The sequence below is a fragment of the Aphelocoma coerulescens genome, chromosome 5 (assembly GCF_041296385.1).
Source record: "Aphelocoma coerulescens isolate FSJ_1873_10779 chromosome 5, UR_Acoe_1.0, whole genome shotgun sequence".
Lineage (NCBI taxonomy): Eukaryota > Metazoa > Chordata > Aves > Passeriformes > Corvidae > Aphelocoma > Aphelocoma coerulescens.
The window spans coordinates 23,345,656-23,489,834 of NC_091019.1; the positions used below are offsets into that span (position 1 = coordinate 23,345,656).

General features: G+C 42.2%; 2 protein-coding genes across 6 annotated transcripts in view; one reads left to right on the forward strand and one right to left on the reverse strand.

Annotated features, from left to right (window-relative positions):
• The first annotated feature begins 7,707 nt into the window (after positions 1–7,707).
• Positions 7,708–115,159, forward strand: LDLRAD3 (low density lipoprotein receptor class A domain containing 3). Of its 5 annotated transcripts, none has more exons than XM_069017120.1 (6): positions 7,708–7,772; positions 42,348–42,494; positions 61,107–61,232; positions 63,644–63,778; positions 108,200–108,545; positions 110,172–115,159. In XM_069017120.1, the coding sequence occupies exons 1-6, from the start codon at positions 7,739–7,741 to the stop codon at positions 110,431–110,433; spliced, it is 1,050 nt and encodes a 349-aa protein (XP_068873221.1). In that variant the 5' UTR covers positions 7,708–7,738; the 3' UTR covers positions 110,434–115,159. The 5 variants fall into 5 exon arrangements, with proteins under 5 accessions (XP_068873221.1, XP_068873222.1, XP_068873223.1 ...); XM_069017121.1 differs by having other exon boundaries at positions 110,175–115,159; XM_069017122.1 differs by lacking the exon at positions 7,708–7,772 and adding an exon at positions 8,272–8,335.
• A 21,144-nt stretch (positions 115,160–136,303) lies between these two features.
• The window catches only part of COMMD9 (COMM domain containing 9), an 8,139-nt gene continuing 263 nt past the window's right edge, over positions 136,304–144,179 (reverse strand). The window contains exons 2-5 of the mRNA XM_069017125.1: positions 143,528–143,667; positions 142,773–142,807; positions 140,462–140,565; positions 136,304–139,655 (exon numbers count right to left, since the gene is read on the reverse strand). Coding sequence (XP_068873226.1) covers positions 139,515–139,655; positions 140,462–140,565; positions 142,773–142,807; positions 143,528–143,667 — 420 coding nt within the window. The 3' untranslated portion in view covers positions 136,304–139,514. The remainder of the gene's footprint in view (positions 139,656–140,461; positions 140,566–142,772; positions 142,808–143,527; positions 143,668–144,179) is intronic.

The following is a 144,179-nucleotide window of genomic DNA, read 5'->3' on the forward strand; positions in this document are numbered from 1 at the left end:
ACTGCAAACACCATATAGGTTATCTTCTTCTGACATCTTGTTGCCTTGTATTTCAGGAGAGCTTCGAAGAGATAAGGTGCATTCCTTCCTTCACCTCTTACCTAATCACAAAGTAATTTTGTGATCCAGACCGTTTTAACGGAGTCTGATTAAGAACCTCAGGGTTCAACTCCAAAAGAATTAATTTAAGATCTGGCACTCAGAAAATTCAGTTTTAGCTTAGGGTTTATTATCCTATAAAGTTTTCAGGATCCTGGCTACTCCACTGCCTCCCACCTTGTGTTTTTAATTACTTGCCGGCTTCTGGTTACATTTCCTATACACAAAGGCATCAGTGTGAGATAACACCAAATATTTTGTGAAAATATTTAGACAAAGATTCCCACATATGCACTTAAAAGGTGGCTTTCATGATGTGATTTTTTTCATGACCTGGAGCAAGAAAGAGGTACTCTACTTCTAAAATAGGCATTAAACCAGAGGCAGGAATTAAACTTTCAGACCTTCAGGTGACATAGACATCATAGGAGGTGTAACATTTTACTTTAGCAGGGGATTTACATGCATAATGTAGTTTTAGGTCATTTTGCTGCAAATTACAGCAAATTTTCATTATCTAGACAAATCAGTTTGACTTTTATTATTTATTTGTTAGACTCTCTTTAAGGGACAGCTGGAGCTAAACTGCTGTGGTCCTGCTAGGGGATATGTATTGATCCAGGCATTCATTTATTGATTAGCTACTTTACTGCCAAATAATCCCCTCTGTTTACTTGTCTTCATCTACTTCAGATTCTGGAAGCAGCCTGGAAATTTCACACACTGCCCATTACCTCAGTGGAAAGTACTGATATACTGATTGTCCAAGAGGTGACTGGAAGACTTGGGAACAGCATAATCATCTTGTTGTTCTACATGCTGTCTGTGATTACTTATTTCAAAATCATTGGCTTAAAATATTGACATGTTAGGTAATGAATAAAACCCACATAAAAGAAACTAAATTATGTTTTGAATTAAACCCACCCATTTCCCCCTCAAATGCAATGGATTTTTAATGAGTCCCACCAGAAAACACAAGTACTCAGAAGATCAAGTGTAATAAAACTGTAACCTGAGTGGGTGAGAGGTGGGGGGTGAGGAGCTTGTAAACAAGGGCTCTGTCTGGCTTTGTAGCTAGAGAATGGTAACTATAGAACTTCCTAATTGATCTCTACATTTATAAATATGTGTCTTGGTTTAACCACAGACAGCAGCCAAGCCCCACACAGCCATTCACTCCCTCCCTTCCAGTGGGATGGGGGAAAGAATCGTAAGAGTAAAAGCAGGAAAACTCATGGGTTGAGATAAAGACATTTCATATGGAAAGCAAAAGCCATGAACATAAGCAAAGCAAAACAAGGATTTTATTCCCCACTTCCCAAGAGCAGGCAGCAGTTCAGCCATCCCCAGCAGAGCAGGGCCCCCCCACACATAACAGTGACTTGAGAAGACAAATGCCATCACTCTGAATGTCCCCCTTCCATCTTCCCCAGCTTTTTATGCCCAGCATGTCATATGGTCTGGGCTACCCCGTGTCAGCTGAGGTCGGCCGTTCCAGCTGTGCAACCTCAGCCTGCTTGCTCATGGGGCGATGCAGTAATCACAAAAGGCTTGACACTGTGCAAGCACTGCTCAGCAATAACAAAAACATCTCTATTACCAGTGTTTTCAGCACAAATCCAAAACATAGCCCCATGCTAGACACTGTGAAGAAAATTACCCCCACCTCTCCAAAACCAGCACAACAGGTAAGATAGAAAGGATGCAATTTTTTGGAAAGTGTTTTTATTTTGCAATTGATTTTGCTAGTGTAGCCCCCTGTCACTCCACAGAGTAGGATTAAAAGGTAAAACAGGTATCAGAACTTTCCACCAGCATTTCTGATTTTGAACTTTGTCGTTTGTATCAGAGTAGTTGGAACTTGGAATTTACTTGGCTTGAACAAGGGATGTGGAATAGTATAGACAGACTAGTGCTAGCAAGTATGTGGGGGGTGTGTGTGTGGGTGGCTGGAAGAGGGAAAACTGCTCTGAAAATGATCCAGCTGAAATTTAACATAGCTCAGAGTAAAATAAGGATGAGGAAAACCAGCTGTGTGCCACCTGAGGGATAAAAATTAGGAATGGGATCCTGCACCTTTTGTGTTACCAGGAATACAGAAACATCAGCCAGTAATACTCCCAGGTTGCCATCACAGTAGGCAGAGTCATGAGCTAAGCCCCTTTCCCTGCTGTCAGGAAATGCTCCAATTGCCAAGGCATTCCAGCCTCCTACCATGGCTTTGGCAGTATGGGAGAGCTCAAGACCAAAAGCATCCCATTGCATTCTCAGTCCTACATTGCCCAGGTTATGGACAAATTGACCTCACCAGACTTTTCATCTCTGGTTTCTGAGTCCCAAACAGGGAGTGTTGTTAGAGCTGCAGCTCAGGCCAAACAGGAGCTGCGCAGCAAAGGGCCCTTTGCAGACTGGGCAAGGAAAGAAATGAAAATGAATGGGCCAAAGCTTCAGGACCTCTCCTTTCCATAGCACTAGAGCAGAAAAGCCAGTGGCTACTGAGAGCTATGAGTCTCTAACTTGCTGAGCCCAGAGCCTAGCAGGAGAGGAGGAAGAGGGTTTCACGCTTAAGATAGCCTCAGTCATACTAGCAGAACATCCCAGATTTGGTCCATCATAACTTACTTTTTCTGGAGGCTCATTAAACCCCTCTTTTGCACACGAAGTATGGAGTAGCTCACATCTCTAGAGCCCAGTCCTAGAATTAAGCATTTGCATGCCTGAGGAAGCTGTGAGGAGTGTCCTTCTGGGAGCACAGAGGCAGGCCACGGAGGTTGGGTAGATGCCTGAATCCAAGCCTGGCACTTCTGGAGCTCAAAGGAAGGTGCATGAGTTTGCCCAGGTGCTTCCTGTCACTGCAGGCTCTGGAGCCCACGGTATGCAGGGGACAGCAGAGGCTTGTCTCACTCACTCTTTGAGCTCCATCCTAGTTCAATTTGCCTTTTTTTAGAAGGCTGTCAATGTAACTGCACATGTCTGGGAACTGTCCATCGCTTTTGATTTGATCCTTATGTTTCAAACTGGCATAGTGATGAGGACCACATCAATGCACACAGTTAATAACCCTTCACATGTTAAGATGAGAGAAGCAAATGAGTCATTTGGGGCAATCTGAACGCCTGGTATGTCTCCTCTTTTAAAAACTGATCTCCAGCTCTGTTTTCCAGAGAGAATACAGCTTCAACAGCCAGGAGAACTAGAGATCAGAACATTACAAAGCCATAATGAAGATGATTCTAATGGATAGATGGAGATAGGCTAATATACCTGTTTAACTTGATAGATATTAATGCTGATGACAAATTTATAAATGTATTTGGATCTACGTTTATCATTTTACTGAAGTGTGTTAAAAATTTGATTATTATTATATTGAATCCTTCAAAAAGCTGTTGCAAACCACAGCTCCAAACTCCCAGGCTTGCTAAGTAGCAGTTCAGTCACATACAAAATATTGCAATATATTATTACAAATTTTTGTCCTTAATTAAAACAGACCTGACTTTTCATCATTATCAATCCTGTCACTGGGCACTGCATATGTAAATTACTAGTATTAATTTTGTTCAGAGTACTATTTACAGGTTGAAGTCAGAAAATCTAGATTGTACCTAGAGACATTATTTCATTTTGCTCTTTTGCCTCAAACCAATGTGAACTCCCCAAAAAATCAACTCCTATCTTGTAAAAACGATTGTGAAATTAAATATGGGTTGTATACTAAGCTGATTAGAAACAACAAATGAAAAATTTGAGCTTCAGCTTACAACATGCTGAGCACTGGTACTTCTTAGAGAGATCAGGTTCTCTTGAGGATGCAGATCCTCTGCAATGTACTTAGGAATAATCATTTGTCCCCCCAGATAAGACCTGGCAGGTCTGCCCATGTAAGCTGGAGACACTCCATGACCTGCAAAACCTAAAAAGGAACAATTTTACACTCAGGCTTGCTGCCGCCACATCTGGAGCACTGTGTCCAGTCTGGGCTCCACAGTACAAGAGAGCCGTGGAGCTCCTCGAGCAGGTCCAGTGGAAGGCTACAAGGATGATCGGGGGACTGGAGCATCTCTCTTACAAGGACTGGAGGAGGGAACTGGGCCTGTTCAGCCTGGAGAAGAGAAGGTTGAGAGGGTATTTCATGAATGTATCTGTACTTATGTATCTGAAGGGGGTTGCCAAGAGAATGGAGCCAGGCTCTCCTTGCTGGCTCCAAGCACTGGGACAAGAGGCAACAGACAGAATCTGATGTACTGCAAGTTCCACCTGAATATATGGAAGAGCTTTACTGTGTGGGTGTCTGAGTACTGGAACAGATTTCCCAGAGAAGTTCTGGAGTCTCTCTCACTGCAGATACTCAAAAGATGTCTGGACACAACCCCGAGTAATGTGTTCTAGGGAAATCCTACTTGAGCAGGGAATTTGGACCAGACGGTCCCACCAGTGGTGCTTTTGAACCTTATGCATTCTGTGATTCTGTAATTCTGTGATCTTGTAGAAACACAAATGAGTCTTCTGTGATAAGCTTGTCTCTGAAGAAAATTTCCCTTTCTAGCCCTTAACCACAGTGCACAAAGCTAAAAGATGTGGCTTTCTTGTAATGGATCCTATGACAGCTTGTCATTACTTCAGCATAATTTACTATGAGGCTAATCTCTTTTTCAGAGTATATTCCTTGATTGTCCTGATTATAGGCTGGTACCCTGCATTACTGGTAGCCATTCAGAATCTAGCCACATTCTGAGCAGCCTGAAATTATTTATTTATCCTTTATCTTTGTGGTGTAGATGGCTGGTAGTTTCATCAAGAGTCAAAGCATGAGTTGACAAGAGTGACTTGCTTGAGGCCACACAAAGTCTGCAACAGAGCTGGGATCACATCTTGCTTTGAGGGACAAACCCAGAAATCTCCCTTGGTGATATGAAGGCAGTTCATGTGAGGGTAAAGAGAATCAGCGTGTGTTGACCTGAGGCCTGTAGTCTCATTCACTTATAGATACTCAGATTTGTTTGTTGGCTAATCTAGTTTGAAATTTGCTAGGGTTCACACATATACCCTCAGAAGTGATAGTGCACTTAGATGTAAGATAGCTAGAAACAGGATTTAATTAGAATATAGGATAGGCTGCAGTGGTCAAACACAGGGCTCAGCTAGATCTGGCCAGCCCCTTCATCCCCTTTTTACTTTATTTTCCCACATTTTTTCCTCCTCCATCCACCTCAAAGATTTCCTTCTCCCTTCCTGTGGTCTTTGCCCTAAACATTGTGTGGGAAGGGAAGAACTCACAGGTTCCCAAAACACTGTTCCCATTACATCCCTCCAGGTGTCCTATACCATAAGCAATAATCACCTTTAATTTGCAAGGCATCTGGGAGACAGTTTCTTGGCAGACTTCACACCAGCTACCAAGGTTTAATCAGTTTTCCCTGATGTGCTTGGGAGCAGCCAGTGCTGTGTGGTCCATTTTCCCTGATAAAGTTACTGAGGTTTCTCTGTCTGTCTTTGTTCTCCCTGCATCTTTGTGTTAACAGGGATTACACTTTTAATCACGTAACTCAACATCCAAAAGGTACGGAGGAATCACACTGGACCCTTTATTCTGTGCTGGTTAAGACACTGAGGTGTACAAAATGCTTTTACAGATGGAGAGCTTCCCACTTAATCACTCAGCAAACTAGAAGATCCTGCTTTTTGGGAACTGCTAAGGAGGCTCCCATGCACCTTGCTTTGCCTCTGAATCCCAATTGCTGCATGTAGTCAGGGTGAGTTGGCTGGAGCCCACCAGGTGGTGAGATGGTCACTTTTGGGTGTCACACTGGGACCCCAGGAAGGAAGGGCAGCAGCCAGTGATTGGTGTCCTGGCAGGCAGAGGACATTCCCACAGCCACATCCCTCAGGAGTCAGAAACCACCCCTCCTTCTCTGACCACCTTCTGGAAACTAATCCCCAAGCTGACTTCAATGTGGGAATTAGCTATCAGGAGTGAAAATAGCACTGAAAAACTAACAGAAGCTAGATCTAAGTATTCAAATAAAAGTCTTATTTTAAATTAAAAATTAATTCATCCTTCCAAATGCTGTGAAATCCTTATCAGTAAATCTTCTCAAGCTCCTTCTGAGTGTGTTAAACATGAATTGTAAGAATTCTGCTTGAAACAGTATTATTCTGCAGATTAGCTGAGCACAGTTTTAGAAATCATTTGGCAGCTTTTTACTGCTATAAACTGGCTTTAATTCTTAGCTAAAATACCTTCTGCACTAAGCCTTCCTCTTCAGCTCTTAACTACATGCTGCAAGCTTTTTAGAGAGTTAAACTTTATTCTGTACACATGCAGATCTACTTATGTATTTGACACACACACAGGGGAATACTTTACAACCAAAAGGTTTGGTACCACTTAATGAACAGACCATGATTTTTGCATGAAAGCAGAATGGCACACAGTAACGTAGATTTCTTCCTGGTCATCATATACTGAAAAATGTTGTACTTTAAAACAAGGCCCACTTCTGCTCCCACTGAAGCCAAGTAGGGTCAGGATTGGGCCCCTAGATTGAAAATGCAATGTAAGTTTCCCAAATGCTGTGTTTCAGAGGTTTACTAGGATAGTAAACCTCGCAGGTGGGCTCTGATTTCCCTTTGTAATCGGCACTTTCCCCTGTACTGGGCACTGGTGAGGCCCCACTTCAAGTACTGTGACCAGTTCTGGGCCTCTCAATTCCGAAAGGACATTGAGGTGCTGGAGCATGTCCAGAGAAGGGCAACAAAGCTTGTGAAGGGTCTGGAGCACAGGTCCTGTGAGGAGCGGCTGAGAGAGCTGGGATTGTTTAGCCTGGAGGAGACTCAGTATCACTCTCTACAACCACCTGAAAGGAGGCTGCAACCAGGTGGGGGTTGGCCTTTCCCTCCCGGGCAACCAGTGACAGGATGAGAGGACATAGTCTTAAACTGAGCCAGGGGAGGTTTAGGTTGGATATTAGGAGGAATTTCTTCACAGAAGGTGATTAGACGTTGGAATGGGCTGTCCAGGCAGGTGGTGGAGTCACTGTTCCTGGAGGTGTTTAAGGAAAGACTGAACGTGGCACTCAGTGCCATGGTCTAGTTGACAAGGTGGTGTTCGGTCATAGGTTGGAATTGATGATCTCAGAGGTCTTTTCCAGTGTAATTGATTCTGATTGACTGGCTATGGAAGTACCTCGCCTTCTAGTCAGGGAATGAAGTTTAGAAGAGCATGCATCAGAGGATGTTAAGAGGAGGCTTTTTGAGGGTACGGCGTGTCTGCCAGGGTGCAGCTCTGACCCAAACTCTTCCAGGTATTCCTAAAGGGCTCCTGCCCACCACTGCAAGCAAGCGGAGAGTTTGTTGTAAGATACGCTAATGCCACCACAACCGGCCGTCAAAACTGGCCGGAGGTATCTGATGGGCGACAAAGGCGAGGAAGATGGGGCGGCCCCTCAGCCGTGAGGGCCGGGGCGGTGGCAGCCGCGGGTGGGCACGACCGCCCAGCGGGGCGGGGCGGCGGCGGCACCGCCCCCGGGCCCTCCCCCGGGCCGGCCCCCGCACCGCCGCTCCCCGCCGCAGGCTCCGTCGGGCCGGACTGGCGGAGCAGCCCCGAAGTTTGCGGGGCAGCCGGCGCGGGGCCATGTGGCTGCTGTGGCTGCTGCTGGGCTCGGCGGGTGAGTGCGGGCGGGGGCGGCGCCCCGGGGCGCTGCCCGGGAGCGAGGGGGCGGCTCCGCTCGGCGGGGGAGGGCGCCGGGGCCTCCCCGCTACCCCCGCCTCCCCGCGCGGCTCGTGGCGGGCCGGGGGCGCCGCCGGCCGCCCCTCCCCGGGCTGCTCTCGCCGCTCTCCCCTCCCCTCCCCGGGCGGGCCGGGCCGGGATGCCCACGGCGGGGGCGCGGCGTGTGCGTCTCGGCCCCTCCGCCCCTCGGGGCGTGCTCGGGCTGGTCCCGACCCCAGCGGGGGTGAGCGGGGCCGGCGTGGGGCGAGGCGCGTGGAGCGGACGGCGGCGCCGGGCCGGCGTTGGGGTCGGACGCCCTTGGGCCGAACCGGGCGTCGAAGTCGCCGCCGGGCCGAAGGGGCCGCGGCTCCGCTGGTGCATCCCGGGGCGGGCCCCCTTCTCCTTTGCGAGGCCGCCTCGGGGCGAGGGAGGCCCTGGCGGGTGCGGGCGACCCTCCGCCGGTGGGCCCGCGGCGGAATGTGGCCAAGTGAAGCGCTCGGGTCCTGCCTGGCTTTGCTTGGGGTGCGGAAAGGGGATTTCATACTTCTTATTAATATTCGTCTATATAGAAACGCTTTCTCCCCGCCATGGTCGGCATATGCCTGTCAAAATCGGCGAGTTGATGATGTTTTGTGCAGCTTTGCTGCAGGTGTGAATTATTTCTGCCACATGATCTTAGCGGGCGCTTTTCCAGACGGTGTAAGTAGCCTGGCTGCATGCTGCTGTGTCTGTTTCCGAATCACGCCTTGGCGATGAAGTGATGACACACAGTGTGTAAAACTCAGATTATCAAACTGAAATTATTTTCTTTTCTTCTCTTTTAAGAGTGTTTGTTGTCATGAAGAACTCGTAAGTTTCACGGCTTCCATGGTAAAATTCGAGTTTGGGGTAGATGGGTAAGAAGGAGGAGAAGAGTTACAGGACTTGCGCTATTTTGAAATTGCACAACTGCAAACTTTGACTGTGACATACATAAAGCTTATGGAGGTTTAGGTGTCTTTGCAAAACTGTTTCTGCTGTTCCTTTTTTGGGAAGCTTCAGATGAAGCTCAGGTTTGTTTATCTGGATTGTGTTGCCTTCTTCTTTATTAATTTCCATTTTACTGCTGCCAAAATTTCATCTAATTATTCTCACCAAGTTATGTGTTGAATATATTTGCTTGTAATACCACCCTTAGATTAACACGGAGGGTTCCCATCTACAAGATACTGATCTTTACATCTGAAGGTTTCCCAGCCACCCACACCCCATGTTCCTGCTCCACCTTGGCTTGGGGGCAGTGACCAAGAACTGTTTCTTGTGTGGAAGTTGGTACTTCAGCTTTTTGACTGCTGACTGCCATTCTTGCACAACATTCTTGCAGTTACTTAACCAGAGGCTCTGGCTTACTTTGGGGCAGGTTCAAAGAAATTTCTGAAACTTTTTTTTTCATGTGTTCTGTTTTTCTTTTGAAAAATAAAGTAGGGGGTCTTCAGGGATTTGTTTTTTAGATGTTGCTTCCTCTGTATATTTTGGCACCCTTGCAAGCTTCCCACAGGGAGCATAAGTTTGTCTCTGCCTGGCTTTCACTTTGTTTTGAATTTTACTTCTGGTAACTCCTGAAAGTACTTCTTTTCCTATTGAATCTTTTTTTGGGTACAGATGGGAAACCTTGAAACCCTAGGGATGAATTTCAGTTAACAGAAGATAAACAGCATGTAGTCTCCCTGTCTAAACAGTTGTTCTGCTAGCATGCAGAAGTAAGCAACTGTTGACTCTCATTGGCAGTGAATATTTGCAAGGCAAAGTTGATCTTTTATTTGTATCTTTATTCATAATATTGTAGTTGTATCAAATAGTGTTTTTCATCCTGAAGGAGCTTGTCAGCATGGGAAAGGTTTTATGTTGTTGTGATACTTGAATGTGAACTGACACCAGGCTGGTTTAATTTCAATTGGTAACTAACTGGTAATTGATCAGAAAGAGACTATTGATCTGAAGTTTTAGCCTCTGTTTCCTGTGCTGGAGCTTCCTGATTACCTTGCTTTCCTTTTCTAGTCCCCACCTCATTTCAAGTCTCATCAAGCTCTTGGGCAGCGCACACACCATGCACACCCAGTTTCTTTCATCTCTCGTGCTCTTGCCAGTATAAGCAGGTCAGGCTCAGCTCCGATCCCCTCCTGCTGCCCTGTACATGTCATAGTGTGACCCAGTTTCCAGCACTTTACTTTGGCTCAGTGTCAGCCCAGGAGTTCCTGGATGTAGGTTAGGTCCTGCAAGGATTCCTGTTTCCAGCTCAGACTGTAACAACATTATCGGGTTAAGTTAATATAGAAGAAGGTCTGTTAGTTAGAAAACAGACATCTATGTTTATCTTCTTCTACTGCTTGTATGGAGTAATGCAAGCTGATCTGCACACAGTTACAGTGAGTTTTGGAAAGGATTGTTTCAGAGAATTGCAAGTACACTATAGCTGAAAAACCAATAAAATGTAAACAGTCCCTAAGAGAAAAATGAGTTCTGTAATCCTGACTGCCACTGTACTGTGTATTCAAGACAAAATTTTTATTCAAAGAAACCTAAATCTACTGAATATGTTTTGAACATAGATTTATATATTTTTTTCTTCAACCCATATATCATCCATTAAGGAGAGAAATGATGGCAGGAGTCACAAACTCTCAGGTAAATTAACTGCTTTTAAAAGTATGGTTACAAAGTGAGCAGGAAAGGGACATTTTTTTTTCTGACAATTACAGACCTTCCTGTTTGAGATGAAGTAGGTTTTAAAATGTTAATCTTCAACTGACTGGAGAATCAAAATGCAATGCACGGCTGGAATTTCTGAGTATCATCCCCAGGTGTCACAGTTCAGTATAAGGGCTTTTCTGATGCATAAGTCAAATACATAATGTAGATATTATGCCTCTTACAATACACTCAACTTACTCTGTATTAATGGGAGGCTTCTGTGTCTTATTCCCTCCAGTCTTTTGGTCTAATATTGTTAGAATCAGGACCCCATTCCACAGACAGCATAAACATGAAGGGCCACATGTGCTTTCATTGCATTTTGCAACTTCACCTCAAAAGCTTGGAAAAAACCAGAATATCCCTAAAATCAAGCAGGGATAGGAGCTATTTGAAGAGTCATGTTACCACATCAGTCTGCATTGTGTAATATCTGCTAGCTTAAAACTTCCACTTGGTGTTAAGGAAATAGCCATTATTTCCTTACATGGGTCTTCATTTGTACTGACATTCAGGGAAATTACTAATAGTGGAAATTCTTTGCTGAAAACCTTATGTACGGTGTGGCAGGAGTGATGGCACTGCTGAGTAGTGGTCTCTACTGTTGGATAAGCAGAGAGAGAGGAAAACCACTCTTTACTTGGAGACTCGTGTCTGTATTGTGTATTCAGTAGGTCTGTTCTGTGTTTTTCAGGCAGTCCTCTTAAAAACTCTTAGACTGAGTCTACTGCTTCATAACCAGTGTTCCTCTCTCTTGGTACGTAAGCCAGCTGTGGGCATGGGTAGCACATCAGTGTGGGAGAGGTGGACAAGGATTCCTGTAGTTGGCAAGTCAGGAATCTTCCAACTTGGGACAGTAATAAATCACAAGCGCTGGATATTTGCTGAAGATGTAAGTGTGCCAGTGGTCATGATGAGAGCAGTCAGGAAGTACTCACTTTATGCAAAGCTCCACAGCCATGCTGAGGAGAATGTGGGATTTCTTGCAGGAGCCAATGCCCACAGACAAGTTGTCTTGAATCAGTTTCTGGTTATTTGTTTGATTTGTTATTGACGTTTGATGTTTGAGGCTGTTGTCAGACTTTACTCTTGCAAGTCCATTTTTTTTTGCAGGGACTAAAATAAGCAGACAGTAATTTGGGGGGGGATGTGTCCTTGGCTAGATTTAAACAGGTTTCTGTTGCTTGCTGAATGTGGGGAGTTACAAGGCTCAGGAGCTTCCATCCATCCTATCTCACTTGGGATAATTGCTGCAAGTAGTCTGCAGCTGCCCAGTGGAGAGGGTGGAAGCATGACTGCAATGTTGCAGTCACATGTTGTGATAGGAAGTGGAGATTGTTATAAAGAATATAGGTAGTAAAAATGCACCTTTTGTACAAATGTGAAATAAATTGTTACAGCATGCAGTCAGTCTGTAGTGCCTGATACACTGAGAGCAGCAAGCTCCCTACCTCTTTAGAGGAAAAAGTTTCCTGTAGATACTATAATATTTTTATTGTGACAACAGGAACCTGCATCCTGCTTTCATTTGTGTGCTGATTATCTACTGGGTGAGGAATAAAATGGCTCCCTTTGCTGTAAATCTGGTAGACTTTAACAGGGATATGTTGATTTGTTAGGTAGCAGTGATGAATTGAGCTGAGATTCAAGCATCTGTGTTTCAGGGCAGTGTGGGAAGGCCTAATTAAAAATTAATTTGTCACCTGGTAAAAGAATTTGTTTTGGTTTTGTTTTATTTATGTTTTTTAAATTTTAATTTATTTTTCCAAACAGGTTCTTTTTGCCAGAGTAGTGTCTGTCATATATCCTGTTCTGTGGTTACTTTCTCTGTCTGTGTGAGCAGAAATGCAGTAATGGAGTAGGCCTGAAAAATCTGTAGCATGAGATCTGCTGTGATGGTAGCAGGGCTCTCCATCTCAGTGTCTTGTCTGTTGTGGAAGCTGATGAGTTTTATGAATTGCTAGAAAGCCTTCTAGGCTGTTCAGCCTTCTAGGCTGCTGCAGACTGGAGCTGTGGATATTCTACCTTTGGTACAAGGCACTCTGTGATAACTATTTCAACTGGCATTTTCAGGATCTGAATTTGAAAACAGTTTCATGATGAGCTGGCAGGTTTTGAGGATGACGAAGGAGAAAGATCTTGGATCTCAGTAGTAGGGTTTTGGTGTTTTTGTCTTTTAAGTATTAAAACATAACTCTTCTGCTCTGGCAGGATCCCATAATGCTAAGATGCAGAATGGAATATTTCAAGTGAAAACAGTTTTTATGGTGTTATTATAAGGTAGCTCTCAAGTGAAACACTGCATGACAGACTGCCCTTTGCCTGCAATGTAAATAGATCATGGCTGGAGGTAATTGTATAGTCATCCATTAGGATAATCAGTTCATCATACATTTACTGACTGCTATAGAATTTTTGAGGAGGACCTCATATATATTAGAAAACCCAAAAAAACCCAATGACAAAGACTGAAAACTAAACAAATAGCTTGAGAAAAACAAGCAAACAAAAAACCTTGGCAGATAGCATTTATCTAAATTAGTTATCTCTAATAGTGAAACTTCCATTTTATATGCTTAATGGAGTTTTGCATATGCGTGGACTGAATGTGTGTCCAGATACTTGCCTGTTTCATGTGCAGAGTCTTGTAAGCTGCAGTAACTTGATCAGCTGTTTAGTTTCTTTCATGCAGCCTCTTGTGCTAGTGAAACTGTCAGACTAAAAGGCATTTTAGGCCGATCTCACCTTGCATGCAGTGTTGTCTATCAGGACAGAAAAATCCTTTTAGGGGAGAAGGTGGTGTAATGGTAGCTGGCTTGGTGTGTGTGTGTGTTTTAATTTGCACGTGGGAAGTGCTGAGGCAGTGAGATTTCTAAATGGAGCCATTGGTCTCTTTGCTTGTTCTTGTTCTCAGCTGCTTATGCAGATACCCACTTACCCACTTCTTGGTTGCAAAAGAACTTGTGGAATCACATACTTTAGTTTCAGCTTATAGAAATATGTATTCTTTGGAAGTTTGAGAGAAGTAATAGGTAGCTCCTGTTTGTGTGAGAAATGTGTGAGAAGGAAGGACTGGGGAATCATGTGGGTGGATAATCAAAAAGGCCCAGATGAACAAAATGAAAATGGAAGCAATTTGGGGGGGATGGGGTAGCTGCTGATAACTTATTCCTCTGTGTTCCTCCAGCCATGGGCTGGACAGCTGTGAACTTGCCACAATTAAAACATATCAAGCAAAGCTACTCTTTGTCAATGTGTAAATGGTTGAGTAAGTTGCTCTGTCACAGTGTGCCACATGTCACAGTGAACAGAGAGCTGGGGTAATGAATGGAAGGTGATGTGGCTGTGAAACTGCTAAAATGTGGGATTATTTAGGATTGGCAGCTAGTGATCTCCAAGGTCCTGATACTATGTCCTCTTAGCCAAAAGATATGTGTTTTAAAATGGCTTTAGTGTCTCTCAAGCAGCCTCTGAGGCTTAATTTATTAAAGATTGGGAAGTGTGTAAGTTGAATATCGTTGAAGTATGCTGTTGTGTTATGAAATAGCTTGTTTCAATAGGGGCAAAAATACAATTTTTCAGGTTTTAGTGCTATTTTTGTTCTTTAGTAGGGATTCTGATTAGTTTTTTCCTTTTAAATTAAAGGAGAAATCCCTAAGTGCCTCGCCTTGCTATGGATCTCTGGTGTTGTGTTGTTATCTTTCATCTGCTTAGACAGATTCCAGATGGCTCCTAGGGAATGTGATGGAGGAGATTCCTGGTTGAAGGTTCTCTTACTTGAAAATTTTAGATGGAAACCAGTTACAATAGATGAGGTAGCCTATGTTGGTCTATTTTGAAACTGTTGCATTTGTTGGATGAAGAGTTTGATTTTAAGTAGCATTTGCCTCTGAGGATTTATCTCCATTTTTGATAAAATGCAATAATGTTACTGCAGCAAGTAGGTTATGGTTCCATTAAAAATTAGGATGTGAATTCTGGCTACTGAGTGTCACTTTGTGCTCAGATTCCTTCATTCCTTGGAGTAATTTCTCTTGCTTTATGTATTTTGGATGAATTTATCACTTCAATTGTTAATGAGTCAGATGATGCTTACAGCTCCTGACAGAACACCATTGCCAGCCATACGTATCTGTGTCAACTGAAGACTTGTAGTCTTCTGGGCAAAGCTGTTCAGGGTCTTAGTGCTGCAGGATCTGCTCCAGGTTGTGTTACTGATCAGCAGGATGACTTTGGGCGAGATAGAATTCTTTCATCACTGTACTCCCTTCCCTTTTATCTGTTTAAACTTTTTTTTTTGGACACCAGCTCTCCTTCCAACTTTCTCTGATGCTGTTAGTGCTACCCTAGTTTTAACCAAGAGCTCTATGCCACAAATATCAGGCATGTCTTTTTACAGTTCAAAATATTGCTTTTTGCCTTTAAGAAATGTGCTGCCTTGCCTCGTATGGATTTGATATGAAGTAAGTAGATTTTTCATGATATGATGATTTTTAGTCAAGTATTCCTGTTTTCTTCTTTCTTTTTGTTGTTGTTAGCATAAAGACATTAAGATTCCTCAAACACAGGAGCGTTAGGTTTTCAAAGATGTGAAACATGATAGAGACACACTAATTGATATACTTGTGAAAACCCATGTACTTGTCACGTTGCACTTTCTCTCCCTTTTGTAAGGCAGGTCAGGAGTTGGCAACTTGAAGTACTGTTGCTTGTCCAGGGTGCTCTGCACAGGTAACCCGTGGCTCAGCACTGTGCTGAACTCGCTGATAGCGGCTGCTTCGCAGGGAATGCGGTCGTTGCTCACACACGTGGCTGCAGAAGGCAATACTTGAGCTTGCAGGGTTGAGTTTCGAGGCTGTTAACTCAGTCTCAGGACTGGTGTTCTGCTGCTGCTCTCCTGATGCAAGAATAAGTTACGTTAAGGGCCATTAAATGTTTCTGCTGCTCTTTGTATAAGGTTAGCTAAAATTCTGCAGCTAAAGATAGCCATTGTTTCTCAGATTGTGAATCTCTTTCTTGTCAGATTCAAACTCCTTTCTTTTTCTTTCTTTGCCTTCACCCTTGTTCTCTTGTTCTGAAGCTGCATGCTGATGACTAGTCTTTACATGCTTCTTTTCATAGATGATTTGTGTCACTTCCTTCTTCCTCTCAGTATCCCTTTTTTTTTTTTTTTCCCTTTGTTCCTTATGACCTCACCAGGTTGTACCCATTGATGCATGGAGCTAGCCATGGACTTCCTCATCGTGCCTCCATACTTAAAAAGAAAGATGCTGTTATGTATACTTATTATATCTTTTCCAAACCTGCAGTTAGGAATTGTTATTTTTCCCTTGCCTCTACCCTGCTGCAAGTGCTCTGCTTCACTCTGCCACTGGTGCTGTGCTTGTTTTTCTTCTCCCTGTCCTCCCTATCCACTGCTTAGCTGTGCTGTGTGCTAAGGCCCAGCTTTAGGCTGTGTGGGACTTCACTGCTGCTGAGTTCGGAAGGTGGAGTTTAGTAAGAGCAGACTACTTGGGACTTGGTCTTGCTCAGTTTCTGGTACAGTTTGTAAGTGAATTGTGCATCTTAAGCAAATGCTCTGTTACTCAGGGATCATTTACAAAGGACAGATAATATTTACTTGACACAGTGCAAGGTGTGATGCATAAATGGCTAAATAGTTAGTGAATGCATTGTTAAATATATGCAGTCATAGAGTAGTTACGGTGTTAAATACATAGAGTTGCTTCACCTGCCAATGCACATCACACCTTCATGAATACATAAATTGGTAGAGTCAGCATGTGTGGCCTTCAAAGGAAACATATTGCAGTCAATGAGTTTCAAGGGCTAAATAAGTCCTCTAACTTGTTAGCCAGCCTCATGCCAGTGGCATGAGTTGCTCTTGTGGCTGGGCCCAAAACTGTCAAGTCTTAAAATCTGGGTGGAACTGCACACTCCTAAACTGAATGCATGGTTAACTGGAACCTGGAGTGCATGGTTTTTGTCTTGAGGAGAATGGCTGTCCTCCAGAAGAGTTTGGGGCTCTGATGCTGATCTTGGATGGGGGATCTTGGAGATGCCAAATTAAATCTTCCATGATCTGATCAATAGTAAAAAACGTGTCTTCTCAAGGCCTTGGCATCATGTGAAATCTGAACATCTGTGCTTGTTTGGCTAACTGGAAAGGCGCAGTACAGATGCTGAGATCAAGATCTACTGAGTCTGGCAGAAAGCAGACTGCACTTGTGAAATCCTGGAGTTTGGAAGAACTTACTGCTCAATCACTTTTAAAAGACAAAATCTTTTAAACTAAGTAGGCATAATTCAGAATTAGCTAATGAGGAACCACAGTGTTTGTGGTGATTGCTGTCTTTCAAACTCAAAAAAGGCTTCTTTTTCCTTTCAGCAAGTTTTTGAAAGGTGAAAAGAAGGTGGAGAGGGAGGAAACAATCTACATGGCTGAATTTCAGTATTTGATTGTGAGTGAAATGAATGGAGTTACAGGTAGAATTGTAAAAAAAAACCTCAAAACACTGCGAACTTTTAAATGAAGAGATCATTCATTTTACTGTGTAACCATGGTTCTAGATGTTAAACTTGCCCTCTATTGAATTGAGTCCTGTTGGAATTCTCATTTACTTCTCTAACAAGTGTTTGGTAGCCCTTTCTTAAAAGGTGAGATCTACCTATGCTTTTTAGGCATTTTCAATCTTGTGAATATACTGGCTTTGAATATCAGCAAGTGTGAAGGTAAGAAAAAAGTGAATCCCTGTGATATTTCAGCTTACAAGTCCTTAATCAAACCACAAGCATTTGTCCTTTTGCAGTCAGATGGAGGACTTCCCTCTGTTATCTGCAAGCAGTATTTAAATTTCAAGAACCTATTCTTTTTATCTCCTGTGAAAATGGAGCTACCATGTGCAGTGTACAAATCAGGAATGTACTTCTGTCCAAAGATCAAAGTGGTCTGCCTAGAACATTAACAGAGCACCTGAAAGATAAAAAGGACGTTGATAGTAGAGTTCCTTGGAATATTTACAAACAGTACAAGTTGGCAGTACCAGTTGTACCCTGAAAATCTTCCATGAGGAATGTCAGCTTCTAAATTGTAAGTTTGAAGTAGAGTGTTGTCAGATTTTTTTTCCCTATAGGGATTGCTGACATCATCACATTTTTTGAAACGTTTTTCATTGCAACCTTTCTTTTCAAAAAAAAGAGTCCAGAACAGTTTCAGTGACCTTATTATTACTTGAATTATATGTCCATTAAGGTTAAGAGCACAATAGCCATTTTTCTTCTTCAGGTTTTCATAAAATGAGAAACAAAATGTTTTGCAGTGTAATTTCCTATTTGCACTGCAATTTCAAGTGATTGAAATGCCTGCCCTTTTCAATAACTGAGGTATTAGACATTTCATGGAATACTCCTGATTCAGAGGTCCTGGATGTAGGCTCTTTTGAGGTAGCATGTAAAAGTGTGCATCTCTTAGTTACATCAACAGAGTCCCCCCAAAAGTGGTGGGTACTCAATGACATTGGTTTGCACAGCTGTACCTTTTCATCAGTCTCACTTCTTTCCATATAGCAGAGAAAGCATTTACCATTCCTATGCAAAATTGTGCATGTTAGTTACAGAGAAAAGGCCCAGTGTCTCTTCCTGCTGCAGCTTTGATAACTTTCAGGCTTTCAAAGTTAAAGGCTCTTTACTTATTAATGACTTCTACATGAGATAGATTTCTGTGTCTAATCAGATTGAATATCCTTAAAATTTCTAATGGGATCCTTGAAAATCTGCCAATAGACTATATAGGTTTTCTGATGAATTGTTTTAATTGAGCTCTGCCTTGCTATTTGGTTAACAGTCTTCAGGGTAGCCTCAGGCTGCTTACTTTCCAATTTCCTTGTGTTATCTGTAGATAAATGTCCACCTCATTGGAGCTTAATGGCCAATTAGCTGAGTCAAATAAAATCTGAAAACACAAGAAACAGTGCTGATCATTGGCAGGATATTTGTGTCCTAACTGAGGTTGAATCCAGAGTTGCTGACCTGCTGACTGCCGCTGCTCCTTGTGAGTAGCCTCATGGGGAAACTGTGTTCAGCCTGTAAAGCACAATTTAGCTAATTTTTCCCTGCAGTGTTGGTGCTTTATTTATTTTCTCATCAGTAGTTGAAAAATTAGGCAGATCACTAATGTGAGCAAACTTTCCAGTTGAAAAAGCAATCGGTGTAACTTCCTTTGGGCCTGTATCTGTAAGGCCTGTTAGATCCTGTTAAAATTAAGCCTACATAGAATCATAGACTCATCAAGGTTGGGAAAGCCTTCCGAGATCGAGTCCAGCCTTTGACCAAACACCACCATGTCAACTAAACTGTAGCACCAAGTGTTGTGTCCAGTCACTTCTTGAATACTTCCAGGGGTAGTGACTCCGCCATCTCCCTGGGCAATCCATTCCAGTGCTCACCCTTTCAGTGAAAAAACTCTTCCTGATGTCCAGCATGAACCTCCCCTGATGCAGCTTGAGGCTATGTCCTCTTGTCCTGTCACTGGTTGCCTGGGAGAAGAGGCCAACCCCCACCTGGCTGCAACCTCCTTCCAGGCAGTTGGAGAGAGTGATAAGGTCTCTCCAAGCCTCCTTTTCTCCAGGCTGAACAACACCAACTCCCTCAGGACCCATCACTTTACCTTGTTGAGCCTCAAACACATCGATCCAGCCTGTCCAGCAGATCAACACTCCTGCCCAACTTAGCACTGTCTACAAACTGGCTGAGAAGAGCCGTGATCCTCTCATTCAGGTCATTGATAATGGTATTAAGCAGGACTGTCCCCAGCACTGAGCCCTGGGGAACACCACTTGTGAGCAGCCACCAGCTGGATGTATGTCCATTCCCCGTGGGCCTGACTATTCAGCCCGTTTTCAACCCAGTGAAGAGTGCATGATTTAGACTTCTAAAATATCTGGTGGCTATCTCCATTTTGGAAAGGAAGCATGTCTGATATGGGATGTCTCAAAGGAGCAGTGACATTGAGGAAATGGAACGGTCTTTGCACCTTTGCCAGTCTGGCCCTTGAAGGTGGAATAAGTTGGGTGTTTGCAAACACAAGCCTTCCATGCTACTTGGCACATTCCTGTAAGAAAACTAACCTTGGCTAAGATTTAGTTACTGTTCAGTGTTGTTTGCTTCAGTTTAGAAGGGCTATTTAGAAGGACTATAGAAGTTGGCTTGTTGTGTTGGAAAAAATGTGTTACTGAAATGCTGTAGGTTTTGGTTAGCGAACAGTTTGAGTGAGCTCAACTGTCAAAATTAAACCTTAGGCATAAGCAGCTGTACCAAGAGCTAGTCTTTGCATGTTTCCAGGGCAGAGTAATTTTTGGATACTTTGGAACCTACAGATTCATAATCTTGGGTCCTGCCCTTCACAACAGCCCCATGTGGTACTGCAGGCTTGGTAAAAAGTGGCTAGAAAGATGCCCTGTGGAAAAGGGCCTGGGGCTGCTGGTGGGCAGCAGCTGAACATGAGCCAGCAGTGCTCAAAGGGCCAAGAAGGCCAATGGCATCCTGGCCTGAGTCAGGAATAGTGTGGCCAGCATGACCAGAGCAACAATTGTCCCCCTATACTTGGCAGAGGTGAGGCCACACCTTGAATCCTGTGTTCAGTTTTGGGCCCCTCGCTGCAAGAAAGACATTGAGGTAGTGGAATGAGCCCAGAGTAGGGCATCGGAGCTGGTGAAGGGTCTGGAGCACAAGTCTTGTGAGGAACAGCTGAAAGAGCTGGGATTGTTTAACCTGCAGAAAAGGAGGCTCGTGGGGGAATCTTGTTGCTCTCTACAACACCCTGAAAGAAGGTTGTAGTGAGGTGAAGTAGTCAGGGTAACAAGAAATTGGACAGGAGGAAATGGCTTCAAGTTACACCAGGGCAGGTTTAGATTGGGAATAAAGACAAATTTCTTCACTGAAAGGGTGATCAATTATTGGAACAGATTGCCCAGCAAAGTGGTGAAATCACAATCTCTGGAAGTGTTCAAAAAACTTGTAGCTGTGGTCCTTAGAGATATGGTGTAGTAGTGGACTTGTCAGTGCTGGGTTAATGTTTGGACTCAGAGATCATTGAGGCCTTTTCCCTCCTTAATAATTATATGATACATAGATGGGCTTTAATATTAATAGTTTGCATTTTTTATGGTACTTCTTAAAAAACAGTTTATGTATTTGGCAAACAGCTGATCAGTATGTATCTTCAGGTACCCATCTTCTCAGCATCCAAGCAGAGTAGAAACATAAATTATGGATGCTGGAAGTATTCCCATGGGATAGGAGAGCATTAGTAGTCATTAACAGATAAGGGAAACTGAAGCCAAGGAAAGCAGAATAATATGATCATGTAAGACATCTGTGGCCGGATTGAACCCTATCTCCGGTTGTCTCAAATTGCACACAGAAAGCTGCCCTTTCCTGAAAGGCATCCTGTCTGCAAGGCTGGACTATGTTGCAGGTACTGACATTAATCTTCCTCCTCCTGAAGCTTATGTCACCAACATTCCTGTTGGAGAGCTGACTAGGAGGCAGCACACTCGCATGTAACCATTGTGGTGTTTGAAGGGGCATCGTGGTGTTTCATGCCGGTTGGATGACATATGGCTGCTAATTTGTAAAGCTGCATCTGCGTCTGCCTCAGCTCTGGCAGCTGCTGTTGAGAGTGAAAGCTCTAGGAATGTGGGAGACTTACCTTTAAGTGCATGTAGACAATAGCCTGTCTGCTTTATAAGTTTGATGAAAAATTGTGAAGGGGCAGGATAGATAATAATGTGCAGTGAATGGTCATATCCTCCTTTGTCTGTTTGGTTTTTAATGGTATAAATAGATAACGGCATCAGTTGGGAAGCTCAGGTGTGAAGTATGGTAGGAGTAGAGCAAGTTCTCTTTCCTAGATTAGTTTTATGTGTTAGTGATAGGAAATATTCCTGTGTGGCATTACTGACAGCCGTGAGTAGCTGGCAAGAGTGTTTTAAATCCAAGACTGAATTCTTGGCTTTCTTCTGATTTTTCTAGTTGAATATATTTGCATTGGCAAAAAAAGTTGGCTGACTTAAAGACATTTTAAGCACAGACTTAAAGTATCTTGAAATAGTAGGGCTTGAATACCTTCTTTGCTTTCTCAAGGGCAAATTCTGCCACTGAACATGTGTTGTAGATCACATTTTAAAGTGGTTTTTCCCTGGCTCCAATTTTGCTGCCTTTTACTTTGAGCAGCCTTTTTCTCCCCACCTCTGAAAAGGTAGTAGGATGTGGTTACTGAAATTATTGAATTCTGTACATGGTGCATTCACTGTGCCTCTCTGAAGCAGGAATATGTTACACGTGGGTAGAGTGGAACACAAATCAAGGTGATGTGTGATCATGTGCAAACAGAACTAAGATAACATGTCAGAGATAACAGTGATCCTTGGCAAGGCATAATGTCGCAGAATTGTTTGCTGTCTGCCTTGCTTTGTGCTGTCTACAAAATGGTGATAACACCTCAGTTTCTTTAGTTTCATAAATGCTGGTAAGTGCTCAGTTCCCCAAAGTAGTGTCATCAATAATTCATTATCACTTAATTGCTGGAGCTGATTTCCGATGATTTGCTAAGTAAGACACTAGGAAGCAGTAGTTTCCCCTGTCAGTTCCAGTGCTCTGCTTTTGCCAATGTTTTATGGGGTTGTTGTGCACTTGCTTTTCCCTTCTCCTCCAGGAATGCTTTGCCCTCGAACCACAAAAAAACTGGAGTAGCTTACAAAAAGAGTGGGGGAAACATCCTAACATCAGATGAGGTGGTGGATTTCTTTTTGCATCTGCAAAGCAGCAAGTCCAGGAGAGGCCAAACTGCAGACAGGCTGAACTTGTAGGACTCAGCCCTGCGTGTGTGACACATTGTCACTGTTTGTCACTTCTGCTTCTTTTCTTTGTTCAAATAGGCTGTTTGAGACTGCTCTTTTCCTCTTGCTGGTGCTCAAAGTGCTTACAGGTCTGCTGCTTTTGTCTGATGCTGTTGTCTATAAGCTTCTGTGAGAAGTCTCTTTCAGTTGTCCCTTTTATATCACTACTTTGAATCACATGTGAGTTATTTCTGATCATTTTTCATCATAATAAGAATATGTAGTTTTGGAGTGGATAACAGTTGGATATGTTTTGCTTTTTTATGTGAGAAGTCATATCATCATACTTTCAATAGTATCATCAGAGGTGAGGATTTGGAATTGTGCAGGTTCTCCTTCCAATGTTTCTGATAGCAAGAAAGTGCCACCAGTTTCCTAGGGTGGAATATGGCAGATTTCTTTTCTGCATGCTAAAGAGGGGAACTTTAAAATAGATGTCCTTGAAAATATGTGGTGCTTATTTTTATTAGCACAGGGTAGTCTCTGTTCTATGTAAGATATGAGCTAAAATACAAATGAGGAAGCAGGGCAGTATCACGCTCTCATAGGTAGAAATGAGAGGTGGGGAAGGAGTATCCATTTATCTATATAGCTAATCCCCTAGGACACTGCAAGCATGTTTCATCTGCTGTCCTGGATGAAGGTCCAAAGATAAATAGCTATAACTGGACTTTAGTCATAGTGTTTTCTGATCACTTTCTTAAAATTGGGACACTGCCTTACCTTGCAGAAATGGAACTGTTTAACACTTGTGCAGGGTTTGGCAATGCCAAATGTTTTTAAAGACTGTACTACATCCTAAAAACCAGCACACAGTCTGTTGGAGCATGTCTTTCATCTGAGACTGGTTTGCCAAGGCGGCATTAAGGGGAGATACAGTTTGTTTTTTTGGGGTGGGTTTTTGTTTTTTTTTGGATAAACATACATAGCTTCCAGATTGATTCAGTTCTATCTTAAGCACACATCAAGAATGATTTTGTTACTATTTCTATACATTCTTGAGAATTTGCGTCACAATTCTTTAAAAGAACCTACATGGATTTGTTTCAGTGCATTAACTTTTTCCTTTCAACTGCTGTGGGTGTAAAGATGAATTGACAACTCACTTCTTGGTGATCACAGAATATCCTTATTTGGAAGGAACCCACAAGGATCATCAAGTCCAAATCTTGGCCCTGCACAGGACATCCCAAGAATCACACCATGTACCTGAGAGCATGGTCCAAATGCTTCTTGAACTCTGTCAGGCTTGGGGCTGTGACTAGTTCTCTGGGTAGCCTGTTCCAGTGCCTGATCACCCTTTGTTGGTTTTGTTTCAGTGTGTTCTGATGTCTTTAAACTTCATTAAAGGGACTGGAGTGGAAAGAATGTCAATCAGCTGCTTTGTGGGATTCCTTAAAGACCTACTACATTCTCTCTTCAGTTTTCAGTTACCAAGCTTCCTTTAAAAAGTGTTGGTTTCAAAATGAAATTTAAAATGATGAAATTTCATTAACACTAAAAAGTTAATCTCTTCAGCCTGCTGCACTTTATTCTGTCTGTAGTCACTCTTGCCTCTCTTCAGGGAAAAAGGAGGATACAAAAGATGCTGCTACTTTTAGTAAATAGTTTTTCACGAAGGAGTTGTCAAACTGAGAGTTTTGACTTGAATATGTTGCAGCTAGGATGTTTTGCACAGCAATGCACCTGCATTTTGCACAGCAGTGTACCTACATTAAGTTCCTAAATCTGCTCTTCCATGTATTAAAAAGAGTATTTATTGTTGACCTTTCTAGGCAGCAAATTGAGAAAGGGCAAAGGGTATTTTTTAAGTCTGAGTACAATGGCTTAAAACTTTACTTTCTACAAACAAAAGTAATCCTTGATTCTGTGCTTTACTCGAGTGAGATTTTAACAGCTTCAGTGGAGCAGCTCTTATATAAAGGTGCAACAGAAAGAAGAATTAAGACTTGGGCAGATCTATGGGGAAGGAGTAATTGGTTTCCAGTTTTCAGTAGCACAATGAATTTTGTGCTTTTGGTTGGGGAATACATGGGGGAAGGAAACTTTTGCTGTCCTACATTTAAAGTTTTACTGTGGTTTTGATCTTGCCATTCAAATTTTTTTAGTGCTAAGTAAGTGATCACAAAGCATCTCTGTTAGAATGTGCTTCTTGTTGCCAAGGTGCTTCTGAAACACAGAAGCTATGTGGGCATACTGGAAAAGTTGTGCCACCATCCGTCTCTGGCAGTCTCTGTGATCAACAGTCTGCTGTGTCTGTGTGTGATGAAGAATGTCAGTAGGGTTATCTGCAATACACTGAAAAATTCATAATGGCCACTCAAATGATGACAATGATGAAACTGCAAAGTTACCTTGTGCTAGCAGTCTCTGTGAGAATGTATTCCTGCCTTTGGGATGAAGCTTCCAGACTGCTGAAGGATACTCTGTACCATTTCTGATCTTATGAATGGACTTGGTGATCAGGTAAGGCAAAAGGAAGCAAGAATTTTCATCCTCATCTTAAGGATGTCTGTGTTTGGGGTGCTTTATCATTGGTCATTTTCACATGACTCTCTTTTGAGTTCACACATGGAATGAACAGCTGTTGTTTGGTGGTGGTAACACTTCAGTTAAGTTTGTTTGTGCAGTTGTCAGCTGTAATGCAGTCAAGATTTAGCGTATTACTTTTAGATTTATTTCTTGGAAAATCTGGACAAAACACAGCTATAGTTCAAGGAGCTAATAGATAATATAAAGTGCTTCTGGTTCATCCACGTCATCTGCTTTGTGTATGAAACATAAGAATATGATCTAGGGCACTTACAGCTTGAACTAAGTTTCTTGGTCCTGGGTGAATTTTAGCACTACATTGTATTTTCAGTGTCAGTTTTTCCTTTAGACTTTTCAGATTGTTCACAGAATATGGGTCACTGTACATGGTCAAAAGTAATACTATTTTTGTGTTAACCTCCTGAATCAGAAATATCCATATACAAAACTTGTAGTGAAGGAACAAATGCATAAATACTTCCTTTCTATGTTATGGACTATATTGTGAATGAATATGTGAAAATTAATTGTATAGGAGATGAGGAAGATGAGAAAGACTATAGTAATCACATTCAGCTTTCCTTGAATGATTAAAAATGAAGTTAAATTAATTCTATTTATTAATTGAGCTTCACACCTTTTTTCTTGTCCAAAGGGACTAACCTTTGAACTAAAGAGAAGCACTGTTGCTTAGGTAGAAAGCAGACACAATTCAAGTGCTTTCAATATAACAGACAGCTATACAGTTAATTTTTCCTGCAGCCACTCCAGTTGCATGGCTGTTAACAGTTAAATTATGAATGAGGTATTCTGAAGGAAGCCTCTCCTGACTGTCAGCTATCCTCTTTTGTTTGGGCTGGTCACCAGGGTCACAGGGGTCTCATTCCACATGAAGCAGTGTGAGATGCAGACAGCCTTTGTTCCAGACTTGAACAGAATGCGACTGAGTTGTCGATGTCATTCATAAAACTCGGTTCTTCTAGGTCTGGAATGCAAGGAGTTCATGTTCTGTTACAATGAATGATGAGCATCCTCGTCCATACTGATGAACGAAGGCCTGTCTGGAATGATCCGGGCTGTGAGGCGCTTGCTTGGGGGTCTCTGGAAGCAGAGCAGCCTGATGTCTTGTATAACGTATGAGGTCACAGGTTAGCCAGTGATATCACCAGTCTCATGAGGTTGCTTATCCTGTGTCCTAGACAGTATGGCTTATTGTCTTTTTGTGTTCTGTAATGTCTCCTGCTAATAGGATGGCACAGCTGTCCTGTTAAATTCAGCATTAGTGATAATAACAATGAAAGCATGGGTTTTTTTTTGGAAGCATCGTGAATGATAGTGACATTTTTTTGTTTGTAATAAAAAGAATATTAAAAGTGGTCCCAAGTTCATGGTCTTTATGATACAAGCCCAGGATTTGTCTTCTTGGCCAAATATTTTTTCTTTGTGAGAGTGATTATTTTGCTAAAGTACTCATCTCCACATACTTCAGTAACTTGCCAGTATTGGGAAATAAAACTGAAGGGAAAATTTAGGGAAGATAATTGTGATAAGTGAAAGCCCCCTCCTACTTGTCTTGTGGGAGGAAAATCTTTGCTCTCTTTAATCTTTTTTTTTTCCATTTGCTTTGCATCTTGTCTGATGCAAAGTATGTGAAACCTTTCTGGAGTGTTTAACTAATTTTCCAAAGTTGTAGCAGGGTCTGTTACCTCAGAGCTTTGTACCTCACCTGTGAGGCCTGTTTTTCTGATGCTAATGGAGTAGCTTCAGAGAATAGGCAAAGCCTCAGTGTATGGATGGTTGCAGTTTACTGGGCTTTCCAGTTGAGAATGTGGGAGCTGTGACTGCTTCAACAGAAGATCTGAACAGAATGTGTCACCTTGACTTTCAAGAAAATTACTGCAGTAAAAATGAGTCTGTGAAGAATCTCAGGTGCCTTTTTAAGAACTTTGTTGCTCCCAAGTGTCTTCAATTCAGGTTTCCCCAGGAGAAAAGTGAGTTTTGAATATTCAGCAAGATTCCTGTTCTTTTAAATAGGGACCTATCTTTTTAAAGAGAGGGTATGTGTGACAGGGCTCTGGTGCTGAAAGTCTGACAATCTTAGTAAGTCTGGAGTAAGTCTCTTTAGGTAATTGGTTAGAAAATCTAACCCCAAATGAGCAGAAGCAAGTAAGGACTCTGAGTGGGTTGAGACATTGTTCTGCCAAGGAAGAATCAGAGTTGTCATAACAGCAATGATGCACTGACACGCTGCCTCGTGGAAATGCAAAGGCTGGAGGCTGCTTTGCTTTTGTTGCTTCTGTTGCACACTTTGTTAAGTAGCAGAAACCTTGGCTAGTGTCTGTAAGCGTTACACTGGGTGGTCTCTCTGATGGCAGTGGCTGTCAGTCTAGCACTGTTTATTACCTACCAAAGTAGGTAATTTTAAGTTCTTAAAAATACCTATTATGTACACTGTCTTCTGAACTTCTTCTAGTGTGTGAGAAGGACAGAAAGGAAGGTGCAAATGTGTATGTGAAGTGTAGTGGAGAGCCACAATTAGAGCTAGCCAGCTGCTGATTTCTTGGGGCTGTGAAAGAAAATTGAACATTGTTGTTACAGAAAAAATACGTTCAGGTTGTCCTTGTATTCCAAAGATGTCTCCTGCTGCTTGTTTTGTCTTACCAAGATTTGATAGCTGCTTGGCAGAAGTCTTGGCATGGCTTGGCACTAGCAATTCTCTGCTCATCAACTTGAAAAAAATGACTGCTGAAACTCAGAGACGCACAGTTTTGAGCTGCACTGTTGTTGTCATTACCAAGTCAATACAGTTTGATTTTTCTTATTTCTTTGTTTCCAGGGATTTGGGGGAAAACCAGAAAAGCTTTCATAAAGTGTGGTATCTTTCTTTTAATTCTTGTTAATTAAATAGTCTCTAGCAGTAAAAACATGATGTGAGACCCACTGTACTAAATTTACACCCTGCAATTTTCAAACATTAGTTGCTACTAAATTGGCAGAGTGACTGGAACCAAATATACCTGCTTTGCAATTATATCTGCTGGGTTGGTATTTATGGGAATAGCCAACTGGGCCAACAAGAGTAAAAACTGAAATTAACCCTTAATGGCAGTATGCTGAAACTGCTGTTTCATTACTGTGTTCAGCTAGGTGCTGAAGAACCTCTGTTCTCGCCAGCCTCAGGTGCCACTGCAGTGATAATGCTTATTTTCCAAGAAGCTTGAAAAAAAGATTTGCAAATTTATGAACTTCATGCATCCTAAGTTCCAGTTTGGATTTGTGTGAAAACAAATGTATCCTGCCTTGGAACCAAGTGGTATGCACATTGAGAATCAAAAATCTATTACTGAGTATGTAGAATCCACATCTTTTGTCTACGCATTTTGAGTTCTCTGAGATACTAAGAGTTTCATTTTGTTGAAAATTTTCATGAGGTTCTTGAGATCTTGTCGATTTCTTCTGATCCCAGTCTGTGCAGCTCTGCAGGTGATTCCCCAGCTCATGGGTTTGCTCCGCAGCCCTCACAGCATTTGCTGGTTTGGTGCGCTCTGTCTGGACATGTCTTCGCCCCAGCTTCTACAGAAAATACACTTTGTAGCATACATAGATATCATGGGTGCCAGAAGGAATGTAGGGCTTTCTGTTTGTTTAGCCAGGAAAGTGATGTGTGGAGTTACAGCATGGGGTTTTAGAGATCTCCTGAATTTTGATTTGGCTCAGTGGAGAAGAATACCTGATGCAAAAAATGCTGAATGAAATCTTAGAAGGCAAGAATGGTTTTGTAGTTAACCGGAAACGTATTCATTTTTGTTAGCTGGGTTTGTCCCCAGGATTGACTCATCTGAATGAAACACATCCGGATTTGGAAGCTGCAAGAGGGCTCAAGTGAGACACCCAAAATATTTGGATTAGGGGCTGAAGTATGTAAATGCTTAATCTTTCTTAACTAGAGTGTACTGGGAAGCTTCTTTCTGAGAATTTTTGTCTCATGTGCACTTTGAGTACAGTGGATAACATACTTTTTTCTTTTGAGACCAGGATAGGTATCTAAAAAGCAGGTGCTACTTTTTTTTTTTCCTTTTTTTTTTCCTTTTTTTTTCCTTTTTTTTTTCTTTTCTTTTTTTTTTTTTTTCCTGAGAAACTTTTCAGAGAATTTTAGGAAATAAAGGAAACAACTGTCAGGAAGCAAAAAGTGGGAAAAGGAAGAAAGTTAGTATACCACAGAGACAGAATCTTGGTCTTTTTGTTTTGTGGCCCTTTCCAGAGACACTGTCTACAGTTGCATCCACTGCTCCCGGGGAAAGTTCATTTTTCTCACGCACTCATGAAAAGCTTCTCTGCTTTTTGCTGAATCTTCCTCTGTCTACCTTCGTTCCAGTATTCTTCACTCTTTGCTGTGCTGTTAAATGCAGCAAGTGTTGAAAAAGCCAAAATGCAAGATTACCTATATTACAGTCAACCCCTGATTTTACTGCCAGCTTGAAAGCAGTTTGGAGTGTGTGGTGTCTGGAATGGTATCTTGCTGTGGCAGTATTTGCTGGAAAGAATCAGCCACCAGTGCATTTCAGGAAGATTGCACAGCCCCACTGTGCACCCCGTGTTAATGTCCTGTTGTGTGGAGGCACTCTGTATATTCCTCTACAGGGGAACAACATCATTGCTCTTGGCTGTGGCTTCTGGTACAATGAGTAAGTGAAAGAGATAAGGTGAAACTAAACTCCAGTGAAAAGAATGAGCCCCTCACTTCAATATAATCCCTGCCATATATCTGCCTAACAGCATGTTTCCTATTGACAAAATGCAAATGACATTTATTTTTCTGGTTTTGATTTGCTTACAGAAAGCAGCAGCAGTCTAATCCGTGCAGCAAACACTGAGTAACTTTATCTTCTGTATAAATTTTTATTATTGCTGTATAAAGCACATCAAAGAGCCCAGTTTGAATGGGAGAAAATCACACTTTAAGTAAGTGGTTATAAAAGCTGTTATTTTTCACTTGAAGTGATTATCTTCTAGGTTTCTGGTAGTGATTATGGGAAATTTCCAACTTCAAATAAATAACCATGACTCGTATCCATCTGTCATTCCTGAGCCCCATCTTCTGCCCCCACTTAACTGTCTTTGAGGCTTACCTAGTGGAGGGCATGTGACCAAAGCTACAGGAAAAAGCAAATACACAGTATTCTAGAAAAAGAAACCTCTCAACTCTGAAGGAATGGCAAAATCTCTTCAAATAGACCTAGGCCGTGACTTTTGAAGAGGCTTGTGTCCTGTGGTTAATTAGACCAGTATGTTAGCACGGGTCTCCAAAATACTGTGAGAGTGGTGAGAGCTCCTGGACAGTCTGAAGGGTGTTGCTGTGGCTGCCCCATGGCGTGTTGTGTTGTCATTTATATGTTAGATCAAAATCAGCTGATTATAACCCAGCCTGCTGATACTCTGAACTCAAGGCTCTCTTTCAGCTTGTTTTGTTGAAATTGTTTTTTCTAACAGGGTACAGTTCTGCATTATGCAGCTGGTGAGGAATGAGTTGCCTTTCTCCTTAAAGATTCAGGGATGTTCTAAGTTCACTTTGCATCATGTTTTGTCACCCAATTCACATGGTCTTTATGTATGCCCTCTTAGATTTGCATGTATTTGAAGAGGTTACCATCTATTTCCAGGTGATGCTTCTGTTTCGGAATACTATCCCATCTTCACTGTCTGTGTACTGTCACTACCACCTAGTACAGTCACCTCCCTTTTCTTAAACCGTTGCCTTTCCTTGACTCTGATTGTCTTCTGGTAATTCTTCTCCTAATTTTAACTGTTGATTCAATGTATTTAGAAAAAAAATTCTTGTTCCTCTTCCAGATTTTTTAGGAGCCTTAGGAGAGAGGTTTCTGGTCTCCTGGTTTTCTTTTCTTAGGGCAAGACTTCAAAGCAGGAGCTGAGTTGCCTTCCTAGGGTAGAGATGTCTGCAGATCTGTCTCTTGTCTAGATTAAAATCATGGTTATCTGTCATCAATCTCCTCACACTTGAAAATTAGCTCAGTGTTGTTGAGTGAAAGGTTATGAGTTATTTCTTTATTGTTAAGGAGATTGTTGATGTTTTGTTTTGTTGCTCTGTCCTGCATCCCGGCCTTCCTTGGACTTCCTCTGTGGAGCCTCACACCCAGCTGTCTCTTCCAGGCTCTTTTTTAGGTGTGACCTTTTCATGTAGTCTCAGAGCCCAAGTTCTCCCCTCATTACCAGTACCACAGCTTACCTTCTCCTCCTGATGTGCTGTCAGATCCTAAATGCAAACTCTCCAGATGGAAAAGTCCCTCTGCCATCTCCATCATCAGGAAGATAATCATTATCACAATTTCATCTTGGTTTGCTTTCTCCACTGTTGTTACACAGTGAGTTTGCTTTCAGAGCCCTGTGCTTTTTGTCTCTAGCACACCTTTGAAATCGTCACTTGCCAGTGCTGAGGGCTACACTTAGAGCAAGTACTGGCTGTGCAGCTGCAGTGAGAGCTGCAGGTTGTGTCCTGCGTGAGAGAAATGTTGGGAGCCCCAGACAAGGAGGGGGCTGTGACCTGGTGCTGACCCTTTGCACAGCAAAGGGCACAGGGACCTGTGGCACTGGCCAGGTGACCGGACACTGGCACATAGCAGGAGCCAAGGACTCAGGTGTAAAAGGTATAAAAGCCCAGGGATTCCATTGTTCAGGCTCCCTCTCCAGAGGCACCAGATCAAGCTGGTTTTGTGTTATGCATCATGATTAAATGACTTAAAGGAACCAGAGATTTGGGACTCTACAATGGGAAACCAGGGTTAATCGGGTAAGGAAACCTTGTCTGACTGTGTGAGTGTGGGGTGTGCAGGGAGTCAAGTAGGGCACCCATCAGGTCACTGTAGCTACCCACTGTGTAGGGGCTTCAGTCCCAGCAGTGAAAGTGTCTGGTCGTAGGAGTGTGACTGCCAGAGTGACTCCTGGGTAGTCAGACAGGAAAGTTTCTGTAGCACCAGGAAGACGTCAGTATGAGAAACCAGCCTTCACCATTTACGTGTTTGCTGGGGCACAGAGTGGCATGTCTGGTTCTGACATGCAGCTTTCCTTACTGGGGAAGACTTGGATATGCAGCTACCAGGAAGAAGTTAGTGTTCTTCAAAACTTTGCTGCTTAAAGAAGCAATCGTGGCATAGTTGTTAAAGACAAACAACTATTATGAGACTAAGTGGTGTCTGTTGCAGTTGAAAATGGCAGAAGTATTTGCTTTAGGTGACCTGACCTAGCCTGAGAAAGGCTACAGTCCTTGTTGTGTTCTCAATCTGGTGGGGGCATGTATGTTCCTTTCTCTCTCTTCTGTGATGGCATAAGCTCTTGAAACTTTGTGGTGGGTTGACTCAGACAGCACTGAGAACTACAGCTCTAGGTTAACTTTTTCTAAAGCTTGCTGCTCTCCGTTGGAGTTTATGCAACTGGACAGTAAGAGAAAGACAGGAATTTATAGCCAGAGTTGAAGATGGGGCTATTTGCTCTGATTTAGATCAGCTTAAATCCTGTTGAGGACATGCACCTTTAGGTAATCACAGCCACGTACACAAAGCAGCAGTTAGTTTGACATAGTGCTTCTGCTCCTGACCAGTGATACCATTCCATACCATCATCATTGCATGGATTTGGACTCTATGATCTCTGTAGGTGCAGAGGTTGTCATTTTGTATGGTTGGGTTTTTTTTTTCCTCGCTGGCTGAAACACTGTTTTGCCTACCAGTTAGTATCTGTTTATCATTTGTTTGGTTTTTTTTCACATAGCTCTTGCTTAAACTGCATTCACTTGCAAAGGTTGATTCTATGTCTGATCTGTGTGGTGAGACATAAGACTACAGAAATATTAAATATTCTAAAAGTGCTGAGTGACTGTTCATTGGAGGAGGGGCAAGATGATACTTCATTAGCATCCTGCTGAAGCATTTTTTCTGCCCTTTTGTTTTCGTACTGCTGCATATTTTGGGCATTGTTGTTTTTGTATGCTGGGATATAAAAGAGGGGGGAGTGTGTCCAGTATCGGCTACCAACTCCAAAGGACTTTAGTGGGTTTTATGCCTGTAAGTTAGAGCATACTTTAACCACTGCCATAGTGAAATGCTCCTAGAGCAACTGACATTATGGAGGTCTTTTTTCAGAGAATTAACACTTTTACAGCCTCACAGTTAACTTCTGCCGGTCCTTGTGATTACTTCTCATTGGAGCAGTGCTTAAAGGGGTTGTCATGTGACACAACAGAACAGCTTGAAGTACCACTTGCCTGTGGGGAAATAACCTAATAGTGAATTCAGTTGTTTTCTCCAGACAGAAAACTGTGGGATTTTTCTTACGTCATGTGTAAGGCCTAGATGAATTTGCCCAGCTAGTAAGGCTGAACATCCCAGAGTTTGCACAGCTAACCATCCTCTCTGAAGGCCCTGAAATGCAGGTAATTCAGTACCTCTTTTTGAGCAAGAAAATGTGGTTAACAGCAGCCTTTTATGACCCCTTGCATCTGCACAGTGCAAAAAACGTCCTTGCAGAAACAAGCCTCAAAGAGCAATTAAAAGCTTTTGATCTTTGAAAGTAAATTTTCTGGTTTGGTGATTGGGGAACTTAAACTTAATTGTGGTAGATAGGCTTTTTATTGACATAGAATATCATGCAAGGAAATTTAAACCTTTAAAATTTAGCCCCTGCAATTGTTAGAAAAACAATAAAATACCCATATTGTTTCTTGTTAAGTGGAAGGGGTTTTTTTCATCACTTCTGTTGCTGTTTGTTACTCCTTTAAATTTGATGCTGAATGAATCAAACTCAGTCTTGCTGCTGTTGCATTTCAGGCATGATCTCAGTGTTTTCTGGGCAGAATGTCAGCTTGGCCTGTTTTTTGGGAAATTGGGGTAGTATGATGGATCACATGAGCTTATTATCTTCTTGTTTATCCCTACTCCCCAATTAATTTCTCTTAGGTACATCTGTTTGATACAAAAACCGATGGCAGGTAATTACAAGTGTATTGTTAAATGAAAGACAGGAATAATGAAATCTAAATTCTGTCCCAAGATTTCTTGTAGGTCTTCTGCATTATTGTGCATAAATCATTTAGTAATTTGTTTTTGTGAAGACAAAAATAATGTTTTCCTCAAGGTGGTGTTATAGCAGCATGCCATAAAATTATAGAACGTGCTGTGTTGGAAGGGACCCATCAGGATCATCAAGTTCAACTCCAGGCCCTGCACAGGCCACCCCAGGAGTCACACCCGAGAGCATTGTCCAAACACTTCTTGAACTCTGTCAAGGCTGGTGCTGTGACCTCTTCCCTGGGGAGCCTATTCCAGGGCCCAAACGCCCTCTGGGTGAAGAACCTTTGTCTAATACCCAACCTAAACCTGCCCTGATACGGCTTCAGGCCATTCACTTTGGTCCTGTCACTGGTCACCAGAGAGAAGAGATCAGCATCTGTCCCCCCTTTTCAACTCTTGATAAGTTGTAGAGCACAAAGGTCTCCCCTGTCTCCTCCAGGCTGAATAGACCAAGTGACCTCAGCTGCTTCTCATACAGCTTCCCCTCCAGATCCTTCACGATCTCAGTGGCTCTCCTTTGGACACTCTCTAACAGCTTTATATCATTTTTATATTGTGGCTCCCAAAACTGCCCCAGCACTCGAGGTGAGGCCGCCCCAGTGCAGAGCAGAGCGGGACAATCCCCTCCCTTGCCCGGCTGGCCATGCTGTGCCTGATGTACCCCGGGGCACGGGTGGCCCTCCTGGCTGCCAGGGCACTGATGGCTCAGATTCAACTTGCCAGTGAGCAGGACCCCCAGGTCCCTTTCCACAGCACTGCTCCAGCTTCTCATTCACTAATGTACACACACAACTGGTGTTGCCCTGTCCCAGGTGCAGAATCCAGCACTTGCCCTTGTTAAACTTCACACAGTTGGTGTCCTTCAAAGGTATTAAAAATAAAATGTTTTTATCTTTGCTGCTTCTTTTAGGAAGCGGTGTGGATAGCTTGAGCGTGGATAAGAACAGCATAAAATCTCCATTTGACCTTCTTGCTGGGGAATGCTTTGCTTTCGAGGTGCATTAGTTCAGTAATCTAAAGTATTCCTTCCTGCTTATTTCTGCTTCCTTTTTCTGTTTAAACTGTACTAGTTTAAGGCTGTGTTCACTCTGCACTGTTAATGGCCCATAACCTGTTTCCCTTCCACCACACTAAGTGTGGTGAGAGCCCGCAGACCTGCGGGATGTATTTTTGGTGTGTACTCAAGCAGCTGCACTGCTGCTGAGACAAGCAAACGTGGAAGCTTTAGTGAAATGCCCAGTCCCCCAGATATAGAATCGAGCCGCAAAGTCTGCAGGATTAAAGTAAGGCTGTTCACCTTGGCTCACTTCCTGCACATGTTGTTGCAAGGAAAAAGCAAATGGTTGTTTATTAGGGAATGATTTAAAAGATTATATTTAATTAAGGTGCTTGCATGGCTGAGTGCTGAAATGCAGCCACCTACTACAGGGAATGTGCCAATTGCTTCGACTAATGCTGTAAGATAGTTAAAAGAAGATACTCTGTTCTATGCATATTGTATTATTTATGGTGGGGACCCTGATGGAGTAATTGATCTCCAGTTCAACAAAGGCAGCTTTTGCAGTGAGGAAGTAATGGGTGAATGATGGGCATTGGATAGTAGTCAGTATTCCTTGCCACAGTAGTTTTTCTGTCTAAATTAAAAGAAGCTATTCATTTTAGTGCTCTGAGAGGGCTTTCCCATTGTCTTTGACTTCCCTCAGTAATATTTAGCCTTTAATTTGAAGTAACTGTAGGAGTTTCTGATCTTTTGGCTAGGACTGATCCATTTTAAATCTTGAAAATGCCAGATACCAAATATACCACATCTCATGGATCGTGGTTGGAAAACTGAAGGAGGGGAAGTTGAACCTGCTCAATGAGCAGTTGCTTGAGTAATCACTAATTTACCTGCTGCTTCAGTGAAGAAACATTTTTCAGCACTTGTATTGCAGTGGGACTATCAATCTGCCTTTACAAATAACCCTCATAACTTCTAATATAGCATAAGCACTCTAAACATCAGGCAGTTTAAATGAGGATAGGGATTAAAACTGTTCAGGGGGATTTGAGTTGTCAGATAATCAGTAGCAGGTGTCCTTTACTTGTGGCAGATGGCTTAGGTGTTGTCAGAGGTTTTACTGCAGAGCAAGAGAGAGCTTGTCTTATTCTTTGCTTCCCAAAGCCAGCCTGAGTATGCACTGGCATGCTTTTCTTCTGTTCTGGCAAGGACCTTTGCAGCAGAGCATAGGAAAGCAAATCAAACTGAAGACTGGCATTTATGCTGATTTATATGATACACTTACGAACCTTCAGCTGCAAACAACTTTTTGAGTAATACCAGAAGTGTTTATTTGAGAGATGGGAATCTTCTTTGATGTATTTTCCTTACCTTTTTGGTGCTGTTAATGAGCAATCTTTTTATACCCTACATGCTTGAATTCAGTATGGGCACCTTTGTCTTCAAAACTAGTTCCTTGTTTTCATTTTAACAAGGGGTGAAGTGCATGCAGTAAAGAGGTTGAGCAAGTTTGTTCCACAGTGTCTCTGGATGGCTGTGAGACTCCTGACTTTCTTCCATAAGCACAGATCATCTCTGCCTTGTGTTTCAGTGCAGTGAGTGTTAAGCCAAGTCTGCCTTAATGCCACCGGTGTTATCTTGCTGACAACATAACTTCTGTTACCAGTGAAGTTTGTGCATGCAGGCACAGAACTGAAGTTTATGGGCAAAGCACTTTCTTCATGCTTAGCTTTTGAATTCCTCCTCTGAGTGCATCACCTGCATTAGTAGGTCTCTGTGAAGTAGGCATGGCATGAGTTAGATGCTTCATGTCAATATAAAGAAGTTGGAAAAGAAACATCTGTGCTGAAGGGCTAAATTTACAGAAGCAAGTGGACCTGAAAGTAAGTGCTTGGAAGTAGTTTTGTGTTCTCTGAGGAATCAAATCTTGTAATAGCCTACCAGTCACTTGACACTGCTTATTTGCAGTCTTAAGACCACAGAGGGAGATCAAAAAGTGCTTGTTCAAGTCTGCTAATATTGCTTGTCTTTCTTTAGTTGTGATGTGTTTTCCTGGTGATCAAATATTGGCAGGTATTGAAGGTATGTCTTTTTGATGCCATCTTGCTGCAAGTTCCAGCGGCTGACTCACTGTAGTCTCTCTCCTTTTGTTTTCATAATATTTTGCAGATTTCAGTAGAGTTAAAACAGATTTCTGATGTGTTTATATCAAACCTGGTGTGGATTTGTACCTGATGAGGGTTTAAGCAGAAATTAAAAATGAATATGGAGTATAATGTGTGCATGGTGTGACAGGAAAGTATCATTAGTAACCATTCAACCTCACAACTACATACCAGCCTGATCAAAATAATGCTCTTCACATATGAAAAGCTTTAAGCAGCAATCCACTGAAAGTATCCAGTGAAGATCCCATGATTCACAAAAAAGACATGCCAGAGGTTTGGCAGTGGAGAGTTCACGCTTCATCCTTGGTGATAGATCCTTTTTGCCAAGAGGCTGAAGTTACTGGCAGTGTTCATGAGGGCACTGAACACATAAGTGTCTTGTATTTCTTCCTCAAAACCTCCTTGGCCAGGCTGATTGCCTGTTTGTACTGATTATACTTTCTGGTACGGAGCTGTGTGACCAGTAATGATCTGTTCTGTAATGTGCACAATTCTCTGGAGTGCTTTCAGGTAAAGGTGGTTTTGTGAAGGATATCCTTGACTTGCTTTCTTAATACAGTGTGAAGTGCTTGCTGAGTATGACTTGTCCTTTAATTTATTTTTCCCTGATTCTTTTTCAGGAAATATTAAATATTTAGATACCAACATTTTTGGAAGTGGCTGCTAAAACAGATTGATTTTCCTCACTCAGTCCTCTTCAGAGTGAAACACGAGTCCGTTTTTTTTACATTCAGCCCAGATGGTATGCTGCTTAAAGTGAGCAATGTGTTGCAGTGAAAATGGACTACTCTCCCCTTCTTTCCGTCCTCCTTTACTTAACTGAACACATCCATGTAGCTCCTATTTGGGTTGAATTCAAAATTAATCAAAGAGGCTGCAGGGTAAGTATGTCAACTGTTGGAATGCCAGCTCTGCCAGATTGAAGGAGTTTCTGCCCCTGCCAACAGACAGTGCAGCTAGTTGGCTACACAAAACCTGACATCTTTATGGACCTTGTTAGAAAATGGACATGAGGATGTGGTTTGGTCCTTTCTGTGTCTGTCTTGAGTGTGTCTGTAGCACTGCCTCTCCTTGTGCGTGCGCAGCCCTGCATTGGGCTGTGTGCTGAGTGGGCAGGAACGTCGCATTCCTGAGGGCTGGGAGCTGAGGACTGCACTGAGGATTTCTTTGAGGGTTTTTTAAAATCCATTAGGAGAGACTTGCAAAGTGTGAGGGAAGCAGAAGGAGTAATACCATTTAAAACAGTTCCACATGTGCCATTGTTTTGACAGTTTTTTATCCACCAACGGTTTTTTTGGGCATGGAGTAATACTCGAAACAAGTTTCTAGATGCACTGGCTGTGGCTCTCAAATTGCTCTCTGTAACATGCAACTCTCCTAGGAGGTGATGAAGGTCATGTTTTAACAGAAGTATTGGTTTCTTTGAAACTGGATTGAGTCAGAGTTCTGTGTTCCCATTCCGGAGCAAAGCTTGGGTAGGGCTGTCTGCAAGTATCTTGATCTGCCACTATCTTTTGTTTGTTTGGTGAAAGGGTTATTAATACATCCTTGCTTTAAAAGAATATTTGGGATAAGGTTATTGTATGACAAAGGAAATCCTGTAAACAACTCACTGGGTAACAAAATTTGATACCTGTTCCTGGAATGTTGCTTCAGTCTAATAGGGTAGAGGTATGGTATTTATTTAAAGGAGTTTTTGAAAGGAACAGGGACTTGATAGCGCTTTTTTAGGGAGGTTGGTTCTTGTTCGTGCTTTTTGCTTTTTGAAACTCTAAAAATTTCTACAATTAGTTAGCTTGGTCTAAATTTTTTCATTAAAGGAATATGGAGAACATGGCTAAAGCTTTTCAGGCAAGATAACAACAGTAGATCTGATGGGAGCTGAGCTTTGGTTATTCTGCCCAGGAGGTGTTACAGTGCATCCAGTTGTTACGTTTTCTCTCAGGAACACCAGGATGCTTCGTGGGGAAAAGGCAGTTCTGTAGCTGGCGCGGGTAGCTGTGAGACCTGCTCTTGGTTCTTAGCTAGCAACTTGCCCATGTCGAGAAGAAGTCTCACTTAAATGTTCACAGAAGGAATTTTCATTTTGAATAGGTGCTACTTCCATGTGGAAGGGAGCAGGCTGGGTGAGAGATACAGATACGAGGTTAGATAAGAAGGTAGTGCAGAGCAATGGAGAGAGATGCCGTGAGATTGGCACCTCTTTGTTGTTGCAGCCTAAATGTACTGCCTTAGTTGCTTAGGTTCTGAGAGAGCAAAAGCCTTGGTAATTTCTAGTTCTCTTGTCAAGCTTGAATAAGCTCTGTTTTATAGCAGAGATTTATTTTTAGCCAGGGCATTCCAGTTTTGTAATATCTGAGAACTTGTAAATTCTAATGAAAGTTATGGATATTACCAGGAAAGTCTTCCAGTAGTACCATACTGACTGGAAAGCTGCTTTTGAGGGGACTGTGGAAAAGGGAGTTAGAGTCTACTGTTGAAGCTCTTACATACTTTATGACTAACTTGGGTACATGGTATGTTGACTGAACTTCTACATTGCAAAGAATACCGAGATATCTCTTTCCTGTCTTGATCTGACAGTGGCATCCTGTAATTTTGCAATACTGTGGTAGATTTCCTCCAGAGGTGGTGTTCGTGCACTGGGAGTTGTTTGCTGATAAAAGGTTGTGTAAATGCTGACGGCTTCACCGTGCAGCTGAGTGTGGTGGTTTTCATTTGGTCATTACTTAGCAGGTACACGTCAGTGATACAAAGACTGATCTGAATGTGTTCACTTACTGTTGTAAGGGGGAAAAACGCCATAAACAACAACGAAGCCCTCGCTGGTTGAACATAGAAGTGCAGAACTCGGTTAACAGTGATGCTGTAAGGCTGCACTAGCCTGGAGGTGCTTATTGATGGGCACGGTATCTGTTCAGTGCTTCATGGCAGGAGTAGCCAAGGATAAACTGTTGCCATTGCTGATTTAAATGCAAGGACTCAGGCAGGAGGCAAAGTTGGGTGTAGCATTTCCCCAGGAGCTGCTGGGATCAGTGAGGGTCCTGCCTGACTGGGCTGGAGCTGAGCTTGTTCCAGTGTGCTGTAGGCTGTAACAATGTAGAGAACAAACCTGCTGTTATCTCCGTGGGAAGAACAATGATGCAGGGAATGAAACTGAGGTTTGAATGACACTCCTAAAAGATGTCTAATTGCCAGCTACATGCCTGGGCATGCTTTTTGGTGGCTGTCACTCTCTTTAAGGTGCTACAGCAGAAGAGTAACTGGTGGCTCTGGGTGTGTGGACAGTGGCTCAGATTGCCCCATTGCCTCAGAAGACCTTATTTCCACCTTTTTTTTCTGAACTACATTGTCTTTTAACAGCTCAGGGCAAATTTCCATTAAGGCATCTGCTCTGTGCTGGTACATTCTTGAAACATCCGCAGGAAAGTCAGCCATTTGCAAGAACTAACCTTTGAAAGGAAATACATTGTTTGAGACGGACATAGGCGTAAAGAGCCTACCTCCCTGAAGCATTCCTCTTGTGTCTTTTGAAGTAGTGATGTGAATCTTAGCAGTTTTGCCTGTGTCATGGATGGAGCATTTGGATACGTTGTGGGGGAGGAAAGGAACCGTCTACATCTGGCTGATTCAGGAGTTTCTGAAAAGCCTCATGCACTAATGCTATAAAGCTTATTATTTTGGTAGATGTGTTCTCCAAAGATGCCTGTAGAAAGCAAATTCCTCCCGGGGACTTCAGGAATGAGCTAGGAAAAAGGTCTTACCTGAAACTTCTTATCCTGGTAGTCGTGATCTGCTCTGTGCCCTGTGCAGCACTGAAGAATGGGGCACTCGCCATGTTGTGTTCATAATGTTTTTCTTTGCCCTTGGTGTTCAGGCCTTCCTGGGAGAGGAAGGAGTTGGACTCCAAGAGCAACAGGAAGCTCTTGGTGTAGGGGTTGGGCAGTGGGGGGAACCAACCACAGCTCTGCAGTTCCAAAAACTTCCCCCAGAGTTCCAAAAAAATAATGTGCTTATTGTCAAAACAGATAAATGATAGGTAAATGGTTAAGCTTTGTGTCAGCTTTGTTTGTTCTTCCTGGTTCTGAACCATGAAGGTATGAAGGCAGGGAGGATGTTTCTGTGACACCTCCATCCTTACCTGGGAAGGTTTGTATTTCTGGGATTTTTGCCTACTCAAGTGCATGTTGCCTGGGACTAGTCTGGGCTATGACAAGAAGACAAGGGGAAGGATACTATTTTTCTCACTCTCTGCCTTGTCTTGTAGCTTCCCCCCAGCTCTGTGACAGGTCATGCCATTTTTATGCTTATTAAAGCCTTTGAGTGTCATTATCCTTCCTTCACAGAAGTTCGTGTTTCTGTGATATCTGCATTCCAAAAAACAATGCACAAAGTGAGAAAAATGGTAGATTAAAATGACTGAGTAGTGCTGTGTTTAACCTTGAAGACAGAGCTCTAGATTTCTTTTTCTCAGTGTTCTCTTGATCTCCAGTATCCTGCTACTGTGCCCCCCTCTACTTGGCAGACTCATTGTGCCAGCTGCCTTACTAGCCTGTGGACAGATGTATGCTAGGGGACTGTATCAACACGAAGAAGCTCAAGTCTGACTTTGATCAGCAGCACTGTGTTTAAAACTTAATTGAAAACCTAGTATGAATGTCAGTGTGTTACCTTGTGCACAGCCCTTGGCTAACAAGAACAACAACCATGTATTCTGCAAGCTAAGTACTGATCTGACAAAAGCATGGGAGGATAGAACTGAGTTCATGGGAGGATGTAGCCTCATCTGTTTTACTTCTGTTTAGACTGACCCTGTGAAGAGAATTTTTTTTAAACAAACATTGCTTTGACCTGAGTATGCATAGAGGCCGCATGTGTGTTCTTAGAAAGAAAATAGCAAGAGGAAATCTGCAAAATAGAGTGTGAGAATGGAGAAGAGATAAAATGAGAATTTAGGAAAAAGAAAGTGCTAGCAAGTACCATGCTCGGGATACTGATAGGATAATGGCAAAATAACCAGGGTCAGGGTCCATTTGTTTCATCTTCATTCAACCTCTGATAAGCAGCTCGCTCAGTGCTGCCTTTGTTAAATCCTCAATAAACTTACCTCTCTTTCATTTGTCGCAGACAGCCAACTGTTGCCTGGGAATAACTTCACGAATGAATGCAACATTCCTGGAAACTTCATGTGCAGTAATGGACGCTGTATCCCTGGGGCCTGGCAGTGTGATGGGCTGCCAGACTGCTTTGATGACAGTGATGAGAAGGAATGCCGTAAGTGACCATTGCTGTGGCCTTATCATGCTTTGTATCACAGGCCTTGGCTAACTAGTGTTACTGCTGTGTTCTGTAGTGTGTGTTAGAGAAGGAGCAAAGCTGCTGCCGCTTTCCTCATTTAGATCTTGTTGAAAAAAACACACAGGCTTTATTGTTTCAGGTCTTCAGTGTTCTTCAGTGTCCAATTTTATTATAGCACCTGGGGAGGTGCCTGAACAGATGGATAAATTGAGATGGACTTGACTTAAATTCTTCCAATATAAGAGTGATGCTCTGTGATTTTTAGGGATCCTGCCTGTACTGCTTCAGCACACCGGTCTAGTGTTATAAGCTGACCTTCACTGCCATCAAACCTAGTTCCTTTCATTTCAGAATTGTTGACTGTATCCTGTGATTTTCGTTCTCCCCAATCAAAATGAACTCTATGAACTTTAATAATAACTTTCTAAAAAATAGGCTAAAATAATTTGCTAATTGGTGTTTTTAAGTTAGAACTTGTATTCTAGAGAGCTAAAAAAGTCTGATCTGGTTCTCATCTGTTTCATCTTTTTCTTAGCATTAAGTAAGATTTAGTTAATGTTACTCAGCCATAACATGATACTTTCTACATGTGTTAATGAGACAGCAAAATTATGCTGTAGCATAATGCTGTGATTTGAAATCCAGTGGAGAGTGAAAAAAGTAAAATTTCATGTGATTCTAGAGCAGCTGAGAAATTTCTGAGACGTTACTGGTTTTCATGTAGCAAATGTGGTTTCTTTAAGTGTGTACTTTACAGAGATTTTCATTACACTTAAACTGAATTTATAAGAAGCTTACCTTTCCCAGGATACTTCTAAGACAGCATTAGCCTTGCTTATGGAGCAGAAGGAAAAAATAAGAGCTTTTTTCAAATTATCTGACTAGAGATACAGTGTGTTGTTAAATGCTCTTGCTTTTTTAATTTGATTCCTCTTCTTTAACCCCAGTAATCTATCGCTTTTAAATAATGGGGCTTTAATAACTGTGCTGTGTAAATCTCCATGTATAGTTTTGCTTTCAGCCTGTGAGCTTTTTCACTTTCTAAAGAATTAAAAGTATCTGTATGAAGTATCTAATGCTTTGCAGTCTTTATAAATCATCAGGCTTGTGTTGCAACATTGAAGACAGGTTAGTTTAATTTTTTTTCACACTTAAATGTTAACATTAAAGGATAGGCCTGTTACAAGGCTTGATCAGTGTCATGCATATCTGTTTAAACCCTAGCAGAAATTATATCAGTGGCAGCTTTGGCAAGAATAAAAATATCTTAAGTTCAGCCTGTACCTTTCAGTGAGATGTTCCTGATGACAACAACTGTGTGACTCAGGTTCCTTGTTACTTTGCTCCTGAGCAGACTGCTGGCATGACTTTTGGTGTGCTTTTTCTACTTCTTAAAACAAGCTGATTGATGGTACTTCTTTGTATTATTAGGATACACACCAGGAGTTTTTGTGTCTCTAAGAATGTTGTCATTGTCTGCCTTGCATAAATTTTCTTTCATTTGATACAATTAGATGATGTTTATGAACATTAACCTTAATGAAGGCCGGACTGGGTATTTACTCAGGAATCAGTAACAGGAAAATATGCTTTGTGACTCCGTTCAAAAATTTCCTTACCAAAATCAGTTTGGTCTAGTGAATTACAGACAGTAATAAACATAGCAACTGACAATAAAATATAAATAGCTGTAAATGGCAGTTCATAAAAGCTGTTCTTGTCACCACAGACTCAAATAAACCTCAATGATGTAGGCTGTGCTGCAGCTATGAATTTTAAGTTGCTGCGGAACGGTCCTTCCTGGTTTTTTTTCAAGTACTTTTATCCAGCTTGATTGGCTGACAGTTTCTGGAGGAGCATCCTTTTGATCCTGCACAAATTGATGGAGATAATTAGACTGTTCTTTTCTCTTGCCATACATCTATCTGCTATTGGATCACCCTCACAAATGTAAAATCAGCATACAAAAGAGACTTGCAGGGAGAGCAGTCGATTTGAATCCTATGCTGGCCTACTGTTAAGAGGTCAGATAAGTCAAAACAGAATGGAGGTAGTGCTCGTTTGAATCTCCACATTTGTAATGTTTCCAAACAGTCTTTTACATTATAAAGTAATCAAAAGTTGGATGGGCTTATACAGACCAAATCTGGGGTCAGATTTGTTCCTAGCTCAGAGAAAAAAGTGTTGAAAAGCAGCCCTATACATACAAAATTTTATTTTTTAAATCATCTTAAGCTAAACTTTGTTACTTTCCTTCCACTGGAATAGGGCTCTACTTCCTAGAACTTACTTTGCAGTGAAATTAGAGTCCTTTGTTTCTGCTGTGATTTTGCTTTGCAGTAGCTGAGCTGTCGATGGTGAACACAAAGCCATAGGAGTTGCATCAGCAGCATGAAGTGGCTGAGTTCCCAGTGTGTCACTACTCACAGCTGTACTTTAAGCTGCTTTGTCTGTGATTCCTCCTCAAGTAACTATTTCACATTGAGAAGTGTTAACCTTGCTTAAAAATGTCTGTGTGTAAGAGTTTGGTTACAGGGTTTGTTTGTTGTGAAGATGAGTACTCTGTTTTGGCATGCCCATGAGGAAGTAGTCCTGCACACGTGTGTGGTTATGTGGAAAGTCTTTCTCTTTTGGTTTGTCTTATTGTTGGACATCCACATTCAACCATATTTTATCAATTCTGTTGCTGTCTCTCATCCTGTCTGTCCCCATTTAAACAGGAAAACTTTGAACTCAGGGTCTGATTCTCATTTTTTGTGGCCAGCAAGTAGAAAAGTGATGGTCTGGCTGTGAGGAGGAAATAAGATGCAAAGCAGAATTACCTGCACTTTGTCCATTCTTGTCTTATCTCTTCCCTGTCTTGCTTTTGTCCCTTTTCTGTCTCCTCTTCTGCAGGACCATCTCTGTTAACCACGTCACTTTGCTTGTGGCCTTTCTCTTCATCTCCCACACTTGTCAGAACCCACATGCCCACATACCATCTGTCATCTTCCACGCTTCCTCTGTACCCTTACCTGTGACTTTAACACTTCCCATGCCAGCTGTCTTTGTGCTATTTAGTGCACAGAACATTTCTCATACCCTTGCCTTCACTCATGGTGATGTGATGACTGAAAAATGTTACCTGGTTTTATCTGGGGACGAGGGTCAAGGAAAGGCATGGAAGGGAGGGAATAAGCTGAGACAGTGAGTTCTCATTGTTGTAAATAAGAACTACTTCTTGAAGAACAACCTTGCTTTTTTTTTTTTCTGCAGGCCAATAATTGAGCTCGAAAAAGATTAATTTACCATATCAATGTGAATGTTTTGTGAGTACTTCCAGTTTTCTGTAGTTTGAGTAATGTGCTATCATCAGTGTATCTCCCAGTGGAGAACTGTTTCATAGTTAATCCCCTTGTCTTCTGGTTCTCATCATGCTCCTTAGCCTGTGTAGTCCAGTATTTGTCATGCATGTTTCTTTGAAGTATTGGTATTACTACTGTTTTTCACCTGTGTGAATGATTTTTAAAGGAAGCTGAGGCTCTTCTTAACAAACACAGCATCTTAACCAACAGGACTTCCCTGTGAAGCTCGGAGGGATTGCATAGATCCTAAATCCTCCTCTGGTTGCACACCAGGCACTACAGATACCCGGGGCTAGTGCTTGCCCTGGTTGGGTTGGGAGCTGCATGCTGTCAGCACTCAGTTCTTTCTGTTACCAGATACGGAAAATCCAAAATTTTCCAAAACAGAGAACCTGAATGGAAGGAGCCTAGAAATGTGTGCTTGCATGTTTCAAAATGTTTCAAGGTAAATTAATTATCTCTAGTGCTGACTTTTCTACCTACCTGCCGACCTATTCCTTTGAAGCCAAGACCTGCATCTCGCTCTTGGAAGGATTCTCGTCTTGAGATTTCAGAGTGCACTAATATTCCTAGTGAAGCTCCTAATTTACTCTGTTATCTCTGTTTCCTCTTTCCTCTTTGTACACCTTTGTATTAGATTATTACAGAGAGAACATTGTGAACACAGAATGGCTTTTGTCACTAATGAGCAGCAGCTAGTGGGGAGATGGCATGTGCTGCCTTTGTCAGCTAACAAGCAGCAGATGGTGGGGATTCAGAGCATGGCACATCATCCACACTAAGTGCCTGGCATGACAGCAGCCAGAATTAGAGACATACCAAATACCCAGGAGTCTAGATTTTCCTTCATTGCTCTTCTGAGAGATGCCAAATTTGTATGTTCAGCTATGAGCAAATAGTGGCATACAGTGAATCAGTGACTAGCTCTGTTAATCCAAGGGCTAAAGAGTGCAGGCTGTGGGCTAGAAAAAACCTGTATGCAAGGATAGCCTTGGGGCAGTGTGTTCTCATGTCCGAAACCTCTGTCTCACTTGTTTCTGTTTCCGGTTGTCACCGCTACTCATTCAACACAAACGTAAAGGTAAAGCAGGTTTCTGAGTCAATGCTAGAAGTTGTGACTGGGTTGTATAGATGTCTGAACAATGGGGCATCATCCATGCTTGTAAGGATGTGCTGCCAAAACGCTCCTGGGCTGGCTAGCAAGAGCTGGTCTCTAGGAACATCCGGAACTGTGGTAATAAAAAGCTCGTTTCATCACCAGCAATCCATCGTCATCAAACCTTGCTCTGATCATCCTTCAGACAGAGCAAGTCTCCTCCATGGGGAAGAATGTCTTTATTAAATGAAGTGCTGCATGAAAATGGTCCATTATAGCTAGGATTCCCCAGACAGGTATTGAAGCCACCTGCCAAGCAGGTTCCACTAAAGGTCAGTTTTGTCTCTTTGCCTGAGACACATGTGCTTGCAGGGAACACAGTGCAATCAGAACTGAAAGTTTTATAATACCTGCAGTCCTGAGTTGCACTCAGCATGGTGTGGTGAGCCAAGCTTTTCTGCAGCTTCATAGCAGCAGGCTAACTCTCATGGTCCTGAACACTGTGACTCATATTTGGGCAATCTGAAAAATCTGTTTAATCCAGGTGTCTAGTAGATCTGGTAAGAGCATTTCTGTTTCTGTGTCAGGGAATTGAAGCCCTTGGCACCCCTGCTGAAGCCAGAGTCCTGGTGACAAACACCCTCGGAACTCCTGCACCTGGTAGGCTGAGTGCCATTGTGCAAGGATGAAGGTGTGAGATGGGAATGTTTTCTGGTTATGGTTGTGACCATGCTTCTGTTGCTGGTTTTGCAAGCATTTTTAACTGTCTTTGTCAGGTTAGTAGAATAATATTTGAGATAGTCCTGTAATTACTTGTTCATTGCTGATATGTTGGCATATTAATCTTTGATTTAATCTTCTCTTGTGTGTCTCTTAACTATGTTCTTGCTTTACCCTATAGATTTGGAACTGTGTGTTTATATATAATAAACATGACCTATTTTGTCACATTCCATTCTGTATCTGTCTTTCTATGTTGAGTATGTTTGCATTTCCATTTAACCTTGTGTGCATTTAGATAGACTTTGTATAAATGCTTTATAGTCTCAGAAGATCTCCACACCTGGTGTCAGGGTGTGGAGTGCTGGGGTGGGAGATGTGGCACAGCTAATCCTGCATCATTCAAAGTGTTTGTATCTGCACACTTGCTCTAAATCTTCGTTGTCTCTGCACTGATGGAGACTCAAACTGGATTAGCAGTATATTGCAGTTTGAAATTGCAGCCCACAGTAACCATTTTTAAGTTTCCCCGACGTTTGCTATACCTTATTTCCCTTCCGTTTGACGTCTCCAATAGAAATCTTTCTTACCAGACAAATGTTTACTGCTCCCTCTGGTGTTCACTTGCAACAGGTGCTGGGGCTCCCCCCGCTGAGGCGCGGCGGGGCCGCGGGTTCGTAATGATCACTTACACGCGGCGGCGGAGGAGACAGAAAGTCTTTTCAGGGGAGTGCCAGATGAAACCTACGCTCTGCAATTAGTAGCCCGGGTTTCCTAGATCATGTGAAGAATGTTTTCCTGTGCTCTGAACCCTTTCATCTGGGAAACTGAAACTCTTAGAGAACAAAGGCAGATTAGCTAGGTTTTCTTCAGGTGAATTTTGACTGGCTTAATTTTCAGTTTCAGCATTCAGTTTCTACAAAAGAGGTAGTTTTTTAACAACTGCATCTGAGAGCTGTAAAGTATTTAAAAAAAAGAAAAAAATCCCACTGAAACCAAAGTCATGTCTGAGGAAGTTGGTCTGTCATTGGAGAAGCTCTTGAGTGCAAGAACTCCTACACTGGCTGGCACGGGCTGCAGTAGGGAGGAGGTGGATTGAGTGGGGACTGCAGCAGCTTCAAAGCCATGTCATATGCTTGGAAGCCTCAAATGAGAGCTGTCAGACTGCCTTGTCCTGCCCTCTTTGATGTAGGGTATATTTCAGGAGGTGGCCTTTAGATTTGTTGCTGTTCACTGTTTAAAAAAAAAACCAACCAAACATAAATTATGGAGTTTGCCCTCACTCGAGATTATGCTTTGAGTCTGCTCTACAGGAAGCTCACAAGTTGATATACTAAGGCACATTAGGTATCCATGCTTTTCACTTTGTAAGTCCCAAAATTATAATGGAGGCAAAGGCAAAATTTATTACTAAAGGGTCATTACTAACAACCTAAATCATTCTGGTGGCAGTCTGAATTTAGATGTGTGTCCTCTCCTTGCATTACAGTTTGCTGTGAGAGCAGTCAAAATCATAACTTCCACACTGCTAAGAATAAGTAACCAGCTTTAGTAGCCACTTTAAAAGACAGAGAAAAAAGGTCTTGTAGAGACAATGAGTTCTGCAGTCTTTATAAGCTATTTAATGCGTGCTTGTTATGATAGTACAGTTATTACAGCTGAAGACATTTTGCTTGGATTTAACCACTCAGCAGGGTCAGTCTAATGAATGGCTTTCATGTACAGGAGCAAAGAGCACAAAGTAACTCTGGCTCCTATCCTTTCAAATACTAGGCTTTCAGTTCAACAAACAGAGCTCAGTGCACTGAAGAATGAGATGCAGTGTTTTGTTAAAAAATGTCTGCCCAATTCAGAAGGGGTTGTGTAAACCAGTTGAGATCTAGAAACACAGCAGTGGGCCAAAACTCGGGCAGGACTAATCCTACCCGTCAGTAAAGATTACTGACATGGAATTAATATTTAGTAGCCCCAGAAAATTATTCTAAAGCATCAGTTAAAGCCAGGTGTAGACAAGGGATAATTCTACAGAAAATGAGGGGCAGGGTGATATTTTCAAGAAATGCTTTCAGATTCCTGGGATTAAGATTCAGCCTTGCATACCTGCAACAAGTTTTTGCTCTGCCCCATCATGTGTAAAGGTGAAGGCAATCTCAGCTGTTGCAGTCTGCAGCTGCTAGCAGGTGCATTTTTAGCTTTGGGAAGTCCCCATTGCTGGTAAGTTGTACTCTGTCTTGCTAGTAAACAACATATAGTAGTGTGAGCTAAATAGCTGTGAAGTGGACTTGTATCAAAACTCACTACATTTTGGAGAAGATAAGTATTCATTAGTTGCTTATTTGCAAGTAAGTGATTTAGTGACCTGGCACTTAAAAAAAAAACCTAAATAAACCCAAAAAATCCTAAAAGGGGAACTCCAGCATCGAGATGACTTTTTCACATCTGAAGATTTTGTTACAACCTTATGATTGTAAAACGATTCAAAAGTATTAGACCTGAACTTGTAGTCTTTAGTTCATCAAATCTCTGTTTACTACTTTGGGAAGTGTGGAGTGGCTGTGATAAGGTTCACAGTACTTACCAGAGGTTTAGGTGGCTGTGAGCTTTGGTCATTGTCTGTGTGTAGTTGTGGAGGTGATGACAAGCCTCTGCTGCAAATGGATGTGTCCCAAGACACATGAAAGGTTGATACAAACAATGAAGCTAGTTGTCAAATACTGATGGATTTGAAGTGCTCTGTAATCCTCTGTGTGCATGAAAGAGGGTGATACAGGCACAATGAGTAAGGTAAAGGCATAAATATAAAAGCAGTACATTAAAATAACTAGTATAATTAGAGCAAATTGAATAGTTCATAGCTCTGAGTAGTGCTAAAATCTATGTGAAAGGTGGAACTGTGAGGCTTGTGGCATTTTTTGAGAGTATGATCTGGGAGTTTGACTTTCCTTGTAAACAGGACTAACTGCCTTTGTGGTGCCCTGCCTTACACTACATCTCCATCTAGTGCATTTTAAATGCTTACAGAGAAAACAAGATTGTAAGGAGTCACAGAATCTCAGTATCACAGAATGATTGGAATTGGAAGGGATTTCTGAAGGTCATAGTCAAGCCCTCTGCTATAGTAGGTTCACCTGGAGCCAATTGCAGAGGATCATGTTCCAGGTGCCTTTTTTAATATCTCCAGAGAAGAAGACTCGAGAACTTCTCTGACCAGCACTAGCTCTGGACAGAGCACTCCCAACACAGCCTCACCAGGGCAAGGTAGAGAGGAATTGGCTTTCGTCCAGTCCTCAGGTACCTCTCCTGTTCTCCATGATCTTTCAGAGGTGATGGAGAGTGGCTTCGCAGTAGCGTCTTTCAGCATGTGTCAGTGCATCCCATTGGGGCCCATGGATTTGTGGGTGTCAAGTTTGCCTGATCTCTAACCTGTTCTTCCCCAGCCAAGGCAAAGTAAATTTTTCTCCAGACTTTCTCTCTTGCCTCCATGGTTTGGGATTCCCAAGGGCTGGCCTTAGTAAAGACTGAAGCAAAAATGCATTCAGTATCTCAGCTGTCTCTGTGTTCTCTGTCACCAGGGTCTCCACCTCATTCCCAAATGGGTGGGCCCAGATTTTCCCTCGTCTTCCTTTTGCTACTGATGTACTTGAAGAAGCCCTTTTTGGTGTCCTTGACATCCATTGCCAGTTAATTCTAAATGGACCTTAGCTTTCTTGTTGCTTCCCTGTCTACTCTGACAGTGTTCCTATGTTCCTCCCAAGTGGCTTGTCCCCTTCTCCACCTTCCAGAATATTTCTCTTTGTTTGAAATTTGCCAGAAGCTCCTCACTTATTCATGCAGGTCTTCTGCCCCCTTTGCTTGATTTTTTATTCATAGGGATGCACCTGCCCCCTTTGATGCATCCCTATGAATAAGAAATCAAGTAATCTTGAGGTGGAAGGAAACGTTACTTGAGTATTAACCAGCTCTCTTGGACCCTCTTACCTTCTAGGGCCATAACTCATACGATTCTTCCTCCAGATTCCTTTGGCCTTGAGGATGCCAAAGTTAGCTCTCATGTAGTCCAGGCTGGAATTCTAGTTACTGCTGACTTCCTCCACTCAGGATCTTGAATGCCATGGTCTCACGGTCACTGCAGTCAAGGCTGCCCCCAGTCTTCACACCCCCAGCCAGTCCTTCCTTGTTTGTCAGTGCAAGGTCCAGCAGCACACCTCTCCTTGATGGATCCTCCACCACCTGTGTCAAAATGTTACCATCACTGCTGTGCAGGAACCTCCTGGGCTCCTGTGTGCCCACATGAGTTGTTTTTCCAGCAGAGATCAGGGCAGAAGTTCCCCATGAACACCAGAGCCTGTGACTGTGAGGCTGCTTCCAGCTGATGGGAGAATTCCTCATTGACTTCCTCTTCCTGACAGGGTGGCCTGTAGCAAACACCCACAGCAGTGTCACCCACGTTGTCCCTGAATTTTACCCATCAGCTCTTGTCTTGTTCTTCACCCAGCCTGAGGCAGAGCTCGACAGAGCCCAGCTGCTCTCTCACATAAAGAGCAGTTCCATCACCTCCCCTTGCTGGTCTGTCTCTCCTAAAAAGGTCGTAGCCTTCCCTGACAGGGTTCCAGTCATGTGAGCTGTCCCACCATGTCTCTGTAACTGCAGTGACATCGTGCACACAGACCTCTCATTCTGCCTGGTTTTTCCCCATCCTGTGTGTGTTGGTGTACAGGCATTTCAGAGAGGTAGTTATTCCTGCAGGTTTCCCTGGAGGAAGGGGTGCAGGAGGACGTACCAAAGCCACAGACACCCCTGAGGTGGTTTTCCTTCTGTATCTCATCTTAGGAGGCAGATAAGGAACATTTTTTGTTGCTGTGGTTGGCCTGGTTTATTCCCCTGCTGGATGTGATGTAGTGAGAGTGTTGCCACTTTGAACCTCACACCCTGAGTCCTTCCGTTTAAAGCCTGCTCACTGAGTTGGCCAGTCTTTGCCAAAGATCCCCTTGCCTCTTCTAGATGGATCCCTTCTAGGTGAATCCCTTACAGGACTATACACAGGGATTATTTTTTATATTGGCTACTTTTGGTGGGGGGTGTGTTAATATATGGAAGGAGAAGATTTAACAGCAAGGCTTCAACTTAGGAAGAGAGACACATTCTACCAGAATTAGCATCCTGAAAAGATCATGGCAATGAAAAGCTGCAGTCAAAGTAGATTTTGCTTATTAATGGAGTAGGCATTGTCATGTGCTAGGATTTCAGGCTGTCAGGCGTTGTGCAAACAACAATCGTAGAAAACTGTACAAAACCAATCTTTAGGTGTCTCATTCTTACTTATAATGCAGTAATAATTTGTATAAAAATCTAATGAAATTAGCATCTCTTTTCTTTTTCTAGATAACTAGAATATATAGCAGAAAGCTAGGAATTTCTCAGTAAAAGTAGTTGTATGTTTTGTAGTAGTTGCACATCTATACATAGAAAATGTCTGGACTTCTAGTCACATCTCATAATCACTGAGTGCTTTTAAGTCTCCTTCTGTGTTTCTTGCTGCTTCCTGTCATCATCTCCTGGCTGATGTGGAATATTTCTTGCAGGTAGGTAAAAAACATCAGAATTCTTAAGCAAAGCTGAATATTAAACAACGCATGAAATGAGCATCTGCATTAATTGGGAAGATGCTGCAAGGCAGCTGCTGATCTTTTTGCCACTTACTCAGATGGCTCTCAAACTTGGAATGTCAAACTGGTATTAGCTCTTGTTTTTACTCGTGATTAAGCAACCAAATACTTAGTAGTTATAATAAGATTTGTAACTAAGTGACCATGGTGAATGTTTCATTTGAAGCTCAATTACACATGAGTAAGGGCAAGTGCAATAGCTGCTTATGTTTGATACCTTTTTATGCAGGGAGATCAAGAGGGTTTGTGGTGCTAATTATTTAATCGTCTTGATGGGGGTCAGTAAATAGCCCAGCTGGAGAGCTTGGAATTGGACAGGTTTAACAGTTGGATGGAATCAGTGGCACAACTGAAAGAAAAAGAACAGGTCGGTCGTGTCTCAGAACGGAGTGAGGTGTTGTAGCCCATCAGACACACGGATGTTCTGAGGAGCACTGCTACTGAAGTGCCTTAAGCATGGTGCTCCGTCCTGCTTGTTTGCATCCTGAGTAACTTAACAACTCTGAAATTGTGCATACTTTGTCCTTTAGTATGGTGTTATTGTTCAGGTTGTTTAGTGAGTAGTAACTTCTAAAATACTTCTCTTAGTGAGAAACTGCTTCACTGAATGTCTGAAATCCAAGGTTTTTGTCTGTGCTCTCTTCTGACATCTTGACTGCTTTGTGATGATTTTGAAGGACTAAAACATAGACTCCTAGACCATGAAATATTACTTTAGGGCCTTACTGTCTGACAAGAGGTAAAGGCCACTGACTCATAGTAATTCAGCTCTGAAGTGCTTTCTTTTTTCACCCTTTTAGAAGGAAGCCATTTACTCTTCATGGCAGCAGTCTCCCTTGGCTTTTTTTGCTTTAGCATTGGCCTTTTTCTCTTACTGCTAACTGTAGTGTAAATATTACTCTTGTTAGTGGGTGATAGTTTATTGTATTGGAGGCAACCCCTGGTGCTTCCTACTGGGCTAATTTCACTACTTACAAAACCATAAAATTGATTCCTTTAAAATAAAGCACATTTTAGGCTCTTTTTCTCTGTGTTTGCATTAGCAGTTTAAGAGTAGCAACTCTTCCACCTGCCTGGTTAAACAGGGAGCAAAGTCAGGAGTGACCCAAGGGCTTTTTGTAGGTGGAATGAACACTCTGCAGTTGGCTGTGTTTTGTATCATAACTCATTAAATTAAATAGTTGTTTTGTTTTGAATTGGAGAAGTTCTGGCATAGTGGACTGTTGGGTGTGTTTTATACTGGGAATATAAGTGCCAGCTTTTTTCTTGATAGGAAAAAGCAAGCAGAGGAAGTGAAACTTCTCTGTGTTGTTCTGCAAGATGACCCTGTTCCAGAGCTCTGTGAGCCAACAAATGATGCATTTGCCTTCAGTGCTAATGCAGCTGAGTGACTGCAAGTAACAGTGGCTTTCCCACTGGGAACAGAACTGAAAATACTGTAGGGTCCAAACAGCAGTTAACTAACCCAAAATAACTGTAAGTGTTAACAGGGTTAGGGTTTATATCAGTTCTTGGGGTAAAAGGAATCATATCCTGGTGCCATCCTGCTTGTGTTACATAGTGTTGTCAAATCAATCCTTCTTTGTAAATTAAAGTTAAAACCTTTATCTCCTTCACATAAAGCCTTTACTGAAATGCTGCATCTCGCCATGCATTCATAAAAAGAATGTGGTTTTACAGTGCTGTCTGATGTGCCTGTGGCATCCCTTACCTAAATTAACAACAGCAGAGGAGTTTAAGGCTGTTTATTATCAAAGTCAGGAAAACACCAATGGCTTTGCAGCAATGCAGCATCTGCACACAGTGGTTTCTGTCTGGAGAGCTGCTCTTGTCGCATGCAAGTAATCAAGTTTTGATTAGCTGAATAAATCATTATCTGTTGTTGAGTTGAGATGTGTAGCTGTGAAGCAGCATAAAGTTACTTTGCTTGATTGCTACTTGGAGAGGTTCTAAGGTAACAATTTGAGTTCAAAGATGCTCAAGTGCTGTGCAGATTACTTCTATCTGTATTTTGTCACAAAATGTCGACTCTTGTATCTGCTACATCCTGTTTCCTCACTTCAGATTTCAAAATAATTGAGAAACATTTTAAAATAGAAATGTTTGTAAAGTTAAAAGAAGGAAATAGGCTTGTCTACTGGCCACATCATGTGGGGTGCCCATTGTGTGCTCTCTTTGCATGCTGCATGCAGTAATAAGTGCCCAGTTCACTATAGCTGTGAAATGCTTGAGGTGTAGATTAGCTGGCTCAACAGTAACACAGTCATAAAATCACAGAATGGTCTGGTTTGGAAGGGACCTTAAAGATATGTGGTTCCAACCCCCCTGCCATGTGCAGGGACACCTTCCACTAGACCAGATGGCTCAGAACCCCATCGAACCTGGCCTTGAACACTTCCAGGCATGAGGCATCCGCAACTTCTCTGAGCAGCCTGTTCCAGTGCCTTGCTACCCTGACAGTAAAGAATTTCTTCCTTGTATCCAGTCTAAATCTACTACTCTCAGCTTAAGTCCTATCACCACATGTGCTTGTAAATAGTCTGTCTCCACCTTTCTTGCAGATCCCCTTCAGCTACAGAAAGGTCACAGTAAGGTCACCCCAGAGCCTTCTCTTCTCCAGGCTGAACAACCCTGACTCTCTTGGCCTTGTCTCATGGGAGAGGTGCTCCAGCTCTCTGGTCCATTTTCTGGACTCCCTCTAACAGGTCAATGTCCCTCCTGTGCTGAGAACCCCAGAGCTGGATGCAGCACTCCAGGGGTCTCACAAGGACAGAGTAAAGGGGTAGAATCCCGTCCCTTGCCCTGCTGGCCTCACTGCTTCGAATGCAGTCCAGGATGCATTTGGCTTTCTAGGCCACAAGTACACATTGCCGGTTTATGTCCAGTCTCATCCGCCAGAATCCCCAAGTCCTTCTTGGCAGGGCTGCTCTCAGTCCTTTTCCTTGACCCAGGTGCAGCACCTTGCACTTGGTCTTGTTAAACTTATAGTTAATACTGTTAATTGCAGAATGCATTTGATGTCTTTGCTGCTCCATCTATGAAAAGAAAAATCATCTGCCCATCACAGATCAGTTGTAACCTTCTAGTCAGGTTCCAAGTCATTTTAGCCATGAATATCAAAATTGCTTTTATTCAAGAGGGTTGTCTGTATACGGTATAAGGTTTTACACAATATGTGCCAAATCTGATTTCTTTTCCCCTGCTATTGTGCCTCTCTGCTGAGAAGTAATAAAATGGATTATACTTTTTAAAAAATAGTACTGTTTCACACTTGGGATCGTAAAGATAGCAAAATGTTTTCCTGTTACTGCTGTAGAGCTGTGCCTGCAAACTGTCACATCCTTTGTGGAGTGTACTGCTGGTCCTGATGGGAAGTTAGTATTTTTTTTAGAGCTTTGAAAGAAGACGGTGGGAGGATTGGTTTCTGTGTAGCATAAGGAGCCACTTCACGCACTCGCACATACAAGTGCCAAAATAGTTTTTTTGAACTTAAGCAAAGCAACCTGGAGGGAACATTTGGCAAGCTTGTGCTGTGGCCAGCAGCTCTCTGCCACCATCTTCACCATTTGCTTCATGTTTGAATTTTAAGAGATGAGAAGAATATTTTAGTGAAGAGCAATTTCTTCCCATGGATAATGGAGTCACAGGAGGCTCCTCAAGTTCATGGTAGTTCACTGACACCTCTTTTTAAATACCATGGAAATTCCCTTTTGTGTAATGTAAGTACAGATTCACGTTAATCTTCCAGTCCTGGGTCACTTCTGCCATGAGTAGGTAACAAATGAAGGGTGGAGCTGGAGTGAATTGATCCTTTCTGCCATAGGCTCGCAAACTGGTTGAATGGCAATTTTTTGGGGTGTTCTTTGTACTTGCTATATTGAATTCAGTCTGCATCTGTATTTGGGTAGCCTTTCTTTAGCCACAGTTTTGTAACTTGCTCTGTGGTTTCTTGCTGTATTTTACCCCTTCCAGTCCAATGTGTGGTGTCTCAGTTTCTTCCTTTCTGGAGACACGGGTTCAGGGGGACTTCCTGTCCTTTAAAAACAATCAGCTTCCTCTGTTCCCTTTCCTGTAGCTGGTTATAATACCTTGGCTAAATAAGGTCAAACCATCCACATGTGCCTGTGTCCTTTTCCACTTCTCTTCTGTCATTTCCTGATATCCCTGTAATTCTTGATTACCCTGAACCCATTTCAACTAAGCGTAACAAAGAAGAATATAGATTGCAAAGACAGTGCTGTCCTTGAAAGCTTATTGAGGCTGAAATCACCAAAATAGCCAAACAGATAGCTGCTATTAGATAAACATAAAGCTTCTCACATACAGATCTGCCTGAAAACTTGAAACCCATGCAGTAGAAGACACAATGATGAGCAAAGGAGAGGAAAACTCTTTTTGTAACAGTCATGTAATGGGAGTAGGAATTGCAGAGGAATGCTGGGATAGTGCAGCATGTGACTTGAATTTGCTATAGGCTGTCATGATCCTGGTATACGTATCTGTTACTTGTTAAAGTGCCAAAGACCTGAAGAAAATGATAGCCCCTTCAGGTATTTGCAGAGATCCTGCAGAATGGGAAGGTAAGGTTTCTGCTATGGAAGAAATGATTGTACTTTCCATAGGAACTTTATGAGCAGTGACCAAAAAACACTTGCTTGAAAACCTTGGGAAAACTATGCCAGAGGACAAGAAGGATGTCAAACTGAAAAGAAAGCTGAAATTCTTCAGTGGAGTTCTCCAGAGTCAGGGGACGTGACTTGGACCAAGCCGTTACTGGTTTCTCATTTTTTCTGCATTTGTGTACAGCATATGAAAAATGCATTTTGTGGCTGGAATTGTAACTTGGAAAACTAAGTTCTGTTTGGGAACGAGACTTGAGTCTCGTAAGTGACTGACTGAGTGACTTAGTCAATCACCATGGTGGTTGAAATGCTCTTTTATGTTTCTAGGGTCTCTAATGTAAGTGTATGTTTGAATTGGGATTGGTTTGTGTGTATATCATGTCCGTTGCAAATGTAGAGAATTGCATTTGGGTTTTGTTTATTTTTTCTTTCCTTCCAGTTAAAAATAAAATTAGTGGACTGTATAAAAGGGCAACTTAGAAATAATTTGAGAGTGTTTAGTTTCTTGTTTGTTTTTCAGTCTGTGGTTACTAGTATGTGTTTTTTTATAAACAGTTATTCTAAAACAGAATTTTCTTGTTCTCTGGCTGCTGTCTCAGGAGGAGGAGAAGAAGATAGAAAAACATCTGGGAATTAAATGTTGAACTAAACATTATATAACTGTCTAAGTAATACTTACATTAAATAATTGTTCTGAATGGTTTCCCCCTCTTCATCTGTATGAAGAAGGAGTTCATTTTCCAGAACTTGACTTTATTCCTGGTCATTCCAGCATGTTTTTCTTCCAGATGTGGCCAAACACTGAACATTACTTATGGCATTACTGTGGTAGCTCAAGGTAATGTCCCAGGTGTGCTTTGTACCCTTTGGGGCCTGAGCAGCTGAGGATGTTGTGACCTGTGTCTGTCATACCTGAAACGGGGCTCTTGCAGGCTCACTGCCACTTCTGTCTCTGATTAGGAAAGTGCAGGCACATGACCTTTCCTCTTCAGAGGGCCAGAGGCTCTGGTGTTGATGAGTCACAATCTGAAATCTCTCACGAACAATAAGGCTACAAGAGTAAGAGAATGGTCCATGTTAGAAGTAAATAATTTTGAAGCCTTAATTTGTCAAGATTTTCAGAGAGGACAAGGAGCACCACTGACTATGATTTGCCAGGAAGTTGATAGCCTCTGAATTCAGACCCCAAGTGACTAAAGTAACCTGCTTGAAGAAATGGGATCCAGTAAATGTTAACAGAGGCAAAAGCACAGTTGCTTTCCCCTTTTCTTATTTCTTCTCCTTCTTGAAACTCTTGGAACTTCTTCTTTTTATCCCCTTCTGGAACTGTTCTGGCTCAAAATACACCTCTGAAACAAGAAGTTGTCCGGAAGCAGTCATTTGGCTTGGGGAATGTAAATTCACTGTGTGGTTTCAAAAGGTTGTTAGCTTTTATAGAAAGGAAAACAACAATAAAACCACGACATGTGAAGTGTTGGACACCTGTTAATGTACATGTGCTATTACCACCCTCTTCCAGCAGCATCTTGGCTGGTTTGTTAGTGTATTAATACAGACTGCTTGCTTTGATGACATTGAATCTGTTGCTGAGGTTGTTTTGCTGCTTTTGTTTAAAGACTGGGAGTATGATGGTGCCTCACACCTTGTGGTTACTGAATTATTTAGCTGAGATCAGTCTGTCTCAGAACTCTAATACAGAAGCTGCTCTTTGAAGATGTGTGAAGAGTTGCAGAGGCTCAAATGTCTCTGCTGATGATTTTCTATTGCCAGGGGTGTGAAGCACAGTGGCTACTACAGGGTAATTTATCAGCTGTTTTTCTGCAAAGTAATGGCTCACTTTCTTTTCCCCAAGTGAACCTTGGATACTCTTCAGAAAAAAGTGGTAGTTGAATATATGAAATTTAGTGGCACATCTTATTTTATGCTTCATCATTCTAATTGAAAACGACTAATATAATGAAGAAAAACATGTAATAGAGGAGCTGCAGGAATTTGATTTTGGAGGACACTAAATCAAGTGAGAACTACTGTAGTTGTGGTTTAAAACAATTTATATGCATTCTGTTGAGTGATGGAGGAAGGCTTTGCTACAGTTGTACTTAGTAGTTAATCCTGGAACAGAGGATTCCTTCCAAATTAATGCTGTTTATCCCTACTGGATATACTTTCTTGTGTGTGTACACTGATAGTCCCTGACCTTGTCCTGGCCTTGTAAAACTGTGCAGGTTGGTGTACTGATGTACCATAGGGCCACATTAAAAACTTGCCTCTTGCTGTGATACCCAGATCTGTATTTCAAAACCTGTGAGTTGTAAGCACATCTGGTAGATTTGGTGTAGGAGTAGGAAACATTTGTTCTAAAGGCTGGCAAGCTCTGGATCTGGCTTCTCTGGTGTTCTCCCATAGGCGGCATTACCACATTGCACCATGCATACCTTCCTGCAGTTACCAGCATACTCTTCCTGCAGAGATGGCCTTTGCTTTAGAGTGGACTTTCTGAAGAGTTCAGTGTCCTGTGATGTGGTCCATCAAGCCATGAGATAATTTGAAAAAGCAGAAATGTAACCATTTGTCTTGTAATATTGCTTTTTATGTTGGGAGTTGTTTTGTTCTAGGCTGGATACCACAGGACTTAACTGGTGCTTGCCTTGAGCATCATGGTGGAACCATCTGCATTACTCTGGCTGAGGGCGGTGTTCTCTTCTTGCAATGAAGAGTTGCTGTGCAGTAAAGTAAAAAACGTGTAGTACTTGAGATCATAATGAGATTCTGCAATCATGTGTTACACTCATTTTGAAGCTATTGTTAGTATTTAATGTTTTATGAATAGCTGTGCTGGTACTATGAAGTAGATGTAGTTTCTGTCATGAATAACTGCAGCAGGAGATACAGTGGTCCTTTTGCACCCAGTTTTATATAAATCATGTTGAATAAAGGCAGTGTTGAGTTTTCAGCCTGAAAAATATTTTTATGAGGGTCTCTTGTGTTTCTTATTCTCACACACTAATTCACTTGGAAGACACCTAACATCAATGCCAACAGTGCTGCACAGAGTGCCCTTAACTGTACTGCTACAACAGGATCTCTAACCATTGTACATTGTTTCCCTCACCTCTGCCCACTTCTGTCTCTTCTCACAGCAAAAGCCAAATCCAAATGTGGTGCCACGTTCTTCCCTTGTGCCAGTGGGATCCACTGCATCATTGGCCGCTTCCGGTGCAATGGCTTTGAGGACTGTCCCGACGGCAGCGATGAGGAGAACTGCAGTAAGTGGGAGCCTGCTTGCAAGCTAGGTCACTGCTGCTTATTTCAACTGACTGATGCTACTTAGAAAGGAAACATTCGGTAGCCTTCAGCTCCTGAGTCGAATATTCTCTCTGTCATTTATGACCCAGATGATCCTTGGCTTTTTGCTTCGTTAATGAGTCTGCCGAGGTCCACCTCAGTCTTACTTTGTATATAATGCCTGTATGATACTTCAAGCCAATGGAATGAGTTTTAAGCTGCATGTTTGCTTTGAACATGTTCTCTGTACTCAAATGTAACTCAAATTGGGCAAATATTAACTATCATTTGAATTGTTCCATTTTTATTTTCCTGTTTCTTGTCACTGAAGAACATGATGTGTTTGGTCATCAGCACATCTAGGTTTCTCTGTTTATACATGTTCTCAAACAACAAAAAAAGCAAATAATGGCATATTTAGTGAAACAGGTTCTTGGAAGGAGAGGGAGGTTCTTGAAGCCAGGCATGCCTGCCAATGCACAGCAGTAGGGAACTTGTAGCAGAGAGATGATCTGAAGTACTGCTTGTTTTGGGCTAAACCCTCTGCATGTGGCTGCATAGATCCTTTTGTATCTGTAAGTCTAGCAGGGATATATCATAGCAGTAGGGAAAAGTTATGTTGAATCCAACAGCTCTGTTGTTACTATCAAGTGCCGGTAAAAGCATGGGTCTCTAGGTGAAAGCTTGCTGCAAAATACTTCATTCTCCTGTCAGAGCATGCTGAGGTTTTGTTTTCAATGACTTTTAAAGGTCAGGAGGAGGACAACAGACAGCAGTTTTCAAAGATAGCAAAAGGGGCAATCTTCACAGTGATCTATCACTGTCTGCTTCATGGAGGACTTGCCTTTCTTGTTGGTGGTTGGTGTGCTTTCCCCACAGCATGAACTTCTCTTATGGTGGCATCTGTTGTTGGCCTGGAGAGTCTGGTTTGGGCCCTGCAAGGACTGTGGGACTGTGGCAGGGAGTCAGCACTTTTGTGGAGCAAGTGAAGCCATTGAAGCATCGAAAGCTAAGGCAATTACTCTGGGTTACGCTTGAACAGGTGGACTAAAAATAGGTTTTGACAAAAGTGCTTTGAACATCCTTAAGGTGGTGGACTGACAAGTGGGGAGTCTCAACTGAAAGTGCACCAGCTTATGGAGTTCATTAGGAATTACACAATTTCCCATGAGCTTGTAGTGTGTAGCTCCAATGAGACCTTACAGCTGATGATAACCTGACGCTGATCTCCCCTGTTCTATGCCAGTGAAGCACTTGGTGCTTTCTAGCATGCCTAAATGTCTAGCCACTGCTTATGGAGAGGAACAACCATGTAGGTTCAAGGGTGACCTCGTAAATCAATGTGGCGTGCAGTTGTGCAGCAGTTTCAAACCAAAGGAACTTTAGCGTGTTCATGCTCAACATGCTCTTGGGGAGCTGGAGGAATTGGGAGCATTTGTTACATGTCCTGTAGGTTATATGCAGGACCGACAAGTTAAGATTTACTGATTGATTGATTGATTGATTGATTTAGTATAAACTCTTTAAATTTAGCTCTTACTTTAAAGAATAAAAAATGGAAGCCAGTTAGTATTTGGAAACTATAATCCCCTTTGTTGTTGTGACAGAGAAGCAGTTGGAAGTAGGCAAGACATCTAAGCAGCCTTTTAAAGATTTTCAGTAGGAAAGTTGCATTCCGTTTCAGTCACCCCATTACCAAAAACTGCTTGGAGTTCAGAGAAGAGTGCCAAAAATTATTGAGGGACAGAGGCTGATTTATGAGTAGGTATTAAAACTAGCCAAATTATGTGTATCTCAGCTAAGTGATGGCTGTGTTGAAAGATAAGGTATGATGTATATGAAGGGTACAAACACTGTTCCTTAAAAAGGAGTTGAAATTCAAACAGTGAGAGGCTGAGAGATTTCAACATTGCTGTTGTATCAATTCAAGATAGCTAGGAGAATGGGGAAGAGAAGCAGAGGTAAATAAACCACTGCCTGGCAGTTCTCAGTCAGAATTGTTGTCTTACACTATGAAACTTCAGCTAAACTAAGTCTCCTGTAATGGGATTCAACAGGCAGTGTTTATGGTAGGCAGTTCTACCCTCCATATGTCTTCAGCGTGAGCAAATGTGGAACAGTGATCATGACTGAGCTCTCATGAAAATGAACAGAAGGCTTATCACAACTGTGGGTGGGCTAAATCTCTGCTAATTGTGATGAATCTTGCACGAACTAGAAGTTTCAGCTCTCCCTGTTTAGTGAGCCAGGGCAGGTTTGATTGCCATGTTACTCCCACATACCAGCAAACTGACCAGCTGTGGAATTGTGACCTATGGTTGATGCTTGTCAGATGTTTAACTGCCTGGGCAAGAAAATTTCTAATGGAAGATCTCACTTTCTCTTTTTGCAGCAGCAAATCCCTTGCTTTGCTCTACTGCCCGATTTCACTGTAAAAATGGTCTTTGCATTGATAAAAGCTTTGTGTGCGACAGTCAAAATAACTGCCAAGACAACAGCGATGAAGAAAGCTGCGAAAGCCCTCAAGGTAGGCACAGGGGTTTTATTCTGTTCTGCAATATTATACCGACTCCAATTAACACAGAACAGGCTCAGCAGAAAATGTGATTCTATTGGCTTGCTCTGTGTTGGCTAGCGCTGCAGATAGTGAGAGTGAAATGTGTAGAGAGTGTGCACATGCATGCATTGCATTCTCAATGCTCAGAAGAGTGGTATCTTTCAGGTTTGTAAAAACACACTTTTGCAGGAAGTGCTTATAAACTGTGATCCAGTGCTCACCAAAGTTACTGGGAATCCATTTAGTACTTCTGTGAGGTGGATTGGACCCAGGGGGATTGATGGTAAAACCTCAGTTGGAAGTGAATCTGTCTATTTACCAGATGAGTAAATCTTGTGTATGCTTAGAGCTTTAGATCTTCATTGCTCAGTTACCTTCTGAAAGACGTGTTTAACTGCAGGACAGGTCTACAGTGAAAGTATTTATTCCTACCCTTCCCCTGAAGACAGGGAAGAAAATTTTTGTTTGAAAATTGTTGTGTATTGAGTTTTGGGAGAATCTCAAAACACAGTCTTTGACATTTTTGTTCTTTTTAACCTATCATGTACGACTACAGCTAGTGCTTCTCAGTTTTGTTTTCTGTAACTTAATACCACAGTATTTTATAAAACATGAAGTATATATTAATGACTTGAGGTTAACAAACAGTGTGTATTGGGCATGTGCTGCTAAACATTTTAATGTCTGCGTTACTACCGAGAGACCAGGGTAGAAAAAATATGGGAGACAGTGGATATTTTCAAGGGAAATGTGATGTGCTTCAGCCTATAGAAAGCAGGACACATGACGAGAGAGAAAGCAGGGTATGAAGGAAGAAGTAATTAGTGAAATTAAAGAAGAGTTACTTTAATATCTACCTGCACTGATCAATTAATCGTTTGTGGAAAAGAAAATAATCCTGAGCTTAAGATGCTGATAAATATTCTTAACAACTCACAGAGGAAGCGGTAAAACACACAACAGCAATGCCAACAAAACAGGGTTTATAGCAATGGTGTCTTCTGTGTCATATCTCTGCCTAACCTATAGGCTCTTTCCTTGGCTCCACATGTAAGCGTTGGAAGGGTCATCTTGGTAACTCTTCCATGTGCTGAGCTACATCACAGCCTGGGAATGCAGCTCTGCTTGGATCAGAGCCTTGGAGAAGGTCTGCCCTGCCCCCGCTCTCTGTTGGGAGCGGGACGAAAGGGCTGCGGCGGGCCCAGCGCGTGCCCGGGGCTGGACTGTTCCTCACTGCAGCTCTAAGGCAGCCTAATCAGATTAATGCGGGTGGTAAGGTTTGGTGTTAGGTTTCTTTTGCTTTCTCTCTTTTTTTTTGCTTCTGAAGCTTAAAGCAGCAGGGCTATTCTCCTAGGTTGGGATGACTGCTTCCTCTGCAGATTAATTGGCTGGATTGCCTCCAGGTTGTTTGTTGTCATGACAATCTGCTTTTGGAACTGACTGTCAGGCTCAAGAGAAGAAAAGAGCTGTATTTCATGAAGCCATTACTATTGTCTTCATATTTGGTCCTTCTGGAAATGTTAGATTAGTAAGAGGGTTAAGCAAAGTAATTTATTCTTATTATATGTGTGAAAGAGGCCCAAACAAGGAAGAAGGAACTCTCTCCATTAGGACAAGAACAGCCATGGTTGTGGGCTTTCTAATTAAAAAAAAAAAAAAAAGTAATCCAAGTATGGGGTTGGGAATGAGGAGTTCCCAAAGTGAAATGCTGGCTATGGGGAGCCTGTGTGATTGGCTTTTCCCTTTGGCAGCTCAGAGCCTTCCTGGACTGCCATTTCACCATCTCTAAGTGGACAGTGTGTGGGTACCTGTCTTTCAAAGCAAGGATTAAAACAATGTAATGTGTTCAGCTTCCCATCAGAATGTAAATGATGATTCCCTCTGGAGTTTGCAGCCATGGGCATGTCTGTCCTGGCTTGCAAACACACCAACTGCTTTGTGTTAATTGGGAATTAGAGGCTACTGTGGACAGTCTTTAATTTCTCACAATTCTTTCTACAGCAGATCTAATTACTGTAATTACAATGTGTTTGTCTTAACACAGTACCCAAGAATCCTGGTCATTAACTAGAACTCAAGTGCTCCGGGTACTTAGGGACAGAGCAAGGCAAATCTGTAGGGTGTTACAAAATGAAGATAGAGGGGTTTTTTCCCACTGGCTATGTTATGTCAGATGTGGTAGCTTTAGTTCAGTGTAATTGAGTGTAATCTGACATATGAGATTGTCCTTGTGTGCTGTTTTTCTATCTGTAAATGTGTTGATTTAGAAGTCACTAAGCTTCTGAACCACTGCATGATAGTGTCATTATCGCCATTTAACAGATGGGGAAGAGAGGGCATAGATCACCTAAAGGAAATGCTCCCGGAGTGCCATCCCGGCTGGTAGGAACAGAGCTTCATCTGTGCTTGTCTGCTTCAGGGGCATGTCATTAGACTTAATCAATGTTTGCAAACTGTTTTGAGACACTATGATAACATGGGAAATAGAAGTGTGAATTATTAATTGATACTTTGCTCTCCTTCTGCTCTTGGGTATACTGACAGGCTTTTTGAATTATCACCTCTTCCTGCTCTTCCATGAACTTCAAAGGCCTCTTTTATCCTGCTGCCATTACTGGAAAGCTCCAGTATCTTATCAGTTTGGTTTGTGTCAAATACTCCTCCACACATAAGGACCCTTTCAATCAGGAAGGGTCACTCTGCAGACTAGGAAAACAGAAATGTGGCCTCCTACTGAAAAACATACTGACCCAGCTTTGACATGGACCACTTCAAAATGTGCCATCCTAGCTTTGCTAGCATGCTGCAATTTGAGATGAACCTGAAGACGTGCATTTATAAAGATTAATTTTAGTCATAAATAAGAGCAGATTCATTTGAGAGGAGGGAGGGCCCCATGATTTAGTTGTGAAAATTAGAGTAAGATCAAATTTTGGAGGGCGTTCCTGCCTTCCTTTCTCCTTATCACTTGTAACTGAGCGTTGTGTATCTTACAAAGGTTTGTATGTCATGGGGAAAGTGTCAGATTAAAAAGCACCAATTTAGCAGCAAGTCAAAGAATTCTTCTCTAATTCCTGACACAAGTTGTCTGTAGCTCTTGTCACTGCCATGATAAACTTCAGACCTATTCTTTTAATCCCACCCCAGCTATACTTTGGTTGTCTCAATTTTCCAGTAGTGAAGTAGCACGGCAAAATATTTCCCTTAATCTGGAATGTGATGTATTCATCAAAGTATATGCTTGAGTCTTGGGATTGGATGGAGGATATGATTGCTTGGATTATCCACACCAGTCAAATACATGAATTCCTTATGAATTGTTCTTTCTAGGGCATTACTCCAGGTTTGGCAACACCAGCAGTCATTAGAAATTTCTGCTCCTCTTCTGTGTTTAATGGATCTCAATTCAGAGGAAAATTTCTCTCCCCCACACACTTTTCTCCTGTGCCTCTATTTGGCTGACAGTGCTAAACATTCATAGCATCTACTTGGGTGTACTCCTCAGGCCTGTCTGACACTGGGGGGATTTCCTGTTCTGTGGCAGGCATCCACTCAGCTGGAAAGGAATCATTCCTTTTCAGTATCTTTCAACAACCGTGTAAATTTGTTCAGCTCTAGGACTGTGTTTAATTTATTCTCTTAATTGGTTTGGGGTTTTTTAACCTGAATGTGTCCTCACAGTGCTTCTTCTCCTCCATTTTGTACTTTTAGTTTAGAAAGCTTTAACACTAACAAAAGCATACTGGGTAGTTTAATTCAAACCCATTCTTCTTTCATGGCCCTTCTTTTCTTTCCATCTAAATTGCTAAATACCTTTACTAGCTTTAACCCTGTTGCCTAGGAAAGGGAGTTGTATTGCTGCTAGTCTGTATTCACTCTGTCTGCTGCTGTAAAGAGAGGCTCTTGACTTCAGTAATATTCCTGAAATTCTAGCTCTGCAGTTGTTTGTAAACACTTCCATTGTGGTCAAGTTCTAAACCAAATGTTTTGCAAGTGTTCAGAAGTTAATTCTTGTCCTGTGTATTTGGTAATGTCCACTGCTGTACATGTGGTTACCTCCTCCTTTTATTTTTTGCTTATCTTTTCATTGAATTTGCACTAGAATTTTTATGTACCCCAGTGTTCTAAAACAGATTTAGAAGCATATATAGTTTTAGAAGTCTCTGTTCTTTTCTCTGTGGCATTTATAAAATTGCTTATATAAAACTTGTCAGCATATTAAAAAATAAAAAATCTGACCCTGTGTTGAGGAAGTGGAAAACTGTTCAAAATGTTGACTTATTAAAATGAATTTTTTTTGTGATAATACGAGCTCTGTAATGATAATTTCTGCGGATTAAGTTATAGGCAGAGCTGGAAGTGGGCTGGCTGTAGAGGTAAGCACTAAGGCTTTTGCTAATGTTTGCATTATTGGGTTGCAATGCAAAGTGGGTTTTAGAACTGACAGCTAAGTGGAACAGACATACTCTAAATTTCAATGAAATACCATAAAACCTAATTTATGAAACACAAATAGCTCCCAGACCATCCCACTCCATATGGAGCTTGTAGCCAGCCCTTTGCACATGGTAAATTGAAATTCTGAAATTCCCAAATGCTGTGGTGTCACTTAGACATCCCAAGGCTTTGTAGTCTCATCCTGTCTGTATATGTTTCCTTTTATTGAGTCTCTCTGACTCATTATTGTCTCAGTCTGTAAAGTGAAGCTCAACATGCAATTATTGTGCATAATCTGAGCCCAAATTCAGCCTGCAGCCGGAATTTAATACTCAGAGGCAGACTGAGTAGAAGCAGAAACATAAGGAAGGATAGAAATAAAATGCCACTAAATGTTTTATTAAATGAGGGCTTTGCCTGACCATATTTAGCTCTCTAATATCCTTCTTTTGTAATACTTGCTAGATGGAATGTTTTTGTTAGCTGTGAATTTTTTCTTTCCTATGTTCCTTTGTTCCCTGAATCCACACTTCCTCTTCTTTCCCTTTTTTTCTCCTCAAAAGATTATTCATTTGAGAGGGTTTTTGTCAAGAAAATACGGATTCATCTGCATGGGGACTAACAGGTGAGGTGAGGTGAGCTACAGGAGGCAGGTGTTCCTGTAGTTGGTACTGACCTTTCAGGTGACTGGTGAGTTCATCTGCATGTTAATTTTGGCAGCACGTGGACTCTGTGGTCTGTGCTGCCTCCCAGGCCAGACCATCATTTGTAAAATGGATTATTGATCACTTGATAAGAGCAACTGATAATAACCCAGGCTCATTCAGAAACATGGTAGCTTCTGAGTGGGATCGAGAGAGGAACTCTTACTTCACTGTTCATGGAGGCTTTGGAATTAACACAGTTTAAAATAGATGTGGGGATCTCAGGAACAGGTCCAGACAGCTGGTACAAGTGGATTTGAGTTGCTACTTCTCTCAGCTCCCTGAGCTTGGGAGTATGACAAGGTTTTGTTGCAGAACAGGCAAATGTAGCTGAGGAATAATCTCCTTGTAGACCAGTGTGTTGCTTCTGCAGGCACTTTGGCCTGTCATTTTGGCAGAATAATAAAAGACATGCTGCCAAAATGTTATTCTGCCCCTGTTTGGAGAGCAGATGCTCTATTAAGAGCAACTGTAATGTGGCAATAGACAAGCAATGACTTCAAGTCTTCAAATAGACAACAAACATGCTTAAAAAGGTGTTTCTAGATCTGGGAGGTGTCCAGACTCTTCACCTGATCTCCTGCTCAGCCCATCTTTGATGGCTTCAAGCTCAAAGTTACCAGCAGATGATGACTTGACTACTATAAAAATCAGTTTTATGACCTAGGTCAAATCTTGGATGGGGTGTTGTGTCCGTACGAGTCACCATGTTTACCAACAGCTTTATCAGGGGTAATAGGGAAGAAAAATAGGATCTGGCAACAATCATCTTGACCTGAAAGCAATTTCTTGAAGATAGTAAGGATGGAGAGCTGACATTGTGCCTCCAGCTTGTGTTAAGCACGTTCTGTAGATAGATGTACTTTGGGATGCCTTCCCTCAAGGCACAGCTTACTCCCATCATGGAAGTGCTGGTCTCACTGGAGTGCCTCATTGGACTCTTAATGTAATACCATGATTTTTAATTTTTTTTTGTTGGTTGGTTTTTTTGTTGCTGGAACTGAAATTGCAGTTCTCAGGCTACTTACAAAAACAGGAGGTGCAGGGATTATTAGATACTTTTCTTTTATCAAGTGGATTATGAGAAGATCTGGGAATTGAGCCTGGAAAGGCATGGGGTCTTCTCACTTGTGCAGAGATGAAATATGAGCTCTTAATGATTGTGTCCAGATATTCTTACCTTCACTTTGTGGCATTTATGTCTAATTAAAAGTTTCAGAAAGAAGTGATAACATGGATATCCAGTTTCATTGCCTGTGCTTCGAAGCTTCAAAAACAGGTTATAAAATGTCACCCTAGAGGAAGACAAGTGTAAAATAAAGGATATTCTTTTATCCCATTGATCTTGAGGCTCATTAAATTATCTCTTGAGTTCTCATTAGTAAAAATAAATAAATTCCTTTGAAATACGTTTTCCATGAGTTTATTACATCATGTAGGTGTCTGAAATGCACTGTATGTATTGGCATGTCATGCCATGTCCTGGCTGCTGAATTGCATTAACTTTACATAGATGTCTGCTACAGTGGGGATTACTGTAACACGCCTGTATCAAACCAGGAGTCCCGTGGAAAAGAAATATATATGGACGGATTCTTGGCAGATGTTTCAGAGATGTTTATTTCCCCAGCCGCATGGCCGGGGCTCTGCCGAGGAACCCTCACAGTCTGGGCTAAGGGTCCTTGCCCGCGCAGGGAAACACAAACCAACCAATGGGGAGCGAGGCTGACCAGGGCCAGGGAAACGCCGTGTGTCTGTGCCCTCAGGGCCCCTCTCTCAGGGCTACATGGCAGGGGGAGGAGACCCTGACAGATGTCAGTGTGATTTAACTGTGCAAAAGGCTCCTGTTGCTGGACTGCAGGTGCCAGACCCTTTTGCTGTCATTGGAGGGAATCCAAATAAAAGGCACAGATGTTAATCTTTGACTTGCTGTAAAACAAAATCAGTTCCAGGTAAGGTGACCAAGTGCATTTTCTACAGTTACTGTACAAAATGATCATAGCATTTGTATTTAGAATGAAACCTTTTGTTAGTGCAGTTTCAGTACAGGGACTACCTCTGGTTTTTGTTGGAAAATGGGAGTTGTCATAGCAAACACGTGTCATGGAAGAGCCTCAACAAAGGTTTCCTGGGTTAAGTACTGATGAGATGCTCTCCCTAGCAGCGTGGGAGTTAGCTTGGCTGTCTCTTCTGTTGCACTTTCTAACCCTCATTCATCAGACTGGCCTGCCCCAACCTGTAATTCTACTTTCAAGCCCAGCTGGGAGCTAGTCTGCATGGCTCTCCCACTAGGTCTGGCCCCATCAACTCTGCACTTTTAGTTAAACCTTGTTGTTTAGCCTGATAATTGACATTAATCTCAGGTAAGTAATAATGCTTTACCCTAAATCGGGCTTTGAGACCTGTGTCCATTAACCGGGTCAGCAAAAAATGTGAGGTTAATTTATGCTTCAGTGCCTTTGTTAATCTCGGTCTGGCATTGTTGTGTCTGTAACCACTAGTTAGAAATGATTTCCCAAGATGAGCTTTTGAGGTTGGTGGCTGCATTCAGCAGTTTGCACTGGGACTTGGGCAGAGAGCACCACCATCCCTTTCTTTCTTTTTAGGACTTGGGCTGGTTTTTTTTGTGCGGCAGTGGAATTGGCAGGAAGACCGGTTTTGCTGTTTATACCTGTGTGGGGGGGGAAAAACAGATCCTAGCTACTTGAATGTCAGACTTTGGGGTAGGTTTTTTATTTGGTTTGGTTTCATTTTTTCCCCCTGCAGCTGCCAGCAGTAAAGTTGGAAGATGTGGCTCCTAAAACATCAGGCTTCAACTCTGTCCCCAGCTGTAACTAGTTTTGCACGTGGTTAAAATCTGTATCTTTTCACAGCTTCAGTTGTATCTGGGAATAGTTTGTGACATGTGAGCTCTGCCAGAGCTTGTATGTGTGATCTTACTCAAAGGTAAAGCCACGAGCAAAGCCAACATGACCAGGTGTAAAAGTGTCTCCATTCAGATGCTCTAGCAGTTTAGTACATAGCCAATTATGTGACTAACCTAAAGCAGTATGTTTTCAGTGTAGCCAGTCCCCTAGAGCAGCGTTACCAAGCTCTGCTGAGAAGTTTTACTGACATTTGCTCAAAAAGAATAAGTGCAGTGACTCCGGGTCAACCGGATGTCCCTTTAGCTAGATGCTGTGCTGGTGCAATGCACTTGGTTCATAGGAAGGAGAGCAGGTAGAAATGCAGAATTGCCCTCAGAAGTGTAGGTGATCCCGTGAGTGCAGGACCTGAATAGGCCCTGGCAGTTCGTGCCTGTTATTTTGAGAAATCCTTGCTTAGAGTAATTCTTGTTTTTCTCTAAGTGGTTTCACTTTACGGTGCTAGCATAGCTGCAGTTTTACTCTGCCTTACAGAAAATATGATTCTATATCGTCCTGTAGGACAAATAAAGGCATGGAAAACTGAATTGTGGGGGATACCAAATCACTGAGGTGGTATTAATATCAAAGTGTATCTACCAGACCTTACTGTATCTTTATGCCTACTCCTTCCAAATGCTACTCCCAGCCAGGTCAATGGAAGCAAAGCATTAACTTTCTGCAGCTGAAGCTAAAAGCATTTGTTTTGTTATTGCAGGTCACACTTAAATTGCTATGCCAGTGTGCTGTATTCACTGCGGAGCACAAATTGCTTGAGGGTGATTTTTAAAGCCCAAGCAAATTGCCAGCCAGGGTTCCAGAGAAAGGTATTTCATACTGCCCGATCTAAAACTAGCAAATGCAACTTGGTAAGTAAGTGGATTATCATGAAGAAGGAAGTTTCTTGCCAGGCTTCTGATTAAGCTGAGATTCATCCTCAGCCAAGCATTTCAGTACCTGTAAATGTGTGAAGGATGAGGCTGTTGAAATCTAGATTTTCCTTCTTTGTTGCTCTTGCATTAAAACTTGTGTCCCAGAGTCTGATCTTTGCTTCCTAGCAAAGCTGGGAACTGCAGCGGATTTTCTTCTGCCTGCTGAAAATTGTGAAGTGATGAGAGACATCACACCAGTATTTAGTCTTCGTGCTGTTCCCTGAGCTTGCCAGAGTAACTCATGCTCCCATCTCACATTACCAGATTTTTGGTGCTAATTTGCTGTAAAGGATTGTGTTAAAAAATCCATATTTATGAAGGTTGTTAAAACATAAAGTAATTATATGGTTTTCAATTACATAAACATCAACATGCAATGGGAATTAGAAGCTGAATAATAAATTTTCTGTTTATTTGTAATACAGAGTCTATGCAAACAGTAAAACCTGGAGAATGAGCTGGGGGAGGAGTGTGGAGGGTGTGGTGCCATAAAGTGCTTTTAGCATCTCTGTTCAAGTTCAGTTCAGATGTCAAAACCGGTATGGGCTATTAAGGGAGGTCACAACCTGGTCAGTGGGAAGCGTTGGGTTCAGAACTCCTGTTGATACCTATGCCCCATGATTAAATAGTGTTTCCATTAACATGACTGAGGGCAGGGACAGTTGGGGAGTGCCTGTTCTCATGTCCTGAGCACAGAGGTGGTAGCAGCTGGAGCTGCCTGATGCTCCCTGCTACTGGTGTGGTAAATGACCTTGGGCAGTTTGGGTTGTGTGCCTGGTCTCTATTTTGCATGGGAAAAATATCAAACTTTTAACTTTTGAAAGGTTTATAAAAGATTATTAAGTCATTTGAAGAATATAAATATAATTAATCATTTCTGAATATTGTCAGTCACCTGAAGTGCACCAGCCAGTCACTGTGGGGTCTGGTAATTGGTGCTGAAGTACATCCTCTGAGGCTTCAAAGCAGAAGCTTTAAAGCTTCATTTATTCTAACAGTGTTATTGTACTACAGTAAATGCAGTGATTACCAACGAGTTCTTAAGTGGAAATAATTTTGAGGATCTGTTGTTTTTGTTGAGAGATTAAGAAATGTGTTACACTGCACTAAAACCTGTGGAAATTAAAAACTAACTTGTTCCATTTGTTCAAGTGTTTTTTCTTAGATTGTCATTTTCTGCTGCCTCCTTCATGCTGAATAGCAAGCAAACACCAACCTGGATTGAGTAATGACTGTTAGGAAAACACTTTTATACTTTTTGAGGTAGGTTTTTCCATGGCAAATAGTGTTTATGGTTCTCTACAGGAGAAGGCTTAGGAGGATGCTACAGCCCAGGTTCTAGACCTGAGAGGTTTTCTGAGCTAAAACTTGAACTGTTGTGTGAGATAACTTTGAAGTCTCTGGTGGATGGAGCCTTGCTGAGTGGTTTGTGAAGAGGTGGTTTGGACTTAGTTTGAGGGAAAGGGAACATTATGTGCAATTAAAATGGAGGCTCTGCAAGGTATTTTTCACTGATACTTGTTCTTGTAAGAACCCATAGTTGTAGGAATATTGTATGGAAAGAGAGTGTCCTTACAGTACGTGACCATCAAATTTAATTTTCTTTTTTCATACTCTAGAATTAGAGAACAGTAAGTATGTGACTTCAGGAATGCAGTGCTGTGAGGGAAGTTGTATCCTTGTTTAGAAACTGGTCAGCTGTGATCAACCACAAAAAGGGGAATGAGAGGACCATATGTTCCATTCAAAACGGAACAAATTCCAAGTTGATTTTTTTAATGTTTTTACTTGGTGTTGAAGCCGAATTTGTCTGACCAGATTGGAACAGGTGTGTTGGGGATAGGTTAGATAGGGAGGTTCTTCAGAGATGGGCTGAGACAGCAGGGTGGCTACAGCCGGAATGAGAGGATGGAAGCAGCTGTTGGGATGAAAGATAAGGCCTGGTGGCAGTGAGCAGAGCTTACTGTGCAAATAGCGGCTGCACACCATAGGTAGAGGCTTAAGCCATGCTCCTCCTACTTTTTTTTAACTGCATTTTATGAAAGGATCAGTTGGCCATGGTCTCATCAATTGCTATTGTGTGGGAGGCAGCTCATATAATTAAGACTGAGATGGTGGTAACCTGCTGTTCATATGCACACACAATCAGTTTTGTGATGAATTAGCTGCCAAGGTTTAAATCCTGAGGCCAAATTCTTGCTTTTTTCATTGAGTTCACAGCATAAGTGTGATTGAATCACTGAATGTTTGTAGAAACCGCTGCTGGCCTCTCCCTTGTTTTCCAGACTACCTTTTGCCCCTCTTGATATGTAAATCCTAGCTGATGGTTAGTTGGCAGCCACATGAGATCAGGTTCTTGCCGTGACTGAAAATTGCAAGAAAATATTCAGAGAGTGCCTTCCTGGCCCAGGTGGATGTAATTCAAGACTCTGTCTGTGAAGGAGCGCTGGCTGGAGGTGCCTCAGGAAATCTGCAGCCGTGGTGTTGTGAGCCCACATTTTGGAGACATATCCCAACAGATGCCTCTGCAAGCTGTATGGCCTGTCTGAGGTGGAAACCAAGCACATGGAAAAACACTGTGCAATGAGTTAACCTTTGAGTAATGAATTTCCCAGCAAGGTACAGGAATGCTTTTGGTTTGTGCCTTTGTTACCTGTATATCAGTAATATGGTCAATCTTTCCAGAAAGCCTGGCATAAATAGAGAGTAGAGGAAACATAGTGAACCTGTGCTCTTTCATTCATCATCTCACCCTCACCATATTCTCTAATTTCTTTTGTTGGAAAAACTCTTCAAGCAAAGAAAGTAAGTCAAATTTGTGCTTCCCCCTCCAGCCCCCTCTTCTTTTTTTTTTTTAATTGCCTTCTTTCCTGTAAGCCGTAAGGGGCTTTTTCTTGCTTGTTTCTGTTTGTTTGCTTTCTGGATTCTTTGTGTCTTCAGTGCTTGCATCTTGCTCTTTTGTCACATGTAGTTTTTTGGCTTTTCTGGAGGTGTCAGACAAGGGGAACTGTGCAGTAAGCCATATGCAGACTTTGCTCTACTACCTCTAGTTAAAACACCACAAAGTTTCATTGCTCTGTTCAGGTAAATCCCTCCTACTGAATCATTGTTCTCCTATTGTAGTGTCGCCCTGGAGAGGCAGGAGATCATCTAGGCTTAAAACATAAGCAAATCCAAGAAAACCCTCAAAACCCAGGGGCGGGAGAAATCACCCATCTCCCTGAGAAGACTGGGTATACGTTCCTTTGTGTTCCATCTCTGGACCACATCTCTTTCTGATGTGATTGCCAGGCAGTGGCCCTCTACAAGAACATTGTCAGCTGGCAGTATTCATAGCAGTCGTGTGTTTCTTTCAGCAGAGTTTTAATGTAAGTTTAGTGGTGTCTGCAGTTCACAGTCAGGTGAGGAAAGGAGTCAGTTTCTGCTCTGGTTGTGCTATAGCTGTTAGAGCAGGAATTTCCTTTCTGCCTTTTTTACCATCTTATTTGTACTGCTTCTATTTAATGGCTGTGATTTATAGCGTATGTCATGAGTTTCTCTGATGCTGCTAGCAGTTCCCTGCCTGTGGTTTGCTAGGAGGGGGCAGTGTCCTGATGCTTTTGACATCAGGTGTATTTGTTGGCTGCAGTGCATTCCCATTGGACACCAGAACCAAGGCCTTGCAGTGGAAGGAGGTGGGGGGGGGGCGTGTCTTGAAAGAGGTTACTGCATTAAACATCTGCTAGAGGAGGAAGTTTCCACAATAAGTGGGTTAATAGTCCACTTCTGGAGTGTAAGCTGAGGCAGGCCTTTGGGCAGCCCCAGCCATGTGCAGCACACAGCAGCAAACGTGGCTTGCAGAAGCTGGGGTGCAGAGCAGGAGCTGTTGCCTGCTCATACATTAAAAGGGAGGAGGGAGAGGAAGCCTTTGCAGCTGGGTTGAGTGCAGGCTGCTGCCAGCAGTTGTCTAGAAGCATTCCTCACTGTTTCGAGTTCTGTGAGTGATGCTTCAGAGAAAAATCTCCCCTTTTTTCAACCACAAGTCTTTGTCATGGGTAACAGGGTGAAGTTCTCTGCTCCACTCTTCCCCAGGTTTTTCAGCTGTGGGATATAGGGGAGGGAAAAAATGTAATCAGACTTCTTAAATTTGTTACTTTCCAGGGGCTGCAGGACTGCGTCTCCAAAACCATTACTTTACTCTTATGGCAGTTGCCTCTGGAATTGCAATCACATCATATTCTGTCTCTTCTCCTGGTAGTTAGGATGGGCTTCTTTAGCTTCTTCCTTTTTCTTTCTTTTCTCTTTCATACCCTCTTGCCTTCTACTTTTACTATGCAGTGAGAGAGACGGGGAAATGAAGAGGGTGCTGCACACCTCTGCCCTTTTCACATTGAGGAAGGAATGTGTCTCTCTTACGGGTGCTATGGCTCTATCCCAACAAAAAAGGCAAAAACTGTGAAGTGGATTTTTTTCCAAAGCACATGTTTAGATGCACAAGTAAGGTCAACTTCTAGTAGGTTCTGTACTCTTAGGCAAATTTGTAAGGATCACCCTTTTTATATAATGTCAGTGTGGGTTTTCTTTAACCAAAGCAAATAATGAAGCACCAAAGATAAATTAATACAAGCAAGGCTTCCCCCTGCTTGAAAGAATGCTGACTGGAGCAGATATCAGAGTCCTTATTTCCACTTATTTCCTTGTTAGAGGCTTCAAAAAGGATCACCATATCCTGACAATTCAGTTTACCCTGTCCTGCAGCACTCTCCTATGCTTTGTTCAGTCTGAGTTTCAACACCTCAGGCTGTGAGGATTTAGTTACTGTTTCTGGGGGATTCTTGTAACTGCAGCTCTCACAGGTTTTCCTGTTCTAGCTTCACCTCTGCTCTAAAGCGAAGGAATGCTCAAGTGTTCCATAGCCTGTGTGGTTTTGGGGCCTCTACAAGCCTGTACTACAGAATACTCTTAACTTTAACCTTTCCTTTGTCTTTTGCATCCACAACAAACTCTCTAGATCTTTGATTTCCTTAATAGGGTAGTGAATTTATCTCAGCTGTTTTGGGTGAGCTGAGATTAGTGAGCTTTACCCTACACTGGACTGCTTCCAATCTTTCTGTGACTTGTACATTAAATGTGCTCCCTCCTTTTAATGCACACTCCATCCCAGCTGCATTTTTTTATTAAGACTTGGTGGACCAGTTCTTGCTGAGTCTTGCTAAATAACTCTTTAAAGAAGATTCTCACTGTCCAGAGGTAGGATCATGTAGCGCTGAGCTTGTCTTCTAGCTTGTTACTTTTCCAGTGGTTAGATCAGCTGCATTTAGGCCCATTTTGTCATTAGGAAGTTATGAAACTGCTGCCCTGTGGCTTCATCTTCAGACATTGACCTTTCTATTGCCATTTTGTGCATGGTTCAACCTGTCCTGATCTCATTCTGTCCTCTGCATTCTGTTAGAAGGTTTTTGCCCTGCTAGTCTCATGTGTTTGCATAGGTGCTTCATTTCAGAGGAGTACAGGAGGGATACAGATGTTATGACTTCATTTTTTATTATTTATTATACTGTTTGGGCTTTTTTGATCTCTGGAACTCAAAACAATGATCAAACAAGGATTCTCTTTCATTTTTCTTGGCACTAGTTTCTCTCTTCATGGATGGAAGTGACTGAGGTTGATTTTCAGAGTCAGTGACTGGTAAATCACATGAATCCATCCTCAGTCCAGCTGAATTTATTACCTATTTATGTTTTTGCTAGATCTCAATTTCTAAACCTTTCTTTTGCCCTATGTAGTTTCCATTTAGTGTTTCAGACTGAAAGTGTATCTTGGGAGCCGGGGGGTAAGTGCGTGGGAGTTTCCCCCTCCCTTGGTTCCTTGAATTTAGCTTGTTCCTTGGGCAAGATGCAGTTCCAGACCCTTGTCCCCTGGCTGGCCCAGGGAATGGACAGGGCTGGTTGCAGGGAAGGAGCTCTGCCTGGTGTCCAGCTGCTATGGGGGAAAGGTAGCTCTGCTAGAGTTTCAGCAAGTGCTCAACAGCATCTGTTTTCTTAGGCACTTTCAAGCTGTATGAAAATGATTTCAGGCAGCAGAAAAGTGTTCTACTTGCGAAGTATTGCATGAAACCTCCAGAAAACAGACCTGGTTAGGAGACCTTCCATGGGAGGGTAGGAGGAGAAGAGGAAGAAAGAATAGAAACTGTCAGAAGGAATTCAGTGAGGTAGAAAGGGGGATCTCTTTGGCTATAATAGTGAAGTCTATGAGTCCCTCTTTTCCTTTCTTCCATGCCACCAGTATCTCTTAAAACTTCCAGTTGTTGCTGTTGCTTGTTAAAAGGTGTTTTCCTTCTGTCATTCCTTGCTCCATGTCACATTCATTCAGTGGCAGTGCTGCACCAGCCCCTGTCTCACCACTGCTGATGAGAATCCTTTCCTTTGCCCTTCAGGCAGAGTGCCTGGAAGGGCAGGTGGATGTTCAGTGGTTTTCATTTACTGAGACAGGGGTGCTCTGCTGAAATGAAGGAGTATGTTACCCACTGTAAAACACGAAAAGGAGTGGTTATTGCTTGTGTTGGTTATTCTGAAGGCGCTCTGTTCTCTCTAATTGGGGAAAATTCTCTGGTGTCCCCCACACCAGCTTATTTGGCATTTTCTGGTGAATCTGAAAGGGATGCTGCCTGTTGGACAGTGTCTCTTAGTGACATGAGAAGCTCTAGGTTTTTCTGCTGAGCCTTGTGATGTTGGCAGTTTGGTGTCACCCTTGCCCTGGGCAGTTTTCCACCTCTGGTAGTAAATGGTGTGTAAAACGGCTGCTGTTTGGCTGATGTGGTTTCAGTCCTGGTGGTGGTGAAGTGGTAGTGGGAAAGGTGCAAAAGTCGGGGTAAGTGAAAGACAAGGTCCTTTATCACTATGCAGTCTAAGAAAGGAGAGGGAGAAGTCTGTTCTCTGACAGTAAAGTATGAGTAGGAACGTTTTCAGAAGAGATTATCAACCTGTCTTTTCCCTCTTGATTTCAGGATGCACCTTAGCCATATGTTCTGTCAGCTCTGGAGAAAGCTGCTGCTTTCTCTAGTTTCACTAGCTTAGCCAAGGTTATGAACGTTCAGTCCTTGCAAGGACAAAACTCCTGTCTGTTGTCATTTAAAAGCATTTACTGTTATGAATTACGATGCCACCTATGTTCTGCCCAAGTGAGCTTTAAATGAAGCACAGGTTTGGTTCATTGAGGGACAGCTGTCACTGCAGCAGGAGTGCTTCGTGCTGGTGTAGTTCTTGTTCCTACAGGACAGAGGGAATTTCCCACTCTACAGACTCACTATCATTTCTTACAGCTTATCACTGTATCTTATGCCATGTTGCCTAAAATACACATCTTTAAAATGCTTCCAAATAGGCTTCCAAAGCTCAGGTTGTTCAGTCTGTCTTCTTTTAGGTACATCCTACTGTCAGTTTTTCCTTGCACACTAGTAGTAGCTAAATTCGTTGCAAGAGCTTTCTTAGAAGAGACATGTTCAGAGAAGTCCAGAAGGCAAAGTGGGAGTCCTGAGAGCTCGCAGGGAGGAACTGCTTTGCTCTCTGTGAATACTCTGTGCTGTGGGAGTGGCACTTGTGGGGTTTTTTTCCCTTTCCAGAGGAATTGCATTGAGGGTGATGGGGCACAGACTAAGGGAAGTTGTATCTGAGTCCTGTGGAAAAATGCCAATAAACTGCAAATCAGGTATTGACACTTAAAATACAGGACTATATTTCAGTGAGAATCTTCTGCTTTCATCTGAGACAAAGCCTTGCATATTGTGAATCTTCTAGTATGGTGGTGGTGCAGTGTTCCTGATAGATGTGAGAGTTTCACTTGCTGAATTCCTATTTTTTACTGTTGGCAGTAGCTTTTTTCTTCCCTTTTTTCCCGTCTTGCATTGTCACAGGCATCTCAGGAAACTCATATACCCTAATCCTGTGTTTGACTTATGAGACCCAATGAGCTAATAGCTTGAGAATAAATTGCTGTAGCAATTGCATTCATAAATATCATGAACAGCCTCCTTAAAGTGGTGTTTGATTACTTGAGACAAAGCTTTCAAAACATTAAAACAGTTTAAATAATCACTTGGCTAAAGCAATAAAATTCTGTGGATGCGTTTCATTTTTCATAACCCTCTATTTATTTCCCTTTTCAGAAAAAGGACAAGAGGCCTGTATTAAAAAGTAATTAAATCTGCAACCCAAGCAAGACACAGAAAATTCAAAATTTAATGCTAATGCAGTTTTTTCGTTTTGCAGATGATTGTTGCCCACTCACATGCATGCAAGTATGCACATCATTACCATTGACAAAGAGCTGACTGTTAACTTTGAAATTCTTGCTTTCCAAGAGTTTATTTCACAATCTTATTATGTAAATGTGGTTTTGTTAACTTGTGCAGTTGCCAGGAGAATTAGCGTCTGTCTATAGAGCTGCATGAGAGGCATCTGCAAAAGCTGGGTAGGACTATCTGTTCTCTTGAAAAAGAGTCATGTTGCTTTGATTTAGAACTAATCTTAGAAGTTTAAAGCATCCTGACAGTATAAACCAAACAAATCTAACCGTGTGATGGTGGTGTTTGCCAAGTGAGACAGTGTCCTGCGTGGCATTGTGTGCATCCCACTAAGGCTTGGGGTTACTGCTGCATAATTGCTGGCTTTCCTAAAGAAAAGGTGTGTGTCGTGAGGCCATGTGAAAATACATAGAACAAAAATTTTTGGTTATTCAGTTAAAAAACAAATTAGTGTTCGGTCCCAGTACAACACAGGAAGTGTTTGTCGGGGGAGGGATATTTGACAAAGCCTTATTTCTGTTACATCTGGAGACCTGATGTGTTTGTTCTTGATTGTATGTCTGATCCAACATGAGGGGAATGAGAACATTCCACGAAATACTCCATTGCCTGGAACTCTCCTGGCTGGAGGGCAGCTCTGGGAGTTCCCACGCCAGCTAGTTCACCTACCAAAAAAGTAGAATTAGAAGGCTCATTAGAGTCTCCTTGTGGGTGGTAGTCATGTACAGGCAGAAGCTGGTAGGGACAGGTGATGTGCATGGGAGGATTTATTTGCACTGGGAGAATAGTGTTCTTCTGTGAAGCTACAATGTGTGGTACATGGTGCCAAATTTACTCTTTGTGAAGTGCTGTCAAATGCTGTTGGAAACGGCATTCACAAGTTGTCCCATCCTTCTGTGAAAATAAATTCCTTCTAGTTCTTCGTGGTGGGGAAGGGGATTCAATAGGCAGATGGTTCAAGATCGTACTTCAAGGCACTTTAGTTAACTTAAGGTTGTCCGTCCATGAATTCTGACTTTGAAGCTTGCAGTGGATGAAGCTGGGATTTTTGTTAGGGATGGAAGTAAATTTCACCTGTTAAATAGAGAATTTTATGTTTGACAAAGAACTTTCCTTGTGCAGGTTATGCCGAGAACACAGAGAATGCAGCTTCTTAGCACGACTAGAGTTGTAGTTTGATTGTTGCACAATACTTAATAAATTATATATGTAGCTAGAGGTGAGTGTCAGTTTTTTAAATATGCAAATCTGATCACTTCCATGTGGTTTTAAGCTTCGAGTGAAAAGCAGTAACTTGATAATTACTCAATATAACCTCTGCAGTGTCTTTACAGCAGTCTGGTTTGAATACTACTCCTCATCCTCACTCCAGCAGAGTAAATCAGTTGCATTTTTTGTTGTCCTGGCATCTGCAGCCATATGGGGATGAAGATAAGGCTTCATTCTGAAGCAGTGAGCCACCACAGGTTCGTCACACCCCGAGTGCTATCTCGCTGTCAGGGGAGACTTGTGAGCTGCAGTGTGAGTGTTCAGTGGTAAAACCTGCCACCCTCTGGAATGAGCATGGTCTTGGCTTCCAGAGAGCAGCAGATCCAGAGCATCTCTGCTGCCGGTGGGCTCATTTTCATGATCTGGCTCATGCATATTCAACTCATCACTGTGGGCTTTAACAGTTGAAACTTCTCTTTTGCTCCTTGTCCAATACAGAGATTGATGTAAAAGATAAAATAATGTTGGAATACTTCCCATATTTTGCCCCAGATATTTTGCTGTGGCTATTCCTGTTTCATCACATTTTTATGACTTGAAAATAGGCCGCTTCAGACACTTTGCTGTATAAAAATTGAGCTAGACCTTTCTCAAGATGAACCTTTAAAATTAGAAACTTCACACTTGAATGTCAGAGTTGTGTATAGTTTCCTGTGCTGACAACTCCATGGCCTCTGTCATGGATGAGTGAAATGTCTTGAGCTGTTGCTAAGTAAGTTTGTGCCTGTTTCAAGAGCTGCTGTGCTTCTGTGGTACAGATAAGTCAGCTCTGGGTTGTATTGTGGCTGAGCTTTTCTGGTGTGTTACAGTCACTCTACAGGGATTATCAGCCTTTCACATAATTGTGCCATGCCGGGGTTAAGCTAGTTATATTTTAGTTTCTGTTTTGCTATTAAGGGTATCATGTAAGTGCTGAGTTTGTTTTGGGTTTAAAATGGTTAGAGCAAAGGGAAGATCATTTTTCTGTGGCTACACATAGAAAGCTCTGGAATAATACGTTTGATTTTCTATCAGAAATCTTTGCCATCGCCTCTGTCACTCCAGTGGGTAATGTTTTCCCTTCTGGTTCCCATTACTATAATTAAATGCATTCAGAGCATTCTGTTTCTGTCTATTAACGTGTAATCAAGTGATTGATTCTTGTATGCCACATAGATATTTTTTCTGAAGGAAATATTTATTTAGGTGAGTTTTCAGATCAGCTGTGTAAATCAAGTCCTTATGAGAGACATTTTTACGTGCAACTTAACATTGGTATTTCCAGCTTCTGCACTTCTCCCTCAGGTACCTCCACAGCTTTCTGCTCCTTTAATTGTTAGTTCCCTTACTGCCATGCTTAGTCGGATGTTTAAAGCACTGGTTATTTAACTTGCCAAGAGAAGATGTTACTGTATCCTGTGGATGTTTTTATTGATCAGGATTTAGTGGGAGGCTGACTTGCCTTTCTGAACAGATCGCTTGTGTCAAGGAAAGCTGCTGACGAAGGATATTTTTAGACATTGTTAATGATCCAGAGAATGTACTGTCAAATATTTTCTTTTCAGTCTATTTTATTTCTTTGGCATCACATCAGGTTAACATTAAGCTTTTTGTGCTTGCATCCTTTTGTACTATAAATTCTTTGCCTTCTTTGTGATAACTGTATGCAAACCGTGTGACTCTGATTGTTTCTCTACCCTCTATTTCTTTTGTTCCCTGATCCATGGAAATAATAATGCCCCTGAACTACAGTAGGATTTCTAAAAGTAGCCAGTTACTGTAAAAATGAACAAACCTAAAGCACTTATATAAACACCCTGTTTTTCAACCCCAAAGAATTTAAATGTATGCCCACGGGTAAGGCATTGATGATCAATACTGTCTCCCTTCAAACTGCCTTGTACCAGAGGATAGGATCAGTATGAGACCACGATTCCAGAATCGTTAATCCTGGGAACACGTGCTGTTTGTCAGTCAGAGGTACAGATTTGGCCAATATTTTTGTTGATAACCACAACACTGAGTTTAGGTCAGCTGGAGAAAGACTGATGCCTATCCAGCACAATGTTTTCAGACACAGGCACTTGATTTGAAGAAATTTCTTAACCCAAAGAAGCACTTTGCATTATGGCCCAGGTATTTTTGATTTCAGACTGCAGGCTTGTGCTGGGGATGCAGTGGCTCAGCAGAATGTCACTCATCTAGGAAAGGTATTGAAGCCCCGTGTATGAGCAGACACTCACTGCATGCTTCATTTACTACCATCGTGCACTGAATAGACTTCACCTAAAAGCAGGAGCTGTCTTAATCTTCAGAGATGTAAGGAAGGATGTTTTAATGTAGTTTCTTTATCCTGAATCTTCCAGTCCATTATGGCTTCAGAATTTATTGTTGTTTGTACTCCAGACCAGTAGCAAAGTAAATGAGCACATCCCAGCTGCTTGTGCTGGCATAGCCGTGGCTGCTTTGACAGACTCAGGAGCAGGGTATTGCTGATGAGTCTTGTGATCCTAATCTACTGTTTTATTGAAACTATAATAATTCTAATGATCTCTCTATAACAGAACATCTTACTAGGGAGGAAGGATTTTCTAGGTGTATTTGTGGAGCTTAGGTTTTTGAATGCATCCTCCAGAGAAGGAAGAGAGCTGCTAGAGGGAGTCTGACATTTAGTTATGCATTTGACAGTGCAATTCAGAGTGTTTCCTTGCTGAGTATGTGAAGATATTCCTTGCTCTAGATCCTTCTCAGTGTTACTAAGAGGATCTGCATTGTTGGCAACTGGTTTTGCAAATCAAGGAAGACATCATTTTTATTTTTAAAATTACTTTCTGCAATTTCTATTCTGCTTTTAGCTAGAGGAGAAACATGGGAATGATCTGTCTAAAGGCTCCCTGACACAGTGTAATTGTCACCAGAGATCATAAGATGAAAAAAGGCATCCTTGACACTTGGACCATCTAATCAAAGAATTGAGAGAATGAATTTAGTTCCTTGATCATCTGTGATCCTACTGTGTGACTTACAGCAAGTTTTCTGTCGCAATAATTTTTTTCCCAAATTTTTAAGATAGCAGTAGCACTTCCTTTATCTTCAAAGGGTATTGGTGGAGATTATATAAACTGTTTGTTGATTGCATACTTAGTCATAGAATCATAGACTGGTTTGGGTTGGAAGGGACTTGAAAGATCATCTAGTTTCAAGCCCTCTGCCAGGGGCAGGGACACTTTCCACTAGATCAGTTTGCTCAGAGCCTCATCCAAACTGGCCTTGAACAGGATGGGGGATCCATGACTTCTCTGGACAACCTCTTCCAGTGTCTCACCTCCCTCACCATAAATAATTTCTTCCTATACCTAATCTGAATTTGCTCTCAGTTTAGAGCCATTTCCCTTTGTCCTGTCACTACATGCCCTTGTAAAAAGACATTAAAAAGACAGTAACTATTAGTGTCTTGTCATTTATATCCACCAGGACAGAAATGTACTGTCACAAGTTCACTTGAAAACATTGTTCAGGAAGAAGTTGGGAATCCATTTCTCCTTTGGACATGGCCTTGGAAAAGTTTGGAGTTAATTCATGCAGTTCCCCAGGGCACGTACACCATGGTGTTTTGGAACAGGCTGATCTCGATTGGATCCTGCTGTATGTTTGCAGTTCAATTCAAATTGTGTTTCTCCTAATAGATTATTTCACTTGTAGCAATGTGGAGCTCCTGTAGGTGGAGTTTCCCGAAAAGGCTTTGAATACTTTGTTACCCTGATTGCTGGCAGGACTGCTGTGTGACCTCTGCATGGGTGAAATGGGCATTTTTCTATTTGTGGAAAATGCTTGTATCAATCAGCAATTTGAACTGCAACAGAAAAAATGTAGTTCCCCTTCTGATGAACACAGTCTGATTCTAGACATTAGTCTTTGTTTTTTAGCATGACTCTTTTATGCCTTGTTAATCCTCTAGAGCAGCAAGAAGACAGTTTAATACTGAGGATCCATTTCACCTAGGAATTCCTATAAGATAACACTATAGAGTTGTATAAAAAAATAATGTGGGGACAAGAGGATATTTGCAAAACAAGCATTTATATTATGATCTCAAAATACTCACTCTGACCTCTAAATCTCTCTATCAAATGTTTTTATTCCTTTTCATATTTTTACATTTTCGTTTAAAATTAGTCCGGTAATTAAATAGAAGTATCAGAATATGCTTAAGTCACTCTTCTGCTTTGTCTGTGCAAGTAAATAATGATGCATGAAAGTTTATCATTTGTCTCTTATTTTCTGTTTTGTTTTGGGTTTTTTTGTTGAGTATTTTTTGCTTACACAGGTAATTTTTGTCTCTTGTGAGGATAAAGTACTTGGATAGCCTTTTTGTAGTCTTGACATATAATTCTAATGACTCTAGGTATGTTATCCCTGCTTCTGATTTAATGTGTTTTTTTTTTTTTCATTAAGATTGGTGTGCATTAGAAAGTCATATTTTTGTTCTTTGAAAGAATGCCTTTATTAATTAAATCCAGTAATTATCAGGAAGAGATGAATACCTGCTCACTAAAACAATGCAATTAAAAGTGTTTCCAGAGTGTTCTTCCTCAAAAGATAAGTTTAGTTTCATTCAGATCTGCTCTTCTTGGAAATAGATAGAGAAAGAGGAATTTTTTTTGCAAATCAGTGATGAAGGCCAAAGCATGAAGTGAACATGAGAAGGCACTGAGGCTCATTTGGTAAAATGGCTTTTGTTCTATTACAGAGGTGGGGCAGAATTTTAGCTGTTACTAATTAGCAGCAGGAAGAAGCATCTGGTGTTCTACTGAGGCTTTTTACTTGGGAAGTAATTTCTTTGTTAGCATCTCCATAATGATCATGTTCACACAGTCTGTGTACATGGCAGCCTCTGTTCCCCTGAAGTTACAACATACAAGCCCCATGGAGTTTGGGGGATGACACAAGTGCTGTGGAGGTACGAGGGAGAGGAGACTCATTGCTTCTTGATTTATTGACAATCTGAAGCTGGTATGCTCCTGTCCCCCCCCAACTCAGCAAAGAACAGCTCGTTTGTTAATTGCTTATAATCGATATGTGAGAAGACGCTGTTTTGTTTTGGCATCTTCAGAAGCTGAGTCTGAAAGGATACTTCTAAACCATTAAAATTTAAACCCATTTACCATTCTGAAGACAATTCTGAGTTATATATGTTTCTGTACATACTGAAAAGAATTAATATAAACCCCACATCACCTAAAATATTATATGGGTTATGCTGTTCATTGATGTGAATTCTATATGCAGTGCTGCTTATTCAGCTGCTTCTGTTCAGTTTCTGTGCATAGCTAAGGGAAACAGTCCTCAGGTTACCCAAATTTAAAAGATATCAATAATTCTTTCCTGAAGAAATGTGTTAGAAATACACTATCTACCACTTTAAATGATCAGTTCACAGAAAAGACCAGTCAAGCTGAAAATCCAGCAAATGGGCTCAGTATGTTGTGTGAGGCAAAAACATCATTCCCTTAAAGAGTATGAAAGCCAAGTGAGAAGAACAGAGGCTCGAACAGTTATTAAAATTTGTAGTAGTCAGTGAGGAATGAAAGAGTTATCTATTATTGCATTTCTTCATGGTGGTCACACTTCCAAACAAGTATGATGTATATATCGTATACACAGCTTCCAAACAAGTATGATGTATATATCATATACACAGCTCTGCAATACCGAGCTAAGCAAAAATTAGAGCAATACAATAATCAGCTCTGACGAGGAGATCTGATGCTGGTGGTAACAGCAGTTTTTCACTTACGCAGTTGGGTGCTGAGGGATGCCATCCTGAGTTCCTCTGTGTCGTGTGGTCTTAGAATTGCCCTTTTTGCTTGAAAAATAGTATATTATTAGAAGTTTTGTACCAAGATAAATGTTGGGACTTGCATAAATTAGATTTAGATTTTTTTCATGTTTGTAGAGGTGTGGGGGGAGGAAAGGAGAAGAAACAGTGCAAGAAACGATTCATTTATTTAAAACTTCATGAATGCCAGATTTTGAGCCATTTTCTTTCTAAGTAGATCTGCAGTGCATGTCGTTACCCACCCATTTCCTTCTAACCCAATTAGAAGAAATGCATACCCTGTACTTTGAGGGGAAATATGCTAAGAGGAAGGTTCTTGATTTACCCCTCTTGCAATCCCTCCTCTCATGGGCCAGGTGAATTTTATAAATAGTGCAGAGAAGACCTGGTTGAATATTTTCCTTATTTTTCGAAATTAAGAATTGATTTGTTGATCATTTAAAGATAGAAACAGGTGTTGGTCCTAACTGGAGCCCAGCAGTGGAGGAAAGTGCAGCTGTGCAGGTGTGTGTGTGTGAAGACGTGCCTGACAATGCGCTGCTCCTGACACGGGGATTTAAACTCAGCCGTGCGTTCATGTGCACCTCAAATATTCCGCTGACAGCCCGTGGGTCACTTGGGCTCAGCAGGAGTGGAGGAGGCGGCATCCCTGATGTTGTCTGGATAGATTTCTACCAAGGATACCTGTTCTCATCCACATGTCCTACCTGGAAGCTGTTGGCTAACCTGTAGTCCACAGGACTGGTTCCTTGCTCAGCTGTGTTACTTCAGCAGCACAGCACGTTGATAAATTTACATTTGCGTCAGTGCGAAAAATGAAATGTCTCTGTCATTTCAAGCCTCAGCAAGTGCTTGGAAGTACCATACTAATACTGGAGCATGAAACTGTTGCCAAGTACTGATGGAATTTGTTGTGAGTGCTTGAGAGCCAGTCTTGAGGTTTTGGTGGTGGTGTTGTTTTAAAAAAAAATTTTAAAAGAATGGCTTTGGAGATGTTACTGAGAGGAATTCTGCAAGACTAGTTGCCATGGGGGAATCAATATTAAGATTGTCAAAATGTTAAGGACCTGATCTGAGTATAACATACTCCATTTTAAATGAGTAGTAAATCATCTGGTATTGTAGTAATTAATCTGGTGTAAATGAGATTAAAATCAATATCAGATTAGTGGTTAATGGGACACCACTGATTGGTGTGGGTGTGATTTCAGGGACTGGGGAGAAATTCCCATGGCCTATTCTGCTGTGCAAAGTTTTCTTTGTTCTTTCCCCCGTTTTCTACTATGCTTCTCCTCCGTGCTTGAATTTGCAAGCTCTCGTAATTTATATGTACAATTGAAGAGCTCTCCTTAGGAGAGAGCATTTTGAAATTGCCTGCTAATCTCTGCTAGGAAAAATAAACCTGAAACCAGAACAGATGGGGAAAACTTATATTTATTACATAGATGTTATAAAACTCAAATCTTTCTGCCTGATATTGGTGCAGTTGGCTTATATTCTTACTGTTCTTTGTCGAGCCCCAATTCTGTCTGATTTTCTCACACGCTTGTGTTATTGTTCAGTGTTCCTTGCATTCAGGTTGCAGTACAGCTGGCTGACAGATGAGGGGGAATTGCATTTGTTTTTCTTTGAACAAACTGTATTAATTATAATGCCTCCCATTGGGCTTGCAGTTTGCTTTAAGTAGCACATATCATTAGCTTTTAAAAACCGACAGGATCATAAACTTCACATTATTTTGTCTTAAATGGTGTACGATTTAAATGCACGGTATAACCACGAGGCAGAACAGGAAACCTGCACTCACAGCTCTGGGTACTACAGAAAAATGTATTTTTCTTCCTGAGGAAGAAGCATCTGAATTAACTGGAAGGGGTATAAAGTTAATTTTTTTTTAGCCAGCAGTGCAGGTTAATTGTTAACTGTTTGTGCAGAGCAATCAGAAGTGAACATAATTGCAGTCTTAACAGATGTGTTCTTTCCTCATATACGTGTACATATATTACTGGAGAATGGGTTCCTGGCATGTTTTCTTCCTGCCAAAAAGCTTTTGGTAATGAGCAGCAGACTTAATCCGTGGACACAGTTTGGCTTGAATAGTGGAGGTCTGTATCTTCTGTTTTTTGCTTTTCAGCCTATTTCAGAATATTCTGCCAGACAGATGAAAGCATTTGCCTGCATCTTTTTATGATATTTTAATGATCAGGAGTTTGTCAGAGTGAAGGGGTGAAAGGAAAATTCCAGGATCCTGGTTTACTATAAGGTATCAAGAAAAATAGTAAAGAGCATGTATTATGTGTTTTATAAAGGTGTCATTAGTTACAGGAGAAAGTCATAGCCTTGGACTATTCCTATACAATTCAGTCTGAGTTAAGGTTTATTTAAATCACCCCTTGAAGTGTTAAAAATTCACTGTATAGGATGGATAGGAGCTTTTGTGAGCTGGAAAAGAAGGAATTTGCATAAAGTATTTAAGATGTTTATCTCTCACCATGTATTGCCATGGCAAATGCTTATGCTTTGTGGCATGCATTCACCAAGTATAAGTAAATAGAACAGATGAAGTTGGTCGGTAGGCTTCAGATTAAAGGAAATTTTCCTTATTTAAGAAAGTATTTGCCTTGTATGACATAATGCAGTAGATTTTTTTCACTCAGCCCCTTATTTAAAAGGCAGTGCGGTATAAAGGATCGTTAAATAAGGTTCATTAAGTGAAATGCTCTATATCCATTTAGCAGTGAAACAGCAAGCAAGTAGTAAGCAAATGAATAATTACATGTAGAGTTTCAACAAAGCAGCTATGCCAAAGACCTAGTCAGGAAGAAAGTTTGTTGCTAATCTATCCCCCATATGCTGATGGTAATGGTTGAGACAACAGAATGAGAAGGATGTGGTTTTGAAAGATCTGTGCCACTGTATAGCAAGCAGTTAGTCCAAAAAGGTACCTAGATTAATGCAGCTGAAGTGTTCTGTATCTGCTTCCATTTGGGTGGGGCAAAGCAGTTTGGCTTTGGTTTCACCCGTGTATCTGACAGGGATGCTCTCAGCTGGAGTTCATCTACCAGAGACTCCCACGGTGGAGGACTCACATGCACAAACAGGATTAAGTTCCACCAGAAATGTAACATTTGCATCCACTTACCTCAGAAAGACCCAGCATAAGCTGATTTTCTCTTTTGCCCTCGATCACGGTTAGTTAAATCATTGTTGGAGAATGGAACACCTTGCTTCTCTCATCCTAAAATGATTAAGAGCAAAACACCTTGAGAGAGAGCCTTGAACTCTACAGCTTCAGGGTGTATGAGTGGAAACACTCTTTTTATTACGGTTTATTGCTTTGTAGGAGAGAATTGGAGAGTCCTTGGGCTGGTAAGGGGAAGAAGAAGGGTGATGCAAAAGATGCATGGGAGGAGGCAACTCTGTATTCCTTTCTCCATGAGTAGGGTTCATGTATTTACATGTTGCACTGTACAGAAAAGCATAAGCAGCCCTTGCAGAAGAGATGAGACTGGCATCTCCTGTTTCCAGGGTGAACTCTGTAATTGTTAGGCCACAACCTAAAGGTTAGGTAGGTTCAGTAACTTGGGGGAGATGAAAGAATCACAACCCCAATTTCCTTTGTTTTCAGATGCTAGTGAAGAAGGAGAATAGAAGAATACCAATTTTGTGTTAAATGTCATAATGCTGCAGTTCTGTTACAGAATTAGCATGCAATGAAGAACATGCATAATATTTGTTCTGTACAATGAGTGTCAAGTTTGGAGTGTTTGTGTAAGATGCAGCATTGAAAAGAGGCTGTGCAGCATAGAATATGTCATTGATTTCTCCTTGATCTCTACAGATCCTATTAATTAAAAACTGGTTCAATTATTTTCCTGGATATGATCTCTTGGTACTTATCCTTAAAGCATCATGGGTTTATTCCCAAGGGCAGAAAACCTTTACTGAAATTTCGCAAGTCACTTTCAAAAGAACACGCTTTTTCTGAGTCTGAAAACCTGATTTATTGCTTAATCCCCACAGAGGATGTAGAAAGTGTCATATGTTATACATTCTATGGTGTTTTTGTCTAGACAGAGTATTAGAGTAGGGTTGCAAAGATACTCAGGCACATCTGCAATTTTTAAATGCAAGAGGACTGTATTACTAAGTACCTTCTCAGCTGCCAGTTGCTTTTCACTGAATACTTATGTTTTTTTAATAAATACAAATGTCTGTAGTTGCTTCCTACTAAACAGCTTTGCCCTGTTTTCAGCTACTCAGATCTATCACTAAGCAAGTAATTGCTTTCATTGCTTGGGTTTTGCCCAGAACCAGAATCATTGTCTGCATCTGACATACAACCTTTGAGATTCTTGGTCAAAAATCTTAGTGCAGAAAAAGGATGAAGGCATACGCAGATTTTCCTTCACAGAGGCCTGGAAATCAGTGGGTGGGTTTCAGATTGCTGACAGCTATCCCAGAGGTCCCTGTAGGACATAACTCAAGAGAAAACAGAATTCTTACCATCATCGTGGTGGGTGTGTTCTTGGTCTCTTCCAAAGCCCTGGTGGAACAGGAAGAGACTACTCAGGGTGACAATCCTCACTCTCTTATCTGATGGGAAATGCTTTGAAGTGATGCCATGTGGCCTAAAAGACTCCTCTTTTCTTTCCCCTTTCCTGTACCACGCATTGTCCCCTATGAGAGCTCTGACTGTTTCACTTGTAGTGACCTGACCCTGAGTACAGAGGTGGCTGAGTGAAATGGTCACAATGATGAGTCAAGGAGAAAAGTATCAATCAAACATGAAGATATCTGGGGACTTGTGCATCAGTCCACTCTTACTGAGCTGACAAAGTTAGTGCTTAATAGACTATTTCCCTAAACCAGGTTGATTTATTTCCATGAAATACTCAGTTGCCATAGGCCTCAGGTATGTTTGGATTAAACTTGTTAAACCAGTGCTTCTTTGTAAGCATTGTATTACTGAGAATGGTATTTAAACTGTGCCGTAAGGGACAAATTCGTGTCCAGCATCCTGCCAGACTGAGGATTTTCCATTATACTGAGGTCATCCTGCTAACCTTCACTGGTTTCAAGGGAAAATAAGCTCATTTTAAACCACAGCAGTAATTAAATCTGCATGCCTACTTGACTGATTTAATGTTTAATTAAAGCAGAAGTATTGTGGTGGGGTAGTTGAAATAAATGACTGTTTGTAAGACTGACAGAATCTGATTTTTATTCTTTTTTTCCTTGGTATTTTTTAGGTTTTAAAAATGCTTCTTAGTGTGGTATGTAGGTATACACCGAGAAATCCTTAGGAGATCTGAACTAGGATTTTTGAAGCATGTTTTCTGAGGTTTGGATAAGAGCATACAAGGCTTCCATCAGATAAAGATGCAGAGTACAAAAAAATCATGAATTTCACACCAAATCATTCATTGTATTTTTGTGTATACATCTGTGTAACACTTGCTAGTCATTAGCAGAATAAAGGTTCTTTGGTTAAGAAAATTTGAGACTGATTTACAAAGAGCTCTGCAATTTTATGTGGTTAGAAGTATTTAACTATAGCCAGTCTATGAAAACACACAATGGAATTTATGTTTTGCCTCACTTTTAAATTGGACATAGCAAACACATAGGGATTTTTCCTCATTGAATTGCAAATTATCTGTGAAACAGAAATCATTGCTTTCTGACACTGTACCAGTCTAGTTTGTTCAGAACCTCCTAGTTAACAATACACATGTGGCTCACAGGTTCACAGCTACTCACAGGCAGCTCTTAGTGTACAGAGACAGAACAAATACTGTATTCATTTGCTTTACTGGTAAGGATCACTTGTCAGAGGTCTTTATGACACTTGCTGAAAGAGCTTTCTTGGCATTCTTGGGCTCTTGACTTTCAGTGCTTTTTCTTATTAATTACTTTTTTAATTACTCCCCAGCCACCCTGATTTTTGTTGCAACAAGATATTGAACTATTGTACAGAATTGAAAGATTCTACAGAAACTGAAAACAAAAGACTGTAAGAGGAAATTTACCCATTGAGTCAGTGGCTTAGAGAGATTGTGGAGGCGTAAGGAGCAAGTGCTCTCTTAGCAAACTTCTCTTGTGCTTTTGAAAATCTTCTATCTGATGAGAAATTTGCAAGATTTCTTGACAGATGAAAAAAATAGATTTGATTAAACACAGCAAGACTGAAGCTTTGAAGTTAAGATTGAAAAGGTGTTTGAAATACAGACTTTGTTTCGTTTAAAACAAGAATGAATTATTTTAGTGGGCAAAACCCCCTAATATTGCCACTAAGATCCTAAGGACATAAGCTTAAATGAAAATAATCTTAATAGTGGATTGAGTTACATGGGGCTATATGGTGTGTGCCCCCAAAATCTCCTTTGGTTTGCTGAGGTGTGTCACTGGTCCTCTTTGAGTACAGTTGTGTTGTGGAAATTGCTGGGATCCCCATCCAGGGGTTCTGCATCTTCTCTCTGTTGTCACAACATGGGGTTTAGTTGGTTCCTTAGTCGGTTGCAAGATTTTGCATTGTACAGTGTCCTTCACTGAAGGCACTCCCAAATCAGTAAGTCATAATTGATTACAGAGACTACCCTAGAAAATGAGGAGACTGTGTGCTGCTGGGCTGAGTCAAAATTTTTCATGCAATTATTTTTCTAGACCAAGTCAAACTTTGGCTCTTGCCCTCTTCCCCTACTTCTTAAGGGAGGAAATGTTCATTACTTTTTCAGAATCGACTGTAGAACTGGATATCCAAAATCATTAGTTACCCTTGAAATATTAGGCACAATGCTTAAATCATAGTCAAATAAAATTCCCGGATTGAGGTCAATCTGAGCTAACTGTGGCTGATAGTGGTCTGTGTCTCAGGTGGTGGCATGCTAACGCACTGCCTGACAGGCCAAGTGGCACTGAGCAGCCTGAATGTTCTGTGAAGAGTGTAGCACTAGTAAGCATATGGTTCATATGTATTAGAGCAACACTCTTATTTTAAATGATAAAATTTACAGTACTCCTCTATGCTATGTTACTAAAAGCCATTAAAATCACATTTTGGTTATGGCACCATCTGAGGTAAAAGCACCACGCTTTCAAGAATGACTGGTTTGAAAAATTTTAATTTTCAATTAAGCTTGAAAGGACAAAGTGCAAAATTAACTAACTTGCAATTAATTTCAGTGGTAATTATGTAAAAAATTCCAGGCATATAGAAGATGAGAAGCATGGCATAATTAGTTGTGGAGGTTTTTACTGCTGTAATTACAGTGATGAATATGCATGAGGCTGTTTGGGGAAGGGAAGCACAGCAAGCAATTGTATTTAATTAAACTTTTAGCTGGCTTAGTTATGGAGACTGCTCTTTGTTTTAATCCCTTCAAAACTGCAGTGACACTCCCAAGGCAGGGTAGTTACACCCCAGAGTGTGAAAATTGCATTTTAGGATTTATTTTTCCTGGGTGGAGGTCTCCTAGGTCATCTGCCACTTTATGAATCACAGGTAATCATTATGTTCCAATTTTACGACTCTTGAAACTTTTGTGAAAAGCCCGATGAAAGCAAATTGCACCATCTATTGTTTGTGTATTTAAAATGTTCAAAGAGAAGGATGTTGAGTTGCACAGGTAAGCGTGATGCAGAGGAGCCAGCAAGCACAAGGCACGAGTGACTGCTGCACAGAGTGATGTTAGGATCAGTCAGGCCTTTAGCATCCAGAGGTCTTTGTTTATGGGGTCCTTATCTATGGAACAAAACTAGGTGAAAAATTAAAGAAAAGTTGTTTGTAAAGGCAGCAAGGAGTCATACAGACCAAGTGTGTGTCTGGGGGTTGTTTTGCATTTTTATTCAGTATTTTCTAGATATTTGGTATGTTTCACTTAGTCTAGAATCCAGTGTGATTTGGTCCTTTTATTTTCTTTTAATTCTCTTTCCTAATTTGTGTTTAGACAAGTTTTTAAGCTGAGACATAAGCATATTAAATCAGCCTTCATCTTCAGTGTGTGAACACTGTATGTAGACAGCTTGTTAAAATACCACAGAGTGCTGGGGAGGACAGTACTGGGTTGCTCAAGGATAATTAAGTGCACCTTAAGAGTGAAGCAATAAAGCTGCCTCCTCTTTGATAGTAAAGAAAAAGTAAATAATTCATTAAAGTAAGTGTGTGTGTGTAGAGAGCAAGGTATGGCTGATGGAAGCTGAGAACTCCCAATTTCTGATCCTGGCTGACAATCTTTAGCTGTGCAACTGGAAGTGAATAGTTTTATTAATTTAAGTCTTGCTTTTTAGGTAAGGAATAGGTTTACCTATCTTGTTGGATTACTGTAACATTAATGTGATTTGTCTCTAAATACTTAAAGGAATAGTACTGTAAAAAATACTGGAGTTGGCTGTTTGCATCTGTACTATGAAGGAGTAGTAGTAAATGGTTTTGGTTCTTCTTCTTTCAAATTAGATAAACTCTTAACCTTTCTTGCTTTAAGAATGGTTTTTAAAATTGCAGCAGATGCTCGTGTGTGTGTGTAAATGGAAACATGTCTCAGCTATTACAAATTATGCTCCCTAGAAGCTTTTACCCAGCCCACAGTCCCCCAGCTTTTGTTTAAATTTAGTCATGAAGCATCATTTTACCTATTTTCTCTTCTTCCCGAGAAGTGTTTCATTAAATTTGTCTTGTATCTTTTCCCTTTTCCCCTTGTTTGCCTTTAGTTCTGATCTGCCCAATAATCTAAGAATTAGTCACTGAGCTTATTTTTCATAACCCGTGGCTATTATAAATACTTCAATCATGTCTCCTCTTCATAGTATTTTCTCAAGACTAAATAAATCATGCTTTTTTCTCTTGATATTTAAGCCCTGTTTCCCCCATTCATCATCTTTGTTTCTTGTGCTGTACTCTCATCAACCTAATTCTGTCTTCAAGTAAGCTGGCCAAAACAGACTGCCAGTGTTCAGACATGGTTTCGTTGGGGTTTTGCAGAATCATGCCATAATACAGTTCATATCCTTTGCTTGTGATAAGCCAGTTTTCTATTAACCTTCTTTACCACTGCTATGCATTAGCCAAAGTTTCTGTCAATAAAGGCTTGTTCTCATGTGACACATTAGCTAATTCAGTGCCTTTTAAGCTATGCTAAGCTGTACTAATCACTATTATTTGCCTCCAGTCTTTTCACGCAGAATGAGGACTATAAGTATGCCACCAAAAATCTCTTCATTTGCCCTTGCACACAGTAATTATCTTGACATAGTGATTAATAATTATTATTCTTGCCTCTTAATACTAATTTTAAAATACATTTTTATTTCTTGCATTGTACACATGCTTTTCATTTCAAGAATTGCACAATTCAGTATGACTAGTTTAGTCAGTCAGCCAGGGTCAAAGGGAAAATAAATGTTTCCACAATTTCTCTGGAAACAAAAAACAAGACTAAATCTTCAGCAAGAATAAAATCTGGCACACTCACATTCATTAGGCTGCATTTGACAGTGCTGAATAAACAACCTTTCATCAAGTGCAGCAATTTTCTTCGTTCTATAATGAAAGATATTTTTTGGTTAATTTATTTATATGAAAACTTGCTGAAGTGAGACCAAAATTTTTATAACGCATTTTTCAAAAAGAAAAGTTCTGGATAAAGTCCCAGGTACTATAATACCTTGATTTACTGTCTGAAATGTTATGCTAAGTCCATCCACAGGGGAAAGGCATCCAAGTGTCCTCTGCACACTAAAGGAGATGAGCTCCTCCTTCCTTTATGAATGCATGGTTAGCTCCTAAGGCTTATAGAATTTATTGGTTTGTCAGTGAAGTATGAACTCCTACTGAACTTGGCAGAATAATGGGATCATGTAACAGGTGATAGAAAATTCTTTACCAGAGGAGCTCCATCCTTATTGTTAGAAGGCATTTTTCATCTTTTTTCTGTTTATCTGAAGACAGGTTTGGTGAAACAAACACAAGTTTGTCAGCTCACCAGGAGAAATAACCCAAATTTAGGTTTTATGGGGTGTTTTGGGCTGTTCAATTGGCAGGGTGAAAGCGTTGCTGTTTCTTTTTTGACCACAGGCCAGTGTATACATTGAGGACTGTCAGAGGTCTCAGGGTACTTCCAAAGCGTACCTAGACCATTGTTGGCTTGAGAGGATCTGTTCCAGTGCTGCATTCTCCTTGCCACTTACCAAGTTGCACCTCACACCAGAGCTACACATGTGGGTAGTAAGTTATTGTGGTGCTTTGCCTTTGGGGGTAAGTGGTTCAGATTCAACCTGGATTGTAGATAGTTAAAATTTACAGGATTTTTTATATTCTGCAGAAAAACTTCAGGAAGGTCTCCTGAGTACGTACAGGAATGATAGTCCCTATGATAAAACCATCAGAGTGGTCAGGGTATCTGGAAATCTAAAGGCATGGAGGCATGTGGTGCTGCTACTGTTTATTCACTGACAAAGGCAGCAGCTCTGATCAATTAGACATATGAAATAAAGCTGTGATCTCTCATGTTAGTCATGTGGTACACTTCCCTGCAGTGTTTGAAAGCCCTGCACTTATATTGTTAGAGCAGGCATGGTTTTGATTCTCATTCATTTCAAACTTCTGTATTTAAAAATGTTAAAAGCTTCCCTGCAATGTCTTCTTCAGCCTAAACAATCCTGATTCTTACAACCCTTCTTGGTAGGTAGTGTCTCTGTGGGCATCTGATAATTCATGTTGTTCTCTACCAAGCTCTGATTCACCTTTGCTTTTTTTTTTTAAGTCCTGAGCTGGATAAATGCTCGAGCAGACACCTTGCTAGACCTGGATTCTGTTTTGATTGTATTTTTCACTGCCAGTCAGCATGCTGTTCTCTGCTGACACCTGACTACATGTGATCCTGCCCATTTCTGCTATTTTCGAATAATTTTTAATTTTGATCTCATCTAGCAGAGTTGGTGTTGCCTAACAGCAAGCTGAATAAGCATTCTCAGTCATTCAGGTAATTACTGAATAGTTTCAGGTTCAGAGGAGAGCCTTTTGGACCCCCCTGAAAAGCTTTCAATTTTCTAATGAGCCCCTGGCAGCCACAGCCTTTGAATGTTTCCCTCCCACTCCCTATTTTCAGTGTCATCTTTTCTGATCAAGTGAGATTTTTATCAGAGGATGAAAAGCACATGTTTATCTTCTTCCTGGTGTTAATGCCTTCCAGATGCTTGTTAGTGTCCCATTTGTGTACACTAGCTTTCAAATGCAGCTTTTTTCTTTTTCTTCTCTTTGCCTCATTTGCTTCTGCATTCTTTCTTCCCCTCTCTCTCTGGCATTTGACAGTCTGGGTCTTGTGATCAGGAAGGCCAAAAAGGGCTATGAAATAGCTACTTTCACAGCCAATTGCTGTCTTCTCTGCTGTTGTATGCTACTCTTTTTTTTTTTTTTTTTTACTGTATGTATATATAATATTTAAGGAAATATTTAGAATTTGATTTGCAATCAGGTACACTGTTAAGACCTTCCTGAAGGTGGAACCTGAATGCAGTGAAGCTATTGAGGCCACTGTTTGGCCACAGTTTCTTGAGTTTACAGAGCTTGTGGCTGAAAGGAAACATTAGTTTGTATGTCAAACAATTGTAATGCAAAGTCAGGATAACTTTAAGAAGCAAAGCATCTCATAATGCAACTTCACACAGGTTCACTGTTTTGTGGAACCAAGAGCTGAGCTCCATCTTGGTTTGGACTGAGTCTCTACCCACATCCACTCAGTTGTTGTAGTCTTGATTTCCTCTCCAGTCTCCTTTGGCTTCCTAGAGCCAGAGGGTAGCCTGCAGGCTCGTGCTGGAGTAGATTTGCTGCTGGTTTCTTCTGTGGCATCCTAGAAGCAGTCATTGAAGGGGCATTGAGTAGGTATGAATGAATGGGTGATGTGAAATGGGACCCTAGGGAAGGGATTAGGTGACCTGGAAGGTATTGTTGTCTGTCTCTTCAAATTTGTTTCTTTTTTTACTCAAGATCACAACCTGCTCATGTTTTCTAAATTGTTAGGATCGTTAATATCTTGAACAAGTGAAGCTGTGTGCACTGTGTATCTGGCAACATCTCCTCTTAGCAACTCTAGAAAGAAAATAGGATTGACAATAGTAATATGTAAAACAGGACATGGACGTTGTACTAACACTTTATCAAAAATCAGAGCCATTAAAATACAGTTCTTGAACGATTAGCCTAAATTTATAAACTGCTTATAAACTTAGTCTAATATAGATTTAAATCACATTTAAGCACTATTTCTTGCCATGTATACCTGACTTCAGGCTCCATAAATCCTGCACTGCATTTCTTCAAGCCTTATTATCCTTCTTATGCTCCAGCTGTTCATAGCACTAATCAGCACCCAGGAAAAAGTTAATGTGCACATTCTAGCTGAGTACTGTGTGTCTCTTCTTGCCAGCCTCCAGAATAAACACTACAAAAATGCAATTCAGCTGTCCTGCACAGCATCCCATGTTCAGCTTTTTCCAGACACTCTATTGAAATAACATGCATTTTTTTCAGGCACACAGATCGCTCAAGATAAACTGGTAACACTTTTGCAGTGGGTGTAATTTAGTTTCAGAGTTGATAGATGATGAAAACAGTAGCATTTCATCCACATATTTTCATTTTAATTAGTTTACTTTTTGTTTTTATTTGTTGGGTTTTTCTGCCTTCTAGATATTCACATGATTCCAAGGAGTGTTAGTGGAATATGTCATGGAAACTTGGATTCTAAGCACTTAAGGTCAAGACTGGAATACAAAAGGCAAAGCCACCCATGGCCTTTGCCAGACTTGTTTTCCATCATGCTTTTGACTTGGAACTGTACTGAAGACCTTTCAAAGTTAATCAAGGTAGGGCATGCCTTTGTCCTGGCAGGGCTCTGATCCAAGGTCCAGGCTCTTTCCTGGCTCAGAGCCCTAATTAACCTTCGCAGAAGACAGGACAGTGCACTTGCACATAAGTTTGCCAGTGTTGCTGAGGGGATTTGGTAGAAAATAGCATGCTTTAGTTAAAGAAGCGAAGATGAAGCTGATATTACAGAATCAAAGAATCATTAGGGTTGGAAGGGACCTCTTGAATGTCTCCAGAGAGGGAGATGCCATGATTTCTTTGGACAGCCTGTTCCAGTGCTCTGCGACCCTCAGCGTAAAGGAATTCTTCCTCATGATGAGGTGGAACTTGAGTGTATGTCCATTATTCCTTAAATATTGGAGACTGAGTAACTTGGGTCTTGCTGGTTGAATTTCACAGTTCTGTTAGCTTTTCCATTAAAACATTCTATTGTTTTAACTTTCAAGACTCTCTTATGCTACTCATTAATGATACACAGGGGAGTACACAGCAACCAAAGACCCCAAACCTGGACTTTTTATGCAGTTGAGGAATACTGTTTGTGCCTGGAACCAGGTGAGACTGGAATATCTATTGGGAGATTGGGGGAAAGAGCAGGCTATGCTTCAGGATCAATGGCTCTTATCTCCAACTTAGGCACCTTGTTTTAACTGGAGCTGGAGCCTGGGAGGTGTGTAGTTGTCATGTGTATTGGTAAGAGCACCAGAGCATGTTTATGTCGTAAAGATAATACTGTTTTTCTTTCTTTGAAGCACATTCTTGATTTATTTCATAAGATTGGTCTACCAAAGAGCCTTCTGGTGGGTGCAGCTTGAGATTTTTCTCCTGTATGCAGGTTTAATTTAATGCTTGGGAGGGGCCAATAGTAGCACAAGCCCCTAAAGCTTTCAGTGCCCCAGTCTCTTCCTGAGTGGCATCTTCCTGTCATAAAATGTTACAAGAACTCTGTAGTAACTAATTTCATGGCAGACTCCTTGATGGTGCCACTCCATTTCCAAAGGAGAAAGAGGAGACAAACAGAAGTAACTGAACCACTCCATTTAGAGAACATTTTTAGAACAAAGTTCTTCCTTTTTATGTTCTACCCCTGCTTTTGGTATTGGTTTTTGTACTGTCTATGATTTAATCAAAGTACACCACTATCCTATCACGTGTCCGGGAAGTGCTGCCTAGATCAATGCTGGAGTAATCCTGAATTCCAATAGAGTAACACTTTAATTTCCTCCTTGGGCTCCATCCAGCTGCCAAGTCTGGACCTTTTGTTTCTGTGCTTTATGGCAGATTTTGGCTTTGCAGGTTTTTACATTGCTGCCAAGTTAATTTTAGAACTTTAGTTGCTATGACTACTGCTAAGTATTTCTTAGTTCTCTACTTATTTGCTCAGTTTGCTGCTTTTCTTTTCTTTGTGTGTGTGTGAAGTGCATGGAGTAATTATTCTGCCCTGCAGAAGATAAAAAAGGATGGCATGTGAGAGGTGAGGCTCTTGATCTTCAGGCTGACTCAGCTGCTCTTTTAGAGCAGCTGCAAAGACTTGAAAGCCCAGCTCTTGTAGTGCGTGGTCAGGATGAGGATTTAAGTCTGGGGAGGAAGGCACTGGTAATGCGCTCATTCTGGTGCACTGAATGAGACATGCTGGCACTGCTTCTAATTCTGCTGACTGCTGCTGTCCTGAGGTTTATCTGTGTCTTGCTGGCTACTTGTATAACTATATATAGCTCCAAGTCTTGCACTTAGCTTTACATTCTTGGGAACAATAAGCATTGTTTTTCTCAGAGCCTCTAAAGTGCATTATGCAGAGAAATCCTTTTTCGTTGCTCAGAGCTCAAGTTGTTACGCTAATACCAATAGTGATTTAAAAAAAATTATATGTATGTACAGCTAATAAGTTCTTCATATCAAGAGGTCCTACTCTGTTTATGCAGGCAAGGTCATGACTATCTTTTCAGTCATCTGAAAGAATAGGTAAAGACAGAGTACCCAGTGGTATTTAGACTTCTGATTGATATTTGAAACACTTGAACTTTTGAGGAAAATGCAGTTCTTGTCAGCTTGGGAGGATGTCCTGAGAACGTAGGAACATCACTGTCTGGTTTTCAGGTGCCGACAGCCTGGCAAGGAGCCGGCAGAGATGGAGAAAATGACCTGATGGGCAACTTCAAGAGCTGGGAATAGATCCACCCTTTGCTCCAGCTTGTTAGATCAAGGGCTGTTGTGGTTGCTGTGGTTCTGCTCTGTGAGCGTTAGGGACAGTGATTAGCAGGGAGTTAAACACAGGATAACCTGGTGCCGTTTGAAACCAGGACATCTGTGCAGATACCTGTTGTCCGTCTGTGTCTGTGAAGTCATCACTGTTATAGACATGCCTGGAAGGAACTTCATCATGGTGCTTTCCCAGAAATCTTACCCATTTATCAAGTACCTGTTCAGCAAAGATGTAATCATATTGTATTCCTCTGGCCAATTCCCATAGATAAGGTCTGTTTAGTATGTGTAACACCTCCATTAGTGAATCTCTCTCCTGTGCCTGAAACAGAGAGAGCCATAGCAGGGCAGAAACATGCTTTGAATGCAGTTGAAAACAAATCCTTTTTTCTGGTGTCTATGGGAACTGTGAAGCTGTTCAGGAGGGGAACAATGGTAACCTAGCATGAGACTGCATGAGGTCAAGGTGTTGTGTAGTCTGGGAGAGATCTTGTTTGTAACACTGAGAAGGGCAATAGGGAATAAGATAACTCAGTTAGAGAAACATCACTAGAATAAAGAGTATTCTGAGAGTTCAGTGCACAAAATCTATGTAAGTTTTGTTTTAGCAGGACATAAAATCATCAAGGATGAGAAATTTAATAAGAGTTTTGGGAGACTTAGCTGGATGCCCTAAGAACTTCAAACAGAGAAAGTAAATAATGTGCAGAGGCTCTGCCTGTCTGCATTTGATTTTTGTTGCCTTTAACCTTCCAAGCTGCAGCTCTGCACTTGAACCAGTTGGAATTTCAATGTGTTGTTACAGTAGCATCTTTGTTGGAGATGGACCGTGACTCGTGCTCATTAAGGCTACAGATGTCTGCTCAGATTATGTATTTCAAAAGCTTTTTCTCCAATGAACTGTGAAAAGCCAGGCTTGAGCAGAGGATTGTGAAAGATAAAATAATAGCCTCTCATGCCTATGTCTGGCAGACTTAATGCAGTTACTCTCAGATCTTTTTTTAAACTTTGAGACAGCAAATTTGTTCACAGTCAATAAATAGACCTCTGAGCACAACCCGCTATGTTTCCTTTATCAGTGTTTTCCTAAATTATTCACAAGGCTTTTTACACTCCAAAAATCTCTAATCTGTGAATTCAGCATTTCCCAGATACTAGAGTTTAATAGGCATAAGTGACATTGATAAACTGTTTATATGTGGCTTGATAGAAAACGGATCTTCTTAAGGGGAAAAAAAAGCACAAAATAAGAAATGCTCCATGAATTTAAATTAAACTTGCTTGCCCACTCACTCTTTTTCATGAATTTGTACTTAGTAGCAGAGCAGACAGAACTTTTTAAACCTACCTGGATAATACCTGCTTCTCCTGGGAGAAGATAACTAAATTACTGAGAAATTCAGTTCAATGACTTCTATGATGTGTAAACATTTGCTGAAAATTATTAGAGCAGAGCTAAAGAGTAATGGATTTTGTTTCCTTAAGTAGTTGTGCATGTCCAGCTGAGAGTTTTCAGGTGTTCTCTGTATCTCACCTTCTCCCTTTTACATCATGTGCAAAATGGATAGAAGTTCATCAGGCAGTCTCAGCTCAGTACCCCTCATTCCCTTCCACACCTCTGAATATTCACTGGGCTCTACAAAAATAACCCCAGAATGTTATCAAGGAGTTCTAAGAAGTTACTCACTTCAAAGTGAGTAACAATATATGAAGACAAAGCAAAAACTTGATGTAAGAGTCTCCTGTATGCAAAACTGTCTCATAGTTCTGCTACTTTTGTTTTAGCTGTGCCAAAGAGCAGTTTTGTTGCCAAAGCATTATTTTGGAAGACCATTAAGGGTAGTTCACCTCTTTAGGGCTGAAAGCCAAGCAGTGTTGATAGGCTCAGGTAATGTTACTTTCATCTTTTTCAGGTTTGGATTTACTGACCTTGCTAGAAAAGAGAGGTGAGGTGCTGGTTGGTCTTTCATGGAATGAATTATACCACAGCAGAAGTGAAATGCCACTGGACTTCACTTGTGAGCACAGTTTGCTAAGAGACCTTTGATTATATCTTCTTGGCCCAGAGAACCCACCTATAAGGCAAGAGTAAAGTTGTTACTGTGGTGAAAGAAGACTTAGTTTCAATGATAGCTGAATCTTCCTAGTTAGAACTCCATCTCAGGTACAGTCTGTGCCTGGGCAGGTATAAAGGCTATGCATGTTTAGGGAGCTGGATTCTTTGCATGGGGAGGGTGTCTCCATGCAAATCCTCAACACTGCCTGGGACACAAGAAAGAGCACTTGACAAATGAACAGATTCTTTCCTCTTCACAGTGTGTATCTGTACTTCTCTGTGCAGCTTCGTGTTAGAGACACATGGGCTAGAATTAGCTGAACTGATGGAGATGCTAATTCCTATGCCAAATGCAATATTGCTGTGTTGGCCGGTTCAAAGGTTGCACCAGCCAGCACTGCTCAAAACAGCACCCTAATGGCTCTGCTGCTGGCTCAGAGACCTCTGCACACATCTGCAGGCATGCCCTTAGATTGCTCTGGGTTTCAGAGGGACGTTGAACTAAATGGGAATACAAGGAACAGATCTAAACACACCTGAAAAGCAACAGAGTTAACTGGTAAGTAGATGATGTTTCATTAGCCACAGTAATCCCAGATCTCCAAAACAGCATGTTAACTGCAAAGTTACTCCAAATCTCTGCAAAAGATGTGTCCATGGTTGTTGTATGAAAAGGATTGTAAAAGCAGATGTAAGAGATGTTTTGTTTCACACTGTTCTAAAGCTGGTCATCAGGTCCCATCTGACTTTTGACAAAGTAGTTTTTCTTCAGCAGTCTGGTTAACCTGTTTGGATTTCTAGAACTGGTCTTGTAGGACCTACAAGATGCTATCCTAAACAGGTGGATAACTTTGAAAGTTTGGAAAGAAGTTGATGGATAATTCACTTCCCATGTTTCTTCCCTTTTAGTAAGATGGAGATTATACAGAGAAGGGACTGTGCTGCTGCAGAATGAGCCTATGGTAACTAATTAGGTCTCATCAGGTCTGCAAAGGCATCCCGTTTTCAGCCTTATGCCAGTGCACTGTAACCTGTGAGCCAAGCTGAATGAGAGTCTTGTGGTTATTTTAGTGGGATGTCATAATAGATTGACCTTCCTTGCACTTGCTGCAGGAAATAGTATTCATGCATGGGTCAGTCCTTGCAAATAAACTTCTTGATGTTTGCATAGAAATGATCTGCTTGTCATTATATTCCCTATGTTGGCCCTTGTCTGTGGTATGTGACATGAATTCATTTCTTGGCTGTTGAATTTAGGGAGTGTATTAAAGGAGCCAGAGTAATATGTGATGAGCTGTAATTAAAACTACTAATGCATGTCAATTCCTTTCCTTCCTTCTGCTTTCATTTACATTCCTCCTGCAGACTTGGTTTACTTTGCTGAGTGAGCCAGAGACACAGTGTTGACTGGAAACAGTGATTTTTGCTTTCTCTAGCACAGTTGCATGGGGAAATAAAGTTAGTGAAGATCCTCCCTGAGGTGATACACTGAGGTGTTACATTAAGCACCAGGAAAAGTCTGTGGCTTGTGGCTGGCCTGCAAAGCTCTGGTGTGTGGTTGTAGTGGCATCATCAGTAGAACAGATCTATCTGAGTGGTAGTTTTCATAGTTGGTAGCTGGACCAATAATGACAGAATGGTTTGGAATGGACCATAAAGAGCATCTCGTTCCAACCCTGTGAGCAGGGACACCCTCCCACTAGACCAGGTCGCTCAAAGCTCCATCCAGCCTGGCCTTGAACACTTCCAGGGATGGGGCATCCACAGCTTCTCTGGGCAACCTGTTCCAGTTCCTCACTACTCTCATAGTGAAGAAATCATGTTTCTTTGTTCTGGTACAGTCTTTTTTTCCCATCTCATCTCTTCTTATGAAAGTATCTATGCTTTAAAATGGAGATGTTTAAAGGATTAGCCATTTTATGTTGTATTATCTTACTAACAAATGCAGAAGCTATTTTTAGTGATGCTGGAAGTTGTCGTTTGGTATTTAAGTATGGAAGTGAGTTACCAAAATCAAATATTCAGAGATACCTAAAGCGTCTTGATGAGAACAATGGGGGCTTGTGTAAAGCTCTCCATTATGCTGGGCACAGTCAGTGTATATTTCATTATCTGTTGTTAGAGAAATATATTAGTGGCTCTGTTGTAATTCTAAATGACTAAAAAGCAGTTTTGCTTGATAGGGAAAAGAAAGGAAAATCATATGCTAAGACTTACTGTGCCAGCCTTCTGCGGTAGGAAATTAAGAATTTGAATGGATCATGCTGTTGTAATTGTGTGGATTTGGGGTTCTGTTTGTTTGGTTTGGTTTTTACTCAGCCTCGTATTTTTCTTGAGGTAGATGAATGTCAGAATAGCCTGTTTGGGGCTGTAAGGAATTACAGACTGCACAGAAAGAGAAATTCCTGCCCAAAAAAATATTGCTCAATGGCTGCACGACCTTGTGAACATGGGGCTTAAATGGCGTCAGGGGAATGTAAAGTAAGAAAAAGAAAAGTGAGTGTTGCACATTCTACATGTCTGATTCTAGTGAGCTTTGCCAGGTGCAGCTGAGGTACTGTGGTTATGGCTTGGAACTGGGTGTCTCACCTGGAAACAAAAGTTCTGACTATTAAGTAGGGGTGGGAGAGATACTCCCACGATAATGCTTATGCTTCCTACTATGATGTGTGTTTTCCTCTTTCTCAGCTTGTCTCTCCCTAGTAGTTTATGTGCTGGCACTTGCTGTGGGTGAGGATGGACTGAGGGATACTCTGCCAATCTCCAATTTGCATGCATGTGCTTTTAATAAGCTCGTTTTCCACAATCTGAAGGAAAAAGGAAAACTTTCTTCTGTCAACAGCGTGTTAGCAGGAAACACAGCATAGGCCAAAAGCAGTTGTATATTGAAACCAGTCTCAGGCTTCCTTTTTCCTTTTGTCTTGCAGAGGCAGGGAGCGGCCAAGATTACGTGACGTCCGAAAATCAGCTGCTCTACTACCCGAGTATCACCTACGCCATCATTGGCAGCTCTGTCATTTTCGTGCTCGTGGTGGCCTTTCTTGCCTTAGTGCTGCACCACCAGCGCAAGCGCAACAATCTGATGGCGCTGCCGGTGCAGCGCCTGCAGCACCCCGTGCTGCTGTCCCGCCTGGTGGTCCTCGACCACCCGCACCACTGCAGCGTCACCTACAGCGTCAACAACGGCATCCAGTACGTGGCCAGCCAGCCCTACCACAGGCCAGTGGACCTGGACTCCCCGCCGTCCTATTCAGAGGCCGTGCTCGACCAAAGGTACGTACGGGAGCTGATTCTGGGCCCTCCAAAGCGTCACTCTGCTGACTGTAGCTCTGGTAATCTGTGCTGCTGCTCCCCACTTATTGCTGCTTTTGACAGAAGTTCAGTGTTGCACTTCTGTTGCCTGCGTATTTCAAGTAAATCTGAGCTGCTTCTGTGTATGAAAAGTTCATGGTCCTCAGGTCCTGTTACTGTTACTGGTCTTAAAGGGATTTGAGGCTAACTCAAGTCATGTTCTCTTAGCACATGTTGTTGGTTGTAAGATACTGAGAACGGCAGGAGAATGTATAATTTTTCTAGTAGTGATATCCTGTGCCAGTCTGGAATCAAAATGTGAAAACTGGATTTGGAGTTTCACCAAAAAAACCCAGCTAAGGTGAAGGTCATAGCACCAAAAAAATATTGCCCTGTTCATTTATAATAAGTATATAAAGGTGAGAGAGTTCTTCAATTCTTGTATAAAGAAATTGTGTCATTCTTCTGCTCTGCACTGCTTTCCTTTTACCAAGAAAAGAACAGAACTCTGGAATGGAAAGAACTCTTCTTAGTTTAAATAGCTGAAAGTGCTTTGAAGTCTGGTGTGGGTGTGGCTAGTTTATGATGCTTTTGTAGTTATGGAGTTATGACGCTGGTTTTATTTGTAGATAATTAACCTTGATTTTAACCTGTGTCTGTAAAGTCTTTCCAAACAAAACTTATAAACAGACATCCCCTCTACATAAAAAGGACATGGTACAAACTTCAACAATTGAGATTATTCACAATCACCCTGTTGGTATTTTTAGTACAAACTGTGGGATTTAAGAATAATAGTAAATTCCTATTCTCTGCTGCTTTTGGCTGCAGGTCCCTTGTCTTAGTGTTGACTTTCATAATAATGATATCTTTTCATTATTAAGGGCAACTAAATGAGCAGGTGTCCATATTGTAATCACTTCTCACCTGAGCTGATAAAACCATCAGCAGTTTTGGAGCTAATTGCTCCCAGGGCCTGTTATCAGTCTGCTCAACCCTTCAGTGGCTTTATGTGCTTGCTATCAGAACGACAACAGTTTTCCTGAATGCAGTACTCATCTTGCCTGTACCTACTTAGCAGTTGCCCTGCATGTGATCTCATGACAACCAAAGTGATTTGTCAGTGTGGAGAATTCAGTTTGTTATTTATTTGTAGACTGTAAGCCATTAATCTCTGTCACCTCGTGGAGGTTTCCTTGGAGCTTTCTTCTGTTCACGTCATCATCTATAGGTGTAAATCCACCACTTAATGTTATTTCTTTTAAAGGGTTTTCTCTGGTGTAAATGTTAAACAGAAAAGTTCTTTACCTCTTGCACAGCTGGCTTTGAGCCAGCTTCGTTGAAGTCCATAGCCAACTAACTCAGTGTGTGGATTGTTGAACAGGTTGTAATTACTGTGTTGCACCTTGGCCAGAAACCTTGCTTCCCAGTGGTGGTGTGGATATTTTGAAATGACCTGAAGGATGTAGGGAGGTCTGAGATCTCTTGATATGTGTCATAATTGAAAAGCTGAGAAATACTGTTTGCTTTTTTCATAATTGGAATACCATGTACTATCTTCTGTCCCACTGTTTCCAGTAACTTCTTACTCTGTTGTGTGTCTTACAGCAGACCACCTTGGTTTGACCTTCCTCCACCACCTTATTGTTCCGAATCGGAATCACTTAACCAGGCAGACCTTCCTCCTTACCGCTCTCGGTCGGGAAGCTTGGCCAGCACAGACACCCCCATGGCAGAAAGTCCTGTGGGCACATCCGACAGTTGGACGAGAGATGTCCATGGCAGCATGGATGGGCACAGAACTCTTCTGGAGAGGACAGTAGATCAGAGTGATTCTCTGCTCAGCCACATTGCTGAAAGAGAAGTGTAACTGCTCCAGTAGTTGGGATGGCAGGAAGGCATTTACTGTGTCTGTGTGGGTTAATCTGCTGTGGCTAATAGGTTTCAGGGGGACATGTGCCTGAATGATGACTTGGTTTGAATTCACACTGAGTTAATATTTGAATTCAGCATTTTGGGCTCATCAAAGGCAGAGCAAGGGTGCTAAACCTAGAGTCACATCAGCTCTCCACAATATTTCTGTGAGCAAGTTCTGGTTCAGCAAGTAAGAGAAACATCAGTGCTTTGTCAAAAGAACTGATGTGCTGTATTTATTGAACTGCTTACTGTATATGAATGTATATATGTGTGTGTGTAATATTTACAGAAGTGGCACACGAGAACTCTGCCAGAAAGACTCCTGTTTTCAGACTGCCTTCCATTCTGTCCACGTGGGAGCTGCTTCTTATTACTGTCTGGTGCCAACTGGTGGTCACTGAAGCACATGAGAGGCAGTCATTCTGCTTGGAGGTGTGGTGCCCAGTGCCAGCCACCCGGCAGTGCCCAAATTGCAGAAGATCTCCTACTTGACCTATCTCTGCATGGCCTGGAACATTGTCACTGTGAAGGAGTTTTAAGCTTGTGAGGATGCAACAACTCTAACTAAGCAAGGGTTTTTTTCCCAGATGCCAATATTTAGGCCATATTTGCATAGGTTGTCTCAGCAACACCACAAAGGTTGGTTTATCTGTCAAATGTCAAGGCTGAGTACAGAGGCACTGAAGCTTCTCAAAACAACAGAGCAAGACTTTTTTTCCTGTGTGACAAAACATTACTCCATGTGTTCCCTCTTAAAAAAAAAAACACAGCTAAACAACAAAACAAAACCCAAATTGTTCCAGCTAAATCTTCAACACCAAAACTGCTGTGAGGCAAACACCCGGCACAGAAAGCTTTAATGTCAGTGAGTAGTTTGTTGTATTTGTAAAATAGCTGAAAGCAGGCAGGTCATGCAGTGAAAGGCGTTGGGCTCGTTATCCCACCTACATCATGTATGTGTACATGCATGAATACATGTGTGTAATGCTGTGTGTGGGTATGTGCATAGTGTATCACGTGGGTGTAGTTCTTCTGCACCACAAGAACTCTAAACTGTCAAAGTTTCGTTTTTGATAAAACTCATTGGTTTTTACAGAGTTTACATTATTCATATTCATTTGGTTAAAATCCTAACTTCTGCAGAAAACCAGAATTATTTCTGTCCGTTCTGTCCTGAGTCTTGTCATGGTCTCCTGTCAGATGTGTTTCAGTGCACCTTGTTGAGTCACCCATGTGAAAGCACCTCGGAGGTAAAGGTATTCAGAGTGGCAAGAGGGAAGAAGCTAGGAATTTAAATGCCACTGCAGTGCTGTGCTTGTGCTCAATATACAGAAAACAACGTCTTCCTCTTGTCTGGGGGGAAAATTGCTTTGAAAAATTATTAATATTTGTCTATCCCACATTTCCCACTCCTTCTGTGTAAAAGAACAGTGTCATTAAACAGACCTTGCTGTTTAAAAGAAGTGAAGGAAGCTGACTGCCCACACCTTCTGCTTTCTTTCTCCCCATCTTTCTAAGGTAGACTCTTTTGCCCAAAGGTAATATGCTGAGAACCCAAGAATTTGGAGTGTAGGTAAGGGAACAACTCAAGTTCAGTCTCAGTTCTCATAAATACACCTGAATTTTTAGCGAGACAAGGGGGTATTGTTGGTTTGGGTTTTTTTCCATTTCCAGCTCTGGAGTCTGTTGCCACGATATGCAAGAGGCAGGGAGAGATTTACAAGCACAGGTCATTCCAGGACTGAGGACATGGTGGGGAGTCCTGGAGAATTCTGATGCTTTTGGGCTGGGCTGACTTTGGAAGCAGATGAAGGGCTTTCATTACAGGCTTAGGCAGCCTGTGGTGAAGTGCATTGCTGAAGATGCTCCTAGGTCCTTGCAAAGTAATGTACAAGAGTGGATCCAATTTCGTGCTTGCTGAGAACTCAAGCAATGTAGTTATGCTGTCCTGCACAAAGCAGGATTTAGCTGTATTGCTGACTGACTGAGGTCATCAGCAGACTGTTGTCATTGCACAGAGCAGACAGTTATTCTTTATTTTACAGCTAGATCAGCCTCAGGTACATGAATGAGTTAATAGTACAGGTGGGTGCAGGGACATCTCCTGTGGTCACTGGACCCTGCTGTCCCTCTGGCCTTTCATTAAAGTTCTTCTTGGGCTCTGTAAGAGAGCTGTGTTACGCCGTATCAGAATTAACCTTAATAGTTTTCTGTGGCACTTTTAGAAACTTTATACTGGTCTTGAAAACATACCATTGAGGAGTTTGCAGTAGCTTCATTGTAATTTGGTATGTTTTTAATTTTAAAGTGGCCAAAAGCTGTATAGTGAAACTAAATCATTGTGTCCGGTATCCCTCAAACAAGCCTTCCACAGGCAATTGCATTTCCCCATGTGTATTCTAAGACACCAAGAGTGTGTGCAACCCAAATACTGTGTGCCTATGGCATCTGAAAAACATTGCCTTGCGTTGCTAACAAGTAGGAGAAGAGTGAATATAGCCTGTTTCTTCTATCTTCTGTGTCAGTCACTGTCATATATGTACATATATATATATTAAAGAAAAATATACTCTTCCAGGATGTATATATTCATGTAACTTTTGCATTAAGGTAATCCATTTGGACTTTACAAAAAAAAAAAAAAAAAGGAAAAAACATTCTAAATGGTGTGATGTTTTCCCTTCCAGCTAAGGGTGTATTTATCTTTGTAAAGGAATCTTCTAGTTTATGAGAACACAACTTAAAAGGAGATTGTGCCTTTCTGTTTGAATGTTGATTGGAGAGGCTGTTACCTGCGTTTCTGGGTGTTGTTAGGTATCATTGTCTAGAGATCCAAAAAGAGCAACAAGTCTTGTCTTCCTCTTCGTTGTTACTCATGGGGACCACTGAACTTTGAGGACTACAGCTGTTCATTATCTTGTTCCAAAAAGGCATGCCAAGACCTGGGGTGACTCGTCTTACTCCAGTTTTCTGGTTTGTAGGACAGGTTTGCTAGTCTGGCTTCTTTGGAAATTGCTGTAGTATCACACAGAAATTGTTTATGATGTGTCACTTCTAGTGTGTTAATACAGCTCTACGCTGCATTATTCAGTGGAATCTTTGGGAAATGTGCTGATGAAATTAAATATTTCATTGAAAATCCTGCAGCTTGTAAGGCTGCAGTTAAATGTTCATCCAATACCACATGATAGGGTTTCTTTTCAGTAGCAGGTAAAACTGGAATTGATCATCCTGTTGTTTACAATTGCTCTTAACCTTTTAGTTCGATGTTAGTCATCCAAGAGCTTTCCTTTCTACTTAATGTTTAAACAAATTGATGTTACTTCAAAGATCCATTCTTGTAAAAGTAAAATCACTTAAAATTTTCTTCCACAGCCAAATTCTGTTTCCGCATCTGTACTGGTTGGTGACCACTGTGTTGAGTAATTCTTAGTGCAGCTATTAATATATTTGAACAAAAGAGTTTGAAGAAATGACTACTTGAGGTAAATGAAGGCATGTTGAAAAGAAGGTCATTTAAAAATAAACAAATAAATAAAATTTAGGAGTTTTGAGTGTCTGTAGCCTCTGCTGAAATCAGAGTGATGTGTATTTAAAGTCAAGCCATTAGTGATTCTGCTTGATAGTAATCTGAAATTCCCTGTAAGGCAAATTACCATTTACCTCTCTGGTATTGGAAATGGAAAACTAGCAGTAATGCTTTTAAGAGAGAGCCTGTGAATAATTTTCTTGGCTCTTGTCTGCAGTGACACACACAACAACACCAACTGCATCACAATTTTTAAATAACTCTGCATTCCTTCTTCCTCTACTTCTAAGCCAAATCAGTTTTATTTACACCACTTCACTTTGATACAGCTAATAGGGCCCTTGTGATAGATTTAGACACTGAGTGGAGGAAAGAGATGACTCTCACTTTAATTAATGCTGCGGCTTGTTAATCTTGTGCTCTTTACTTTTAGACACCTTAGCAAAGACAAATGGTTTTAGTAGAAAAGAAAAACTATTAACAATGAAAAGGATGAAGGGACACTGATTGTGATTTTTAATGGATATTTAAAATTGTATAAATGAAGAAAAAATTTAATGCTGTATTTTTAATGTGGTGATCAAATGACAAGTACTGTTTTTAACTGTTGCTTATTGGAAGCTACTTTGCATATAATGCCTGGAATTAAAATGGTAAGACAAGGGCTTTTCTTGCAGTTCTTACTAGATCTGCAATATTTTTTTATTAACACAAGGTTATATTACACCCATGGACTAAAATACGGACTGCAGAAAGAATTTCAATACTGTGCTGGATTCTGCCTGAATGTATCCCAGTACAGGACTGTGGCCTTCATTTGTCTTTTTTTTTTTTTTCCTGATTGGAGGGGTTTTGTTAACTTGAAATGGAGAAGTTACTTAAATGCTTTAAAGGAGGTTGTATGTTGAAAGCCAACCTTGTCTTAAACTTTCGTAAACTGGAAATCTTCAAAAATGTATTGTGTATTCCTGAATAAAGTTGGTGCTTTAATACTGTTCACAAGTGAGCGTGTCCCCTGTCTCATGAAGTCTCAGTTGTTTTAAAGCCTCTTACATGAGGCTTCTTTTTGCATTCCGTGATTAGTTTTGTTAACTCTTTGTGGGTTTTAAAGATATATTTAAAACAAAGTGATACTGGAAACTCACATGTACCCATATGTATAAAAATATACTGATCCATATGTGTTCATATTTATACAAATGAAAATGATTTAATTTCATAACTTCTCATTTTGCTGTCCTGTTTGTGCCATCAAAGATGAGGCATCTGAACCAGTTTTGTTGTCTGCTTCGTTGCAAAGCTCTAGAGGCCGCAGCAGAGGTTGGTGCTCTGTGCTGGCTGCTGTAAATGGATTTACCAACAGAGGTAAGGGGCTGTCAGCATCAGCCTCTCCCCCCGCTTCTGCCTGCCGCTTCCCCCCCACTCGTGTTGCCAGCACAATGTTCCTGTTTATCTCCAGCTCCATGATCCACGTGCTGGGCGCGTGAGGCGGATTCAAGTGGAGATGCTCCATGGAGGCAGCGTGCCTGGCTGCAGTCCCAAGTCTGGAGGCTGCCCCGACAGGTGCCTCGTGCAGGCACCACCACTATCAGGGGAACCATTCAGCCCCAAATTCCAGTCCCGCATCTTGTCCAAGTCCTGTTACTCAAAGGATTACTGTAAGAAGTACCCCTGATGTTATGAAGTTATTTTCCCAGACTAAGGAGAACTAATTCAAATGTTGTCTAAGTAGTTGAATCTCTGTAAGTATACAGAGGTTGACATATCCCACTTCCATGAGTGTCCTCCACTTGCTACCTTCACAAAGGCATGCCAGTTTTATTGTTATCCTCATTAATTAAATCACATGCCCTCACTCAGATTCTCAGATGGACATCTTTGGTGCTGGCAAACTGCCCCAAAATAGCTGTGGATCCAGAATTCAACACCAGGGGCACAAGGGAGATGGAGCTGTTGAGGCTGCCACAATGGGCTCTCTGCAGGGGAGGGAGTACTGGAGTCTCAGAGCTGGCTCATTCAGTCTCACATCCCAGCAAGAGCTATGCTTCAGCAATGTTGATAATAAATACCATACTCTCCAGCTAAGATCCCTAATTAAGTTTTTTTATTCTCTCTGCTTTGATTTGTTTAAAGATCCTAATTTTTACACCTTAAAAATGAAATAGGCAGCAGTGATTTTTGAGAGCAACATCTTTTCTTGCTGGTTTGCAAGCACTCTGTTAATCAGTCAGCCTCAGTTATCTGTTGGAGAGAGAACTGAGCAGCTTTTCACTGTTTGGGGAGCTGTAGTCCAAAATTATTTGCTGTTATTAATTGAAGCAAAGACATCTTCATGTGGAAATTCACAGCTCTTCCTTGCTTTTCAAAGCAAAGCTGAGAGTATGCATACTGCATAAAGCACTTTGGAAAAGTCCTGGATTGATCTCTCTAGGGAATTTACTTTTCTCTTTATCTGCCAAACATACTGTGAATAGATAAATTGAAACATGATTCTCTACTTCCCAAAATCCTGACAGTATTCCTTACAGCCTTGTTGCAGGGACCACTGAAGAAGAAGAGGTAGAGCAGTTTGGGGGCTGATCTGACCCTTAGTATTTCTGTGGGAATGAGTACCAAGTGTTTCGCTAGGTGCAGTTGCTTTGATGCTGGATACCATGCAGAAGACCCCCATTCACTGAGAATTGATTTGGGACCATCACTTCCTATCTGCTTCCCAAGAGCCACTCTACAGGTGGCTTTTTCTTTTTTTTCCTAGTCTCATCTTACCTAAGGTTAATTCCTATCAGTTACCCTGAGGTGAAACCTTTCATCTCTCATTATTTGATGCTACAGCCTGTAACTTCAAATTTAAACCACTGTTGTTTTCCAGCATAAAAGTGCAATAATCTTCACCTGTGAGGAACAACAGGCATAACAGCTCAGCTTCACCCAAACCTCTCACTTCTCAAGGAGTGCCCTGGCAGCATCAATTTCGCTGAATGAATGTGAGTCTTTTATATTTATTTGGAACACCTGCTATTCCCTTGACAGATGCAAGTCCTGTTGCAGCACAGGGATGAAGAAGTATGATGTTGTGTTTGACAGAGTAGATTTTTCTTCTCATTTGTTTGTGACAGAGTTATTTTAGAAAATGCTCCAAAGGCTCCTTGCCCAGTGCTGCATCCAAAGTAGCACTATCTCATGGAGGTGTGGGGTAAGGGGAGGACAGGAAGGTTGGCTGTTTAATGTATATGTATATATGTCAACTGCTTTGGAGATTTCTTATGTGTTCCAGCTCTTGTACCTGAAGAAGAAATATTTAAATGCTGCTCAATAAGTGAATTTGCAGACTAAGGAAGTCTGGTTGATACATGGCTGCTCTTTTGCTAATTTCTGTTTACTCAAATATGATGCATAGTCAAGAGCAAAAATTCTCCATGCATCTGTTGCTGTATTTACTGTTCTCCCTTGGCACTCTGTGCAGAGCAGTGGAGTTAGCAGAACCAATGAATTACCCAAAGTGGATTTGGAGAGTGCTTTGCTTCAGAAATAAGGGAGCTGGCTTACATATCTACTTGCAAGGTGTCGTGTTAGATATGCTGGTTAAGACATGAATTACATAAAATAAAGTTGTACCTGAGCTTCTACAGGGAAAAGAAAAAAAAGTATCAAACCTGTGAATCGGAGAGACGCAGCAGATCTTCATCAGCAAGGCCAGTCTAGGAGCTGGCTGCAGGTCACTTAGATATTCCTGCACTGTGAGCCCAGTGGAGCTGCAGGTGCAGCACTCACAGGAGAAGGCAATAGTTGTTTCAGGTTTGGTAGCAGGAGTTGGTCTGTCTGGTATGTGACACCTGGAATATGTGAAAATCATTCTAGACCAATTGTCAGCTTCCTTTGGGAAACTACATGGAAATTGTTTGGCTGCTTTGTTTAAGTCATGTTTCTCAAGCAACTAATGACTCTCTCTTCTTTTTTTATCCATTGCAGGGATGGGAGGAAGATTTGCACTGTTTTTAAAGTAGGGACACCTGAGACAGGGAGAGATATCAAAATAAATTTCAGGAATAACAGAAGCTGCATCTTCCAAGATCCAGTTTCCTGACCACTGGATAGTGCCATCTTATCCATATATTTGAGGTCTTTTAAGTCCTTTATTCCATTTAACAGAAGATTTTTTGCAGATTTAAGGAGGAAAGGAAAAAAGAGGTAAGTCTGGATATGCAGGTAACTGTTTCAAGTTCTTTTTGCAAAAAATTCTTTCAGTGATCAAAAAAACCATGAACAAATGTTTGAATTCCTTATTCTAACTTTTTAGGTATTTGTTAGCCCTATTATTTCTGCAGACTCATTGAAACAGTTACTCTGTATAGCTCTTCACATGGAGGAGGACTTTGCTCTAGAATAAGGTTCCGGGCTGGATCTTCACCTAGAGTAGGTATTTCTGTAGGTTTCCATGAAAGAAGGTTGTAGCTTAATGAATGTGTGGACTGTGAATGTCTCCCAGAAGGGAACTGGGGGGTGTACTGGAAATGGATTGCTGTAAATAATGCTGGTTTAGAAATGCCCACTGGAATTACAGTGTGTGGAGGGGAGGGCCACAGGTTACTACAGGCCCTGAAGGAACACTTCATCGGGTGGCTGGCACCAACATTTTCTGCTTCATGGAACTGGGGAAAGGAGGGGGAGGAGGTGGGAGGGAGAAATGTCTTTCTGACCCTGAGTTTCTAAGTAGCCCAAAGTGATACAAGGAACTACAGAGAGAAGAGTGTGACCTGGCTGCCTTTCATGCTGGCATTTGAAAAATTAGCTCAAGATAGTGCTTTGAAGGGTAATATTATTTAAAAAATAAAAGAAGTTCCCACTTTCTTTTCTTGATATTGATATGAAGAAGGAGATGGCTAATGTGTGCAAGCGAGTGATTCAGAATGGTTTTCGGATGGCTTTTTTTTTCTTCCTTTGAAAATTTAGGTGAAGTTAATTATGGAATGGCAGCAGTGTCCTAACTAAAGTGAGTGCTTTCATCTCACCTCCTGCTTTTAAAATAGCTGCACTCTTATCTCTGCTTTGAGGAAGGGGATGTGGTGGGAGAGCACCCTGGTGCTCTTGCAGCCTGACAGTCACCAGATGAATGGGATGCCTTAGAAGACCTGAGGCCATTAAAGCCTGCCAGCAAAGACATTAAGAGCCTGCCAATGTGCTGATAGCATGTTTTGTGTTAATCTGATGAAGTAAGCAGCGGAGCTGTTCCCAGCACAGGTCAGGTGCAGCATAGGGAAGCACTTGCTGTGCTCAGCGAGATGGGCTTTGAGCTGCTCTGGGCTGTAAGGGTGTGGTGTGACGCCAAGACAGGACCAAATGCAAAACCCTAAGAGGATGAGGCTCTGGCTGGGGAGGAGAAGGCAGACAGGGAGTTGGAGTGCTAATAGCATTGCTGCCTGCTAATCCCATCAGGGCAGCCCCTGCTCTTGTTTTTTCCCTGGGAGTGTGTGTATGCCATGTGTGTGGTGAAATCCCAGGTCGGGTGAGAGCTGAAGGCCATACCACTGTGTCAGGGTGAGCCTCCCTCCAGCTGCTGGGTAACGAGCCTTATAACCCCATTGTAAGCAGAGGTTAATCCTGCTCCATGGTGGGCTGGTAGCACCAGCAGCTCCAGGGGCTGTTCATTACCTCTCAGTGCACAGGACATGCCTGCACAGGCACACCTGAGGATTTCACATTCCTTTGAAGAAACAGGCATTTATTTCAGTGGATGCAGTCTGATCTGGCATTCTGCAATCACCTGTAGCCAGTGGTTCCAGGATCAATGTGAGGGGAGATCTTAGATTGCTAGATATGCTCAAGACAGGGGCTTTGGACTTCAGCCCTCTTACAGTGACTGAGGATAGTAGTTGAACCTCTGTGGCAGCCCCAAGACTAAGTCTGCCTGAAAGCCCTTAAACCACATTATGGGATCCAAGTAGCTGCTTCAAAGGAGGCAGCACAGATCATTTTTACCAAATGGGCTGTGACAGGTCTGAAGGCAAAGCAGAGGAAATGAAGGGGAAGGGGGGGATAAGAACATGAACTGTCATCTGGAAACAGGCTTGTGCTGTATTCTTTGGCGAGTGTATGACTTCACACCGTCAGTCACCTAGGAAGGATCCCTGAGGCTATGGGGAGGCTTTCCCTCACCACTATCAAATGTTAGGAAAATGCCAGAGGATCTGTCTGCCTTTATCTGTGTTCAGTCGGAGAGTTTATTAAGATGCCCTGAAGAATTTTGGATTTTATTTGTGCCTGTGGTTAGATCTCTTCTGTAAGCTTGGTATTCCATATCCCTTTCCTGAAGGTCTGGTGCTCTGGTGCATGCTCCATCTGAAGACTGCCTTCTGCCCTTGCTTTCTCTTCAGCTTACATGACTGCTTTACAGTGCCCTGCTGCTGGAATGTAATTAAAGGACTAAAGTCACCTCTGAACTTTCATGGGATATTTCCACAGCCCAACATTTCTCTAATATCCAATCTAAACATCCCCTGGCACAACTTCAGGCCATCTCCTCTCAACCTGTCGCTTGTTAGCTGGGAGAAGAGGCCAACCCCCAGCTCCAGCTACAACCTCCTTTCAGGTGGTTGTTGAGAGAGATAAGGTCTCCCTTGACCCTCCTTTTCTCCAGGCTAAACTCCCCTAGCTCCCTCAGCTGTTCCTCACAGGACTTCTGCTCCAGACCCTTCCCCAGCTCTGTTGCCTTTCTCTGGACACGCTCCAGCACCTTAATGTCTTTCCTGTAGTGAGGGGCCCAAAACTGGACACAGCACTCGAGGTTTGGCCTCACCAGTGCCCAGTACAGGGGGACAATCACTGCTCTGGTCCTCCTGGCCACACTGTTGCTGAAACTATTCCTGATAATTTTGTCCCAAGCTTGCCAGCATGGAGAAGGTCTGGCTGCACTCTTGTGGCTTGAGCAACTGCTTGTGTCTCTGCTCGCTGTCTTTAGGCAGCCTGTGAAGCAACTAAGAATCCCTCTTCTGAAGTGGCAGGTTGGGAAAGCCTCTCCCTAGCAGCACACTGGTGATGGCTTGGTAACTGGAGACATGCCTGGCATCTGAGGCACCACTCATCTTAATGCAGTCATATTTTCAGCCAGCAGCCCATGCAAGGGGTAGTGTGCTTCTCTATAAGCAGGACTCTGCATTCAGACAAATGAGCAGTGCATTAGTTACGATGTGTTTGTGTTTTTCAAGTGTCTTGTTTTTTCCATTGGGAAATTAATAGCTTCAGCTGTAGTCTGGTGAGTCTAGGAGTCACAATTTAAGGAAGAACCTTTCAAAGCAGGGTTCTAAAGCAGTAAAACATCTCAGATGGTTACTACTGAGTTAATGACTCAGTGAATAAACAAATCACTGTGCGACCCTTCATGTTTCTAGTCTGCCTGATCTTCCTTTTCCCCCTGCAGGCTACCTGCATCACCCAAAATTCCAACACAAAGCAATATAATCAAATGCAATGCAATAGCCTCCTTTTCGTTCTCCGGCAGGGCTTGGTTTTCATCCTGTGCTACAGAACAAGGCGGGCATGAAGACATGAAGCTGAATTTGTTGCACCCCCTCTGGTTCAGCAAGAAATTACTCAGATTTTTTTCCAAGATCAATGAGTTGCCATCATGTCCCAACAAGCTTGCACTCTGGTAGAGACATGAAAAATGATGCTTTGTCTCTCATGTGACACTGGCACTGTGGGTGACAAACGCTTCCCTCTTCATGCCTGCTTATGTTTCAGCATTGTGCATTTTTCTAGATAAGCTGTGTGGCAGCCCTCTCGTTCATCAGACGTGGTGCTGGCCCGTGAACTGCAGGCCTAGAGCACTCTCGGTTGGATTTGACCCCACTGAAAGCACGGTAAAAGCAGCTGGTGGTTCTGGGGGGACTGGGATATTGCCCAGTAACATCACATTGCTTTGCTGAGAGCCGTGTGCTCAGATAAATAAGTGGACCCATGGACTATTAGCCTGATTATTTAGCAACCTCTCCTTGAACTGTGTGAAGCATTTAGTCTTTAGTCTGTAAGGAAAGTAGTGATTCTCAGTTAAGGTAAAAGGAAAGGAGAAAGTATCAAGAAATTGGCACTGGGTTGCTTTTAGACAAGCTTCTGGAAAATGCCAAAGAGCAGCACTTTATAATTTTCTAGTTGAAGAATATTAGTTCCAAGCTTTTAATTTTGAAATGTTGAATGACCTCCTCAGCACACCCCACCCCCCAAGTGAGACTGCTAATGAAACAAACAGATGGTGATTTGAATAGAGTAAAAGGACATCATAAAGATGTGCTTTGAAACAGCCAGACAGAACAAATTACACAGGAGACTGTGGAAAAGAAAGTGGTGGAAAACTGAGAGCAAACCACCATAGTATTCATATAGTTCACCAAATGGCCCAGCATGCGAATGGAAAGCTGTTTAATTATCTTCCATAATCTGATATTAAAAAAACGTTTCCTATGCAGAACATGTTGGGCTGATAGTTGAAGAATTGTAGTCTTGATCAAGCACGGAGGCCAGTCGCATGCATCTGTCTGTGTCTGTGCATCTCACTGCTGTCTGCAGGGCTGTGCATGTCAGCAGTGACATTTGTTTGCTTTCTATTTTAAGCAATGCCTGGGAGAAAACTATAACTTTTTTTGTTTGCCTCTCTCCCAAACTAATGTAATTTGAAATGCTGTGCCAAGGAGTCTGGAAGGCCTGAGGCAAAAGTTGAAACTGTGACCTTCTGAATATTAAACTGTATCATGGCAAGCTGAGCATCCCTTGGTCAGGGGAGGGGCTGGGGAAGATGGCCCTTGGGCTGGTTGCTTCATCACTCCCCTCTTTCTGCTCCCTCTGCCCTGTGTCTGGACTCCTCGTGCTTCATGACAACATTGGCTGAGGCTGCTCACTGGCCTCTCAGTGGTAGTTTCTCTCTGGGAATTGCTGACTGCTTTGCAAACGCTGTGACTTTGGCTTTATAAGTGAGGAGAGAGAATGACAAAACCAAATAATTTACTTATTTCAAGTTCAAAGTAAAAATAGGTAGTGAAATCTGCCCCAGGACTGCAGGCTGAGGAAAAACCCTGAACTGATTTTATTGCTGCTCTTCCCAAAGGCTTCTGCTGCTGAAGCAATGGAGTTTCTCCCCTTTACACCTGTTTTCCCTGTCCAAGTTCATTGCAGCCTGCTTTGTTGGCCCCTGCCCTGGCACCTAGTTACCTAGGTGTTGTATACTTAGGGAAGTTGGAAGTGATTCATTTAAACTTAGATGAAGTCCCTTAGCATGGGAAGAGGGAAGGTGACACCTTTTTTGGGCCCAGCTACCAAAGCTGGGAGGAAAGGAATGAGCTACACTTAACTACAGAGTAACCCCTACCTCATTTGCACTGACCACAAGGAGGTGACAAGTAAATCAATATAAAGCTCCAAAGCTTTGATATTTCAGTGTCTGATGTTTTGATACTTTCAGTAAAAATTAGTTGTGCTCTTGTGTTGGCCGAAGTCTCCACAGCAGCCTCATTAACACACAGCCAAAAGTTTCTCTCTTCCAACTTGCTGAACTGGAAATCTTGGCTTTTTTTTTTTTTTTCTGCTGTGAACAAAATGCTTCCTTGTTTCTGCTGTACCTACAATTGCACCCTGAAAGGAGAAGGAAGGCAAAACAGCCTTCAATCTCTCCATAATCATCAAACAACAGTTTTGCAGTCTTTGAGCATCTTCTTGCACCTTCCTTTGCTGTATGGCAAGTTCTCTGGTTCCCTCCTGCTTCCTTCTGTCAATCATTAAAATTGCTGTGATCACATCTCCCGCAGCAGAAACAAGTAGGAGGCGTGGGTACCCTGATGGCCTGGCTTGCTGCTACTCCAAAACAACTGTGGCAGCTGCTCAGTAGAGACAAACTTTGGTGTCACTTTGTGCCTTTTACCAGGTTTAGTGAATAATAAATATGTAACTTAAGAGCAGATGCCTCTCGTGCAGACACGCATCAGTTCTGCGTGCATGCACCCACTCCTGTCTCTCTGGAGAGAAATTGAAACATCCTTCAGTCAGTCCTGCCTCAAAATCCTTATGCAGGCTATTATACAGTCTCTTACAGAGAACTAAAGCTTTTCAGCTTCTGTGTGTAAGCTAGGAGCAAATTATGATCCTGCTTTTACCCTGGTGTACCTTGTCAGCAGGGAGAGGTGAAACTGCCTGAGCACAGGGCTTGCTGTGTGAGTCAGGACAGGAGCCCTGGATCCTGGCTTGCTCTTTCAACATCTGAATTGTGTGCACTGGCTTCAGCTTAAAGGCATGATGATGGAGAGATCTTTGAAAGCATGTGAGGGATTTAGAAGTGCATTATGTATTCCAAAATGTAGCACTTCATGCATGTACAGTATGCCACTGGCACGGCTCTCCTTACTACAGGATGCATAAAATATACATTGCCAACAATAGTTTTGAGGACAAAAGGTGGATTATCAAACATTGACCATAACTGAGTGTCTAGTCAAAAACCTGATCGGCACATGGTTGTTTTTCATTACATGGAATCAGCTTTTTGCTGCTCTGGGCATCATAAGCTAAGTCCTGCTGGCAGTGCCTAGACAGCTGCTTTTAGCAAAGGAAATGTCTCCATTTTCCCCGTGTTCACTGCCTGCCACACTCCCTGATGGCCAAGGCATCCCACCAGCCACTCACTGTTTCTAGCTCTGTGTGTTGCTGTGTTTCTGCAAAGAGTAGGGAGTCATGATGTGATGTCTATTTCAACAATGATGTTGAAAAGTGAATTTTGCTGTACTTTGGAAGACTCTTGGGCCAGCAGCCGAGGTCAAAACCTCAGACTAATGTAATTTGAGGTTGGATTTATTACTTACACTTTCCTAAAGGTTTCTGTGCAATGCCACTACTTTTTAACTTCATTTCAGTTTGCCTTTCTTAGACAAACTTTTCTGTGGTCTTCCTGAAGAGCCAAGGCCTGACAGGACATCTCCAGGATGGCTGGGACCTGCCCAGTTGTCAGGAGTGTTTGTTTGTGGCCTCTGGTGGCATATCTGTGAGCTGGATTGCAGGTGAGGAACAGCATCTGCAGTGCCCAGGAGGAGAGTGGGGAATAGGGACCAGAAACCTCTGTGGCCAAGATCACGGACCCATGGGGAAACAGGAGTTTGCTTATCAGTGGTAGCAGTGGTGCATTGGAGCATAGCAGCTGGCTCAGCTGGCAGAGCTGGTCTCCCTCTGCAGTGGGACTGGGATGGTGGAGGGGGCGTCTGCCAGGCCTCATCAGGCTGTGTTGCCTTGGCCAAGTGAGCTTTGAGGGCAGGGAGGGAAGGAGGGACGACCCTACCACAGGGGCTCCCTGTTGTTTCTGCCTGTAGAAATGGGTCCTTTCTTAGGGGTGGTAATTGCTCAGGGGATTTTAGTGGGGCAGGAGGCAGGGTGGGATGCATAGAGCAGGATGGCAGCAGCTAAACTGAGACTCTGGCAAGGGGCAGGGGGAAGGCAGGTGGCTCTGAGCCTCCAGAAGGATGGTAAGGTGTCAAGGTCAGGATTTCTCCCTGAGGTGACCTTGAGGAATTCAGTGTGTCAGCACTGCAGGTGACTGGAGGAAATGTCTTGTGCCAGCTGAGGGAGACTCCTCAGTGTCCTGCAAGTGCCTTCTGCCCAAGTTACTCTGCAGCACCTGCCTGCCAGAGTCCGTGTGAGCTGTGGTATGGCTCTGACCACTGCTTAGTCACTGACCCTGTCCTGGTGTTACACTTGCTGTGGAGTCTTCTCCAGCCATCAGTACTTAGGCTGCTATCTTGCTGACCTTTCTGGATGTCCACTTATTTCATGGGCTTCAGCCAGTGGTGTGGATAAAACCAGAGCATGGTCTCTAAAGAAACATTCCTTTGGGCAGTTGCCAGCCTGACAGGGTGAGATGCAGGGAACAGTGTATGGGAGAAGCAATGCAGCCATAGTAAAGAGTTAACCACTGACCCTTTCAAAGTGTTGTAATAACCTGCTGATGGAGAAAGGATAGGGAAAAAAATCAAACGGTCTTTACACCAAAGGAGGTGAGAGAAGCAATTAACATGTTCAGATGTGGGAAATTTGACAGGGGAGATGACCAGAACCAGAATTTGCACGGATATCCTCCTCCTATCAATCTTGCCAGGGAACTTGACAGGCAAGAAAAGTCAAAAGAGCAGCCAAGGGATTCTGAAATCAAAGGGCTTTGAAAGCTGGATCAGAGAATAGAGCAGTTTTTCCATCTGCTTTGAATTTATTGTTGTTAATGAGGAAGTAGGCTCTGGTCTGACTGAGCATGTTTGACCAGGGGGGTCACTTGATATATCCATCACATAGGTATTGAGGGACTCTCTCCACATTAACCCTTTTGCTGCCAAGTACTTACAACTGAGCAATTCAGAGGAGGGACAGACATGCTGTTTGGACTATCAGATCCTATTTGTCCATCTCACTGTGGGAACTCCTGCAGGCAGAGCTGAAAACCCCAGCATCAGCCCATCCTGCTGATGGTGCCCTAAGCAGGTGTGAGTCTTCTGCTTCCTTGCTAATGTTGGCTGTGGTCACTCTTATTCTCTGCAGCTGTGAATCCACGATCATGACTGAGCATGACTTTGCTCAGTAATGTATGACTCATTTATACACAAAGCTGGAAGTAGCTGTTTCAAACACTTACTTACAACGAGGCCCCCTGTGCTGCTCAGTTTGGATGCTGTCCCTGTCAGCAGGACTTGTATAAGGGGACTGACTTCCCTCCCCCAGCCTCCCCATCAGGGTTCCTAAGCAATGGGGACTGCACCGCGTTTGGGTGAAGGAGCAGATGGGAAAATAGACTGATGAGACAAAGAGGAGAGTTGGACTTAATTAGAGGCCTTTAGCAACCCATGAGAGCTTATCTTGAAATTGGTAGCCTCATTATCTAAGTACCAAACACCAACCTTCCCATTCCAGATTCCTGAAAACTATTCTGTGTTTCCTGCCCTTTCCTGCCCTAAATGCTGATGCCATCACATCTGATTTTCTCTGACTCCTGGTAATGCTGGAGGCACAACAGCCAGGAGATCTGCTCGCTGAGGTTGTGATCCCCAATTATCATTCCAGGCTGCTGCCTGTCTGCAAGACAAGAGCTGTGGATGAGGCTCACAGAGCTGCAAATCTTCAGAGTGGGACAGAGTGTGCACAAGGAAGTGCTGGCATGTGAGGCATATCTCTGACTCATCACTGAAGAGATTGCCCAGGGAGCCTCAGTTACAACAGGGAGATTGGTGGCTCATACTGCAGAATTACACTCCGTTTCTTCTCTTGAGCAGAATTACACTCCATTTCTTCTTCTCTTGAGCACTGCAGGGCTCTGAGCCAAGTTGGCCATTGGAGCAGGTATGGGTTGCAAAGGTAAGTTCAGGGGTTGTGTTCAGAAAACTTGCAAAGCATGTGAATGGATGCTTGAGTGGGTCCATCTCCTGTGAATCCTCTTTAGCTGTTGTGTTAAGAGTACAGAAATCTGGCAGAAAATGACCCCCCCTGCTTTCCAGATGGTCCTCAGAGATCAGAGGGGCTGGGTGTGGCCGGTCTTAATTTCTGGTAAATCTGGTTGCATTCAGTAAGATCCCAGATGCACAAATCCTGTGGGTCACACTGTAAGTCTGGTCACATTTGCTATCACAGATGCACAAATAGTGCAGTTTATTGGAGCAGCAGGTTATGGATTACTGTGAGATTGATGGAGATAAATTCACCAGACCTGCAAAATATAAATGGATAGCACTATGTACAAGTGTTCCTGGGTATACTCCAATGCAGTCAGAGACAAAATCTTGTCAAAAAGGCTCCCTGCTTTGGGGAGGAGAGAGGAGCAAGTCGATGTCTGCAAGGTGAGGTTGTATTGTCATCTTCTGCCACTGAGGATTTCAAATGCCCATTTATACTTCTGGCAGAAGTGGAGGTGAAACCGTAGTCGAAATACCCTGTTATTGGCATCATAAATGGGAGGGGGGAGGCAGCCATCTTATGTGTAAATGAGGGATATGGAGAGTTACAAAGGGAGCGATTACACAGTCTGGGGTTTGTGTACGGGTAGAACAGAACCCTGATGTGTTAGTGTGTCACTCCCTCTTCCACCAGTTCCAGAGATAAGGGTCCTCCCACCTGATAACCTATCAATCAGCAGGCCATCATGCCCACTGTCATGCCAACATAATCCGTTCACCACATAATCTCTCAGCATATCTGATGGAAAGCCCTTCACTACTTATCTCATGGCATATCTCATGGTTTTAGGCTTTCTTCCTACACTGCAAAACACATTTAAACCTTTAAACTACACTTAAAGCACAGGATGAGACAGATTAGTCCCATCCATTCAGAAGGGGATACAGTATGGCCTTAACTTGGCATTTCCAACCTGACCTGTCCTAGGCAGAGGGTGCTGACCTGCCTCTGGCTGCAGTTGAGGTCAGTGCAGCTGTGTGCGCTCTCAGGCACTGGGAGCAGAAGGCACCATGAGTTAGCACTGCTCAGCTGACGTGCAATAACATGAAAAGGGGGTGGGCTGAGTGTGTGGCTGAACCCTGAGATTTGCATGAGCTTAAAACCATAAAATGCAATTACTCTCTGGGGATTCATTTACAACCAGTTTCAGTTTGTGATCAGATGAGACCATGTGACAATGTCTTTACTGTACCTTGTCATCTTTTTTCCCTTCTGGAAGACTGCCTTTCCGGAAGTATTTCTACTTTAGTTGTCTCCTTGAATATCAGGATATGTCATTTTAGGGCGATCTGTCATTTAACTTCAGCAGTGTTGCACAGAGTCTCTTAACAGCACTTCTGGGCCTGCTTCAGTGGATCGTGATAATGTGGTAGATATCAAATAGAAAAGGATCCTGGAGTGGATGAAGGGTGTTGTGGCCATTGGTTAATGAGATATTTGGGATTATGTTTTCAAGTAAAGTGTTGGGAATTAAAGAGAGAGTGAGTATTCAAGGGCATTTTATCTACTGGGAGTGTTTAAACCTGGAAATACACAGTATTGTTGATAACACAGCAGGATTAAAGTCTGCTGCATCAGATTCAGCACAAATTTGGTTGTCAGCTAGCAGCTAGAGCACAAAGTCCTTTAGCAGCAGTTAATTCTCTTCTTTGGAGGCTTTCTGCTTGCTGACTGCTAAATTCCAAATACTGGCTGACAATTGTCTGTTTCGAGCACTGTCTATTCTTAAATCTCCCTTCTGAACGGCTGCCTGGCTCCCTGCTGCAGTACTGGCTCACTGAACAGCTGACTGAACTCAGCACTGGAATCAGCAGGACCAGGTGCATTCACTACACACTCCAAACATGGCATGGCTTGGGGATCTGGCCTTTTGGGCCAGAATTAGGAGACATATTTTTAACGCAAATTGTTTTTTCAGCTGAATATAGGTATTGTTCTTCTAAATCCAAGGCTTTGCTAAGTCTGACTGGAGTTAGGTTAGTTAGCAGTCAGGTCATGTGTGTTAAAATAGGACCACGGTGTGGGTTGCTCTCAGCCTGCCATTTCTCATCACTAGGCTGACTGGGGAATGTTTTCAGTCTGGTTGCTCGCAAGGAGCAGAGCACCATTGATCCTTCCCCTCCCTGCATCAGTCTCTCTCACTTTCTTTTCTTTTTTTTCCTGTAATGCACCTAGCACCAAATAAAAAAAGGGAAGTTGTAGTCACTGGAGCAGTATTGATGCTGTCTTGCCTTCCTAACAGCACCCACCTGGATACAGAGCCCTGTGCTGCCTGCAGTCATGTCACAGATTAATTAACACCAGCCAGCCCAGTCCTGTGTCCTCACAGCAGAGCTGCCCTCCAGACTGTGCTCCAAAGTGCACAGGAAGGTGCTACCATGGCATGAAAACCAGCTGGGGGTAAGGAGGGAGAATCTGTGGAGCTGGCTTGGGTTTGCCTTTGTTTTCAGAAGCGCAGGAGGACTGCGTGGCCATGCAAAGGCAGTACAGAGTGACAGGGACTCTGGGGCAAGTGATCTTTTTGGTGATGCATTCAGAGGACTCCTGGTGGAGGGCTCCTGAGGGGTGTGAGAAGAGGAAGAGAGGCAGAAACACTGGTTAAGGGGCTGGTTTATAATTATAAAACAGCTTGTGACATTCTCTGTGTAAGCTGACATACAATAGGTCTCAAGGGGAAACAAACAGACCCATAAAGTTCTTTGTAGGCCAGCCCAGATAAAGGACAATGCCTGAATAGAACTAGCTCATTGCAGGCATTTCTCTGTCAGGTGTGGAATGTCCAAATATCATGAATGCTATAATAAAAGTGAGTTAATAAGGCAATAAATGGCAATGATGAAGTCCCTGGTTGATTTCAGAAAAAACAATAAAACCCTATTTCTATTTCACTTAGGACAGCTGAAGGCCCCTTTACTGTTCCCTCCATCTGCTTCATCTCAGGTTTATTTGAGAATACGTCATCACTCCCCCCATGAGACATCCCTGGTATCTGCAAGCTCTGCAGACCTCCTAAAGGCCTGCTGAGGCTGTACTGCCTCCCAGGGCATATTTATTCTGTACCATATCTTACAGTAAATGCCTGGAAACCAGCATTTTAAACAAAAATAAAAACCAAAACACCCTAGGCAAAAGGGGCCTTAGCTGTGAAAATGAAATTAATGTCAGTGAATTGATCAGAATCATCCAGGCTTGGTTCATTCGGAAGTGCCATAATCCCTTCCTCACTTCTGCATGCACGTGTGCTTCATACAGCGGGGACTTTAGATACATGGAATTTATTTCCTGTGCCCATTCATCTGCCCAGGCACAGCCACAGGAAAGGAGAGACAAGGCTAAGGGATAAGATGCTACTGGAGAGGTGGAGAAAGGAAGCGGGGGTATGCAGGGAAATTCTCTGGATAGTTGCTGATTTACATGGAAGGTCTGAAATTGAGACAAAGCAAAGGGGGTTCTTCCTAAACAAACAGATGGGCTGGTCTTTCACTGTGGCCTTTATTCACAGTTTCCTTCTGAAGCCTTTCATATGAATGAGGTAGAAGGACACACTGTTAAAGTGGGTCAGGGAGAGGTGAAGAGTTGCAATCAGCTGTAAAGCCCAGCAGGATGCGATTCCTTTGAAGAGCATTGTGATAGTGATTTAGGTCCAGCAGTTGAACCCCGTTGTATTTTCAAAGCTGTGTGGTACTGTGCTCCTGAGGAACTTGATAGAGAGAAATTCTGCAAAACACTCTTTTCTTTGAAGGCAGCAGAAAATCATTTCAGCCTTTGCTGTCGTAGGGAACACAGAACTCCAGTATCGACGCCTTTGTCTTGGCAAAAGGCTCAGTACACTTGTAGGTTCCTTTACCTGCATGCTGCAAGAGGCTTAATACCAAGTGGATCAGGTAATTATTCTATCACCCCCAAAATAGGTGTAACGTAGCTTTTTACCTGCTAGGCAGAAGTCAGAGGTAAAGTGAGGTGCTCAGAGTCACTGCAGAGACAAGCACTCAGCTCAGAAGTCTGTGGTTCCAGGCCCCACTCTCACCCCCACCCAGGCTGCCTGTTCAAGTTTTACTGGGGTCCCAGAGGCAACATCAAGGCCTCCAGGTCTGCTGTAAAAGCCAAACTCAGTCTCACTACCCAGGGCTGGACAGGCTGTTGAGCCTGGAGAGCTGCAGCTGCTCCTGGGACCTGTTTGTTTCTGCAGCCAAGGAGCTGTGAAAAGTTTGATTTCTTGTAGGGCATGCAGAGCTCTCAGCAAAACCAGGCTGTGGTCCAGAGTTGCACCAGTGCCTGCTGTTAGAACAGCCCTATGCTAGAGGGTACTCCTTCCCCAGAACCCTGCTAATGTGCGTAAGCTGCCTTTACTTAAGAATAAATATCATTAATGACCAGAATGTTGATTTTGTATGCAGTGATTGTCCCCAAAGATTTTCCCCCCTCTCTAGAGAAATACTAATTAGTTGAATTTCATCACCTCAAAGTCAAGTTCATTTTCAGTTACCAGAAGGCTTCATAGCTCTCTTCACCATTTCAACAAAGGACCATCTCTGTAACTGATTTTGTTTTTTAATTTTGGTACTTTTCATTTATTCTTGAATTTTTGAAATAGGATGGTGTTCTGTCACTGCCAGAGTGTAGTCTGCTCTGGAGTGGAGAATGACAGTGTGTGTGATACAGAATGATACAAGAAAATGGGATTGTAGAGGAAGAAGAAATTTTAACCAAAAATGCCACAACAATCACTTCTCTTGGGGGAAATTGTACCGAGATCCCCTCTGACACTGCAGATTAGATGGGCTCAGAGGGAGGGTTATCAGAAGTATATCAGAAGTATCTGAAGTTCCAAAGTAAGTATTCCACACCTCTGAAAATTGGACCATTTCTTTGTGAGCTGTCAGTGGTGACACAATCCACCCATTAAACTGCATAGATCAGCCTCATTTATCTAGGAAAAGATAAGACTGCTGCTGTGTCAGGCAATTGGAAATCTGATCCTGAAATAACTACAGTATTTTGGTGATGCATGAACACCAGGAGACAGGCTCCTGGGTGTTACTGATGGGAGTACTGGTGGCAGTCAGTCTCCTGTATGGGGCTGTGAAGACAGGGTCACTGCCTCAGAGAATGTGCAGCCTGGAGAGGTGCTGTGCAAACCAGAAGATGGAATGAAGGTTCACCTTGACTAGATTTCTTGCTTAGCTGTTTTATTTTACTGTTTTGAAAGCATAGGAAAGGGTTTTTTTATATTTTACTTGCCTAAGGACAAGGCAAAAATGTGGCCAGCTTTCATTTTGTTTAAAGGGTCTTTGCTTTATTGAGAAGTATGTTACCACACCCACAAGGGAGCTTTGAATGTGTCTATTTCAGTGCCTTTATATGAGGGAGAACTTCCAAGACAGCACCAAAGGGAAAAATGAGGTCACTGTAAAGCAATGGCTAGAAATTGTAAATAGGATTGCGTACAGGGCTTATGTGGTAGATGGGAATGATAGTGATGTTTGAAGTTTACCATCTGTGCCCAAGAAAAGGAAAACATCCTGAGACACAGATGGCCAAGTACACTTTCATGCTGTTCTTTTCAGAGAGGAAAAAAAGTAGTTTCTAAATACAGTTCTCTTAACTTTCAGTTATGCAGTGCACTAAAGACATGCCTTAGTGTTTCTTTGATTTCACTCTGATCTTCTGATTACTTATTTGTCATCAGACACAAAAGTATATCAGTTGTCTGTTGAGATCCAGTTCCAACTTTCTGGATTTTTACCTTTCTGGCTTAATAGAGCATGGAATAGTACTGGCTGACACTAGTGGATTGAAAAAAAAATAATGTTCAAAAGTAGGGGTCATGTCTCTGGGTAGGCTTAAAAGTAAGATAAATGCAGAATCAGGCTTGGGAATGAGGCCCCAATGCCTAAATGCCACCAAGTAGTGAGGAACCAGAATACTTCAGACAGTGGGTATCTTACTGATTCTGGTCATAAATCTTCAGTGAGTTTTCTGTGGGTTGAGGCCTGCCACTGTGTGGAGTAGAGATACAGGTTAGGGAGCCTTGCTGACCTGTACAGTGATTTGTTTGGAAGTGAAGATGCCATTTGCCTCAAGACTTACTGATACAGATAGTGTGTTTGACACCCTGGACCTACAGTCAGTGATAGAGTTGTAAAGAAATCAGCATTTCCAGTTATCCCTATCAGTGCAAAGGCATTGGTACACTGCAGTCGTCTCATCCAGGTTTCTTATCACTTCTTTTCAGCACAGTGCAGAATGTCAAAGCAAACTTGATTTTTTTTTTTTTTTTTTTTGCAAGAAACTAAAGGGCCCACTGCAAGGTCCAGATTTTGGTGTAGAGTTCCTCGTGCATCTTATTTGCAAAGCTGAGTTATAGCCCTCTAAATTACCAACAAAAGCACTGGCCAACTCTAGCTAACAGCTCTGATGGATGCTATTATATTTCTGCTGCTAGTTGGCACTCAACCCTCACTATCTCATCAGCATAAAGGGATGCTGTCAACTTGACAAATTGTGTCTTCCTTAGAGGGGGGAAAAAAAAGCCGTACCTACTATTGTTCCAAAGCAGCCTTTACAAGAACAGTGACTAGAAGAGAGTGAGGATGAAAGCAGGGTGCTATTTCACTGCCTCTGTTCTGTGTGTTTACTCTGCATATTTGACAGCCCTGTGTGGTGTGCCAGTGTTGCTAGTGTGCATTAGCACTTCCCCTCCCAGACTGGCAGGATGATGCCTCCTGGGAGGAGGGGGTGCAGGAAGGTCATTGAGGGGAGGGAATGCTTTCATCCCAGGCCATGTATTAACAGCAGCAGCAAAAGTGAGTGGAAATGCAACAAGAGAATTTGTATATACATTGCACAGCATGCCATTGTGCTTTGAGCACTGTTTTAAATTGGTTTCTGACATGCTTGGGAAAGAAGGAACTCTCGCCCCTCCCAGCCCCCCCATCTTACTTCCTTCTCCAGATGTGATTTTTACAGTGTCCTGCTCACCACTATTTAAAGATAAATCTGTGCAAAACTTGCATTGTCTGCGAGAGGCCAGTTTGGAAACTTCAAAGTTGTCAGCATCCCTTTAAATACAACATTGTTCTTTCCCTTGCGAGTGCCAAAGCTCTCCCTGGAGGACTATGCATCTAACCTGGCACAAAGAAGGGAGAGTTCCTTCTTCTTTGTGTTTAAAATGACTGGCACAGTGCAGAGAACCGTCTGCTACTTCCATCTCTGCCGTCTTCCCCTAAAATGTGCTCAGCTGCCTCAACCCGCAGCTATGGGAGCAGTTGGGAGACCTTTTGCTGAGCAGTGAATAATATCCCCCTTCTGGTTTGGTGCTCTTTGGACTCTGGCAGTCATTGATTTGCTTCCAGATTATAAGGAAGACAGCCCAGACTGCTGTGTCCTGCCGAGAAACTGAGGAGGGAAGAGAAACGGGAGACCGAGCTCGCCATCTCCTGGGGAAAAAGAATTTATACTTTCAGGAATGTTTCTTTTGTGTGGCACCCTTTGGTTCTCAGTCTCCTTTCATTCGCACGTCCCCGGCGTGTCGCCGAGATGGTCAGGTGCTTTTCCGAGCCCAGCCGGGCCAGGCGGTCCCAGCTCAGCTGGCTGGAAATACTCACCTGTGGTTAAGTTATGTCCAATTCTCTCAAAGACAGTGACATTTAGGCTTGAGTGTTCTAGCGAGCTAGGAGGACTGTAAATCTCGGCTCGTTTTCTTGCTCTCTATTGAGGTTTGGGCCGGTTATTCGGGAAAGGTTCTTCCCCCAGGGTGGCTGGGCACTGGAACAGGCTCCCCAGGGAAGTGGTCACAGCACCAGCCTGGCAGAGTTGAAGGGGTGTTTGGACAACACTGTCAGGCACAGGGTGGGATTGTTGGAGCTGTCCTGTGCAGGGTCAGAAATTGGACTCCATGACCCTTGTGGGTCCCTTCCAACTTGGGATATTCCATGATTTATTCTTTCTTAAAGGCCAGTGTTGCAGAAAGCTTAGGAAGCTTGTGAGCGTGCAGTGCCAACTCTGACCCTGCCATGGTCCCTCTTCTTGTTGTGATAGTAAAATACACCAGTGAATTACGTCACAGGGGGGATGCACTGCGTTGGTATTTTTGTTACATATTTCATAGGCACTTCAGCAGCAGCAATGTCAGTGGCAAGACTCATAGGCACTAATAACTCCAGAAAAGAGGTTTATAAAGCATTGAGCAGCAACAGTCAGGTTCTTATGTGCTTAAAAGGGCAAGGACTGTTTGGCCACTGATCCTTACAGTGAGGCTTGGAAAGGATACTTAGAATTTTTTGAGTGTAACTGAAAAGTTCTGGGGAGGTGGGATTCCTCAACTTCAAGTGCTGCCACTCTACAGCTTACTGAGATGAATCTTTTAAGGGTGTATAAAAAAGAGTGGTGAATGTATTAAACTGCTCCTTCTGTAGGGGTTATTATGACTCAGAATAACGGCAGTTACAAAGCAGCTGAGGAAATTACACCACTAGGTATGTCGTTCCTGGTACCAAAAACTGAGATTAAGCTGGACTGTTGTGATTTTTAAGAGAGATGTTCATTTAACAAGAGATCTATCCCAGATTGGTCTCTTGATCCCAAAATGCCTTTTCCAGTCCTGATCTGGGCAGGATCTAGAACACCTATACTGTGAAAGAAACTACTATATTCAGTGAAAATTAGATACCAAAAAAATAGAAACTAACATTTTAAACTTAGGTCGAAACAAATCTAAACCAGATTACTAGTAACAAAATAACTTGTTTGAAGTGAAATAGTAAGACCTCAGTTAAAAACAAAACAAAAATTTTGTACAGATGGTAGCTTTGGAAGAGCTTGAATATATAAATTTCACATATTAAACTCAAAACTTTAAATTTGGAGTAATTATTATACCTTTACCGAGCCATCATGAGTCTTACAAAGTCTTCTACTGTTTTAAACCAGTGTTTAAAGATCAGTAATTGAAGTAGAAGCTAGGAATCTTAGAGGCATTTTCTTTCTAAGCTTTTCTTGCTCTCAATCACATCTACACCATTTTTAGTCTGAACACCCTAAAGTGCACATTTTCTTGAAGTAAAAGGAAACATTGTTTGTATTGTTTTGAATAATACAAAGTAGGCTTTAATGTTTTTAATGCTTTTTCAACACTTTGACACAGATTCAACATGTTTGATTGTGAAATTACAATTTGAATTTAACTTGCATACTTGTGTTTTACAAATAAATTTATCATTGTTTTGCTTACAGTAACTGAATTAGCACCATTATCAAGTGTACATGTAGAAAATGAATTTTCTATTTCTCAAATACTGGAACAAGGATGGAGCTTTTAAGGTCCACTTCACAATGAAGGCTTGTGCTTTCCTGGCAGGAGTTCATTCAGGTGATGCACATACTATGACAGCTCATTCTTTAGTAATGTCCTTGGACAATCCTCCAGAAACACTTGTGGTGATGACCCCGTTCAAGGGAGATGCAAACTGTTAAGTGAAGAATGGCCACTGCAATTCTGAAAGGCACAGAACACAGAGCTTACAAGGCTTAGCCATCAAAAGTGGAGAGGGATTTTACTGCTTCCTAAATAGGAGGGAAAAATGGAAAGGCAAGAAAGAAGTAAGCAAAAGAGGACAGTGTTGGCACAGTAACAAACTGGTAACAGGGATGAATACATCATCTCTTGGGCTAGCCCTACCAAACAGCAGCAATATGTGCAGAGAGGATGAAAATCTAACTCATTTTAAGAGAGCAATAATTTTATTAAAAAGATCACATATGATTGCCTGCAGTAGCAGTAGCAGGCAATTTATTCTTTCTGTGTAGCAGCCTCCATAAAAAAGGACTTTAATGTGAAGTTCTCCTGCTGTCTGGGTAATGACGGTCCTACTCAGCCTCCCTTGTTTTATATACCTTTTTCTGAGCAGTCTCAGCTCTTATGGCTAAGGAGATTAGAGGCAACAATAAAATACCTAACAATTTAGGCAAAGATTTGAAGGCAAGCTCTCACAGCATCCTGAATCTTGGCTAGAAAATACCAGTGTCTTCTTGCAGAATGACTTGAAATCTACCCCTTGAAGTCACCAGATGTTTGGCATATGCCATCTGATCCAGTGGGCACACTCCTTTTCATTATGACTCCACAAGCAACTTTTAGCTACCTGCAGAAAGCTCCACTCTGCCACTGGAAAAGCCTTTTCATTTTCAAGTCTTTCTTTTCTTTACAACTAATCTAGTTGTGTAATTGTTTTACATGACAACAACTATCAGTTCTTCATTGCATTAGACCCTACATTTTGACTGTAACTTCAGTATTTACCTCAAGGATTTCCACTGTGTTTTGACTTCCTCAGCTCCTCTAACACTGCAGTACTTCATCCTGCATCATTTGCCTCCTCTGTGATTCTCACCTTCTAAAACAGTACTATATAAACTAGATGAGATTTTTTTTTAAGGCTAGGCTGCAAAGGCAACAAAACTTCCTTGAACTGAAGTAGTCTGTTAGAGATGTTTTTCACAGCTTGACTCTTACAGAACATACTCTTAAATATCCATCTTCTCTACTCAGATGTCCCTATTATACATGAAATGTACTAGTTTGCCTTGATACCATATTAAGCATTATAATCTTTGCTCAAAGTAGACTTTGACAAGGGACTGGTCACACAGTTGATCTGGATGCACAAGCTGCATTTCACCAGTATCTTTTAAAGGCACAGCCTTCACTTATGCTCTAGCCTGTACTTTGGGGGATGTATAAAATTAATTAACAAAGTTCTTGTAGTTTATGCACCCTTCTGGAATGATTTTGTGTTTCCACACAACAATGTTTTGTGTCTTGAAGGAGAGCCCCGCGTTGTAGGAAAGATTGGATTTTGCCATAAATACTTTTGGATACAGACCTCTGTAGAAGCTCACCAGAAAGAAGAATCTGAATTTTGTTGATTTTCTGCATTTAACTCCTCCACATTCTCAATGCACATATTTTTATAAACTTCTAGGTCAGGGTCATCACCTCTAATATTGTATAGAGGTGGTGCCCATGGAAAAAAGGTGTCCTGAAATTGTATTATAATGAAGAGAAGGAAGTTTAAAACGTGAATCAATTTGAATAGGAAACAAAAGATCCTTCTTCAGCAACAAACATGAACATCCATTAAACTAGCCTAGAAACTTGGCACCATCACAAAGAGACTGAGGTAACCCAGGAAAACATCTCCTCCAGACTGAAAAGGATTCACAAAATCAATTAGCAGTTCATTCTTTAATTAAATGAAGATTTACACAACCAACAGAACACTTTGGAGAAGTATAGGCATGTATGGCCACAGAAGGGTTTCCTACAGCACAGACAACAGCCTTCAATTCTTCATTCTCCCAGTATGGTTTTTGTGCAGCAAAGGCAAAGCCCGGAGTCCAATAAACCCCAAACATGAATTACCTGAACTCCTTTTTCCCTTTTCAAACCGGAGGAAATGAGTTCCTGCTAAAGATGTTCAGGACAGTCATTTTGCAAATGGTGCTATGAAGCTGATCAGAAGGGAACGCGTGGCAGCGTCACTGCCCTATTTCCAAGCAGTAACAACGATCTGCAGCACGGCTGTGCTTCACTGAGAGGGACAGTGCTACATGCAGCAGGCACCTCAGTCCATGCACATTTCAGAGAAGCACCCTCCTTTCCTCATGTCAGAAGGCAGCCCATTGCCCAGCTTGAGCCTTTTAGATTCTCATTTCAGGACAGAGATAGAACTTGCTTCATTGGCTGCAGCTATTTGCTGTTTCCAGTTATGACCCTTGTGATTAAGCCAGAAATCCTCTTCTGAAATGGTGAATAAATTTTGTTCAACAACATCATAGGAAAGCACTTTTTGGCATCCAACCAAATGAATATTTGAGTGTTAGCTTTTCAAGAGCTATCTCATTCATCCAAGAAAGAAACCTGTTTAGTTTTGTTTTGCTGAAATAGATAACATGTTACACTAGGCTGCAACTTCAGACAGCTGTAGGTAGAGAATACTTCCCATCCTTGCTTCCTTGCTGCTGGAATCCATGCCCTTGAGCACTCATTTGTTTGCAACGGCAGGAAGTTGGTCCTGAATCCTTCCCAGCCCTTCTAACACAGTGTCCAGGGTTTCTTTGCTCAGTTCCACAGGCAGTGCAGAAACAACAGGATTATTTCCACATAAGGCAGCATCTTCCTGAATCTTAAAATAGGAATGCAGATGTTAGTTGTAAAGAAATTCCTTCATGTGTTTTTCCAGGGCCACTACAAAAGTCAGTGTTTAATACATAGATTAAACAAAATGGTTTGAATTTGGAATCCAGCTCCATCCTGAAGAACCACAGCACGCTTCCTAAGCTGTGTGCTCCACTAGTGAAATGCACTCCCATTGACAGAATGCAAGTGAGCATCCACTGCCATGAGTATTGGGAAATTTTGAAAATACTTGTGGCAGGAAGCCACATCTGTATCAAAAGCATCTCAGCAGATACCACAAAGGATACTTAACCCCACCCCAAACACAGAAATTAGATTTTAACTCCTCCTCTGAATCCCACCCATCTGATTTTTATTGGTTGGGGGGGATCCACAACAGAAGCAGTAAGTTAGGTATACTCCCCAAATGATAGATGTGCCAGTGAAGGAAGTTATTAGTAATCTAAAGTCATTTCCAAACTAATGAAGCCAGCTAAACATGCTGATGGAGTGCTTAGACTTAAAGGATGATGGCTTCAGGATTTATCTTCTTTTTTTTCTGTAGAAAACAATAGTGACTAGGAACAAACACGGTGACTTCTCACCTGCTCATGCACAGAAAACTTCTGTGCAAGAGAGCTTTCATCAGACACATCATTCCCAGGCTCAGTGGTATTTCAGGTATCATCTCTGAAAAAGTCTAACTGCCCACCAGGCAAGAGGCAAGCACCACATGCCTGTCTGAGCTGGTTTGCCCAGGCAAGTCAGGTGCTGGAATTCATTATTTCAGTCCTTCCCAGCCACTGCCATTACCTTTAACTGCAGCAGGCAGGTAGGGACTGCCATTCTTACGATGCTGTCTGAAGATGTCTTGATGTCCACCCTCCAGTCCATGTCCACGAGCTGAGGCAGGGAGACTGAGGGATCAAAAAATGGCTCTGTTAGGTCCAGCAGCACAGGATGATACCAGACCCTGGAACCTGTGCCTACCACCATGCACGTGCCTCTCCACTTCTGGCCCTGGGAAGCGTACAAATTTAGTGCTACTACATGGTTTCACATCATTTTGCTCTGGAATAAGCCAGTCTTTGAAGGCCTCCTCATGACACTGGAAGGGTAAAAAGGGTTCTCCCATCATTACATGCAATGATAGTTCAGTGCAAGAAGCAGAGGTGAATTCCCAAAGCAGCTGGGAGCAGAGAGCAGTCATGTCTTCTCCACACCTTCATCCCCTGCCTTCCCCCTGCTACACTCAACTAGTGTTTCCTCCTGTGTTGCTCTGGCACCTGCATGCTTCTTGCTCTGCTCTGAAACTGGTAAGAAGGCACACAGGAAAGCTCCCAAAATCCAGCAATATAAAACATGTTATTTCAAGTTCCCCAGCCTAGGAACCAAAGCATCCTGTAGTACACCAAACATACTGGCAAACTGCAATCTTCACATTCCTTAAAAATACTTCAAGTATCGTCCTAATTACATGCAACCTAACAGAAACCATTTAACAGTCTGGTGCAATACTGACATCAATAGCCCAGAGCTGGAGACCTCTTGAGCCCTCCCAAGGAAAGAAGGACGGGTCTAACTTGGCTGCTTAGGGAAGAGCTGTCTCAGCAGGCAATTGCAGACTGTCTGGATTCTGCCTATCCTAAGATGCTTAGTGTCCTCCCCAGGGGTTGATTGCCAGCCTTCCTACTGACTACAGACACTCAAGTTGCTTCCTCTGTGCTTTATTGCCTAACTGATTTTTTTTCTGCCTGGGGAAAGGCGCTCTCTCCCTGCTCCTGCTGCTTCCTTGAGCAGAGCTCCAGGGGGCAGTGCACAACTGGCTGCCTTGCTCCTGCTTTTGGAACAAATTCCAGTTCTCAGTCAGTTAGGGCCGGCACTTGGCAGCATTTGCAACAACACAAAATGCATCTGTTTAGCCTCGTATGTTAATTTGTAAAGATTGATTGCTGGTGGCTTGGGAGGGGCAGGAAACCATTCACTTTTTTTATGTTAACACAGATCAATCTGTTGGAATGTCTGCCTTGGACCAGTGCCCTGGTCCCAATGTAATGCATGTCAGATACTTCATGAATACAATACTAAGAGAAGCCATTATTTCCTAGGAGACAGTCTCATTCCAGCAGGGTTAAATATTCATCTAACACATACAAAGACATAAGGGTCTGAGCAGAGGTCCTCCTCCAAGAGCCACACAGCCAGCCTTGCTTCAGGGCTGTGAAGACTTAGCCAGTGTGTTCTGGTGCTCTCATCTCTAACATGACAGCACTAAGGATGCAGGAAAAAGCATTCTGTGCTTTGGTAACACTAGAACACTGTTTAGTGTAAGCAAAGCATTAGCATTAGGCAATAGTTTCTTTCCCTATTCATATTCCATTAAAACTTCGAGGGACAGTGTATTTCCAGGTCTTGCCATATTGTTTAGCTGTTGGACACTACCTCCTTTGCTGGCAAAGCAAAGGGTAAAGAGGATCCATGCAGACCTCGGGGTCCTCTGTTATATGTCAGCTCTCAGTGGCAAGCCTTTAAATGCTACAGTTGTAAAGAAAATCTCCTGGGGAGAAAACCAAGTGTTGTAGCTACAGGAACACCTAACTAGCCATGATACTGTTGTTAAAGTTGGCACTCCTTAATTACGTCAGTATTTAGAAAGGCAAGGAAAAAGCAAGTTACAAATACATGCAGTGTGCTTGCTGATGCATGGAAATGAAAGAATGCACAGGACTGACAAGATATGCAGGGATGAGGTATTCCACAATATATACACATCCTTTACAGTGCAGTTATTGTATATGAACATCCCTTAAAGACCTGAATGAGGAAGTCAGAGTGCTTAAGTTTCAAAAGTTTTGCAAGTAATTGCTATACACTGCACTCTGCAAGGCAGCCCCAGGCTGAGCTTTGAATAGGATTCCTTGAGCTAGAAACAATTTAGCACAGGAGCAGGGATCTGAATACAAGTGTGTTAGCTTCTGCTAAGCTCTGCCATGCCACAATCATACAGCTCCATCTAAGCCCAGCAGGGATAACCCTGTGCCATGCTGGGATGCACTGCTCTAAACTCCAAGCTCAAATGACTTCAGGAAACATCAACTGCATCGAGATGGGAACTACTACTTACTCTGACTTGCTTGTGCTTCATTCCTCCAAGCAGAGCTGTGAAAAAGTGGAGAAAAACAGCATCAACAATGCTTTGAGAAAAAAAAAGAGGCAAGCATTTAGCATGGCTTATCCCTGACTGAAGGGTCACCAGCAGTAAGCAGGGGACAGAGACTGCCTATGCTACTGAGTGCCATGGAAAGGCTTGGACTGGTGGGTAATGGCAGGCAAACTGCTGACCAACTATGGGTTCTTCTGGAAGGGCAGCTCATTTAAAGCCTGTACCTTTCTGCCTGGTTTTATCAAAGCAATGGGCTCTCAAGCATTGAGATGTACAAGCAGAACTGCCCTCTGCTACTACCTCATGTATGCTCTATCCCCTACAGTGCCTTTGCACCTGAGCCACAGTGACAAATGGATGGGCATCTGGATACTACCTGGATTTTTTATTGGGGAAATCCAGCCCTCTACGTTTTATCGCCATCAGGACCATTCTTCCACCACACAGCTGTTAAGATAAGAGGGGCTTTGCATATTGGGAATGTGGCCCCCATCCATTTCAAAAGTCATGGGAAAACTCTGTGTGCCCATGGCTGTGTTCTGTTGGCCATTTCACTCATGACATAATCTGTTCAACTCTTCTCATCCCAACCTGTGTGGTTGTGCCAAAGGCACACACAAAATTCACCGAAACAAGACTCTGCATGTCGCTAACTATCCACATACGCAGGCTTTGACTCTCCAGCTGAAAGCAAATGGCAGGTGGGTAGCACTCACGTATTCTCCAAGATTATCTTAGTCAAGAGGTTTTTCAGATTTTGGTGGAAGTTTTCTGGGAAAAGACAGAGGATGTCTTCGGCCCTGGTCAAGCCGCGGTACACCACGTGCCGGGTGAGGTTGTGCAAAGCAGACACCAGCTGTCAGGAGGGAAGAGGAGAAGGGGCTCTGCTGGGTCGAAAAGCATGACATACAGCACGGGACGGGCCTTCACAGCCAGGAGACACAGCTTCTGCTGCGAGCCGCACACCACCAGAGCCTCGGGCATCCAAGTACGGCCCGACAGCCTTAGCAGGAAGGGGCTGAGCTCCTCGGCGCCCTCCGGCCCGCAGCCTCAGCCCGTTCCCTTCTGCCCCGGGCGAGTGTCGCCGTGACCGCGCACACCCCGTTCCAGCAGCGGCCGCGGAGCCCCGCACCTTCCGGAGGGCCTGGGCACCTCCCGTGCTGGCGCCCGCCCAGCCCCGCTCCCTCCGTCCCGCCGGGGCCCGCGGCTGCCCCGCCCAGCCCTACCTGCTCCGCTTCCTCGGCGCTGACAGCGAGCCCGGGGCAGGCGAGCCCGGGGCAGGCGAGCCCGGGGCAGGCGAGCCCGGGGCAGGCGAGCCCGGGGCAGGCGAGCCCGGGGCAGGCGAGCCCGGGGCAGGCGAGCCCGGGG

Coding starts and splice junctions, on each gene's coding strand:
- LDLRAD3 (XM_069017120.1), top strand. CDS start 7,739: ATGTGGCTGCTGTGGCTGCTGCTGGGCTCGGCGG. Junction 61,233..63,643: donor CAGCGATGAGGAGAACTGCA/GTAAGTGGGAGC, acceptor CTCTTTTTGCAG/CAGCAAATCCCTTGCTTTGC. Junction 63,779..108,199: donor AAGCTGCGAAAGCCCTCAAG/GTAGGCACAGGG, acceptor TTTGTCTTGCAG/AGGCAGGGAGCGGCCAAGAT.